General features: G+C 42.5%; 6 protein-coding genes across 12 annotated transcripts; 5 read left to right on the top strand and 1 right to left on the bottom strand.

Annotated features, from left to right (window-relative positions):
- Positions 1 to 49,395: 49,395 nt before the first annotated feature.
- On the top strand, positions 49,396 to 51,969 carry LOC311100381 (gamma-crystallin M2-like; the record flags this gene model as incomplete). The annotated part of the gene is made up of 3 exons (XM_084141275.1): positions 49,396 to 49,449; positions 51,020 to 51,262; positions 51,694 to 51,969. 3 exons carry the CDS (start codon positions 49,396 to 49,398, stop codon positions 51,967 to 51,969), a joined length of 573 nt encoding a protein of 190 aa, XP_083997401.1.
- A 4,982-nt stretch (positions 51,970 to 56,951) lies between these two features.
- On the top strand, positions 56,952 to 58,193 carry LOC311100527 (gamma-crystallin S-1-like; the record flags this gene model as incomplete). The annotated part of the gene is made up of 3 exons (XM_084141442.1): positions 56,952 to 57,047; positions 57,355 to 57,597; positions 57,918 to 58,193. The coding sequence occupies 3 exons, from the start codon at positions 56,952 to 56,954 to the stop codon at positions 58,191 to 58,193; spliced, it is 615 nt and encodes a 204-aa protein (XP_083997568.1).
- Positions 58,194 to 60,127: 1,934 nt separating this feature from the next.
- Positions 60,128 to 71,592, bottom strand: LOC311100431 (delta-1-pyrroline-5-carboxylate synthase-like). 2 transcript variants are annotated; one of them, XM_084141346.1, is made up of 18 exons: positions 71,456 to 71,592; positions 71,149 to 71,265; positions 70,092 to 70,243; positions 69,771 to 69,920; positions 69,364 to 69,468; positions 69,097 to 69,255; positions 68,399 to 68,489; positions 67,701 to 67,825; positions 67,304 to 67,448; positions 66,959 to 67,032; positions 66,770 to 66,869; positions 66,311 to 66,531; positions 66,016 to 66,153; positions 63,869 to 64,064; positions 63,439 to 63,560; positions 62,399 to 62,585; positions 61,716 to 61,811; positions 60,128 to 61,632 (listed from the first exon to the last, which is right to left on the bottom strand). In XM_084141346.1, the coding sequence occupies exons 2-18, from the start codon at positions 71,237 to 71,239 to the stop codon at positions 61,427 to 61,429; spliced, it is 2,358 nt and encodes a 785-aa protein (XP_083997472.1). In that variant the 5' UTR covers positions 71,240 to 71,265; positions 71,456 to 71,592; the 3' UTR covers positions 60,128 to 61,426. The 2 variants fall into 2 exon arrangements, with proteins under 2 accessions (XP_083997472.1, XP_083997473.1); XM_084141347.1 differs by having other exon boundaries at positions 60,133 to 61,632; positions 69,103 to 69,255; positions 71,456 to 71,552.
- Positions 71,593 to 73,250: 1,658 nt separating this feature from the next.
- On the top strand, positions 73,251 to 97,917 carry LOC311100962 (progranulin-like). 2 transcript variants are annotated; one of them, XM_084141954.1, is made up of 17 exons: positions 73,251 to 73,467; positions 73,642 to 73,743; positions 74,698 to 74,829; positions 75,122 to 75,259; positions 75,455 to 75,568; positions 78,197 to 78,332; positions 78,886 to 78,977; positions 79,226 to 79,355; positions 79,550 to 79,641; positions 79,756 to 79,903; positions 80,061 to 80,158; positions 80,422 to 80,673; positions 81,040 to 81,276; positions 82,261 to 82,530; positions 82,783 to 83,016; positions 93,822 to 94,079; positions 96,284 to 97,917. In XM_084141954.1, exons 2-17 carry the CDS (start codon positions 73,741 to 73,743, stop codon positions 96,431 to 96,433), a joined length of 2,484 nt encoding a protein of 827 aa, XP_083998080.1. In that variant the 5' UTR covers positions 73,251 to 73,467; positions 73,642 to 73,740; the 3' UTR covers positions 96,434 to 97,917. The 2 variants fall into 2 exon arrangements, with proteins under 2 accessions (XP_083998080.1, XP_083998081.1); XM_084141955.1 differs by lacking the exons at positions 73,251 to 73,467; positions 73,642 to 73,743; positions 74,698 to 74,829; positions 75,122 to 75,259; positions 75,455 to 75,568 and adding an exon at positions 77,710 to 77,792.
- A 15,034-nt stretch (positions 97,918 to 112,951) lies between these two features.
- Positions 112,952 to 120,219, top strand: LOC311101097 (ADP-ribosylation factor 1). The gene is made up of 5 exons (XM_084142155.1): positions 112,952 to 113,060; positions 117,576 to 117,728; positions 117,852 to 117,962; positions 118,096 to 118,220; positions 118,456 to 120,219. Exons 2-5 carry the CDS (start codon positions 117,581 to 117,583, stop codon positions 118,615 to 118,617), a joined length of 546 nt encoding a protein of 181 aa, XP_083998281.1. The 5' UTR covers positions 112,952 to 113,060; positions 117,576 to 117,580; the 3' UTR covers positions 118,618 to 120,219.
- A 2,901-nt stretch (positions 120,220 to 123,120) lies between these two features.
- Positions 123,121 to 141,116, top strand: grb7 (growth factor receptor bound protein 7). Of its 5 annotated transcripts, none has more exons than XM_084141841.1 (14): positions 123,121 to 123,199; positions 128,236 to 128,417; positions 128,677 to 128,797; positions 134,931 to 135,087; positions 135,396 to 135,517; positions 136,175 to 136,249; positions 136,592 to 136,729; positions 137,292 to 137,402; positions 137,494 to 137,592; positions 137,786 to 137,977; positions 138,368 to 138,425; positions 138,540 to 138,627; positions 138,744 to 138,837; positions 139,110 to 141,116. In XM_084141841.1, exons 2-14 carry the CDS (start codon positions 128,245 to 128,247, stop codon positions 139,254 to 139,256), a joined length of 1,575 nt encoding a protein of 524 aa, XP_083997967.1. In that variant the 5' UTR covers positions 123,121 to 123,199; positions 128,236 to 128,244; the 3' UTR covers positions 139,257 to 141,116. The 5 variants fall into 5 exon arrangements, with proteins under 5 accessions (XP_083997967.1, XP_083997969.1, XP_083997966.1 ...); XM_084141843.1 differs by having other exon boundaries at positions 123,180 to 123,199; positions 128,232 to 128,417; XM_084141840.1 differs by having other exon boundaries at positions 123,181 to 123,271.
- The last annotated feature ends 3,063 nt before the right edge of the window (positions 141,117 to 144,179 follow it).

Here is a 144,179-nt window from a genome sequence, read left to right as displayed (position 1 = left end):
CGTGAAAAAGACAAGGTCAATAAAAAAAATCAGGGACTACTCAAACATCCGGAAAAGTCATTTCCCGGAAATGAAAAATAAATTGCAAAAATTCCTTCAACCAAAAGACATATGGAAATGACAATTACAGAGAGAGAGAGGACAGAGGGATAACGTCATACATTTGACGGTTGTAAATTTCAAGCCTTATGCATTTTCCAAATTCTATCAAAAACCAAGAAGCAAAAAGTTATCCTTGAAAAGTAATACCGGATCAGCAGAACACTGTGAGACTCTTATGGTGCAAGCAAGCTACCCAAAGGCATAGACTGGATTGGGTGTGTTGATGCTTAAATTGAAAGACACATCTTGTCCTATAGACAAGGGTTCTTTGGTTGTCTCCATAGGAGAACCCATTTTGGTTCCAGGTAGAACCCTTTTGGTTCCAGGTAAAATCCTCTTGGGTTCCATGTGAAACCCTTTCCAAAGGGATTCTACCTGAAACCCAAAATAGTTATCCTATGGGGACAGCCGAAGAACCCTTTTGGAACACTTTTTTCTAAGAGTGTACCCTATTTTACATGCTGTAGGCTGAACAGCCTATTCTAATTTCAATATGCTTATGATTTTGATCTATGGTGCCTCCTCACTAAACAGCTACAGCCAAACCATATAGGCTACAGCCTGCTGGCTTCTACCTGCTCTATCAACATCTATTTACTATGTATATCCCCCTTAAATCAATACCTTCCACCTGCTAACACTCTTTAATCCGCATGATGCTCTTTGAAGACATCTAAAGCCAGACTTGGTCTACAGAACTATCACCTCTAGCCCCTCTCAAAACAAGTTCCGGTCTATGTGCTCTCCAAATCCTCTAAAAACCAGACCTGGTCTAGCCCCTCTCGTCCCATACCAGACTAGGTCGGCTGGCTCTGCCTCCCTCTCTATACATCTCCCCGGTAGAAAGTATCTGTGTTGCTGGTCTGATTAGTCGACTGGCTCAGCTCAGTGCAAAGAGATAGGATCTTTCTATTTGGCCAGCGGCAGGCCTGCTCTCTATCCCTGGTACCTCTGGAGGGGTTTTATCTGGCCTGCTGATAAGAATGTTTTCCCTGCCTGACTCCGTCAGTTATTATTAATAATGGGAGTCAAGGCTGCGTGCCTCTTCACCGGCAGTCTGGCGAGACCAACACTACTCTCATAAACAAGATTGGGTTGTTGGCTTTTACGTTTCCTCTGTGTGTGTATGTGTGTGTGAGCGTGCGTGTGTGTCTGTGACTTACACAGTACCTTCCATCTCCAATATCACAGACAAAAAAGCCAAATATTCTCAATCATCTACCTAAATTCCTTTTTGTGTAAACACACAAAAAAGTGCTTTATGATGTGTCTCCATAATTCCCCTTGGCCCTCAACAGAGTTTAGCAGCCACGTTGCCAGTGACTGACGTCCATCTAAGCCTGCAGGACGGTGGGTGCATTCCTAGCATTTTCCAATGCACACAAAGCTCAAGATGCCATTGTCACCTGCAATAGCATGATTCTGTTACAGGGCCATGTGGTGTAAGCTTTCTCCCCCTCTGTTGCATCGCTGCCAACACATCTGCTGTTGGACAGCTGCCAGCTAAACATTATACTTTAAAACTTTGTGCATAAAAATATGCAATAAGTCTATAGAAGCAGCACTAAATTGTGTATCTGACAGACAACACTCTGATGCTGATGCTGGGGGTAGTACAGAAAAGTGTATGCAGCTATAAGTCATAGATCACAGTCAGAATTTGGCCAGGGGAGAACTTTCTACATGCTTTTTCATTCATAGCGTAGTGGGAAAAGGCTCACACTCTCTGCATGGCTGAAACATCTGTAAGCTGTTGCAGAGAGGGGAGCCCAGAGGAAAACATTTACCTAACAGAATACTAATTCTTTCAGGCCCTCGTGTCAGCACTTCATAAATAAGCAGGCACATATGGTATTGTTTTCTCAAGGCAGGTCTGGGAGAGCCATTTTGCTTTGGCAATCTGCTGTATCGACACATGGTCTTTTTGAGTGACATTCGGACACTCTGTCTCCCTTTTTCTGCCTCCCTCTCTAACCTCGCCAACTCTTTCCTCCCACTCACTGGCCTTAATCACTTGCTCTCTCTCCCTCCAGTGTCCCATCTCCTCTTGTCTCCCCCATGTCTTTGTATCAACGCTTTTCAATTCCAGCCCTCTGCCCTCCTTCAAGCATCTGTTCCTGTGTCTGTCCCTCAGTATCGTACCCCTTTTCTCCACATTATTTTTCTTCACAGTGTTTTACCAGTGCTAAATGGCCACCCTTGCTACAAAACTGCTAGCATTATCGTGAAGACAAGCCTGATGTGATCATTTAAAACAATAATATGACCAGACTAGATGCTGGTACAGTTTGACATAGGGAAAAGTGGGGTAAGTTGAGCCATTTTTTACATTTAGCATCACTACGTCAAGGGAAATATAGTACTCTTTCTAACAAAGAAATCTACATATATTTCATGATGTTGCGTATCCCGTGGAATAATCAAAATTCATGTGAACATGACAGTTTCTGAAAACTTAGCTTGGCCAAAAAAAGTGGTCTCCCGGGTATGGGGTATGTTGACCATAAGGACAGGGTAAGTTGAGCCGCCTTGGGGTAAGTGGGCGATGGTGTCCTGTGACAGTGGATGATGGCGCTGGTAGGTCAAAGTTTAATTCATGGAATGGGGGTATGTTATATTGTATACAGTATCTTAAATGTATGCCTACATTCAGATATAGATCTCTCTGTTCAATATCACTTGCCTATAAAGTCAACAATATCCACCTGAGCTACACTTTACAAGCATTAAGGAGCACAAGAAGTCTTTAGTGGCTAAGAACCTCGGACCACTGATAGTGCAGCATCTCCATCTCCCTCTTTAACACACTAAAAAGGGCTTTTATGATGAGTATAGTGCACCCCTCTTTGGGATGGTTGTCCTAGATTTAAGAGCTTGTCAGACACCACTAGCCCTCTATTTCTCCAGAAACCCAGGCTTTTTATTTAACATCTTGCATTGGGGAATTATTCTCGCTGAAATGCTGAGGTGTATAATACAATAACGGTCCACAACTGGGAGTTGGTGCGGAATGTGCCTTCATCTCATCTTTGTTGAAGCATCTTTTATATTGTGATGCTTTTTTTGTGGTGGCTGATGGAGTCCAAAAGGCATTACAATAAACTGAAATTAACCAGAGGATTTCCCTCAAATCACAGGTGACTAGAGAAATTGTCTTAATTCATCCACATTTAATTCATGCCAAAAGAAAACTGACATACAGTAGACCGTGGTTGATATTCCTTAAAATAAAGTGATCATCCTGAAAATACACAGTGGCATCTACTGTGAGGCAAAAACGCAATACCCAAGCTGCCTACTTCTACTATTCCATGACAGGAGCCCAATGAGGTCATGTGTTTATTAAGAATGAAAATGGAGATATGCAGTGATATGTGGAAAATTGTGACTCTGACAGGCAGAGGATGCATAATTCAGTGGTTTTAACTGGACCAGTCTCGTGAACGGAGAAAGGCGTTGTGCCGTTTCTTTAGTAACTCTGTCTCTTCCTCACTTCTGGAGGCTGACATCTCTTTCACAGCAGTGTGATGGAGAGAAAGAGAAAGCAGTGCCGTGCATACAGGTGAACCCACCAAGAGGAAGGCAGCCCTCTCATGAATAAATGATTGTGACACACAGCAATCATTTGCATCTGTGTAAAAAGTGACGCATCAGCACTTTGTCTACCAAGATCTGGGGGTGTTTTTTTACATTGTTATTTAATTATTTAATTTAAAAATGGCTTTCATTAACAGTGGCACTCCAAAAGTTGTCGACTGCGATGCTCCGACTTGTCAAGCCAATCCTAGTCTGTTCTCTGCTCGTTTATTTATTGGGTCTATACAGCATGCATCATAACAAATGCTGAAACAGGTTTGTCCTTGCCTAATCTGGGCTACTAATTTTTGAGGTTATTATACAAATCAATACTGTTTACAAACATGAAAGCCGCCATGCCGTTTTTGATCAGCAGCAGAAATAGCATTGATTATCGATAGCTAAAGCCTGGCTCGGCAGGTGTCATGTCAATAACAACCCGATCGATATGCGCTAGTCTGAGGGGGATTGGAACAGCAGGACTTGTGTAGGCTTTTTTTGTATAAAGATTCTGAGCTGCCACGCATTCAAAGCCAAATCACATCATTAACTGGGCTTTGCAGATGGACTACGCCACTGAAATGTCACTCACATACCACCGGCTCAGCAAAGGCAATTTATTTTAGCTTTATATTGCTTCAAGATTATGTCATTATTTTCCGAGAAAAGTTCTAGCTAGGCCCTTTACCAAGAGTGATGAACAGAAACAGTCACAGAGAAGAAATTAAGCACAGGTTTTCTCTGTGCTTTCTCATCCTCAACTTAAAAACTGTGTGTTTCTCGTGCCTGGGGCATGTTACTATGAGAATCAAAGTATCTCAAATGTTCATGAAAACACCGGAAGAAGCATTTTACACATCATATTTAAATGTGTAATTTATTCCTTTTTCCTTTACTACAACGCAATCTCTGGTTTTCCCTGATGACTTCTGTTTAGCTGTTAATTTTCCTATTTATTTATTCATCCGTTTATTTGAAAATTATTTCTCCGGCTCTCTGGCACCTGACCCTTGCTCCATCAGCCTTCTCTCCTTACAGAAATAGAGCATGACCACTCCCTCAAGAGTAAAGGATTGTGGGTCAGAGACAGAGTTTGCAGAGGGCATCGTGGAAACGCTTGGGGGGTGACTTGAACAACGCAGAAGTGTTCACCAGGCAATCACACTGCGATAGCGCTTGTTTCTGGGATCATGCATGCTTATGAATGTTAAGGAGGGTTGTTACAAAGGGCTCCAAAATTACCCCTGAAATCAAACATTGACCTTGTTGTGGTACTGGATCGTATTGACGAGATTATCACTGTCTGCGTTGAGTGCTGCTTGACTTTTTTAACCAGTGTTCTACCAATGTTAACCAGTGTTAACCAGGGTTCTACCAATGTTAACCAGTGTTCTACCAATGTAGTTACTCTACATATTCACTTACTTTTGGTATAGAAAACTATATCACCATACAGACAGTGTACATGTACTCCTGCTAGGGCCGGCATGTACTTCCAAGAAAGGTCTAAATAAAAATGTACAAGCAACTGAAAAAATACCTATTTGGCCTATTCGGCACCTCCAATCACTCATGTCCCAAGGATCCCAGATAGCACTAACCTTACTGCCACACACAGGTGTCAACAACAGCTCAATACATTGGAGGTGCCGAAGAGGCATTTTTTTGGTTGCTTGTATATTTTTTAAAATGAAGATAGTTGCTCAGTGAAACCCCATATTTGGTGAGTAATTAACGTATTTTGACATTATAACGCTTGCAGAGTTGTCTGATGGGAGTTTGAATCAGAGCTTCCTGGGCGTTAGAGAGGAGACATGTCATACTCATCGTCAACATCTCTAAAGCACAGATACTGGGGCAGGTGCTGCTCATAATCAGAAAGTGAGTTAATGACATAGAACTGTAACAGAAGGTGAGTTTACACTGATCTATTCCACGTCTTGTCTACTCTAAGGCCAATGTGCTCAATATCTCTATATATTCCTTACCAAGTGGCTGAAGGGATCAAAACAAAGGAGTTGAGGGACAAAAACAAAGGAGTTGAGGGACAAAAACAAAGGAGTTGGCCCAGCTTTAAAATCTACTTGAGAAGGTCGGCTTCTTTTCCGACAATATCAACACCCCTTCAGCTACTGTTGTACTACTGAGGCTTGAAAGTTGAGAAAACACAAGAAGACTTTGGCAAAAAGACTACAACTTTTCTGTTAACTCAACCAAACAGATCCAAGTAGTTCAGCTCCTTATCAGAGTGTGGGATAATTGTTGAAACAGGTCTGTGTTCTGGTCCCTAAAATCAACCTCCGCCTCTGTCTCCTTCTCACAAGTCTTTCAGACAACCTTGGTGTGATTTTTTGACAAAGTACGCTGCCTCTCAAGGTGCACTCGTGTGCTCTACATATAAAAGGACAAAGACAGAGCCAGCGAAAAGATGGGAGAAGAAATAGATTTCTCCTCTAATTATGCGCTAAAAAGTGACTTTGTGGAAGATAAAGTTGGGTGACATAAGGGTAACATTGAGGGACACAGTCACTTTAGGAGGGTTTTCAAAGTGGGAAGCACAAATTGATGTTTGTGCAAAGTTATTGCCGCTAATTGGTACAAACTTAATGAATGCAGGGTGTTGTGTGGAGACAGATGCTTTGTGCAATGTGGCAGATTTCAGTGGCTGCGCGTCTCTCTCCTTCCTCGACACATCAAGAAGGCGAGAACATTTGGCAGGTCACAGAATTATGCGAGGAGAAGGGGAAGCCCTAGAAGAATAAAAAAAATGAAAAGTTATGTGTGTTTATTTGTGTGTTAATTTATGTGTGGATGAATGTGTTTATGCATATGGGTGTGTGTGTGTGTCTGTTAACTCTTGAGCGCTTGTCTGTTTGTTTGAGCCATCCTCTTTTGTTTGGGCTTTCTTGCCTTGCCCGCTCTGTGGCTCGCAATTAGTGTGCAGGCCTCAGGGACCTAATTAACCAGTTCAATTAATAAATAATTTTCATAAAAATCCCATACAAGTCACCCTGACATTTGTCAGCCAGTCATGAGGTGTGTGTGTATGTGTGTGTTTGCGTGGAGAGAAAGATGATTAGCTTGTTTGCTTATCCCCCAGGTGGCTGAGGCAGAGGCAGGGACTGGGGGGGACAATGGTGTGTGTGTGTGTGTGTGTGTGTGTGTGTGTGTGTGTGTGTGTGTGTGTGTGTGTGTGTGTGTGTGTGTGTGTGTGTGTGTGTGTGTGTGTGTGGAGGAGTGTATAGAGAGAGGGAGAGAGGGCTTACTCCCAGAGCTGGACCCCACAGCAGAGGAAGGCTCCCGTGACCTTTTTATCGAGCGGCAGATCGATAACGCGTGAGTGGCTATCCCTTTGAGTCGGAGCCTAGGCCTGGGCTTAGAAGGCCAGTGTCCAGCAGTAACAAGGGCTGGGGGGGCAAGGAGTCCTGGGGGGGGCAGGGAGGGGCATTTAACTGCCTCATGTCATTGACTCATAATGATGTCTTCCTTTGATTTATGAGGGGGAGGCTGTGGGGAAGCATTGGTGGCCCCCCACTGGCCACCACAAAACGAGACCCCTCTTTCCTTTGTCTGTCTGTGAAAGCATCGTCTTTAGTCTGTCATCACACTCGATGTTGAAGGAGCAAAACAGACTCTGACTGTTTTCACATTAGAATCCCATTTAGTTAGAACATACTAAATCTATCTGGTCCTATACTGGATGGAGATGTATTTTTTCACGGTCTGGCTGTAACATATATTCCCTTGTGGGCATGATAGGACAGAAGTGCTTGTTTAATTTGTAGCATAAGCTCTAAACGGTGACATTACAGCATCTCCTTGTCACTGCAAAGTGCCACACTGTTGGATCTGACTGTGTACCAGTGTTCATTAAACACACAACAAACAGCCTTCAAACCGACTCCATTAGAGGCTGTTCTCTGTTCCACAGTAGAGGACGCACACCATTTCTTACTATCAAATGCTTTTTATGCATATGTGTGGGGCTTGAAAAGTGTTTTCTTTCTGAAATGCCAGTTAGGAGTCAATCACTGGATATCAAAGCGCCCGGGTATTGTACAAGAAAACCCAACGATACAACATCATGGGCTGTGTATTCAGACTGCCATCGTGGACTGATTCTACACCAAGAGCAAACACTGTGTGTTAAGCGAGTTACCATCTGTCTGTACATATTACATTGAGAAATATGATAACAGTTGGGGTCAAATTAGGATGAAGTTGCTATCATAAATGTGTAGTTTCGAGAACCAGAGAACCAGAGCCAAGCAGCCCACAGTGCTGTATGTATGGCTCAGTCATACTTTACTGGACGTTAAGAAGTTATCTTTACACATTTCATTTCGCAACACTCTGATTTTCTTAGAAAACCCACGCAAGTTGATGCTTTCTCAAATGCAGCATAATACAGCATAATTCATGTTGACGGACCAAAGAAATGAATAGCCTAATATACATTTCAAGATTGTGTGGGTTAAAATATCTAATACTAGGTCTGATGCATTTCTCACTAGACTTGGTCCAAAGATACCACAGTGGATCGATAAGATGAAGTATGGGGAGTAAGTGAGAATGACTCAATGACTGATACAAAGACGGACGGACAGACGGATAGAGAAGGAGAGGAAGAAGAAGAAGAAGAAGAAGAAGAAGAAGGACCATGTTTGTAGTTCCCAGTCAGGTTTGACCGAGTCCTGGCCTTTTCTAGGGTGACTCTACACTACCAGCCTTACAAGCCCCTCTGAGAAAACTCAGCAAAACCCAACTGCCTCCGCTTTGAAGCAAAAAGGGGTTATTGTGTAAATATTTTGCGCAAGTGTTTGTGCGTCTTAATCTTCCGTTGGGTGATCTTTGGAGAGGAGGAAAGCCGGATGCCAATGTTCAGAAGAGCTCCCAGTTGGAGAAAGAGAGAGACAGAGAGAGAGAGAGAGAGAGAGAGAAAGAGAAAGAGGGAGAGAGAGAGGGTCTCTGTACTTGCGAGAGCGCTGGGAGCTAGAGTTCACTATGGGGGCGTAAGTGTGTCAAGAAGAACGCTTTTCCCCCCCATCCGCAAGCCCGGGGCCTTCTCCACAACATTAAAAAGCATAAACAGTCAATACTGGATGTAACTCGGAGTGAGAGTGAGAGTGAGAGAGAGTGAGAGAGAGAGAGAGAGAGAGAGAGAGAGAGAGAGAGAGAGAGAGAGAGAGAGAGAGAGAGAGAGAGAGAGAGAGAGAGAGAGAGAGAGAGAGAGAGAGAGAGAGAGAGAGAGAGAGAGAGAGAGAGAGAGAGAGAGAGAGAGAGAGAGAGAGAGAGAGAGAGAGAGAGAGAGAGAGAGAGAGAGAGAGAGAGAGAGAGAATGCAAAGGTTTTTCAAGTGTTACACAACACAATGAGATCAGAGAGGTAGAAGCTTGGCTGTAGTGTATGGTTGGTTGTGATGTGGGGGGAGTGGGGTCTTCCAAGTGAATCATTCATTGCGGGTGGTGGGGTGGGGATCAGGGGAGGTAAGAGAGGGATCAAGGAAATCTACACCTGGTGCAAGACGGGTCAGAGCAACCTCATACAAGGGAAAGAAAGAAAAGGAGAGGAAGTTATTCAGCATTCTTCCGTTTAGAAAGAGGCAATCTCTCAATTATCCAGTGCACTCAGCCAAACAAGAGCACATTAAGTATGTAAGCACATATGGTGGTAGGCTGTCTATAGTAGAGGAGCGCACTGAAAGCCGCCTTTCATGCCGATAAGAGCAAAAACACTGCCGAGGATAAAATATCAAATGTACAGTACACATTTGAGACTTCCCGTTTGAGACGGTTTGTTTATCTGTAGCGCAATGTTCTTACTCATAACCGTTCTATCTGGGAGGGACAAGCGTCTTTCACTCACTCAGTCGCCCTTTTCCACTCCCTTTCTCTCACAATAATTTCACATGATTTCTCACAAACACTTGACACCTGGCTGACTTCAGTCTGTGATAAGTGGAAGTTGGCATGTCTCTCTCTCTGTCTTTTTTAATCAAATCTTCAGACGAGCTCTCTCTATTGTCAGGGTAGATAGTGTGGAATTGTCAGTTTCTGTGTCCGTGTCTGTGTCTGTATCCGTGTCTGTGTCAGATCTGGGTTCAAATACATGAGTATTTGAGTATTCAAATACACAGCCCAAAACAAGTACTTTTATTTGAGTATTTGAATGGTTATTTGTAGAAACCAAAGAGTCGACCAAATTGTATTTGAAAGTATTTTCAAATACTTATTTTAAATACTATTTTTAAATACCTGTGTTAAATGCATGAGAGTGTATTTGAGTCAGTGTATTTGAGTATTTTCAAATACTTTCCAAGTGTATTTCCAAATACATTCCAATATTCAACTACTTGTTTTTTTAAATGAAGGTTATCTGAATACTTGTTTAGAAATGTATTGAAAAGTAATTTAAATACCTGAAATAGTATTTGAACCCAGGTCTGGTGTGTGTGCGTGTGTGCGTGTGTGTGTGTGTGTGTGTGTGTGTGTGTGTGTGTGTATAGAGTACAATTGTTTGCACAGGGTAACGTGGAGTAACAATGTCCAATTACTGATACAAAAAAAGCAAAGTTTGGTAAAATGTTGGTATGTGGATGATGGTCATGCTTAGGCGAACAAACTATGAAGGGAAATAAGTGGCACACTTTTTTAGGGGGGGCAGTTACCCCCAACACACTCACCTTAAATTTTACTGCTTTATTAAAAACTGATGAAATGTTGTATCTCTTAACAACTGGATTATGTATCTACAGTATGTATCTGTAGGCTCCCCTAATAGTTTATCTATAAAAAGTTAATAGATCTAATTTAATTAGATTATATACATAACGTTTTCAAAATGATGACATTTTAGATCAACTTACCTCAGAATTGTTTTGTTAGAGTGAATTAAACAATTTAGATGAGACAGATAAACTTTTTAGTTGAGCAACGGTAGTGTCAGCCAGGGAAAGTTTTGGAGAAACAAAATTGGTGACATACAATTGAAGTCGGAAGTTTACATACACTTAGGAGTCATTAAAACTTGTTTTTCAATCACTCCACAAATTTCTTGTTAACAAACTATAGTTTTGGCAAGTCAGTAAGGACATCTACTTTGTGCATGACACAAGTAATTTTTCAATTTTCCAACAATTGTTTACAGACAGATTATTTCACTGTATCACAATTCCAGTGGGTCAGAAGTTTACATACACTAAGTTGACTGTGCCTTTAAACAGCTTGGAAAATTCCAGAAAATGATGTCATGGCTCTAGAAGCTTCTGATAGGCTAAATGACATCATTTGAGTCAATTGGAGGGTGTACCTGTGGATGTATTTCAAGGCCTATCTTCAAACTCAGTGCCTCTTTGCTTGACATCATGGGAAAATCAAAAGAAATCAGCCAAGACCTCAAAAACAATTTGTAGACCTCCACAAGTCTGATTCATCCTTGGGAGCAATTTCCAAATGCCTGAAGGTACCACATTCAACTGTACAAACAATAGTACGCAAGTATAAACACCATGGGACCACGCAGTCGTCATACCGCTCAGGAAGGAGACGCATTCTGCCTCCTAGAGATGAACGTACTTTGGTGCGAAAAGTGCAAATCAATCCCAGAACAACAGCAAATGACCTTGTGAAGATGCTGGAGGAAACAGGTACAAAATTATCTATATCCACAGTAAAACAAGTCCTATATCGACATAACCTGAAAGGCCGCTCAGCAAGGAAGAAGCCACTGCTCCAAAACAGCCATAAAAAAGCCAGACTACGGTTTGCAACTGCACATGGGGACAAAGATCGTACTTTTTGGAGAAATGTCCTCTGGTCTGATGAAACAGTTTGGCCATACTGACCATCGTTATGTTTGGAGGAAAAAGGGGGTATCTTGCAAGCCGAAGAACACCATCCCAACCGTGAAGCACGGGGGTGGCAGCATCATGTTGTGGGGGTGCTTTGCTGCAGGAGGGACTAGTGCACTTCACAAAAAGATGGCATCATGAGCAAGGACAATTATGTGGATATATTGAAGCAACATCTCAAGACATCAGTCAGGAAGTTAAAGCTTGGTTGCAAATGGGTCTTCCAAATGAACAATGACCCCAAGCATACTTCCAAAGTTGTGGCAAAACGGCTTAAGGACAACAAAGTCAAGGTATTGGAGTGGCCATCACAAAGCCCTGACCTCAATCCTATAGAAAATATGTGGGCAGAACTGAAAAAGCGTGTGCGAGCAAGGAGGCCTACAAACCTGACTCAGTTACACCAGCTCTGTCAGGAGGAATGGGCCAAAATTCTTATTGTGGGAAGCTTGTGGAAGGCTATCCGAAAAGTTTGACCCAAGTTAAACAGTTTAAAGCCAATGCTACCAAATACTAATTGAGTGTATGTAAACTTCTGACCAACTGCGAATGTGATGAAAGAAATAAAAGCTGAAATAAATCATTCTCTACTATTATTATTCTGACGTTTCACATTCTTAAAATAAAGTGGTGATCCTAACTGACCTAAGACAGGGAATTTTTACTAGGATTAAATGTCAGGAATTGTGAAAAACTGAGTTTAAATGTATTTGGTTAAGGTGTATGTAAACTTCCGACTTAAACTGTAAAGTGGTTTCTGTGAGAATTTACCCTGCCAATAAACATTTGATTCAGTTCACTTCAATTAGGTTGGATACAAATGTGGCTTAAAAAAAAAACAGTCAGTGTATATTACTACCACCCAATATTGCTCATATTGAGGTTGCACCTGAGTGTATCAGATCAACTTTTCTCAAATATTTGCGCTGGTTGTTCACAATGCTAGGCAACAACATATAAACAAGTACATCCTGCTACCTCCAGAGTCAAGGTTCCCAATCCTTTATCAAGTTTTATAAGCAATCATAAACTCATGTTTTCTTCAACAAACAATGCTTTGACTACATGGAACTCTATTCCACATAAAGTAACTAATGCAAGCAGTAAAATTAGATTTAAAAAACAGATACAAATACACTTTATGGAACTGTGGGGACTGTGAAGCAACACATACACAGGCACAGACACATGCATACACACACACGATAACATACGCACTATACACACACGTATACATGGATTTTCTATTGTAGATATGTGGTAGTGGTGGAGTGGGGGGCTGAGGGCGCACAGTGTGTTGTGAAATCTGTGAATGTTTTGTCATTTATTTTAAATTGTATAACTGCCTTTATTTTGCTGGACCCCAGGAAGAGCAGCTGCTGCAACTAATGGGGATCCATAATAAATACAAATACAAATGCTTTCTAAGACCAAGGACGCACTGACTGCATACTGTTTGCCTTGAGAGAATATCTTCCTGTCTTTCTGGGCAAACAAAAGTTGCTCCCATACAATGAATGTCAGCCATTTTGCTGCCAGTACAGGCTCAGACTCATTTGGAGGAGGCAACAATATCAGTGAAAGTGTGAATTTGATTTCCACTCCCCGGAATAGGCCGTTTCCTTTTGTTGTCAAACAGAATGACTAAACATGCTCATTCACATGCTCCCATGGTAGAACGTTATTAATTTATTACTTTGGAGTTATCTGTGCTTTCACACACACGCCTGCCTAGATGAATGACAATGTTACATTTTGTTTGAATATGGCTGATATGAATTATGTAACCATAGAGACTGACAGCTTTGTTGCGTCCCCGTAGCCCTCGCTCTCCTACGAGATAATAGGCTATACAGTAAATAATGCACAGTAGGTCTTATTGTATGACTATATAGAAAAGACATGGGGAAAATCATCCTCTGAGAATAAAAGCAGTAAGCTCCAATATGGAATAGTTTAGTTGAATCGTGAGGCCTCTGGTGAAAACTACGTCACTGTAACATTCTGGCAACACTGGGAGAAGGTTAGGGCGGTGAGAGTCATCTGCCACCATTTGACACTGGAAAGTGGGGCACTTCATTCCGTCAGGGTTCAGCTCTGATGTTAGTGAGGAGGCCTCAGAAGACTGGGTTAAGAGAAAAAATGAAATAAATAAAAATAAAAGAAGTCCAAAAACAGTGATGGCGGTGGTGGTATCAGATGTTGATCGTCGTGGCGAAGGGCTGCCTTTGATAGGCTTGAGAAAAGTGACAGGACAGTTTTTCCAAAGTGCTACTCCTCGAGACGGGTAGCATAAAAAAAAAAACTGTCAGCGCTGACTGATTGGTCTGAAAAGACTGTCAAATGTCAAGGAGTTATCAAATGGCAGACGTGTTCTTTAAGAAAGATGCCTGGAGAAGGAAAAGCGTAACCTTTCAGTGAGGGAGTGGAAGTCACTCATCCTCCATCATGTGCAGTCCTCTAGAATAGATGGGGAAAAAACCTTCCTTTTTAACAGGCTTACACTTTCACCTCTAAATGAAATCTAAGGCTGTTGACGTAAGCTGTTGAGATGATTCAGTTGAGATGATTATATCCATGTGTACATAAATCCACACCATGGAATGCTTCCAAATTATAAAGACTCTTAACTGGTTGGATACACTGCCTGGCAAAAGAATTGCCAAGTAAGAGTAAGTTCTTACGGAGTACGTTCTCAGGAAGTTCTCAGACTATTCTTAATATAACAACAACAGTCTATGTGTATGTAAATATATATATATATATATATATATATATATATATATATATATATATATATATATATATATATATATGAATAATGTACAGTACCAATCAAAAGTTTGGACACACCTACTCATTCAAGGGTTTTTCTTTACTTTTACTATTTTATACATTGTAGAATATTAGTGAAGACATCAAAACTATGAAATAATACATATGGAATTATGTAGTGACCAAAAAAGTGTTAAACAAATGAAAATATACTTTATGTTTGAGATTCTTCAAAGTAGCCACCCTTTGCCTTGATGACAGCTTTGCACACTCTTGGCATTCTCTCAACCAGCTTCACCTGGAATGCTTTTCCAATAGTCTTGAAGGAGTTCCCACATATGCTAAGCAGTTGTTGACTGCTTTTCCTTCACTCTGCGGTCCAACTCATCCCAAACCATCTCAATTGGGTTGAGGTCGGGTGATTGTGGAAGCCAGGTCATCTGATGCAGCACTCCATCACTCTCCTTCTTGGTCAAATAGCCCTTACACAGCCTGGAGGTGTGTTTTGGGTCATTGTCCTGTTGAAAAACAAATGATAGTCCCACTAAGCGCAAACCAGATGGGATGGGGTATCGCTGCAGAATGCTGTGGTAGCCATGCTTGTTAAGTGTGCCTTGAATTCTAAATATATCACAGACAGTGTCACCAGCAAAGCACCCCCACACCATCACACCTCCTCCTCCATGCTTCACGGTGGGAACCACACATGCGGAGATCATCCGTTCACCTGCTCTGCGTCTCACAAAGACATGGCGGTTGGAACCAAAAATCTCAAATTTGGACTCATCAGACCAAAGGACAGATTTCCACCGGTCTAATGTCCAATGCTCGTGTTTCTTGGCCCAAGCAAGTCTCTTCTTCTTATTGGTGTCCTTTAGTAGTGGTTTCTTTGCAGCAATTCGACCATGAAGGCCTGATTCAAGTCTCCTCTGAACAGTTGATGTTGAGATGTGTCTGTTACTTGAACTCTGTGAAGCATTTATTTGGGCTGCAATTTCTGAGGCTGATAACTCTAATGAACTTGTCCTCTGCAGCAGAGGTAACTCTGGGTCTTCCTTTCCTGTGGCGGTCCTCATGAGAGCCAGTTTCATCATAGCGCTTGATTGTTTTTGCGACTGCAAAAAATAAATAAACTTTAAAAGTTCTTGAAATGTTCCGTATTGACTGACCTTCATGTCTTAAAGTAATGATGGACTGTCGTTTCTTAACATAATATGGAGTTGGTCTTTTACCAAATAGGGCTATCTTCTGTATAGTCCTGTGTAGCTCAGTTTGTAGAGCATGGCGTTTGCAACGCCAGGGTTGTGGGTTCGTTTCCCACGGGGGACCAGTATGAAAAAAAAAAAAATGTATGCACTCACTAACTGTAAGTTGCTCTGGATAAGAGTGTCTGCTAAATGACTTAAAATGTAAATGTAATACCAACCCTACCTTGTCACAACTAATTGGCTCAAACGCATTAAGAAGGAAAGAAATTCCACAAATTAACTTTTAACAAGGCACACCTGTTAATTGAAATGCATTCCAGGTGACCACCTCATGAAGCTGGTTGAGAGAATGCCAAGAGTGTGCAAAGCTGTCATCAAGGCAAAGGGTGGCTTCTTTGAAGAATCTCAAATATAAAAATATATTTTGATTTGTTTAACACTTTTTTGGTTACTACATGATTCAATATGTGTTATTTCATATTTTTGATGTCTTCACTGTTATTCTACAATGTAGAAAATAGTAAGAAAAAAAAAAAAAAAAAACTTGAATGAGTAGGTTTGTCCAAACTTTTGACTGGTACTGAATATGTAATAGAATACCTGTCAAAACTGAAACAGCAGTCTAAATTCTGTACATTGTACCATTGGCAATGAGGGGTCCTAGTTATGCCGTCCCTGCCCCACCTCCTCTCCTCTCGTCACAGGGTTCTCCTCAGCACTGATGGGGCTCAAGGCCCACATTATGCTTACATGTACATCACCCCATCTGCCTGGAGTGGCTGACAGGAACAACTTGTTCACCACTAAATCCCCAGAAAACGCCTGGTCTAATTCTCAGGGCTGATGTTGCTTGGACTCCCCTCACACAGAACACTTGTAAAGCGTGGAGAGATGGGACGATGTGGCTCAGCTTGAGAAGATCAGCAGCACTGACAAGACTTGAAACAGCAGCAATCATGACACAGTCCTTAGCTACCATGGGGTGATTCCATACCAGTGTGGGCCGAAAAGGTCTTTGCTATCTCAGATTGTTCAGTCAATTCTCACATAGAAACTTAATTGGGAGCAAGTATGTTTGAAATGCTTTTAACATTTGTATGACCTTTTTTTTTAATGATGAAAGTGGCCATTTCAGGTCCTTTTTAGACCAATACATGCCTCCTATATGACCCTATTATCCGTGAACAGTACATAATTCAGACAACATCTTGGTGTCATTATACTTCTTCTACAGTAGTGTCCTCTAAAATATGGAGTATGTCTAAATGAATTTTTCATATGAATTTATACAAGATAAAAAAAAATATTAGTATTCATATCTCAAAAGTACCCTTTTTGATTTTGTTCAATTGAAGACATTGTTTTACACAATATACTATACAAGTGCATCACATTTCCAGAGTGGGCTCTCTGCTACTTTTGAAGTTATGATACATTTTATGTGCACCACCAACAGTGAATAGAGGGCTTGCAGCTGACGTGCGATGCCTCCATGTTGGAAGACCACTACATTAATTATTCTGACAACAACAGCCAAGTGGCTACCCCAAACTGCATGATAACAGTGTCTAAAACTAGTTGATTCATCACCATGGTCATTTTCTGTAGAGCATTTGGCTGCTCTTACAAGGCAGGAAATACAACGGGAAAAAAAGATGTTTACAGATTCTCCGCAATCATGAAACACCATTGGTGACACCAAGATAAGATGCAAGAACTGTCAGAAAAGCAAATAAACATTTTTGCCCGTCAAGACCTGAACACAGACAGCTGTCAGTAACGGGTCTGCTACGATCACTTCATCACTGGTAAGTCAATTCTGATCGATTTCAAGTTTAGTTTAGCTGTTATGCTAACCAGGTGTTAACAACAACACTAAGTTAGCCAAAATTAGCTAGCTAGATAGCTTGTAGTCTAGCAACTAGCATGTGTCGTGTGAGTTTAAAGTTTTGGGGAAGCTATTTTTCACCATAAAAATTCACAAAGGATTGCGTGCCTCTATCATCGCATTTGCAGGCAAATTAAAGCCTACTATTCCTAATGTTATGAGTAGATTGAATAGTGATAATTTAGGCTATTAATAAACAAATATTTTAAAGGGAACTCCCACTGCTGGTGAAATGCTGAATATGACATCCTAAAGAAGGGCTATGATTGGTTAATGATCTATAATTTCCATTTATATGTATAAAATGGGTCATACCTTCAAATGTACCAGAGAGCCCACTCTAGAAATGTGATGTGTTTGAAGAGTATATTGTTACAAACGATATATCATAAAAATAAGCTAAATCAAAAAGGGTACTTTTGAGATATTCATATTATTATGATGAATGTTTAATAAATTAATTAGACAATTTTTATTTCAGAATCTAGACATACTCCATATTTGAGAGCACACTATAAGGAGTATAATGACACCAATATGTTTTTTGTATCATATACAGTTCACGGATCATACAATACATGACGAAAGGTATATGGACACCTGCTCTTCGAACATCTCATTCCAAAATCATGGGCATGAATATGGAGTTGGTCCCCCCTTTGCTGCTATAACAGCCTCCACTCTTCTGGGAAAGCTTTCCACTACATGTTGGAACATTGCTGCGGGGACTTGAGTCCATTCAGCCACAAGAGCATTAGTGAGGTCGGGCACTGATGTTGGGCGATAAGGCCTGGCTCGCAGTTGGCGTTCCAGTTCATCCCAAAGGTGTTCAATGGGTGCAGGTCAGTCAGGTTCTTCCACACCGATCTCGACAAACCGTTTCTGTATGGACCTCGCTTTGTGCACGGGGGCATTGTCATGCTGAAACAGGAAAGGGCCTTCCCCAAACTGTTGCCACAAAGTTGGAAGTACAGAGTCATCTAGAATGTCATTGTATGCTGTAACGTTAAGATTTCCCTTCACTGGAACTAAGGGGCCTAGCCCGAACCATGAAAAACAGCCCCAGACCATTATTCCTCCTCCACCAAACTTTACAGTTTGCACTATGCATTGGGGCAGGTAGCATTCTGCTGGTATACGCCAAACCCAGATTCATCTGTCGGACTGCCAGATGGTGAAGCGTGATTCATCACTCCAGAGAACGCGTTTTCACTGCGCCAGAGTTCAATGGCGGCGAGCTTTACACCACTCCTGCCGAAGCTTGGCATTGCGCATGGCGATCTTAGCCTTGTGTGCGGTTGCTCGGCCATGGAATCCCATTTGAAAGGTGGCATCCTATGATGGTGCCACGTTGAAAGTCACTGAGCTCTTCATTTAAGGCCATTCTACTGCCAATGTTTGTCTATGGAGATTGTGTGGCTGTGTGCTCGATTTTATACACCTGTCAGCAACGGGTGTGGCTGAAATAGCCGAATCCACTAATTTGAAGGGGTGTCCACATACTTGTGTATTTATAGTGTAGGGTCTTACAGGAGGCAAGTAGGCCTTTACGACTAAAAAGCACCTAAAAGTGCCACTTTCGTCATGATAAAAAAATTAAATAGGCCTACAAATGTAAAAAGTAAGTAAAACACCTTTATTTTCAGATCACACTGCTGTGGAATCACTCCATTATTCATTCCATACAACCTCCCCACTCCACTATTCAATTCAACCAACGATATCCCCAACCAATACACATTTTTTTGATGAAGTGTAGGCTATTTATGCCCACTGGTCACGAACGTGCACACTATCTAATCTGCCACAATAGCCCATTCTATTAAGCATTTAGCCATTTATGTATATTCTTTAGCTCCTTTGTTAGCAGTAAGATATAGTTGATAGTTAATGCCCAATCCGCAATGAAATGTTTGTTTGGAAAGGTATTTGAAAGTGTACATGGATGTGATCACGTCTGGTTTAGATGGAATATTATGTAATGCGCTGATTATGAGAATGCCAGGTACATTTGTATAATTTGCCAGTTTTGGTGTTACATGTTGCAATGTCTATTGGTATCTTCCAGGGAGTGTCCTTGGGTATGAGCCTGTTTTAGGTGACAATTCAGTTCTGGTTTAGAATTCAAGTGGGGATCGAGCCAGGTACACACCCAACCTGTAATACCTATGGAACTTACAGGGTACGCCTGCTTGAGGCTCAGTTAGTTTTGTTGTTTTGTATTGAAGGCAAGTAAGTATTTTGTCTGTGTATTCCGTCTTTATCACCTGCTGTACTTCAGCATTTTAAATAAATATGGACACTTATGCACCTGAACCTTCTACCTCCTGCTGAATCTCTGCCCTTGCAACATTACAATGCATGGCTGGCTGTCTTTGGATGACTTTCTCTATCTTATTGTATATAGGCTATTGAGCAATCATGTTACGCTTGCTGTTGTGGCCCTCAATTCAATAAACTCTTTGACCGTTGATTATTTCTTAGTAGGCCGATGGGTAAAGTGTGTGTCATCATGTTCCTAGGACCTAGTCTTATATTTCTGTTTCCTGGTAACAGCTTTACATCCACAGCCCTTGTCAAAGTATTAAGCAGTCTTTCATTCAGAACAAGGCCCTTCTGAGGCTTTAGCTCATATCTACAAAACGAGGTGAGTGTAGGCTGAACTGAAATCATTCAAGTAAATCAACATAGCACATTCCTTATGACGAACAAAGTAAATATCTACCTTTCCTTTAAGCAACTCTTTCTGAGCTCCGTTTTTGTCCTGGTGAGAGAGCTTCTGAACAGTAGGCCTACCATCAAAACAATACTAGAGGAACAAAGGGGGGAAAATATCAAGTCTATTCCTCAGCCTGCCTGACGACTGCCTGCCTTAAATTTAATCTAATTTGGTCTTTATTGAGAAATGAGTAAGAGCTTTTATTCAGGCCTATGTGTGTTTTTTCCTCCTATGCTCCTTCCTTTGTTGCTTTTCCTCAGCTGCCTCTGACAAAAGACAGCCAGCCTGCCAAGCCCGGTGCTGCTCTGGGACGAACCTGTCAATCACTCCTGACGGCACCCTGACAACATGTACGTTAAAAATTCAAACGCGACTCAAAGCCAGTGCGTGACAGCCGAGCCTTTGAAAGTGGCTGCAGCGCTCTGCGACTGCCAGAGGAATACGAGTGGAAAACAAACTAAGAAAACAACACTGCGGAGGGAAAAAGAGAGCGAGAGAGAATGAGAGAGAGAGAGAGAGAGAGAGAGAGAGAGAGAGAGAGAGAGAGAGAGAGAGAGAGAGAGAGAGAGAGAGAGAGAGAGAGAGAGCGAGAGAGAGAAAAAAAAAAGTTAAAAGCACAAGAAGAGGAATGTGGGTCTTGATGGTGGGAATAGGCATTGGATTCTCCCTCGTCGTCCCAATGCTTTTTTAATTTGTTTGAAAGTCCCTAGTGAGTGACTGGAGTAGTGGGTCTTCCAGGGATTGTGTTGAGGATCTCTATCTGCTGTAGTCCAGGGATGGGGAGTGCTACTCTTAACTCATCTGAGACCTCTCTCTCGCATATAGTCAGGCATCCTACGCATCTCACTACATATCCACAGACACAAAGCAACTGCACACACTAATGTTAATGACAACTGCTTTATTCCATCCAACCATCTTAAGGCACTAGCCTACAATTTATTCCCACCGGCAAACACATGCAACCACCAATTTAATGTGCCTTTTTGTTACAGAAAATAATATACAAGAGAGTATGTGAGTTTTCAATAAATCAAATCAATCAAATCAAATCTTTATTTGTCACATGCTTCGTAGACAACAGGTGTAGACAGTCAAATGCTTACTTACGGGTCCTTTTCCAACAATGCAGGGAACATCATGAGGGAACATGGATGACTTAATTCAGATTCATCATGCGGTCCTCAATGAAGTACGGCAAGAGTATTCTTGCTAGCCAGCTATTCCATATCCAGAATTTTGACTGAACGCATATGGCACAGAGTACATATGGCATGCTATGAGCACAGATAAACTGGCTTGTGGACATACTTTTGAATGATGAATTGGCCACAATGGTGCTTTTGCACATGTGAGAAAACAAAGCTAAATGAATGGAGTGAACGGTCAACCGCACAAAAGTCCTGGATAGAGCCCCTCTCCATGGGAGAACTGCCATCTCTGCAGTCCTGCAGGTTTTCCACAGATCTCTCAATCAGCTTCCACATCCACAGATCAAAAACACACTGAGCTGCATACTGGTACAAAGCCAACTGCCCATTGTTGTAGGGGTGTGTGTGTGTGTGTGTGTGTGTGTGTGTGTGTGTGTGTGTTTGTGTGTGTGTGTGTGTGTGTGTGTGTGTGTGTGTGTGTGTGTGTGTGTGTGTGTGTGTGTGTGTGTGTGTGTGTGTGTGTGTGTGTGTGTGTGTGTGTGTGTGTGTGTGCGTGTGTGTGCGCAAGTGTATGTCACCTCCAAAATTACTGGCACCCTTAATAAAGATGAGAAACAAAATACTGTAAAAAATAAATGACAGAAATACTGAGCTACAGTGAGCTCCAAAAGTATTGGGACAGTGACAAATGTTTTGTTGTTTTGGCTCTCTACTCCATCACTTTGGATTTTAGCTTTAGTTTGAGGGTATTTTTCATCCATATTGGGTGAACTGTTTAGAACACTTTTTGTACATAGTCCCCTCATTTTAGGGGACCAAAAGTATTGGGGCAAATTCACTTATATGTGTATTAAAGTAGTCAAAAGTTTAGTATTTGGTCCCATATTCCTAGCACACAATGAATACATCAAGCATGTGACTCTACAAACTTGTTGGATGCATTTGCTATTTGTTTTGGTTGTGTTGCAGATTATTTTGTGCCTAATAGAAATGAATGGTAAATAATGTATTGTAATGGTGAGAGGTTAGCATGTCTTGGGGGTATGATATTTGTGTGTCTGTAACTTTCTCACTCATCATTATTCACGATTCATTCAGCACTATCCGTGATCAAGGTAGCATCCACATTAATGTAGAAGTGTTTAGTAAGTCTTATTTATAATAAAAGTGACTCCAAAATGACACAATACATTATTTACCATTTATTTCTCTATGGGGCACAGAATAATCTGAAACACAACCAAAAACAAACCACAAATGCATCCAACAAGTTTATAGAGTCACAAGCTTGATGTAATCATTGCGTGCTAGGAATATGGGACCAAATACTAAACTTTTGACTACTTTAATACACATATAAGTGAATTTGTCTCAATACTTTTTGCCCCCTAAAATGGGGGGACTATGTACAAAATATGGGTGAAAATATCCTCAAATTAAAGCTGACAGTCTGCACTGTAACCTCAGTCAATGTATCATTTCAAATCCAAAGTGCTGTAGTACAGAGCCAAAACTAACAAAACAAAAATTGGAGCTCATTGTATATTGTATGCTTAATAACATTGGGAAATTATATTATTTTATACTAATACAATTGCTCAGAGAAAAATATTTTGTTTATCAAGAAATATATATTTTTTCTCAAAAAGATACGTGTCAAAATTATTGGCACCCCTGTTTTCAATACCTTGTGCACCCTCCTCTTGAGAGGGCAACAGCGCTGAGCCCTTTTCTATATTGTTTTATGAGATTGGAGAACACATTGAGAGGGATCTTAGACCATTCCTCCATACAGAATCTTTCCAGATCCTTGATATCATTCAGTATGCGCTTATAGACTGCCCTCTTTAATTCAAACCGCATGTTTTAAATGGGGTTCAAGTCTGGAGACTGAGATGGTCATTGCAAAATTTGTGGTCAGATAACAATTTCTTTGTGGATTTTGATGTGTCTTGGGGTAATTGTAAAATATCCACTTGCAGCTAAGTTTCAGCCTGCTGGCAGAGGCAACTAGATTTTTGGCTAAAATGTCCTGGCACATGGTAGAGTTCATGATGCTGTTGACCAGTGCAGTCAAAAACGTGTTCTTCCTGTGTTTTATGTATATTTCCATACATTAAGGTTGGAATAATACTGTGAAATTGTGAAAATTATGATAATGCCCTTTTAGTGTAAGAGCTGTTTGAAAAGGCAGCCAGAAATTTCAGCCTGTTTTAGTGGGATGACATCACCAGGCGTTAAATGAGTTAATAGACCGATGCCAATAACAGCTAGTTTTCAGTTTTCCCCTCCCCTCTCAGACCACTCCCAGACAGCCCTAGCAAAATTCTTGCTTGAGAAATTGCTCTTTGCCAAGAAGCTATTTTGTACTTTAAAAAATAACATCTCAGTATGGTACTTAATGTTTACTAAGATATTGAGATAAAAACTACTGCATTGGACCTTTAACAAGCAAAACAGCCCCATAACATTAAAGATCCACCACCGTATTGTACACTGCCGGTCAAAAGTTTTAGAACACCTACTCATTCAAGGGTTTTTCTTTATTTTTACTATTTTCTACATTGTAGAATAATAGTGAAGACATCAAAACTATGAAATAACACATATGGAATCATGTAGTAACCAAAAAAGTGTTAAACTAATCAAAATATATTTTATATTTGAGCTTCTTCAAATAGCCACCCTTTGCACACTCTTGAGCCAGACCATGACAGCTTTGCACACTCTTGGCATTCTCTCAACTAGCTTCATGAGGTAGTCACCTGGAATGCATTTCAATTAACAGGTGTGCCTTGTTAAAAGTTAATTTGTGTTTGAGCCAATCAGCTGTGTTGTGACAAGGTAGGGGGGTATACAGAAGATAGCCCTATTTGGTAAAAGGCAAAGTCCATATTATGGCAAGAACAGCTCAAATAAGCAAAGAGAAATGACAGTCCATATTTACTTTAAGACATGAAGGTCAGTCAATACGGAACATTTCAAGAACTTTGAAAGTTTCTTCAAGTGCAGTCGCAAAAAACCATCAAGCACTATGATGAAACTGGCTCTCATGAGGACCGCCACTGGAATGGAAGACCCAGAGTTACCTCTGCTGCAGAGGATAAGTTCATTTTACCAAGGAGAGTGATGGAGTGCTGCATCAGATGACCTGGCCTCCACAATCCCCCGACCTCAACCAAATTGAGATGGTTTGGGAAGAGTTGGACCGCAGAGTGAAGGAAAAGCAGCCAACAAGTGCTCAGCATATGTGGGAACTCCTTCAAGACTGTTGGAAAAGCATTCCAGGTGAAGCTGGTTGATAGAATGCCAAGGGAATGCAAAGCTGTCATCAAGGCAAAGGGTGGCTATTTGAAGAATCTCAAATATAAAATATATTTTGATTTGTTTAACACTTTTTGGGTTACTATATGATTCCATATGTGTTATTTCATAGTTTTGATGTCTTCACTATTATTCTACAATGTAAAAAATAAAGAAAAACCCTTGAATGAGTAGGTGTTCTAAAACTTTTGACCGGTAGTGTACAGTAGGTATGGTATTCTTTTCTGCATATGCATCCTTTCAACTCCAAACCCACCACTAGTTTGCGTGGCCAAAGACCTCTATTTTGGTCTCATCTGACCATAGAGCCCGGGTTCAATCAAAGTGCCAATGCAGTTTAGCAAACTCCAGATGTTTACATTTGTTGGTTTCTCTCACTAAAGGCTTCATAAGAGCCTATTGACATGGAGTTGGTGTCTAATTGTAGATTTAGAGACTTGTTGACCCCAAGATTTGTAATTCTTCAACTGTGGCCCCTGGATTTTTCTTTGCCTCCAGAATGATCTTCCTCATTGTGCGTGGGGACAAGATACACTTGCTTCCTCTAACAGGCAAGTTTACCACAGTGGTTTTAAACTTCGTAATTATTGCCCTAATAGTGGTAAGTGGTATATTTATTTTTTAGGCTATAGCTATTTTTTGTACCCATTGCCTGATTTATGAAGGTCAACCGCCATTTGTCTCTTTTCGTTTGTGAGTTCTTTGCCTTTCCCCATGTTGATGGATGACAAATTATTTTACAAGTGTTACCTAATTTTTATACCCCAGTGAAACAGGAAGCAATGGAAGGCCCCAATACAGTTCCTTAAACTGAGATAAACTTAACAAAGTAGAATTTTAACTTAAGGCAGATTACATTTTGTTTGATTCTATTGATAAGACTCTATCTTTATTATTTATTTTATTTTGTATTAATTCGTAAAGAAAATCTCTTTATATGTGCATTTTAATGAGTATAAAATAACAACATTTTCCAACATTTTTGAGCATACAATATAGCTCAGTATTTGTAATATTTATTTTATACAGTATTTTTTGCTAATCTTTATCAAGGGTGCCAAGGATTTAGTGTAAAGAGAAGGACTACAGAGCAAGTAAACACAGATCTGTGCTGTGTGTCCCTACATCTCCCCCGGAGAACACACATCTATGTACTCCATGTCTACCTCAGCAAATACACATCTGTGACTGAGAGCCGAAAGTCTCACACTCTCTCCATAAACTGCCTCAGAGACTGGGCTGCTCAGGTATAAAGGCAGGAGACAGATTATCTGAGAAAGGCCTATGTTTTGGGTTCTAGTGCCCTCTAATGGTAAATAATGCTCTTCTAACAAGTTGGAACCATACATTTACAACACAGCATTGGAGTCTTGATGACACATTGATCCCAAATGGATTATGTAATTGAATTCTACAATGAGCAATAAAAAGTTGACCAATGTACTTTTTTTTGTTCAATACAGATGCAGTTGGGAGTGTTTTACAGAGTGCTGAGTACTGAGTGAAACACATGGTCTGGCTCATCTGTCATGTTCACAAAAAAGATAAACCCCTAAAAACAATATTATTACATTATTCACCCCTCCACATAAAGTGTTTTTGCTCGACAAATGAGAGGACAAACAACACAATGAGAGGAAAGTGATGCCACATCACATAGACTTTGAATTAATTAATTGGAGACTATTCACTCTCTTAAACAAAGAGATTGAATAGCTCACAGTAATGGGAGGTCAGCAGCAAGGTACGATAACCATGATTATGAAATTCACCTCTATTTAAAATAGATTGATTGTAGCCTAGCCTACATATTCCATCTTCCTCTTAATATAAGACAAAAAACATTCTATACTTTTATGGTGCTTTAAGAAGAAAGGCATTGATCCAAATATACCTTTTTAGTATCAAAACATGTGCCATAACCCGTGCAATCAGTCAATATTAGGCTACATTACTGAATCATAAATCTCCTATTTTGACATGGCCTATGAAACATATTTCCCAATAAATTATAGTAAATTAGCCTATTTGCATAAAATAATAAATAGTTAATTAAAAACAAACTGATTTTTAATCATGCAAGCAAAAAGGAAGACCATTTACAATGTTGTTAAGTTTGTACCTCTTATCAAAGCATGACACCTAGTAAGCCTATAATTTTGACTACTATGGCTTAGACAGGCAGCCCAATTCTGATTTTTTTTCTCACTAATTCGTCTTTTGACCAATCAGATCAGCTCTGAAAAATATATGTTGTGAAAAAATCTGATGTGATTGGTCAAAATACCGATTAGTGAAAAAAAGATCAGAATTGAGCTTCTGATCTTTTTTTTACTAATCGGTATTTTGACCAATCACATCAGATCTTTTCACAACAGATATTTTAGGCTTATAATGTAGGCAGACTACATTTACAATACTAATATTACATATAATACAATACAACAAAATTATATACAATAGTGTATCCATGCTACCTGCACTCAAAGCAGTGCTTGCAAGAAAGTTAAAACATTTGTCTCTCTTGGGTTCTGATTATTAAAAACGGTTCTGAAATAATGGCCTAACTGTAATTTGGAAATTGAGAGATAAAAGATTCGTCATGTGGTATTTCATCCTTTTGTTTTTGACGGGTTCCTATGGGGAAGAGATCTGAGACCCCTATCGTTTTCAGCACATGCTCGTAAGCACCGGAGTGCGTCCGGATGCAGAATATGCGCACCGTTAATATGCTATCTGTCGTGTATTATTAATGCGGTACACAGGACAAGTTTTCAAACACACTTTCTAAAATAACGTATCAAGCTGCCATGCATATGTAGCCTACTACAAAGAAAACACTATGCTCCCTCGAAAATGGAACTTGTTTTCCACTCAAATGTGTTTACCCCCATTAAATTATGTAACCTATTCCAATAATTCAGTTGTGAATAACTTTGCTTCAATAGAAAGCATTTTCCTTTCATTTCTAATATCCAATAATCTTTTTTCTTGTGACATTGAAGATTTTTTTCCCTCTTTTCTTAACTGCAGGTTATGAAATTCAACTGCTTTGTAACGGACAGACTATAATTTATCAGGCCAGGTGTACTGTATTCAAAGTAAACAGTGAGACACCTTAAAGACTTGGTTCAGTATTGTTACCTGCTGGGACAGTGGCACAGGCTCTCTAAATAAATTGCAAGTAGCCTTGGGTAATAAGAAGGGCCCTTCTTTGTTCTGCAGCCCTTGTGAATTAGGAAAATGTGCAGGCAGTCAATCAAACTCATAAGCCTTCACACAACAATGGGGCTGACCTTTGTCTATATTTTTTTAGTTTTTATTAATGTATTTCATTATCTCAAGAAGTCTGCTGGCTGGTCGCCCCTCATCAGCCAGCAGACTTCTTGAGATAATTAAATACTATAATAATTGATAGCAAGTGTAACCGCTGATTTCCCGCCTCTCCGTTGGCGCGCTTTTTAACCGACTGTTGTCAGAACACATTTGCTTTGATGACAAGTTTGAGGAAGAAAGAAATGTCATCACATGTGATAATACGTTTAATGATTGGTGAAAGGTAGGGAGGTGAGGTGTATTATAAGAGGAGAGATAAAGAGAATTTGAACTTTTTGGTCATGTGTCAGACAGTAGGCTAGGCCTAAAAAACGTGAATTGTTTGAATGGTGCATGGATCACAGGGTGAAAAGTTGTTCTTTATAGGCTACTGAAGGCTTTGGGGCATGGGAGACATGTCACATCAAAACTATAGAGTTTAGAGATGGGGAAACACTTTCAGAGACCAAGATCCATTTAGGATCTACTCTTACTGGTCATCCCCAAAGCCAACACCTCCTTTGGCTGCCATTCCTTCCAGTTCTCTGCTGCTAATGACTGGAACGAACTGCAAAAATCTCTGAAGCTGGAGACTCTTACCTCCCTCACTAACTTTAAGCATCAGTTGTCAGAGCAGCTTACCGATCACTGCAGCTGTACACAGCCCATCTGTAATTAGACCACCCAAGTATCTCTTTTTGCACATCATCTTCTACACATCTATCACTCCAGTGTTGATACTAAATTGTCATTATTTTGCACTGTGGCCTATTTATTGCCTTACCTCCATAACTTACTACATTTGCACACAGTGTATATAGATTTTCAATTGTGTTATTGACTGTACGTTTTGTTTATCCCATGTGTAACTCTGTGTTGTTGTTGTTTTTATCCCATTGCTTTGCTTTATCTTGGCCAGGTCACAGTTGTAAATGAGAACTTGTTCTCAACCTGCCTACCTGGTTAAATAAAGGTTAAATAAAAAATAAATAAAAATATTTGATATGAATGTTTGGATAGGAAGTAGTTTGTTTACTATTCAGTTAGCCTAGTTTATGGTGCAAGGTTCAGGCTATGTGTTTGGATTGTAGACTAGGCCTTTCCAAGTAGGCGAATTCCATGGTTATTTCATAAAAATGGCATTGTAGGCCTATAATAAAGCTTAGGCCTAAGCTTATCTTCCCCCAAAAAAACACATTGACTAAAATGTCCACATATGTGTTGTTTTGGACAAAATCCTCAGGTGAGAAAAGTTTTAAGCAAAGTCACAATGAGGGAAAACAACAACATGTGAACTACTTCAAATAAATGACAGCTGCATACATTTGCTCAGCCCCCTCTCCATCTCCTCCTCTGTTCTGTTCTTCCAGTACCATTTCCTCTTTTAATTATCCCCAAGCAAAAAGATGGAGCACATCAGACGCATCGGTAAATCCCGGCTCTGGCACGAGCTCATAGCAGTTCCTGCGTCTGCGTCTGGCAATTCCGATAGAGAGCGCGCGCTGGCAGTGACAGAGAGAGAGGCCGCCTGGAGATTTTTAAACGGAAGAATGGGGAGGATGATCTCTCAGCAAAACAGGTCTTCGCTCTCTTTCCGACGTGGGAGGCTTTGGCTAACACTGTCTGATCACGCTGCGTTTTCAACACCAGATTAGCGAATTCTGAAGAGAAGCCTCCATCGAATTCATACAGACCCCTTGTTTACACCTCAGCAGAATCAGCACGGTAGTGGTTTTGAAATTACTGCTTAGAAAGGGCCACATTGGAGGCCTACTTAAGTGGTCCTATCTCTGCCTACAATATTTTGTGGATAGGCTATTGTGATGATTTCTGACAGGGAGTTAAAGACATCATGGTTTGTAATTTGAAGCCAAGTTCAGTTTTAGTGCAATTCAATGTCTCTTTGTTTTTACTCATCTGTTTTGCAGGATGTTATATGTTAGGTATCAACTATGTGGTATGGCTCTTTCTTTCCCAAGCCTGTAAGATTTTTTAAAATTAAGAGTTAACCAGCATTAGGCTGATGTCTGTCAACATTTTGATTTCTCAGAATCCATATCCAAGCCCCCTTTCTGACTGTCATTCAATGGGCTAATAGTGTTGTCATCTCCTATGTGATTATACATATTGCACTATATGTGATCCTTGGATAAGATAGAGATGCAGATCAACCTTTCCCCCCCTTTCCTCAATGGATAGCTTTCAAATGTTATATTATTGGCTATGTACAGTGTTGTAACAATGTGCAAATAGTTGAACAACAAAAGGGAAAATAAATAAACAGATAAAGATAGGTTGTATATACAATGGTGTTTGTGCTTTACTGGTTGCCCTTTTCTTGTGGCAACAGGTAACACATGTTGCTGCTGTGATGGCACACTGGTATTTAACCTAATAGATATGGGAGTTTATCAAAATTGGATTTGTTTTTGAATTCTTTGTGGAACTGTGTAATTGGAGGGAAATATGTGTCTTTAATATGGTCAAATATTTGGCAGGAGGTTAGGAAGTGCAGCTCAGTTTCCTCCTCATTTTGCAGGCATTGGGCACATAGTCTGTCTTCTCTCGAGAGCCAAGTCTGCCTGTGGCTGCCTATGGTGGCCTCTCCCAATAGCAAGGCTATGCTCACTGAGTCTGTACATAGTCAAAGCTTTCTTTAATTTTGGGTCAGTCACAGTGGTCAGGTATTCTGCCACTGTGTCTCTCTGTTTAGGGCCAAAATAGCATTCCAGTTTGCTCAGTTTTTTGTGTGAAGTAATTCTCTTTTAGTTTTCTCATGATTTGGGTCTAATTGTGTTGCTGTCCTGGGCACGGTGGGGTCTGTTTGTGAACATAGCCCCAGAACCAGCTTGCTGAGGGGACTCTTTGTCACGATCGTCGAGTAGCGAAGTAGACCAAGGCGCAGCGTGTGAAATAAACATGACTTTATTTAATAAAGTATCTACCAAACAAACGAAACACGACTCGTGAAGTCCAAACGGTTACACTGACCGTAAAGGAACAAAAACCCACAACACCCACAGGAAAACATACAGATTAAATATGGCTCCCAATCAGAGATAACGAGCCGACAGCTGACACTCGTTACCTCCGATTGGGAGTCATTGACCAAACATAGAAATACACCCAACAGAAATACAAACATAGAAATAAACACATAGAATGAACACACCCTGGCTCAACATAATGAGTCCCAGAGCCAGGGTGTGACAGTACCCCCCCCTAAAGGCGCGGACTGCGACCGCGCCTCAACTAAACAAAACAGGGGAGGGCTGGGCGGGCATACCTCCTCGGCGGCGGTTCTGGCTCCGGCCTTGACCACCACCCTCCGATACACCCCCCAAAGTACCCCTGGTCCTGTCTAGCCCCGCTGGCCGGAGCCGGACTGACGACACGCGCCCCTGGCTTGGTGCGTGGAACAGGAATGGACCGGAATGGGCTGGCGACGCGCACCACAGACCTGGTGCGGAGAGCAGGAACGAGCCGGACAGGGCTGACGACGCACCCCGTAGGCCTGGTGCGTGGAGGAGGAACGGGCCTTACCAGGCTGACGACTCGCACCCCTGGCTTTGTGCGTGGAGGAGGAACGGGCCTTACCAGGCTGACGACTCGCACCCCTGGCTTTGTGCGTGGAGGAGGAACGGGCCTTACCAGGCTGACTTCTCGCACCCCTGGCTTAGTGCGAGTGGCAGGAACAGGCCGGACCGGGCTGGCGACGCGCACCGTAGGTTTGGTGCGAGTGGCAGGAACAGGCCGGGTCGGGCTGGCGACGCGCACCGTAGACTTGGTGCGGGTGGCAGGAACAGGCCGGACCGGGCTGGCGACGCGCACCGTAGACTTGGTGCGGGTGGCAGGAACAGGCCGGGTCGGGCTGGCGACGCGCACCGTAGACTTGGTGCGGGTGGCAGGAACAGGCCGGACCGGGCTGGCGACGCGCACCGTAGACTTGGTGCGGGTGGCAGGAACAGGCCGGGTCGGGCTGGCGACGCGCACCGTAGACTTGGTGCGGGTGGCAGGAACAGGCCGGACCGGGCTGGCGACGCGCACCGTAGACTTGGTGCGGGTGGCAGGAACAGGCCGGGTCGGGCTGGCGACGCGCACCGTAGACTTGGTGCGGGTGGCAGGAACAGGCCGGACCGGGCTGGCGACGCGCACCGTAGACTTGGTGCGGGTGGCAGGAACAGGCCGGACCGGGCTGTGGAGACGGATAGGAGGCCTGGAGTGAACAGCGGCCACCACCCGTCCTGGCTGAATGCCTACCCTCACACACTCTGTGTGAGGCATCCGCACAGGACGTACAGGGCGGTGTACCCCTGGCCTGGTGGCCTCCTGGATTCGCCCCATCTTTGCCTCCGTCGTCCATGCCGTGTGCCCCCCCCTAAAAATTTCTTGGGGTTGCCTCTCGTCCTTCCGACGATGGCCCTGCTGCCGCCGTTGCTCCTCTCTCGCCAGGGCCTTGATCCTCCCCCAAGGTCCCTTGCCCCCGAGCATGTCCTCCCAGGACCACGATTTGCCCACCTGGGCCATCGCCAGCCTCTCGATCTCCTTACCCGGCGCTTCCTCCCATGTCCAATCTCCTTGCTCCTGGACACGCTGCTTGGTCCTTTTGTGGTGGGTTTTTCTGTCACGATCGTCGAGTAGCGAAGTAGACCAAGGCGCAGCGTGTGAAATAAACATGACTTTATTTAATAAAGTATCTACCAAACAAACGAAACACGACTCGTGAAGTCCAAACGGTTACACTGACCGTAAAGGAACAAAAACCCACAACACCCACAGGAAAACATACAGATTAAATATGGCTCCCAATCAGAGATAACGAGCCGACAGCTGACACTCGTTACCTCCGATTGGGAGTCATTGACCAAACATAGAAATACACCCAACAGAAATACAAACATAGAAATAAACACATAGAATGAACACACCCTGGCTCAACATAATGAGTCCAGAGCCAGGGTGTGACACTCTTCTCTAGGTTCATCTCTCTATAGGTGATGGCTTTGTTATGGAAGGTTTGGGAATCGCTTCCTTTTAGGTGGTTGTAGAATTTAACGGCTCTTTTCTGGATTTTGATAATTAGCAGGTATCTTCCCAATTCTGCTCTTTGTGCATTATTTGGATGTTTTACGTTGTACACGGAGGATGTTTTTGCAGAATTCTGCATGTAGTCTCAATTTGGTGTTTGTCCCATTTTGTGAATTCTTGGTTGCTGAGCGGACCCCAGACCTCACAACCATAGAGGGCAATGGATTCTATAATTGATTCAAGTCTTTTTTTCCAGATCCCAATTTTATGTTCCTATTGATGGCGTAGAAGGCCCTTCTTGTCTTGTCTTTCAAGCATTCACAGCTTTGTGGAAGTTAGCTGTGGTGCTGATGTTTAGGCCGAGGTAGGTATCGTTTTTTTGTGTGCTCTAGGGCAATGGTGTCTAGAAGGAATTTGTATTTGTGGTCCTGGCAAATGGACCTGTTTTTGGAACACCATTATTTTTGTCTTACTGAGATTCACTGTCAGGGGCTAGGTCTGACAGAATCTGTGCAGACGATCTAAGTGCTGCTGTTGGCCCTCCTTGAATGGGGACAGAAGCACCAGATCTTCAGCAAACAGTAGTAATTTTACTTCAGATTCTAGTAGGGTGAGGCTGGGTGCTGCAGACGATTCTAGTGCCCTCGCCAATTCGTTGATATATATCTTGAAGAGGGTCTGGCTCAAGCTACATCCCTGTCTCACCCCATGGCCCCGAGGAAAGAAATCTGTGTTTTTTGCAGGTTTTGACCGTACATGGATTTAATGTCGTATTCCCCCGTACCCCCTGTCCCCCCCCTCCCCAACATCTCTTTCCATCAATTTATTTAGCAGACCCTCATGCCAATTTGAGTCAAAAGCTTTTTTGAAATCAACAAAGCATGAGAAGACTTTGCTTTTGTTTTGTTTGTTTGTCAGTTAGGGTGTGCAGGGTGAATAAGTGGTCTGTCATATGGTAATTTGGTAAAAAGCCAATTTGACTTTTGCTCAGAATATTGTTTTCACTGAGGAAATGAAGGAGCTTGCTGTAAATGATAAGGCAGAGGATTTCCCTGAGGTTGCTGTTGACGCATATTCCACAGTAGTTATTGGGGTCGAATTTTTCTTCACTTTCTGGATTAGGGTGATCAGTCCTTGGTTCCAAATATTGGGGAAGATGCAAGAGCTGAGGATGATGTTAAAGAGTTTAACTATAGCCAATTTGTGGTCTGTAAATTGTATCATTTCATTTAGGATCCCATCAACACCACAAGCCTTTTTGGGTTGGAGGGTTTGTATTTTGTCCTGTAGTTCATTCAGTGTAATTGAATAATCCAGTGGGTTCTGGTAGTCTTTAATAGATGATTCTAAGATTTGTAATTCATAATTTATATGTTTTGCTGTTTATTCTTTGTTAGAGGGCCAACAAGGTTGGAGAAGTGGTTTATCCATACATCTCTATTTTGGATAGATAGCTCTTTGTCACGCCCTGACTCTGGGGACTCTTATTTGTTGAGTCAGGGTGTGTATTTTCTATGTGGTCTAGATCTATGTTTACATTTACATTTACATTTTAGTCATTTAGCAGACGCTCTTATCCAGAGCGACTTACAGTTAGTGAATACATATATATATATATATATATATATATTATTATTTTTTTTATACTGGCCCCCCGTGGGAATCGAACCCACAACCCTGGCGTTGCAAACGCCATGCTCTATCAACTGAGCTACATCCCTGCCGGCCATTCCCTCCCCTACCCTGGACAACGCTGGGCCAATTGTGCGCCGCCCATGAGTCTCCCGGTCGCGGCCGGCTGCGACAGAGCCTGGATATGTTGGCCGGTGTGGTTCCCAATCAGAGGCAGCTGTCGCTCGTTGTCTCTGATTGGGGACCATACTTAAGCAGCCTTTTGGCACTAGTGGGTTGTGGGATCTTGTTCCGTGTGAGGTTTGTTGTGTGTACCTTAGGACGTCACGTATCGTTGGTTTATTGTTTTGTCGTTGTGTTTATTCGTTAAATAAACATGTTTGCATATCACGCTGCGCCTTGGTCCGTCCCGTTTATGAACGATCGTGACACTCTTTGTGTTGTTGTTTATGTAATGTGTTCCAATTTTCCCAGAAGTGATTAGATTCTATCGATTCTTCAAGTAAATTGAGCTGGTTTCTGATGTGCTGTTGCTTCTTTTTTCTTAGTGTATTTCTGTACTGTCTTAATGTTTCACCATAGTGAAGGCCCAGGTTTTCTGGGTCTCTGTGTTTTTGGTTGGATAAATTTCCCAATTTATTTATTAGGTTTTTCATTCTTCATCAAACCACTTGTCATTGTTGTAGATGTTCTTAGGTTGTCTGCTTGACTTTATTTTTTGATAGGGAAGCTGAAAGGTCAAATATACTGTTTAGGCTTTCTACTGCCAAGATTACACCTTCACTATTGCAGTGAAACGTTTTGTTCAGGAAGTTGTCTAAAAGGGATTGAATTTGTTGTTTCCCAATTGTTTTTTGGTAGGTTTCTTCAATACTTTCCTTCCATCTATAGCATTTCTTAATAGTATGCGGTTTGTTCTGCTTTGATGTCTCATGATTGAGTATTGCTCTGTTCAAGTAGACTGTGATTTTGCTGTGATCTGACAGGGGTGTCAGTGGGCTGACTGTGACTCTGAGAGATCTACAGTACTAATGCCAAGGGATGAGTTGTAGGTGTACTGACCGTAGGAGTTTATGTACAGACCCAGCTTACGACAAAGCTGCTGGAGTTGTGACCAATTTTTGTTGGTTGTTTTGTTGTAGTTGTGTCTAGGGGGGAATATTGGGGAGGGAATGCTGTCACCTCCAGGTAGGTGTTTGTCCCCCTGTGTGTTGAGAGTGTCAGGTTCTTGTCCAAGTCTGGCATTTCAAATCAAATAAAATTTTATTGGTCGTGTACACAGTTTAGTAGGTGTTATGGTGGGTGCAGCTAAATGCTTATGTTCCTAGTTCCTATCAATCAATGCACTAAATGTCAACAAGCACACAATAACAATTATCCTAAATGTTCTACAGAAGTAGATATATAAATAGTATGTAAACATTATTAAAGTGACCAGTGCACCTGTACTGTCTCTGCCTTCGCAACTGGTTTTGCCTCGGGTCCCAAATTGAACCAGGTTGTCTCAGTCGTGACCCAATATTTGTGTTGCAAAAAAGAATCGCCAAAATACAATCTGGAAAACAATTTTTAATGCTATATTGATAGTAAATGTAGCAATTATATGACAAGGGCACAACTTTCCCACCTCTTTCATTGTCAATAATACCATTTTGCCCATATTCTTGATGAAGAATGTTAATAAACTCACTGGTTTGAGACCAAAAAATCTACCAAAATAGCGGTGCTAATAGCTCTATATTGAAAGTAGTGTAATTGAAGAAAAACATTTCAGAGATTAAATTATAATAAAATGTAAGTTCATTATCATTATCACACTTTCTACCTGGTTTAAGTTTAAGTTCAGACTGGAGTATTTTTTCATTACTCAGACACCCACCAGTTGAGAATCGCTGTTCTAGATGGTAGTGGGGTGAACAGGCCGTGGCTCGGGTGGCTGAGGTCCTTAATGATCTTGTTGGCCTTCCTGTGACACCGGGTGCTGTAGATGTCCTGGAGGGCAGGCAGTGTGCTGACCGCACCACCCTCTGGAGAGCCCTGTGGTTGCGGACGGTGCAATTGACGTACCAGGCGATGATACAGCCTGACAGGGTGCTCTCAATGGTGCATCTGTAGAAGTTTGTGAGGGACTTAGGAGCCAAGTAAAATTTGTTCAGCCTCCTGAGGTTGAAGAGGCGCTGTTATGTTAAGGGACCATTTCAGGTCCTCAGTGATGTGCACAAGTTTTTGACCCTCTCCACTGCGGCCCCATCGATCAGCTCCTTCGTTTTGTTTGACGTTGAGGGAGAGGTTATTTTCCTAGCACCACTCTGACAAGGCACTCACCTCCTACCTGTAGGCTGTCTCATTGTTGGTAATCAGCCCTAACACTGTTGTGTCGTCAGCAAACTGATGATTTAGTTGGAGAAATGCGTGGCCACACAGTCATGGGTGAACAGGGAGTACAAGAGGGGGCTGAGCACACACCCCTGTGGGGCCCCCGTGTTGAGGATCAGCATGGCAGAGGTGTTGTTGCCTACCTTCACCACCTGGAGTCGGCCCTTCAGGAAGTCCAGGATCCAGTTGCACAGGGAGGGGTTCAGACCCAGGGCCCAGAGCTTAATGATTAGCTTGGAGGGCACTATGGTGTTGAAGGCTGAGCTGTAGTCGATGAACAGCATTTTTACATAGGTATTCCTCTTGTCCAGATAGGATAGGGCACTGTGCAGTGCAATGGCGATTGCGTCGTCCGTGGATCTTTTGGTGCGATGTGCAAATTTTAGTGGGTCTAGGTTGTCAGGTTAATGGAGGTGATATGGTCCTTAACTAGCCTCTCAAAGAACTTCATGATTACAGAAGTGAGTGCTACGGGGCAATAGTAATTTAGTTCAGTTACCTTCTCTTTCTTGGGTACTGGAACGATGGGTATAGGAACGATGGTGGATTTAGGTTGCCACAGACAAGTACATGTCCCTGATCCTGGAAGTGGTTGATCTCTCCCTCTACGATGGAGAAGCTGTCATCGTTCAAATATGGGGATTCTATTGGGGGGATACAGTTAGCACACATGAGGAAACGTTTCTCTGTTGAGATAATTTCCTTATTTATTTATATATATTTTTTCAATATCAGGTTTTATGAAGTTTTCTTGTTTTAGTGTCATCAAACAAAACACAATCCACATTCACAGATGTGGCAGACATAAATAATATAATTAAAATAATTGCATCAGCCCTCTCAGTTAGATATTTCCAGCTTTAGCTGAGACAATGAGCACATAATTAGTTTTACAGCACCTTACACATCATGTACAGTGCATTTGGAAAGTATTCAGACCCATTCACTTTTTCCACATTTTGTTACGTTACAGCCTTATTCTATAATGGATGAAATATTTTTTTCCCCTCATCAATCTACACACAATACCCCATAATGACAAAGCGAAAACTGTTTTTTAGAAATTGTAGCAAATTTATAAAAAAATAAAAACAGAAATACCTACGTATTCAGACCCTTTGCTACGAGACTCGAAATTGAGCTCAGGTGCATCCTGTTTCCATTGATCATCCTTGAGATGTTTCTACAACTTCATTGGAGTCCACCTGTTGTAAATTCCTTTTGATGGGACATGATTGTGACTAGTTTCAGGAAACTAGGCGTATGTCGTGGGTCACTACTTCACAGGAGAGCCATTTGAACGTAAACATATTTTTTTATATCAAAATGCGTTTTTGGGCAGAAAGCCTTCTGGAACATGTGAACTTTCATGTGCCTTCATAACAAACTTGTATGCCATCTGTAAATATGAATACAATTGTTAAATGACGAGCCTAGTTGGTTAAGCCACAGAAAAAGACAGCAACCTTCCCACTAGCCATTATTGGCTGAAATAATGAGTGGGCTGGACATGCCGAGAGAGGAGTTCGGATTGGTCTGCCATATAGCATGCTTCTGTCTATTTGAGCTGGTCAGTATGTGTAGGTAATCCTGTCTAACGCGTAAAAAAAAAATGTATTGTGTAGTGGAGCTGCTTAAGTGTTGCTCTCCACTTTCTGGAGGATCGAGTTTTGAAATCAGTGGAATTAGAGTATGATAGCTAAAGAGATGGAGAAAACACCTGTCTCCGGATTACATCTTCAAACTAAGGGCAACCATGGCATCTGTGAGAGGGAGACGTGTCCATCATGCATGATGATGTATACGGGTAAGATAGTTACATTTTCAGATATGACACATTTCCTATTTTGACAGAAAGTGGTTTCATTTCAAGTTAAAGTGTACTGTTAGCTAGCTAACGTTACATGTATGATCTTATTATTCGTATCTCAGAGCCATTTGCTTGCTAACATTGAACCTGGTTGGTTAGCTACCTGCAGATTCATGCAGGGTAGTAAAGTCATAAATTGGGATTATGGTTCATTGTTTAGCTAGCTAGCTAATGTTAGCTGGCTGGCTCGCTAGCTAACATTACGTGTATGATCTTATTATTCATATCTTAGAGCCATTTGCTTGGCTAGTTAAAGTCTAATGTTATCTAGCTAACATTGAACCTGGTTGGTTAGCTACCTGCAGATTCATGCAGGGTACTAACGTCATGAGTTGGGATTATGGTTCATTGTTTAGCTAGCTAGCTACATGTCTTAACAAAAGACTCCACTATGCAAGTAACCATTTCGGGTGCGTTCGTAAATTCAGTCTGAGTATGCCAGAGCGCAGAATAACTGATGAATTTGCAAACGCACAACACCCTTTGAATGTGGCCGGTGTCAGTAAATGTAGGCAAAAAGGCGTAATTAAATTGTTGCCAGCAGCACAGTTACAGTCACCAACGCTCTGGATAACATGAAAACAGCCTGTTTTCATGTTATCCAGCGGTAAACAATTAACCATAATCCCAGTTTTGTGTCTGGAAGTAGCTAGCAAGCTAGCCAATATTAGCCAGTTTGGGAAATTGACTGCCGTTGTGAGGTCAGAACACTCGGATCAACCCTACTCATTGGCCAGAGCATCAAGTGTGAGCTCTGAACGCTCCGAGAGCGAAATGAGATGGGTGGGGCTAAAGTTTAAGAGTGTGTGAACGATGCTGAAAGGGTGTAGACAAAAAAGAGCTCTTCAGTAGGTACCAAAACATTGAAAGGCCATTTTCTCAAAAGTGAGCTTACAAGTTTATCAACTTTCAAAGCAGAATTACTTTGCCATTGTTCCCTTAAATGCAGTGTATGATATACCATTTTGTAGCTCTGTGTCTCTGCTTTTATCCAATGTAAAAAACACAATTTCACATTTTGCTACATAAGACCGAATCAAGGCGGTCGGTCACATTTGGAAAGGCACACACCTGTCTATATAAAGTCCCACAGTTGACAGTGCACGCCAGAGCAAAAACCAAGCCATGAGGTCGAAGGAATCGTCCATAGAGCTCCAAGACAGGATTGTGTCGAGGCACAGATCTGGGGAAGGGTACCAAAACATTTCTGCAGCATTGAAGGTCCCCAAGAACACAGTGGCCTCCATCATCTTAAATGGAAGATGTTTGGAACCACCAAGACTCTTCCTAGAGCTGGCCACCCGGCCAAACTGAGCAATCGGGGGAGAAGGGCCTTGGTCAGGGAGGTGACCAAGAACCCGATGGTCACTCTGACAGAGCTCCAGAGTTCCTCTACGGAGATGGGTGAACCTTCCAGAAGGACAACCATCTCTGCAGCACTCCACCAATCAGGCCTTTATGGTAGAGTGGCCAGAAGAAAGCCACTCCTCAGTAAAAGGCACATGACAACTCACTTGGAGTTTGCCAAAAGGCACCTAAAGGACTCTCAGACCATGAGAAACAAGATTCTCTGGTCTGATGAAACCAAGATTGAACTCTTTGGCCTGAATGCCAAGCGTCATGTCTGGAGGAATCCTGGCACCATCTCTACGGTGAAGCATGGTCATGTCAGCATTATGCTGTGTGGATGTTTTTCAGTGGCAGGGAAATGAGAGACTAGTCAGGATCGAGGGAAAGATGAAGGGAGCAAAGTACAGAGAGATCCTTGATGAAAACATGCTCCAGAGCGCTCAGGACCTCAGACTGGGGCGAAGGTTCACCTTCCAACAGGACAACGACCCTAAGCACACAGCCAAGACAATGCAGGAGTGGCTTCGGGACAAGTCTCTGAATGTCCTTGAGTGGCCCAGCCAGAGCCCGAACTTGAACCTGATCTAACATCTCTGGAGAGACCTGAAAGTAGCTGTGCAGCGACGCTCCCAATCCAACCTGACAGAGCTTGAGAGGATCTGCAGAGAAGAATGGGAGAAACTCCCCAAATACAGGTGTGTCAAGCTTGCAGCATCATACCCAAGAAAACCCGAGGCTGTAATCGTTGCCAAAGGTGCTTCAAGAAAGTAAAGAGTCTGAATACTTATGTAAATGTAATATTTCATTTTTATTTATTTTTTATACATTTGCAAAAATTTTGTGTAGATTGATGAGGGGAAAAAACAATTTTATCAATTTTAGAATAAGGTTGTAACATAACAATATGTGGAAAAAGTGAAGGGGTCTGAATACACATTTCCTTAATCACCCAATTCACTATGTCCAGTTTGAAACATAGTTGAGTAGTGGAGACCAGAGCCTATCGAACCTGGGCATTCCAGGTGAAGCTGGTTGAGAGAATGCCAAGAGTATGCAAAGCTGTCATCAAGGCAAAGGGTGGCTATTTGAAGAATCTCAAATATAAAATATATTTTGATTTTTTTAACACTTTTTTGGTTACTGCATGATTCCATATGTGTTATTTTATAGTTTTGATGTCTTCACTATTATTCTACAATGTAGAAAATAGTAAAAATAAAGAAAAACCCTTGAATGAGTAGGTGTGTCCAAACTTTTGACTGGTACTGTATATACACTACCGTTCAAAAGTTTGGGGTCACTTTGAAATGTCCTTGTTTTCGAAAGAAAAGCAATTTTTTTGTCCATTAAAATAACATACAGTTGATCAGAAATACAGTGTAGACATTGGTAATGTTGTAAATGGCTATTGTAGCTGGAAATGGCTGTTTGAGAAACAGGCGCCTCACAGGTCTCAAAACACCAGTCTCAACGTCAACAGTGAAGAGGCGACTCCGGGATGATGAGCTTCTAGGCAGAGTTGCAAAGAAAAAGCCATATTTTATTTTTATTTTTTAATTTCACCTTTATTTAACCAGGTAAACCAGTTGAGAACAAGTTCTCATTTACAACTGCGACCTGGCCAAGATAAAGCATAGCAGTGCGATAAAAACAAACACAGAGTTACATATGGGGTAAAACAAAACAAAGTCAAAAATACAACAGAAATACATATAATATACAGTGTGCAAATTTAGCAAGTTATGGAGGTAAGGCAATAAAATAGGTTATAGTGCAAAATAATTACAATTAGTATTAACACTGGAATGATAGATGTGCAAGAGATTATGTGCAAATAGAGATACTGGGGTACAAATGAGCAAAATAAATAACAATATAGGGATGAGGTAGTTGGGCGGGCCAATTTCAGATGGGCTGTGTACAGGTGCAGTGATCGGTAAGGTGCTCTGACAACTGATGCTTAAAGTTAGTGAGGGAGATAAGTGTCTCCAGCTTCAGAGATTTTTGCAATTTGTTCCAGTCATTGGCAGCAGAGAACTGGAAGGAACTGCGGCCAAAGGAGGTGTTGGCTTTGGGGATGACCAGTGAGATATACCCGCTGGAGCGCAGACTACGGGTGGGTGTTGCTATGGTGACCAATGAGCTAAGATAAGGCGGGGATTTGCCTAGCAGTGATTTATAGATGGCCTGGAGCCAGTGGGTTTGGCGACGAATATGTAGTGAGGACCAGCCAACAAGAGCGTACAGGTCACAGTGGTGGGTATTATATGGGGCTTTGGAGACAAAACGGATGGCACTGTGATAGACTACATCCAATTTGCTGAGTAGAGTGTTGGAGGCTATTTTGTAAATGACATCGCCGAAGTCAAGGATCGGTAGGATAGTCAGTTTTACGAGGGCATGTTTGGCAGCATGAGTGAAGGAGGCTTTGTTGCGAAATAGGAAACCGATTCTAGATTTAACTTTGGATTGGAGATTCTTAATGTGAGTCTGGAAGGAGAGTTTACAGTCTAACCAGACACCTAGATATTTGTAGTTGTCCACATACTCTAGGTCAGACCCGTCGAGAGTAGTGATTCTAGTCGGGTGGGCGGGTGCAAGTAGCATTCGGTTGAAGAGCATGCATTTAGTTTTACTAGTGTTTAAGAGCAGTTGGAGGCTACTGAAGGAGTGTTGTATGGAATTGAAGCTCGTTTGGAGGTTTGTTAACACAGTGTCCAATGAAGGGCCAGATGTATACAAAATGGTGTCGTCTGCGTAGAGGTGGATCTGAGAGTCACCAGCAGCAAGAGCGACGTCATTGATATACACAGAGAAAAGAGTCGGCCCAAGAATTGAACCCTGTGGCACCCCCATAGAGACTGCCATAGGTCCAGACAACAGGCCCTCCGATTTGACACATTGAACTCTATCTGAGAAGTAGTTGGTGAACCAGGCGAGGCAGTCATTTGAGAAACCAATGCTATTTAGTCTGCCAATAAGAATGCGGTGGTTGACAGAGTCGAAAGCCTTGGCCAGGTCAATGAAGACGGCTGCACAGTACTGTCTATTATCGATCGCGGTTATAATATCGTTTAGGACCTTGAGCGTGGCTGAAGTGCACCCATGACCAGCTCGGAAACCGGATTGCATAGCGGAGAAGGTACGGTGGGATTCGAAATGGTCGGTGATCTGTTTGTTGACTTGGCTTTCAAAAACTTTTGAAAGGCAGGGCAGGATGGATATGGGTCTGTAACAGTTTGGATCTAGAGTGTCACCCCCTTTGAAGAGGGGGATGACCGCGGCAGCTTTCCAATCTCTGGGGATCTCAGACGTTACGAAAGAGAGGTTGAACAGGCTAGTAATAGGGGTTGCGACAATTTCGGCGGCTAGTTTTAGAAAGAAAGGGTCCAGATTGTCTAGCCCAGATGATTTGTAGGGGTCCAGATTTTGCAGCTCTTTTAGAACATCAGCTGTCTGGATTTGTGTGAAGGAGAAGCGGGGGGGGCATGGGCAAGTTGCAGCGGAGGGTGCAGAGCTGGTGGCCGGGGTAGTGGTAGCCAGGTGGAAAGCATGGCCAGCCGTAGCAAAATGCTTGTTGAAATTCTCGATTATTGTAGATTTATCGGTGGTGATAGTGTTCCTAGCCTCAGTGCAGTGGGCAGCTGGGAGGAAGTGCTCTTATTTTCCATGGACTTTACAGTGTCCCAAAACTTTTTGGAGTTAGTGCTACAGGATGCAAATTTCTGTTTGAAAAAGTTAGCCTTTGCTTTCCTAACTGCTTGTGTATATTGGTTCCTAACTTCCCTGAAAAGTTGCATATCGCGGGGGCTATTTGATGCTAATGCAGTACGCCACAGGATGTTTTTGTGCTGGTCAAGGGAAGTCAAGTCTGAGGAGAACCAGGGGCTATATCTGTTCTTAGTTCTGTATTTTTTGAATGGGGCATGTTTATTTAAGATTGAGAGGAAATTACTTTTAAAGAACAACCAGGCATCCTCTACTGACGGAATGAGATCTATATCCATCCAGGATACCTGGGCCAGGTCAATTAGGAAGGCCTGCTCGCTGAAGTGTTTTTGGGAGCGTTTGACAGTGATGAGGGGTGGTCGTTTGACCGCGGACCCGTTACGGACGCAGGCAATAAGGCAGTGATCGCTGAGATCCTGGTTGAAGACAGCGGAGGTGTATTTAGAGGGTAAGTTAGTCAGGATGATATCTATGAGGGTACCCATGTTTACGGATTTAGGGTTGTACCTGGTAGGTTCGTTGATAATTTGAGTGAGATTGAGGGCATCTAGTTTAGATTGTAGGATGGCCGGGGTGTTAAGCATATCCCAATTTAGGTCACCAAGCAGTACGAACTCTGAGGATAGATGGGGGGCAATCAATTCACATATGGTGTCCAGGGCACAGCTTGGGGCTGAGGGGGGTCTGTAGCAAGCGGCAACAGTGAGAGATTTATTTCTGGAAAGGTGGATTTTTAGAAGTAGAAGCTCAAACTGTTTAGGCACAGACCTGGATAGTATGATGGAGCTCTGCAGGCTATCTCTACAGTAGATTGCAACTCCACCCCCTTTGGCAGTTCTATCTAGACGGAAAATGTTATAGTTGGGGATGGAAATTTCAGAATTTTTGGTGGCCTTCCTAAGCCAGGATTCAGACACTGCTAGAACATCAGGGTTGGCGGAGTGTGCTAACGCAGTGAATAACTCAAACTTAGGAAGGAGGCTTCTGATATTTATGTGCAGAAAACCAAGACATATCTCAGACTGGCCAATAAAAATAAAAGATTAAGATGGGCTGTCTGAGATATGGCTTTTTCTTTGCAACTTTGCCTAGAAGGTCAGCATCCCGGAGTCGCCTCTTCACTGTTGACGTTGAGACTGGTGTTTTGTGGGTACTATTTAATGAAGCTGCCAGTTGAGGACCTGTGAGGCGCCTGTTTCTCAAACTAGACACTCTAATGTATTTGTCCTCTTGCTCAGTTGTGCACCGGGGCCTCCCACTCCTCTTTCTATTCTGGTTAGAGACAGTTTGCGCTGTTCAGTGAATGGAGTAGTACACAGCGTTGTATGAGATCTTCAGTTTCTTGGCAATTTCTCGCATGGAATAGCCTTCATTTCTCAGAACAAGAATAGAATAGAAGAAAGTTTTTTGTTTCTGGCCATTTTGAGCCTGTAATCGAACCCACAATTGCTGATGCTCCAGATACTCAACTAGTCCCAAGATGGCCAGTTTTATTGCTTCTTTAATCAGCACAACAGTTTTCAGCTGTGCTAACTAATTGCAAAAGGGTTTTCTAATGATCAATTAGCCTTTTAAAATGATAAACTTGGATTAGTAAACACAACGTGCCATTGGAACACAGGACTGGTGGTTGCTGATAATGGACCTCTGTACGCCTATGTAGATATTTCATTAAAAATCAGCCGTTTCCAGCTACAATAGCCATTTACAACATTAATAATGTCTACACTGTATTTCTGATCAATTTGATGTTATTTTAATGGACAAAAAAAGTACTTTTCTTTTGAAAACAAGGACATTTCTAAGTGACCCCAAACTTTTGAACGGTAGTGTATATATTTTTTTACTCCATATACAAACTTATACATCTGCCCAGACCCGCATGCTCACACCCCCATCCCTAGTGCCTGCATTATTATTTGCCACTTGGCCTTAAATTTTATCAATTTGTTTTCTCGGTCGCCTATGCTATTTCAATATTTCAATAATAAATCATTAAAGTTTTCCATTGTGAAAATGATGGCGGATTGATTGATTTCCACGTTTTTAGTATACGTTTTTTCAAGATGAGCGATGAGAAGAGAATCTTCCAGCCCATTGGGTATCTCACTACACCCCCATATGCCATGTCTTGAATGCAGACAGATGGATTAAAAGTAAGTTTACATTGTAATACTTCTGACAGCCAACTTTCTAGCTCCGTCCACAACTTTCTGACTTCATAGCGTTCCCAGAAAGCATGGAATATTGAGTCATTCTTAGTGAGTTTTCCATGGATAGGATTCCCCACTCTGCTTCATCCAGGCGCCCCGCGTTGAGGGCTATCTTGTTGTTGATGGCAGACAGACAGGGTGTTTTCCAGGGTTGTCACTTTGCCCCCTATCTCACTGAGCTGAGAGTTAATGCCATCTAGTTTGTTGTGGAGTTCTGTATGGTGGGATCTCAGCTCGGAAATAATTTATTTGACAGAGGACGTGGTTGGCAGTTGTTGGGCCTCGGGAGGTGGCGGGTCCTCCTGCTCCTGGCTAAAGGCGCTAGCATTTTCTGCTGCTATTGCTCGAGTCCTGGTAAAAATGTCACATTTAATGTCGCCTTTTGTAGCTGCCATGGCCTTTTTGACCAAAGATAGTGGGTTTTAACTTGAAAGTGGAGAATAGATTAATATTTGAAAATAACTTGTGTGGAGCTCTCAGTTTATGCAGCTCGTTCAAGGGTCATGCGATTCCCCCCTTATTTCTAACCAGATGTAAAATGTTCCTGTTTTGATTAATTTAATAGAGTAAGTTAGGTCTGCTCTATAGCAAATTAACATACCCCTGAGTCTCTTCCTTGTTTCACACCTGGTAGTTTGGTGGATGGGACTAACAGCTCTCTGTAACCTAGAGGGCAACCAGTGGGTCCGTCTCCTCTATAGCATGTTTCTTGTAGGATGACAATGTCTGTATTTCCGATTTCTTTGGTGAAGTCTGGGTTCCTGCTCTTTAGGCCAAAGGCCTTGTATTATCCAGCATGAGATAGTAAAAGCTTTGCGTTCCATAGTGTCCAGTGTTGCTATTTCTGTGGTTTAGGTTCGGACGATTAGGTGCGAGCAGAACATGCTGAGCATCTGATACATGCCTCTTAAATCAAATCACATTTTATTGGTCACATGCACGAGCCCATTCCCAACAGTGGTGTCTGCTGGGTCCTGTGTTGTCTGTCCCACTCTGGTGTTGAGGCTGTGGTCCGGGTCTGAGGTGGGCTGTTCTACAGGCTTCTTTGGGGGAGTGGCCTGCTCTCTGTCACACCTCAGATTTCTCACCTCTCCCTCACTCTCTCACTCTCTCTTTCTCTCTCTCTCTCTCTCTCGCTCAATTCAATTCAATTCAATTTAAGGGCTTTATTGGCATGGGACACATATGTTAACATTGCCAAAGCAAGTGAAGTAGATAATAAACAAAAGTGAAATAAACAATAAAAATGAACAGTAAACATTACACTAACAAAAGTTCCAAAAGAATAAAGACATTTCAAATGTCATATTATGTGCAAATAGTTAAGGTACAAAAGGGAAGATAAATAAATGGATAAATAAATTGTATTTACAATGGTGTTTGTTCTTCACTGGTTGCCCTTTTCTTGTGGCTACAGATCACAAATCTTGCTGCTGTGATTGCACACTTTGGTATTTCACCCAATAGGGAGTTTATCAAAATTGGGTTTGTTTTCAAATTCTTTGTAGGTATGTGTAATCTGAGGGAAATAATTCTCTCTCCTTTCTCCTCCTGGAGTACCAGAGATAGCAGGCAGCAGCGTATGATGTTGCTTTCCCTTCAGCTTGGGGAGGAGAAGTCTTGTAGCTCTGCTAAAGACGATCATTTGAGAACCTCTGAAACAAGGTTCCCCTTTGCAAAACACAGGGGCACACAGATGCTGCAATCAGAAATAATGAGTGGAAATGTTGGAAACCGTCCCTGATGGTGAAAATGTTGACAACAACAACAAAGATGGTGGTGGTTGACTTGCTGTGATGGTGGGTATGATAATAAAGATTCCGACCTATTAGGTTTTAGGAAAGAACCGGATGATGATAGTGGTGGTAACGACAATGATGAAGATGAAGTCCAAAAGCTTTAGCAAAAAACCTAAGGTGATTGTAACGAGAATGATGAAGAGTCTGACGAAGAGGCTGTTTAAGACAGTCCTATTATACACCCAATACCTCAATTTGGTCACATTTTCTACTCTATGTTGCCCAAAAAAATACAAAAAACATAAAGAAGCCAACCCATCTGATAAATCAGATACAATTACACTGCACAACGTGATAAAAGGATATCAATGATCTATTTATGTCGTAGAAAAAGAGAGCTGCTTGAAACATGAAACCTATTGAAGCCTATGGGAATTTCAAGGCAATGATTGATCAAAAAATGAAAGCTTATCAACACAGTTCCTTAACTCTGAAAACGAGTCACATCTGGTTAGAGAAACTGCCAGAGTAGCAGGTTTTTGCCCAGGAACAGAATGGCTATTGTGTTTCAGAAACCATTGTCTTTCTACAGAGTTGAAGCAGAAAAAAGCATACACAGTAGAGGACATGGGCTCTTTATCCTCATGAAAGGCTAAAGGATGAGACTGACCTTTCTAGCATCAGCTGGGCTTTGGGAACAGAACACACAAGGGCAACTCTTTCTGGCTTTTCCCCTTCCGCTCTGGGGTATGTTTTACAAGCCAAAGACAGAAGTCCAAAGCACTATTACTTTTCACATAGACTCAGACACACAACTATTCCCTCCTTTTTATACACACACACACACACACACACACACACACACACACACACACACACACACACACACACACACACACACCACATAACACTGTTATCTGTACATGGCATCAGAGTAGGTCTGCAGGCTATGGAAGCAAAAAGAGAACATATCACTCTAGATTACATCAACACAAGGGCTTGATTCAATCAATACCATCAGAATCACTTACACACACACAGGTCTATGAACAGTACACAACCAAGACTCCGTGACCTGCGATCAGGGAGAGGGAAAACATGAACCTACACTGAAATAAACGATGATAATCCATTTACATTTTCATAACATTCTATTATCAACGTTCAATAATTTTTTTCATATCAACTCCAAATATTTTTTGAATATATGGCTTTGTTTTGTTTACTAGAGAGTGCATGAACCGTCTCACCTCCTGTAAACGTTAAAATCTCTGTTGTTCACACTACATACCTAAAGGCCTTTTGTGTGATGTTTCAATGGGTGCATCACTAGGTCATGGCTGAACAAGGGTCTGTGTACAGAAAACATAGAATGGGGCAGGCATATGGGGTGGAGGTTTCATATTTGTATAGGTAAACTAGCACTTGCGGGAAAAAGACTAGCCTATGGTTTGAGAGACAATGGGAATGGTCAGTGACGTTTAAAAACGTAACATCTAGTCACTTCGACACATCAGAGCACTCTTGTCAGTAGAAGAGTATAAAAGGCCCTATGACTCTGTTGAAGGCTACGGTGCCGACATCAAGCCCTCCAACCATGGGAAAGGTATGAGCTAACACACGTTTAGGTTACTTGTTTGATGACTGCTGATATAATTAGGGAGAGCACCAAATGCTGTTAGGCGTATAGTGAAGCTATTTTGCATGTAAGCTACGCATACAGTTTATGAAGCTATGTCAAATATTTCAGTTGTGAAACTAATACTAGTACATAAAAGGACTTGATACGAGGGACTTTTTTCCACTTGTTTTCCAAAAATTGTATTACTTGGATTATATAAAAAATCCCATCTATACTGGATAGGATAAACCAGGAACCCAAAGAAAAGGTCAATTAAAGATGCACTCTGGGAGCACAACAAATGTGCAACATATTGTACAAATTGGATTTGTAACATATCACAGGAATTGCAAAATGATATCATACAAAGCAATTTGTAACATATTACAACTGTAAGTGCTGTTATTGTGAAGTGGAAACGTCTAGGGCCAACAACGGCTCAGCCGTGAAGTGGTAGGCCACACAAGCTCACAGAACGGGACCGCGAGTGCTGAAGTGTCCTCAGTTGCAACACTCACTACCGAGTTCCAAACTGCCTCTGGAAGCAACGTCAGAAGAACTGTTCGTCCACAAACAAGCCTAAGATCACCATGCCCAATGCCAAGCGTCGGCTGGAGTGGTATAAAGCTCACCGCCATTAGACTCTGGAGCAGTGGAAACGCATTCTCCGGAGTGATGAATCACGCTTCACCATCTGGCAGTCCAACGGACAAATCTGGGTTTGGCGGATGCCAGGAGAACGCTACCTGCCCGAATACATAGTGCCAATTGTAAAGTTTGGTGGAGGAGGAATAATAGTCTGGGGCTGTTTTTCATGGTTCGGGCTAGGCCCCTTAGGTCCAGTGAAGGGAAATATTAACGCTACAGCTTACAACAGTTTCAGCATGACAATGACCCCGTGCATAAAGTGAGGTCCATAAAAAAATGGTTTTTCGAGATCGGTGTGGAAGAACTTGACTGACCTGCACAGAGCCCTGACCTCAACCCCATCAAACACCATTGGGATGAATTGGAAAGCCGACTGCGAGCCAGGCCGAATCGCCCAGCATCAGTGCTCGACCTCACTAATGCTCTTGTGGCTGAATGGAAGCAAGTCCCCGCAGCAATGTTCCAACATCTAGTGGAAAGCCTTCCCAGAACAGTGGAGGCTGTTATAGCAGCAAAGGGAGGACCAACTCCATATTAATGCCCATGATTTCGGAATGAGATGTTCTACGAGCAGGTGTCCACATACTTTTGGTCTTGTAGTGTATCTCAATATAGTGAGAGATATCTATGGTGTGCAGCAACCCTTTACATACCAGATAAACATACATAGCATAGGCACAATGCTTCTTAAGCTTGTCACATTTTCAAATACAACTATATTCGTCACGTACGTAGTTTACAGCATGTATAAAAGGTGCAGTGAAATGTGTCCGCTATTGGCCAATCAACACCACATCCATGAGTACTTCTTTCAGTCAAAAATCATTCGCCTTTTACTATCATCATTCTTGACTCAGTCTAAATAACACTATATATAAACTATTTTATACATTTCTGTTCTTCGTAGATTATCTTTTACGAAGGCCACAACTTCCAGGGCCGTCACTATGAGTGCAACAGCGACTGTGCCGACACCTTCGGGCACTTCAACTACTGTAACTCTATTAGGGTGACCGGCGGTCACTGGGTGGCCTACGAGAAGCCCAACTTCAACGGCTACCAGTACATCCTGAACCAGGGCGAATACCCAGACTACCACCGCTGGATGGGCTTTAACAACTGCATCCGTTCCTGCCAGATGTTCCCCCCCGTAAGTCAATCAAATTGATAGGGTTAACCCTGCCACACATCAAACTGTGCTTTAGAAATCAGCATCAATCACCAGCCTTTTGATGTCATTTATAGATAAGGAGAGGAGTCAAAGCATGAAATCTCTGTGGCAAGGTCCACAAGGAGATCCAGTCATGTTATAAAGGAATAGGCTGCACACCCCCAAAGACTTCTTCATTTTCATTCTATTCATCATCGCTCAGTGTTTTTGGCAGTTAAGAAAAAATATATTATGCTTTGAACAGTTGCTCCTCATTTGACTGAACATCTCTTTCTAAAGGAAGCAAGTCTCTGGTATTATTCGATGTGTAGAAATGTATGTTTACCTCTACTGTGAACCTCTGTGATCATTTGACCCCTAATCACTTCATGTCCTCCCTATCCTCTCCTTTCTGTCTCTTCCGCCAACAGTACAGAGGATCCTACAGGATGAGGATCTACAACAGGCCCGAGATGTCTGGTCACATGATGGAGTTCATGGATGACTGCCCCAACGTGTACGAGCGTTTCCGCCACCATGACATCTTCTCCTCCAATGTCATGGAAGGCTACTGGGTGTTCTATGAGCACCCCAACTACAGGGGTCGTCAGTACTTCCTCCGCCCCGGCGAGTACAGGGCCTGCAGCGACTGGGGCTGCCACAACCCCATGGTGGGCTCCTTCAGGAGAATGAGGAGTGGCCTGTAAGCTTCTCACCTCTGGACTGTAACAAAGTGATTAAACGTGCTGGTTTTTAAACATGGCTTCCCTGTGTGATTTTCTTTCCATCTCAAATCATTGGCAAACCAATAGCAAAGTTAGCTTGTGTGTAAATAATTAAGTTTCAGCAATTGGTAAGTGTTGGATAAAGTGTATGGCTATTAGACTGGGAAATTAGATGCCCTACAAGTTGACTGCACCCTCATTAAAGGTTTATTTGCACAAATCAGTTGTGAACAAGCATGTCAAAAGTATATACCGTTAAGTATATTATTGATTAACTAACTGATTGACTGAACTAACTGCAAATCAGAAACTCATTGCAACCAGTTAAATCTATTCAAAGATGTTTAGGAGGCCCTAGTCATTCTCTCCCTTCGGCTGTCTATACATTGCTGGCCTCCATGCCAATAAAGGCAGATGTTGCAACTCTTATTGTGGGACTTCGGAAAGTGCAGTTACAGTATTTTCCATAGAGAGAGAGAGTGCTTTTGACAGAGACAAAGAGCTACTGCTGTGGGCCAGTCCTATAGTTTTCTGTAGTCTATGGAGCACATTGTGCTGACGCGACAAAGCTTTGTGTCACATTTACAAAACCCTGATCCCTGCAGGGTCTATAAAAAGGTCCAGTAACGCTCACTACCCGGTCCGGTCTGAACTAAACACAGTCACAATGGGAAAGGTAAGCATGATCACACTATGCGTTTCACAGGGAAATACAGGAATGAGGCTCATTTAACTATTTTCTATGATAAACATGTCAACAGAATACGTTTCATATTTGGATTTGCTGGATAGTATTATAAATAACAAATTAGCTTGCAATTCATGCAGACATTAATGGCCATTAATGATAATGGATGGGGACTTTAGGAGATATTGAATAGAATGTGTCAAAGGCTCAAAGATCATGTGCAAGTATGAGTAGACTGGACAAAGGAGGGCTGCACAAATGCCTCAAAGGCAGCAGATGTCAAATGGCACCCTATCCCCCACATAATAAATGTTTAGCCAGGACAAAAGACATAAGAATATCATTATCAATCATTATTATTATTAATATTATTATTATTAATAGCCAACTATATGGGCAAAAGAGTGTTTGTCTGCTGCTGTAGGTTACTTAGTTGAATCATAACGTTACTGCTGTGAGAGTTGGCACACCTGATTTCTGCTAATTGCGCACTGCGGCCTAGCTCTCAAAAAACCCTTCTTCTCCGTCTGTAGGGTTTTCAGCAGTTACATTCGCCCACTGTTGGCTCCATGTGAATTACAATTCCGACGCTGTGTTTTAACATTTAGAAACTTCAATAATCATCGCTTTCAAACCTCTTTTCGAAACATATGCTGCTATGCCCCTTATCTTTCATATCAGCGAGAAAGAATCTTTCAAATAAAAAAAGATACACTTACTGTAGCAGTTTTGCACAGATCCACAAGCTGTGTGTGCCTCCAGTTGACAAACTAACCTCCTCCAAAGTTACACTTATGGGAAACACTATTTTTTCGATGCCAAAGTTACTTTTTTGTAACAGGTTAGGAGAACTTACGCAGCAGTTTAGGAGTATTAACGTAGCAGGTTAGGAGACTGAGGTTAAGGTTAGGAAAATGACTTTGTATTGAAGTGGCGTGAGAAGAATGTGTCCCTTATGCTTACACACGTGTCTGGAGCACGCTAGATAGCTAATTAGCACAGACTGCTGCCTATGTCTTCCGTCTGTCTTCCGTAAACAAGCGTGATAAGATGGAGATATGGCTGTGTGGGAACACTAACCCTAACCCTTTAAAGGTGTGTAGTAATTTAACCTTTTTTTTTCATTATTTCTCTCAGATATGAAAGATACATTCCTAGTGTTTCCAAAACCGTACCGCAAATGATGCGTTTTAACATTCAGAATGAGGGTTGGGGATCTTAACAAAACTCCCCCGACCAGAAGATACTATCGTCAATAGGCCCTAAAGTAAAAGTGTCTATAAATGGTTAACTGCAGCCAGACAATAAATTGATATTTTGCAACACATTATGTAGATTATTCTTGTATTTAAAAACGAACACTTTTGGTATGATACAATTTTGTAAATTAACAGATTAATTTAATTCACATGTAGGACTATATGGACTTCAATAAATGCTAGGTGCCTACTTGTGTAGGTAGGTAGGGTATCTTTTTGAATTTTACAAAAGTTTTTCACTTGTTCTGTCTTGCAGTTCAACTTAAAAGAAAACTCCACCCAAATACGATCTTTTGGTATTTGTTTCATTAGTCCATTGTTGACATACAGTTGAAGTCGGAAGTTTACATGCACCTTAGCCAAACACATTTAAACTCTGTTTTTCACAATTCCTGACATTTAATCCTCGCAAAAATTCCCTGTTTTAGGTCAGTTAGTATCACCACTTTATTTTAAGAATGTGCAATGTCAGAATAATAGTAGAGAGAATGATTTATTTCAGCTTCTATTTCTTTCATCACATTCCCAGTGGGTCAGAAGTTTACATACACTCAATTAGTATTTGGTAGCATTGCCTTTAAATTATTTAACCTGGGTAAAACTTTTCGGGTAGCCTTCCACAATAAGTTGGGTGAATTTTGGCCCATTCCTCCTGACAGAGCTGGTGTAACTTATTCAGGTTTGTAGGCCTCCTTACTCGCACACGCTTTTTCAGTTCTGCCCACACATTTTCTATAGGATTGAGGTCAGGGCTTTGTGATGGCCACTCCAATACCTTGACTTTGTTGTCCTTTAGCCATTTTGCCACAACTTTGGAAGTATAATTGGGGTCATTGTCCATTTGGAAGACCCATTTGCGACCATGCTTTAACTTCCTGACTGATGTCTTGAGATGTTGCTTCAATATATCCACATAATTTTCCTTCCTCATGATGCCATCTATTTTGTGAAGTGCACCAATCCCTCCTGCTGCCACCCCCGTGCTTCACGGTTGGGATGGTGTTCTTCGGCTTGCAAGATACCCCCTTTTTCCTCCAAACATAACGATGGTCATTATGGGCAAACAGTTCTATTTTTGTTTCATCAGACCAGAGGAAATTTCTCCAGAAAGTACGATCTTTGTCCCCATGTGCAGTTGCAAACCGTAGTCTGGCTTTTGTATGGCGGTTTTGGAGCAGTGGCTTCTTCCTTGCTGAGCGGCCTTTCAGGTTATGTCGATATAGGACTAGTTTTACTGTGGATATAGATACTTTTGTACCTGTTTCCTCCAGCATCTTCACAAGGTCCTTTGCTGTTGTTCTGGGATTGATTTGCACTTTTCGCACCAAAGTACGTTATTCTCTAGGAGACCTGAGCGGTATGATGGCTGCGTGGTCCCATGGTGTTTATACTTGCGTACTATTGTTTGTACAGATGGATGTGGTACCTTCAGGCGTTTGGAAATTGCTCCCAAGGATGAACCAGACTTGTAGAGGAGGTCTTGGCTGATTTCTTTTGATTTTCCCATGACATCAAGCAAAGAGGCACTGAGTTTGAAGGTAGGCCTTGAAATACATCCACAGGTACACCTCCAATTGACTCAAATGATGTCAATAAGCCTATCAGAAGCTTCTAAAGCCATGACATCATTTCCTGGAATTTTCCAAGCTGTTTAAAGGCACACTCAACTTAGTGTATGTAAACTTCTGACTTCAGCTTTTTTCAGGTCTCTCCAGAGATGTTCAATTGGGTTCGTCCGGGCTCTGGCTGGGCCACTCAAGGACATTCAGAGACTTGTCCCGAAGCCACTCCTGCATTGTCTTGGCTGTGCTTAGGGTCGTTGTCCTGTTGGAAGGTGAACCTTTACCCCAGTCTGAGGTCCTGAGCGCTCTGGAGCAGGTTTTCATCAAAGATCACTCTGTACTTTGCTCTGTTCATCTTTCCTTCGATCCTGACTATTCTCCCAGTCCCTGTCGCTGAAAAACATCCCCACAGCATGATGCTGCCACCACCATGCTTCACCGTAGGAATGGTGCCAGGTTTCCTCCAGACGTGACACTTGGCATTCAGGCCAAAGAGTTCAATCTTGTTACTCATGGTCTGCGAGTCCTTTAGGTGCCTTTTGGCAAACTCCAAGCGGGCTGTCATGTGCCTTTTACTGAAGAGTGGCTTCCGTCTGGCCACTTTACCATAAAGGCCTGATTGGTGGAGTGCTGTAGAGATGGTTGTCCTTCTGAAAGGTTCTCCCATCTCCACAGTGGAACTCTAGAGCTCTGTCAGAGTGACCATCGGGTTCTTGTTCACCTCCCTGACCAAGGCCCTTCTCCCCCGATTACTCAGTTTGGCCGGGCGGCCAGCTCTAGGTAGAGTCTTGGTGGTTCCAAACTTCTTCCGTTTAAGAATGATGGAGGCCACTGTGTCCTTGAGGACCTTCAATGCTGCAGACATTTTTTGGTACCCTTCCCCAGATCTGTGCCTCGACACAATCCTGTCTCGGAGCTCTACGGACAGTTCCTTCGACCTCATGGCTTGGTTTTTGCTCTGACATGCACTGTCAACTGTGGGACCTTATATAGACAGGTGTGTGCCTTTCCAAATCATGTCCAGTCAATTAAATTTACCACAGGTGGACTCCAATCAAGTAGTAGAAACATCTCAAGGATGATCAATGGAAACAGGATGCACCTGAGCTCAATTTCGAGTCTCATAGCAAAGGGCCTGAATACTTATGTAAATAAAGCATTTCTGTTTTTAATGTTTAATACATTTGCAAAAATTTGTTTTCGCTTTTTATTGTGTCTAGATTTATCAGATGTTTTTTTTTTTTTCATCCATTTTAGAATAAGGCTGTATGTGGAATGTGGAAAAAGTCAAGGGGTCTGAATACTTTCCTAATGCACTGTATATAATGAAACCAGAAGATGGAAGTCATTTGCTCCTCCTGTCAACGTTGTTTTGCTTGCTTTCTTTTGACATTTAACAATTATTTTACTAAATTGCTGGCATTCTTTCTAGCCTTTCAAAACATTGAACATCAAATGGGTCACGTGGTGATGAGCAGCATCACCTGTGACAAGGGAAGTGCGTGCAACAATGAAGTATCACCTGTGGGCAGGGCTTGGGGCCTCAAGGATGTGTGGTTTTTGGGATGTGAAAAAGAGAAGTGGATCATTTATTATTGGTCCAATAACACGATTTTCTTAGTCACATGTACTAAAAATATATATTATGATGATAGGCTTGATCTATTTCAATAACACATCATAAATGGTGCATATTGGATTGCAGTTAATGATAAAAATCATTTATATGAAAATGTAATTGTTTTTATTCTGTGCTATGTTATAAGAAACAAAATTAGAAGAGCCAAAACATTTCCTCAATATGTGTGTTATCATGTGTGTATAATTTTGATTTGAAGTTTCCATGTCTCTTTTGTAGATAATCTTCTACGAGGACAGGAATTTCCAGGGCCGCCACTATGAGTGCAGCAGCGACTGTGCTGAGATGCACAACCACTTCAGCCGCTGTAACTCCATAAAGGTGGAAAGTGGTTGTTGGGTGGCCTACGAGAAGCCCAACTACGCTGGCTACCAGTACATGCTGAACAAGGGCGAGTACCCCGACTACCAGCGCTGGGCTGGCTTCAATGACTGCATCCGCTCCTGCCGTATGGTGCCCCCTGTGAGTGTACCACATCGGGTGTCCTCAGTTCCACATAGTTTTCAGTCCCTTGAGTTGAGGGCCGCACTGTCTACTGTTTTTTTTCTACCTTAGCATTTATTGTCATTGCTTGGCTAGAGATGCTATGACAAATAGATTCACAAATTCCACCCTATTTTGAACACCTTTTTTTAACACGGTCAATTTCTTCTTCACAAACTTCATGGTTGAAGATATGTTTTATTCTCATTTTGGAACATTACCATCAATATATTGTTTTTCAAGTCAACAGTATAATTTACTATACCATTCTCCCTTTCGGCTGTCTTCTTCTTTCCCAGTATCGTGGAAACTACAGGATGAAGATCTACGAGCGCTCTGACTTCAAGGGTCAGAACATGGAGGTGATGGAGGACTGCCCCGACCTTCATGAGCGCTTCCACAGCCGTGACATCTCCTCCGCCAACGTCATGGAGGGTTACTGGATCCTCCACGAGCACCCCCAGTACAGGGGTCGTCAGTACTTCCTTCGCCCTGGCGAGTACAGGAGGCACAGTGAGTGGGGAAGCTCCAGCCCCACCATCGGCTCTCTGAGACGGGTCACCGAGACCCCCTGAAGGTCAACTGAGACCCCCTCTTCCTCCCCTAATGCAACCCTATTATAAATCCTGTACTGTACCCCTACCCTTTTATTGCTAGCACTGTTTGAGTGTTGTGTATCTACTGTGGTCTTCTGACCCTGAAATCACATTCATGTGATTGGGGGTTTTGGTCCAGTTGGTGTTGGGTCTTTGCTGCTCAGCTTAGACTGGGAAAGTAGACCTTGGGGCTCAGGCGATGCTCGTATGGTAACAGTGATGGTCTCTCTAGCTTGTTGTTACAGAGCAGAATGATGTGCTTTGCCAGTCCTCAACCTCCTGTCCTATTAGAACCAAAATAAATGAAAACTTGATGAAAGTCAACCAAAGGGCCTTTTGTTTTTATTAACTACTGTCATTATCAAAAGAGGTTACAGGAACACACTTTATTGCATACTTTTATTAATGGTGATTCTTTGGAGTTTCAAACAATAGTCATGGAGTTGGATAGCAACAGAGGGAAAGACACCAAGGTCCAACTCCACCAGTTTCTGCAGACTGATATGAGATCATCATTCCCCCCTCCCCCCACCCCTACACAAAGCAAAATTATCATGGAAACAGATATTATTATTTGAAGCCGGTTATTAAAGAACAAAAAAAGGCTATATGAGGATAGGCTTGTAGGAGACTTTATGAGATCACATGGTGCCGAGCAGGCGCTTTGGGTCCATGAAAGAAGCCCGTATTAGACCCACATCACAGGGCTAGCGCCAACTCAAAGAGGAAGAGTCAAAGTGTCCTGGTACTAGCCCCGAGCATCAAGCCCTCTCAGAACAAAAAAACTAAACCAAGTTTGCATCCCTGCTCATGCATTTTTCATCAGCCAGAGATACGAAACCCTTTCAGAAATAAATATCAATTATTGAAATTGTTAATTAGACGTCCATAATTGGCAAAGATACACATGAATAAATAACTTTGACCATTAATTATTGATTTTTAAAAAATTAAAGCTCAGCAGGGAACACTTTTGAGAGTCTCTAAAGATCAAGCAAAATAAGAAATATGAGTTTTGGCCTTGAGTAATGTTCAATTAAAGGACTGTCAACTTTGCTGTAAAAGTCCAGTGATTTGCCCTGCGTCCTCTGATATGTGTGGATTCCAATCCCCACGGTCGTCAGTATGTCAAGAGGGTGCAACATGGGATCTGGCTCTGCCTAAACGGGGAAACGTCAGATAAAAGATGACAGGAGATTCACAGGGAGGTTGACGTCTGTCGTAAATGGAAGTTAATGCAGGAGGTCATGAAGATGCAGTGATCTCAATCTAGTATCAGCTATGTACATTATGTACTGTATGTGTTCCAGTATGTTTACCTCTTTATGGTAATGCCGTAAACACGTATAGGCCCTACTAGGCCAAAAGCTGCATGATCCCTCATCAATAGGCCATTCTAGACCAGCAAAATATTCCTTAACATCCACGTATCCGACTCTCTACCTCCGCAAGTCATTCTTTGCGTTACAAATATCAAGCTCCTTCCAAAGAGAAACTACAAAAACAGTGAGATCTCAGTAGACCCCGTCTATTCTTCATCAATGAACCCTTTGTATTTGTGATGGGAGGCTGATTGAAGGGTAAGTAGTGCATTTTGGAAGATGAATTCTTTAGCTGTGAGTAGAAACCCACAGAACATACTCTGTGATTCCATTATTAGTCTCAGTTCTCTCCCCCTTCCTTTCATTTCTGATAGCTGGATAATTAAACCTCTATAGTATTGTCTTCCATCTCCCATGCCCCACTTACAGCAAAGTCTCATTCCCAGATGATAACCATTAAAAAGTCCCTTTTTAGACATTTGTTTTCAGATCATTATGACTTCTTTGGTGCTAATTTGTTATTTGTGGAAGTAGAAAGAGTGGTGGTAGGACAGAGACGGATATACATGTAAAAGCCCATACAAAAGAAATCCAATTAATATTCAACAAAAACTTTTATTTTCCAATACGGTCTATAAATTACTAAACACTTGAACTGATCTGTAGTGTGCGTTACTTGACATCAGATATAAAGCTCATAAGCTGGAATGTTACAGCAGCACTGTATCTTAAGGCAGTAGTCCCTCGGATGAGATGGGAAGCAGCTTGTCAATTACTGATCTTGTTTCTGACAGAGGCTCTGGGCAATGTAAATTCCACATAAATAGACATCATGAAAAAAGCAAAAGCAGGAGAATAAATCATTTGTATTCAAAAGAAGAACATAAAGTCTTATATATAAAATCTAACTGGAATGCTTATGAATCAGATCAGATCAATTTCTTTCTTATTCATTCATCTCATATTTTTATGATAAGACATTTAAGACTATTAAATATTGTTTATCCAGTGGTTAATCACTAGTCATTTAACTGCATATAAATAAGGATTGCAGTAATAATGTTAATAGCAATTCATACAATTTGTGACCATGAAGACCTATACTTCAAGCACTATATAAATGACACATCAGTACCTTTCCCAAATTAGGTTTAGCCTTAAACCAAGCATAAACACTGTTTGGTTGTGCAATTGTATCACTTCTAATTGAAGGACCACAATGGAAATAAGCTTTTAAACTTTATTGTGTTATCCTTGATGATTTTCTTCAATTGTATGTGGAGGCGTCACTGGCTGGAGTGCCCTTATGTCTAATAAATTCAATCAATCAATCAATTAAACTAAATGTAAATGTTAGTCTCTTGTGTGAGACCAAATCAATACTTTGAGGGTAAGGGTCTCACCTGATTGAGCAGCCATTCATAAGTGTATAGCACAACAGACCAATCAACAGGAACTAAAACCAAGGGGGAAACCTCTTGATAGTGATAATAACTCTGATGTAAACTAGCTTAAGCGAAAATTCCCATTAAGTGTGGGTCCTGGAGAGCATACGTACCAAACTCATCACTATTGCGCATAAGATCTTCTACACCAATTAAGGTCTGAACCAAGGATGTGAGACCTTCTACAGTCCAACAGGGTCAATGTTACCAATAATGAGTTGATTCACTGCTTGGTCACAGGCAGGGCCCATGAACAAGCAGCGACTGGAATACCGAGTGAGGTAAACACCGCAATTAAACTTTTGAGAGCCGAGGTAGAATTAAAATTGATGTAAACTCTGATCCAGACTGAATGAATAAGACAACGGGAGTGTTTTTTTGGTAGCAGGGGATAGCTTCTCTCTCTGGGAAGTGGTTGAGTGTGTCTCTATGTGGACCTCCCCTGTCAGTCCTCACTCTGGGCAGCCATCTGTCTGGGCTGTGGCTGTGTGACTGGCAGGTTCTCGTGGAGGTACTTCATGGTGCCGTGTTCAGAAAAGTCTGCTGCGGTGTGACCGTCTCCTCTCAGGACCCACTTGGTGGTGAGGAGACCGTCCAGGCCCACGGGACCCCGGGCATGGATACGAGCTGTACTGATGCCCACCTCAGCACCTAGAGGGAGGGAGGGAGACATGGAGTGAGTGAGTGGAGTAGTTGAACAGGAAGTCAGGTAATACAAATAAAACGATGCATACCCAGTCCGAAGCGGTATCCATCTGCGAATCGTGAACTGGCGTTCCAGAACACACAAGCACTGTCCAGCTGCTGCAGGAACTGCTCCGCTGTGTCCTCTGTAAGAATCATCATCACAACTACCATCATTGTCACAGTCATCATCTCTCTTCAGCTATATTTCCTCTATTACACACAATGGATCATTCAATTTAGTTCTACATATTATATAATCTGTGGCCACTAGATGGTAGAACTAAGACAGAAAATGCTCTGTCCTCTGCAGGGAACCAACTAAAAACCCATCTATAATTCAACCCATCTTGGATATTGTCAGTAAAGTACTCAATCAAAATGAATTATAAAACTTGAGGGGACAATAACTTTTAAGAAGAATATCAATCATATAACTAAATATAAATTAATAACACTGATCCCTAAGCAAAACCTGTTCTACATTCAAATCAGTTCTGTCCTCTTCAAAGTAGTCTCGTGGGGAGGTTTTACACGAAGCCAAAAAGTGCTGTCATTACTTATTAGAGAAAGAGAGGAAGAGAGAAGGGGGGAAAGATAGACAGACAGGTCTCTCTTGAAAGAGAGATTTGGTCTCTTTCACCCAGACTAACCTGGGTGAATCAAGGTGAGAAAAAAAAAGACAAAAGAGAAAGAAACTTCTCACAACTAACTATTACATAGTCATACCTACCGTTTTCGGTAACAATGACGTCGGTGTGGGAGCTGCCATATCTGTGGATATGATCTATAGCCTCCTGCATGCTGTCCACCACCTCGATGCAGCACTCCAGATCCCCGTACTCTGTCCTCAGAGACTTGACCTCCGATGGGCTAAAGGTCAGGTAGGAGGCGAACCTGGGGCCAGCGTGGATCTTCACCTAAAGGGGTCACACAGGGAAGGGGGTCATCATTACATACGGCGATCGGTCAATTAATCATCAATCGGGGAGTTAAGATTGTCTGACTCAGCCAGTTTAGCAATCATGTTTAATATGAGGGTTTCAGCATGGAATATCCTTTATATTTTTACATGCTTTTATTTATTTTATTATGTCAATATGTCTTTGTTTTAAATGTCTTGACGCCAAACCGTTGGCAGTTGTGAAAAGTCAGTAGTTGGAAGAGTTGCAGAAATAATAGCAAATTATGTTATTGTTGATTTGATAATTTTTTCATTAATCAGGCTATTTTCTCTTGAACCATATGGTCTATCTACTAGAGACTCATGGGCAATACAGACAGTTATACAGATCAAGAAAAAATGAATATTTTATATGAATACATTTTTTAAAAAAAGTTATTAAGAGTATAAATTACCAAAGACTTCCATAGATAGATCTGTCATTGCGAATCACAACCTAAGTTTTAGTGATACTTGGAAGTCTTTTTGTTATGATTATCATCAACTGGATTGTAAATTGTTAAGTGTTCATTTTTGTGAATTGGGGTTTTAGAAGCATAAACCATCAACAATGAGACATGAAAAATGCAGTTAATTAACATGTGTAAACCCATCCACCTCAACCCAACCTCATGGAAATAATAAATATTTGATTTGAAGTTGTAGTCAAATGTAACCAACCATTCCACCAAACAACCAGCCAGTCGGCCATTACTGTGATTTGAACCTGTATTTAAGAGGAGATGAAGAGGAGGATAATATCACTTGTGGTACACTTGTTTATGTCAGTGTGTCTGTACCAGTGTATTTGAGTGTGTGTGTGGTCTTACCCGTTCGGTGCGGAGCATGTCTATGATCTGGTCAAACAGAGTGGTCCTGAGGATGTCCCTGTGCACCAACAGCGTTTCCATAGCATTGCAGGCCGCAGGGTAGTCACATTTAGAGTCTCTGACTGGAGAGAGAAAATGTCAATCAACCACTCCTTGTACTTCATTGGTAGTAAATTCAAACGTGTGTGTGTGTGTGTCGCTGGAAAGGTCGCCGGTTTGAATACCCGAGCCGACAAGGTGACAAATCTGTCGATGTGCCCTTGAGCAAGGCACTTAACTCTAATTTGCTCCAGAGGCGCCGTACTACTATGGCTGACCCTGTAAAACCACACATTTCAAAGCACCTATCGGTGTGTGACATTAAAACATCTTTTTTTAAATCTTTTTTTTATTCAGTGACAGGTGTGTCTGTGTGTATTGTCCCACTGACCGATCTTGATGACCTTGTCGATGGTGGCCTCTGAGTCGATGTAGACGTGGCAGATGCCCTCACTGTGGCCCAGCACTGGGATGCTCTTGGCTGCTCTCTGGATGTTCCTGACCAGCTGGGACGAGCCTCGCGGGATGATCAGGTCTATCATCTTATCTAGTCTACACAGGTCCTCCACCTCCTCACGGGTACTCACCTGGAACACGCATAGAATATATACAGTACCAGTCAAAAGTTTGGACACACCTACTCATTCAAGGGTTTCTTTACTTATTTTCTACATGGTAAAATAATAGTGAAGACATCAAAACTATGAAATAACACATATGGAATCATGTAGTAAGCAAAAAAAGTGTTAAAGAAATCAAAATATATTTTATATTCTTCAAAGTAGCCACCATTTGCCTTGATGACAGCATTGCACACTCTTGGCATTCTCTCAACCAGCTTCACCTGGAATGCTTTTCCAACAGCCTTGAAGGAGTTCCCACATATGCTGAGCATTTGTTGGCTGCTTTTCCTTCACTCTGCGGTCCAACTCATCCCAAACCATCTCAATTGGGTTGAGGTCAGGTGATTGTGGAGGCCAGGTCATCTGATGCAGCACTCCATCACTCTCCTTCTTGGTCAAATAGCTCTTACACAGCCTGGAGGTGTGTTGGGTCATTGTCCTGTTGAAAAACAAATGATAGTCCCACTAAGCGCAAACCAGAATGCTGTGGTAGCCATGCTGGATAAGTGTGCCTTGAATTCTAAATAAATCACCGACAGTGTCAACAGCAATGCAACCCCACACCATAACACCTCCTCCTCCATGCTTCATGGTGGGAACCACACATGCGGAGATTATCCGTTCACCTACTCTGCGTCTCACAAAGACACGGCGGTTGGAACCAAAAATCTCCAATTTGGACTCATCAGACCAAAGGACAGATTTCCACCGGTCTAATGTCCAATGCTCGTGTTTCTTGGCCCAAGCAAGTCTCTTCTTCTTATTGGTGTCCTTTAGTAGTGGTTTCTTTGCAGCAATTCAACCATGAAGGCCTGATTCACGGAATCTTCTCTGAACAGTTGATGTTGAGATGTGTCTGTTACTTGAACTCTGTGAAGCATTTATTTGGGCTGCAATATCTGAGGCTGGTAACTCTAATGAACGTATCCTCTGCAGCAGAGGTAACTCTGGGTCTTCCTTTCCTGTGACGGTCCTCATGAGAGCAAGTTTCATCATAGCGCTTGATGGTTTTTGCGACTGCACTTGAAGAAACATTTCAAAGTTTAAATTTTCCGGATTGACTGACCTTCATGTCTTAAAGTAATGATAAACTGTCGTTTCTCTTTGCTTATTTGATCTGTTCTTGCCATAATATGGATTTGGTCTTTTACCAAATAAGGCTATCTTCTGTATACCACCCCTATCTTGTCATAACACAACTGATTGGCTCAAACGCCTTAAAAAAGGAAAGAAATTCCAGAAATTAACTTTTAACAAGGCACACATGTTAATTGAAATCCATTCCAGGTGACTACCTCATGAAGCTGGTTCAGAGAATGCCAAGAGTGTGCAAAGCTGTCATCAAGGCAAAGGGTGGCTACTTTGAAGAATCTAAAATGTAAAATATATTTTGATCTGTTTAAACTGTTTTGGTTACTACATGATTCCATATGTGTTATTTCATAGTTTTGATGTTTTCACTATTATTTTACAATGTAGAAAATAGTAAAAATAAAGAAAAAACCTTGAATGAGTAGGTGTGTCCAAACTTTTGACTGGTACTGTATACACACAGTTACACACACAAAATGTGTATGCATTCCTATTACTATCAAGAGATTGTCATATCAGGACTCAAAATAAACTCTACGGCATTCTAGGATTAATTTTTCTATAGGGGGAATACACTGTGCTACATTGTATTCATTTCTCCGTTGAGTATGTACAGGACAGCACTCTACTTAGGAAAGGAGGAATGAAAGGATGCGTTTGCATGGTGTCTGACTATATTTACTACTGGACGAGTAACACAGAATTCGCCCATGCCTAGTGTTCTATGATTTAGAATACTATGATTTCAGTATAATGTATGGTATTTAAATATTTTCCATGACGTTTTTTCTTAAATGGGATGTTTTTTTCCAGCTAAGATTACCAGCTGTACAGCCTCTTTGACCCCGTGGATGTCCAGTGCTTCCTGGGTCAGCTCATGTAAGACGCGGTTGGTGTTGGCTGCTTCCTTACCCCCCTTCGCCAGCAGAGCATTACCGCTGGCTATGGCTAGAGCTGATACCTACACACAAATGAGAGCAATAGCCTTTTACCCACAGAACTGCATAACCACCAGCACGAACACCACCCCATCTTACCAAAAGATGATCCGCAATGCACACACACATCCCCAAACTCTCACACACACAGACAAGTCCAAACACACACACCAACATTACCTGTGGCAGGCAGTCGGGGCGGGCCTCGAAGATGACCAGCAGTACTCCTATGGGCACAGTGATCTGCTCCAGCTCTAAGTTGTGGGCTACTCTGGTCCTACGCAGCACTCTGCCCACACTGTCCTGAGAGGCCACAGCTATCTGTCTCAGACCTATAGCCAGGCTGTTTAGCTTGGCCGGGGACAGGCTCAGACGATTGAGCAGGGCTGACGACAACTGGCCTGATAGGGGATGGAGAACACAAATAAATAAATATAGTAGAAAACCCCTGATATCACTTCAATTACTCAGTGCTGCTCTTATATACGTTCAAATGCAACAGCACCCTCAAATTATCAACATCCTATCATAGTCCCACAATGGGATGTTGATAAGTAAATGTCCCTACAAGTAGGACCTGTTTTGACAAATACCATAGATTCATTCAGAGAGATAGACAGACATGACAGCAATAGTTACCTGCATTGACTGCTAGATCCATGTCCACCTTGTTAGCAGCAAGGATCTCCTCTTTCTTCTCAACCAGCAGGTCCGCCAGGTAACAGATGATCTCACGTCTCTGGGGCGGAAACAATGAATTAAGATTCAAACAGTAAGAAGTGCTACTGACACACCTGGGATCACGTATACTGTATAACTGGGTCTGACCTGGTCTGGGTGCAGGGCTGCCAGGGTTCTGCCTGAGTTCCGGGCCAGCTCAGTCTGCTGCTCCACGGTGGGGCCTGGAGATAGACACATTACCGTGATGAGCACAGACAACAGATACAAACAGCAAAAGGGACCATTGGACATCAGCGTGCATCATCGTGATCATTATCCTAATCTTATTCATTAAAATAACTACAATAATCATCATCATCATTATTATCACCATCATGATCCTCACCATAATTATCACCGTTATCATTATGCTCATTGTGACCATCATCATCATCATTCTAATAACCTTCATCATCAGTGTCAGTCACACAGAGATGACCCAGTAGAACTCACCGGCAGGTTTGACCTCGGAGAAGAAGGTGCCCACTTTCTTGCCCTCCACGATGTCAGTGATCACGTGGCCCGTCACCTTAGGGTGGGTACCGTTGGCGATGACTACTGATGTGCCCCCCTGTAAGGCCCACAGGGCAGCCTTTACCTGGGGGGTAGAGGGGGGATACACTTAGCTCATTTGAATGTCCCACTTGTTTCTCGAGTAAGGATTTCACCCCCAATGTAAAGACTTGCCTTGGGGGTTTATGCCAAATCTCACTCTGACACACAGAGTTCCAAAGTCTGTAACTAATTCCAAAGACTTTCTTAAAATCTGATTACAGACATGTAGTCCTCCACGCTTACATGTATTGAACGACACAGTTTTCTATTCTAATCTACGCGTCTTTGTAATTACCTTTGCCTCCATGCCTCCTATCCCCACCCTGGATTTTGTCCCATAGGTGATCGACTGCTGGTCACCAGGGTAGAAGATGTCAATGAGTTTGGCGTCATCCGTTCCAGGAGGGCTGTCGTACAGTCCTAGAAGAGATAGGAGGTAACTATGGTTACATGATTGTTTACTTTAGTGCTAGCCTAACATGGGCAAAGACTACCTTCCTGTCCAATCCATCAGTGATTTCCAAATACAACCAGGGTCGTGTTTATTAGGGTACGCAACGGAAAACATTTTTAAAGGTTTTCTGATAGAAAACGAAAATGTTTCCTATTGTACAGGTTGTCACGGCCTGTTTCAGTCTGTTTTCTTCCATTCAGTGCATAATAAACACAACCCAGAAGACCTGAAGGGTATACTACGAAGCAGGTTAAACAACCAGAAATAACTACTGATTTCTGGTTCATTAAGAAAGCTAAACTTCAATGTGTTTTTGGTTGTTGAGTCAATTAGACCAAAATTACAAATTATTTCATAATATGTAGGCACTTTAGCTGGCTATCTCCTTGATCCTACTTTGTAGTATACTAGTATACCCCTCTGTAGTTCCCCCTCTTTCAGTAACGCTCCTAAATGACGGTGCATTGTTTTGAGCCAGAGTGCAGGCAGATGGCGCGTTCCCTAATGGGTGTTAATATGTTGCTGTGTTAGCAGCGTACCTTCTACGTCAGAGAGAGCGATGAGCAGGTCTGCCTTCATCTCCACAGCCAGGCGTGCAGCCAGACTGTCATTGTCCTTTATACTGATGACCTAACGTGGAGGAAAACACACCGAGTTAGTCTCACAGAAAGACATTGAAATTGATGGGGTAATTTAATAGACTGTTTGCTGACATTTGTCATCAGTCGAAATGGAGGTCAGTGTATAAGAAAAATGTGTCATTAAAATCCAAGCTTTTTATTATAAAGTGAAGCACCACTATGTAGATTGGCTATAGTTGATATTGGCTTTAGTACTGTGTGGGTTAGCAAAGCTACTGACACTACTACTAGTACTAAACAACTAAAGATTGTAGTGTGTTTTCTACACCGGAAGAACTTGTTCGTTCCGCCTAAGCTTGCGGAAGGAAAAAATAAGTGCGCTTCTACCTCCAGGAGTGAGCCCAGACAGCCACACTTTTAGGCCCAGTCGGCTACCATATAGAAGAAACTACAGCGATGCATGTACCTCTCCCAACTCCTCAACTCTCCCTGCATGCACATCCTTTGGGGGGAAAGGAGGGGTAGCGGGCGGGTAGAGCGAGGCGGTGAAGAGAACCAGCTGTATGGTAGTATGCTTGCTGCTAACACTACACCGCTATACACACCCCTCGCCCCTGTCCTGCCCGCTCCGGACCCCCCCTGTGCTCTGTACCCACGTTTACCCCCTGGAGGTCGCTGTTGGGCTCGGGTGGGGGCACCACGGCGTCGTTGGTGTTGATGATGGGCACAATGTTCATGCGGAGCAGCTCCTGCAGTGTGCTGTTTAGGTTCCGCCGCTTCTGGTCGTCGTGGAAGTCCAAGTTGGTGACTAGGACCTGGGATTAAATCAGAGCAAATCCTCTTTCAATTCAATACAACTTCATTGAGAGGTAATTGTGCTGGGTAACAGTGTGAATTCAAATACATAGAGAAAGTGTGCATACCTGTGCAGTGCATGTGCTATACTGCGTGAACATGGCCTCATACAGGGCCATCAGGCCACTCTGTCCAGCTGCCGCACAGGCCCGCGCCTCCAGAACTGGTACTGACTGAAACCGACAGAGAGAAAGATTGAGAGAGGGAGGAATATTTTGAGTAGATTTTTTATAAGTTGATTTCACCATATTTTGGAGCAGTTTGTATAAGACTTGGGCCCGTATCCACAAAGAGTCCCAGAAAGGAGTCCTAATCTTTCCATATAAGCTTATTCATTATGATCTAAAGGGAAAAACTAATCCTAGATCAGCACTCCTACGCTGAGAGGCTTTGTGGATATGGGCCCTGGACTCATCATGTCTTTGAGCTGGTAAGGTTCTATAAGAACTGGACTCTGCATAACAAGTAGTCTCACCATGTCTTTGAGCTGATTGTGTCCAGAGTGCAGGGCCTGTCTGACACTCTGGGAGAGCAGGATCTCGTGCCTCAGTCTCTGCTTGCCGAAGGCCACCGCACCGCTGGTGACGATCATCATCTCTCTCCCCTGGTTCTGTAGCATGGCCACCTGCAACACAAACAAACTATCTCAGTGACCCACATTTAAAGCCTTCCAAGTAGCCTTGCAACAATTAATAAACTACAATAAGCAGACAGTTGTTAAAATACATGCTTTAAGCCATGTCTTGTGTGAAAGTCTTGTTCTCCTGTCAGCCTTTTTACCTTTGACCTTCCTCACCTGCTCCACGACGGAGGCCAGCCTGCCCAGCGCCAGGCCGCACTCGTCACCCCGGGTTACCACGGCGCTCCCCAGTTTGACCACAATCCTCTTGGCCTGGCGGAGCTCCCCACGATGAGCAAAGGAGTTACTGTTGGCACGCGCCAGGGACACTGTGAAAGAACAGTGAAACGTTACTACCCTGCCTTATGGTGGTGCCAATCTGAAGCACTGGTCAAATGCTTTAGAAATGTATCCTTATTGCCTCCCTTACTTGGTTAGCTTGAGGCAATGTTCATAAACACTGTGCCTAACCAGCATGAGCACACACATCAGTACATCTCCTACCAGTAAGATTGTGTGGTAAGTGTGTGTTCAGGGTTCTGTTTTGTTCCATCATTGATGATTTAAAAGTGTTAGGCAAACAGAGCAGCCAGGACCCCCTCACCCCCCTCCTAAATTCCCTGGTATCCATGGAGTTGGAAAATGCAGGGTGCAAACTGCCACATCAGCACGGCAACTGGCAAAGCCATCGCTGACTGCACACATCTCTCCACTAAAGAGCTCTCCACTAAAGCGCAGTCAACCGCATGAGAGAGAGGGAGATAGAAACAGAGAGGGGAAGAGAAAAAGACTGGGGTGGGGGGTAATAACAGAAACAAAGAGATAGATAAGGATGGACAGAAAGGGATAGGCCTCCATTATCTTGATGCAATCAATTCCAACTCATGTTAAGAGTGCCCCAGGAGGATAAACAAGTACGCACAGGTATGCAAGATGATGGCATTAAAACGATTAGGACTTCATCAATTTAGGGAACTAGGCTATCCTTCTTGCTTGAGGGAAGAAAACAAACAAATACATCACTGGCTTGTCGTCCCATATTAAGGCTTACATATGTTATGCAGTTATCATGCCATTACTAAAATCTCAAGCTACAGAAATAATTGAAATTGAAATCACTGGAATAACAGCCTAATATATAACAGCCTAATACCATGGAGTTACAAGCGCCATACTCTACCAATTGAGCTACAGAGGACCAATGAATGTATGCATGTTTGCCAGTCCCACTTGCCTTGTGTCAGTGCTTTAGCTAGAAGAGGGCAGATGATGGTGCGTTGAGTCCTGGGGAGCCCAGCACACAGAGACAGCCTCTGTAGCAGCATGGTCAACTGACCCGCACTTCCAACAGCTAGAGAGGAGAGAGAAACATTTCATCACTATCAAATCTTCAATATTCCAAGTTCTCTCTTTTCATTTCTTTGACTTGACGAATTCACATCACAGCTCAACATTTAAAAGTCACAAAAGTAAGGATTACGTTTTATTGAATGGCATTTGGTCATTCTTTTTGCATTTGGATAAAGGACAGAAAAACTCACACTAATACTTGCTTATCCTCCAAGTCCTGTTTATGTCTGTTATGCAGCCACGTCTATCAAGCCCATCTCGTTTAAAAAAGGACTACTCTCCAACCTCTTTGTTCCACATTCCAGACAGTATAAACAAGGCCTGCCCTAAACCAATAGGAGAGCTGAAGCCGGTCTAAATCAGAAACTCCTCCCTCTCATGTGCTTTTAAGTAGCTGATGAAACTATCCCTGCCCCTTGCAGGATCACTTATTATGTGCCCCTTATTGATTTTTAAAAAAGGCAGAGCAACTCATGTCGGTCTCTTCTCAAGAATGACAGTTCAAACAGAACATATCACCCACACAAAGCTTTCATTGTCAACAACTTGTCACAGAGCAGCCCGAGATAGAATGATTTGTATCATGCTCGGACAGCAAAGGCTCTAGCTCCACATGGCTGTTCCAGAATGAGCAGTTAGCTACCTGGTTAGCTAACTAGCTACTTACTATACAGGTCAGGTGGCTATGTGTGCGTTCACTCACTCACCACCTGAATTCGTTGCAAATTCTTGCAAAACTTCGCCCGCCACAACACACTCACACGTTACAGTACACGCTCAGTGATTTATTTCATTTAAATTATAGGGCTTCACTTCTCTTTCGGGATGGTGAGGGGAAAGTCATTTGGGAAAGGATGGCTGCGCGTAAACGGAAGTTACGGAACCATAAACCTAGCCCAGTGATTGGAAAGAAATCAGACGTAGGCAAAGACTGGGCGCGTTCCAGGTTACCCTATCACAACACAGCTGATTCAAATAACCAACTCATCATCCAAATCAAATCAAATTGTATTTGTCACATGCATCGAATACAACAGGTGTAGACCTTACAGTGAAATTCTTACTTACAAGCCCTCAACCAAAATGCAGTTTTAAGAAAAATAAGTGTTAAGTGAAAAATAGATAAGTAAAAATAAAAAAAGAAGAAAAATAACAAATAATTAAAGAGCAGCAGTAAAATAACAGTAGTGAGGCTATATACAGGAGGTACCGGTACAGAGTCAATGTGCGGGGGCACAGGTTAGTCAAGGTTATTGAGGTAATATGTACATATGTGGGTAGAGGTAAAATGGCTATGCATAGATAATAAACAGCTTTGATTATTTGAATCAGCTGTGCATTGCAAGTGTAACCGGTGTGAAATGGCTAGCTAGTTAGCGGTGCGCGCTAGTAGCATTTCAATCGGTGACGTCACTCGCTCTGAGACCTTGAAGTAGTTGTTTCCCTTGCTCTGCAAGGGCCGCGGCTTTTGTGGAGCGACGGGTAACGGTGCTTTGAGGGTGACTGTTGTCGATGTGTGCAGAGGGTCCCTGGTTCAAGGCCAGGAAGGGGAGAGGAGAGGGACGGAAGCAACACTGTTACCCGTTGCAGAGCAAGGGAAACAACTACTTCAAGGTCTCAGAGTGAGTGACGTCACCGATTGAAATGCTACTAGCGCGCACCGCTAACTAGCTAGCCTTTTCACACCGGTTACACAAGGGCAAAAACCAAAACGCGCACACAGGGAGGGGCCCTGAACCGAGTTTGGGAAACCTTGAGCTACACTATTGACAAAGACAGAGATATTTAACAATCATTTATTATATTGATGTTCCTGAGAAGTCAGTTGTCTTTTTTTTTTTTTTTTTTGCCACTGGGCTGGCAGGTAAGATTTAGTTTGTCCCTGTCTCTGGCCCACACTCCAGTACAGTAGGTGGCGGTAATGCACCATAACGTTGGATAGCAACCACCGATAAGCCCCACTGAAGAAGAAGAAGTCAGTTCTCCAGAGTTGAGTGATCTGATCATTATGTGCAGCGCGACTGATGTAAAGACGACTTGGAACAGGCCCTTGGTCATAAAGTGCGAGTGTCATGTGATAACCATTGTTGGAAAAAAAAAGTTGTTTAATCATAAATCACCCCATATTGCAAAATACTCCAGCGTCGATTCGATTGAAAGATAATTTAACTGGTTTGAGCTTTTACATCGAAAACAGACGAAGGTAAATAGCACATTTTATTTATTTTGTCTGGCGTTACGCCTAACCAATTGATTTTATGCTTAACTTGCTCTGCTAGCCAGCTAGCTAAGTTTGCTAGCAACAACTGTCAGCTCTGCCATTCATTGTTTTGATCAGCTAATAATGATGGACTTGTTTTCTTGCAACTATCTTTAGGCTATATGAAGAGTATGCATTGCAGTTCCCTGCTTGAATAACACATCTGACGATATTCCCTCATCTGCCGTCTTGCTCTTCTCAGATTCTCTCAACACAATGGTACGAGATTCTTTGGACCAAAATATTTTTCAATTTGGTTGAGACCAAATTAAAATGATTGTAACTATCTTGCTTGTTTACTAATTAACTAAGTTAGCTACATTACTTTGAAATGAGTTGAACGTGCTGAAAATCCACTGATAACATTTGAGCTATATCATTTTTTCTGGTATGGGCTAATAGATGAGTTATAATAGGTCCCCACACCCCTTCAATGGTCACGTTGCTCTCCATATGGTCATATGGTACTTTCTAGAGATTGGAGATTACATTTTCAGTGTGATGCAGTATGTATAAATATTTGCCTAGAAAGTACATGTGTATGGAGTTATGAACAGATTTCTGCATTCTTAGACTGGGCAAACCCGTCCACAGTATCTACACCTACAGCTGAACAGGTCAGGGTTCCATAGCCGCAGGCAGAAGAGTTGAAACTGGAGCGGCAGCAAGACCAGGTGGACTGGGGACAGCAATGAGTCATCAGGGCAGGTAGTCCTGAGGCATGGTCCTAGGGCTCAGGTCCTCCGGGAGGGGAGGGAGATAGGGAGCATACTTAAATTCAGAGAGGACACCGGATAAGACAGGAGAATAACACCAGATATAACAGACTGACCCTAGCCCCCCGGCACATAGACTATTGAAGCATAGATACTGGAGGCTGAGACATACATTTCCCATTGTGTTTATTTGTTAAAGGGCCAGCAATAATAGAGAGCATTCGTTTGCTACATTTTATGCTCTTAACTTTTTGAACTTATCCTTGTTTTATCCTTTTAGATCATAGCCTGATTTTTAAGCCGTCGTTGTATTTTTCTATTTATTCAAATAAATTCAACATTTTGGAGTTAAACTGTACCCGGCTTCAAGAAACCTTTCTATGTGCACAAGGTAATGGCCAACTTCGTCATAACACGAGTCTTAGGTTTTCTTAATCCCTCTTCTCAAACTGTGCAGATAGGGGTGGTGTGTCTGGCCCTCCTAGGCCTGACCTCAGCCCTGATTTGTCCCGATGGTGGGATGTGTGAAGATGGGAACACCTGCTGCAAGACCCCCAGCGGTGGATATGGCTGCTGTCCATTACCAAATGTAAGTGATTAGTCTCTGGTCGTCTAAAGTTTGTATGTGAGTGATTGCTTGATTAAATGAGGTAACTGCAGGACAGATTGTCGGTCCAGCTGACCCTGCTTTGAACTGGTAGTGTGAAAATGCTTACTCAGCACCATAGTGTGAAAGAACAAAGCTAAGAACATAGCTAATATTATGGCCATAGCTCAGCAACACCATCATCAGTGATGGGTTCTATTCATTCAAATGTTGTAACATAGCTATAAAATCATGACTTTTTCAAAGTACACACTGTCTTAAAACCCTTCTCCAGGCTGAGTGCTGTTCCGACCACCTGCATTGCTGCTATGAGGGGACAGTGTGTGACTTAGTCCACTCCGAGTGCCACAATAAAACCGTCTCTCTGCCGTGGGTCAGAAGAGTCCCTGCACAACACCTAATCAGCCCTCTGGTAAAGGGAATGCAACGTTATTCTCCATATCTCTGTGTATTATAATCTATAGTGTCTGTTTTGTTTAATATAGATTAGATTTTAATAATGATTCTTTTAAGCCTTTTCGACAATGTTATTTAACTCTAGTTGCATGAATGGGATGCATTTGTCAACCCCCCCCTCATTGGTATGCATTGGCTGTCACTCCATTAGATGCTGGAGGGCGTGAGGGCAGTCATTTGTCCCGACGGCGAGTCGGAGTGTCCGGACGACACCACCTGCTGTCAACTCCCAGGAGGCTCCTGGGGCTGCTGTCCGCTGGCCAAGGTACGTTACACACTTGTCCCATATTCTGTATCTGGAAGTCCTCTTTGAGTGCAATTTTGACAGTGTTAAATTGCCGAGATGTATGTAGGTGATGTGAATAATAAAGTAGGGGTTTGCATATTTTAGCGCTGTCAAAATGAGGCTCTTTATGTTGAACTGTTGCCTCAGGACCATTGTCTCTTCCTATGGTTGTACAATGTTCACCCGGAACCACCACTGTAATGTGTTGCAAAGATGTATCAGTTGATTCTGCAACTGTCAACAATGCCCACTAAAATACCCTAGTGACCCTTTTGAGATAATTGATTCATCCGCACATTGTAAGTCCCTCTGGTCTTCTTGAGTGTCATAAATAACATGTTAAGTGTCAATACCCCTTATGCTTGGCTTCAGCTATTAACAGAGTATACATTTGGGTATAAAGTGACCTGACCTGACCTGACTCCTAGGCAGCAGATTAGTCATAGTTAATGAAGTGAGTCACAGTGACTGCTGGAGGGGGTTTTCACTAAGCGGAATCAAGGGGTTAATGAGAAACTTTTTTTCTACAGTACTTGCAAAAGCGGGCTCACTTTGTGAAATACTCTCTTTGTCTCAGAATTGTTATTGTAAATATTTGATTGTAATGGTTAACACTTCAGGGGGCAAAATGCTACTTACTGTATTATTACGGTATTAATAATTTGAAACAGCTTACCCTGTCCCAGGTGGCAAATGTAGTTGATTTGGGTATGGATATACACAGTGTTGTGGCAAATATCCGGAATAACTGTTAATGTACTTCTTTATTACGAGTTGCAGCAAGGGAGACTCACTCCAGACACAGCTAGAGTAGGACTGAATAAACCTTTGTTCATACACTATAGTTATAGGGACTGTCTATCTCTTGCAGAAACTGTTTGTGTTCGCACAGCACCTGCTCTCAGTCAAACACACAATATTCTGGGCGTTCTGCCAATTACCCTCCTTACATCATGTTATCGCATGGTTCCTCTCATAGTTCTGCAAAGCTGGTTACCCTCAAGTTACCAAACATAGGCATTTTACTATTCAGCAACAGTTCCTTTATTGTACACGTAAAGAATTAACATAAGCATGAATATATGATTTGACATAAGCATATAGTAAATATTCCTCAACAACAGAGTAGGCCTATTTCTGTTACATGTATTTCAATAACTTTTTGAGTATTTTTTTAAAGTTTGTATTTGAAAGCGTTGGAATAAATCACCATGTAATTTGTAACCAGATACTTCAGAGAATGGTACTTTGTATTTTCAGTTTTATAGCAATTCACAATTTTGTGGCCCCATATCACCCCAAATGTACTGCATTGGTATCATAAAGAGGGGTGAAAGTAAGCCGGTACTGTCCGTTACGTAATAGTGGGGGTACGCCATACCGGTTGAACATGAGCCTATGACAATAATTAAACAAAGATGCCAAAGAAACTGTAATCTACAGTGCCTTCGGAAAGTATTCAGACCCCTTTACTTTTTCCACATTTTGTTACGTTACAGCCTTATTCTAAAATGTCCATCATCAATCTACACACAATACCCCATAATGACAAAGCAAAAACAGGTTTTTAGAAATGTTTGCTAATTTAAAAACCGGAAATATTACATTTACATATTTATTCAGACCCTTTACTCAGTATTTTGTTGAAGCACCTTTGGCAGTGGTTACAGCCTTGATTATTCTTGGGTATGACGCTACAAGCTTGGCACACCTGTATTTGGGGAGTTTCTCCCATTCTTCTATGCAGATCCTCTCAAGCTCTGTCAGGTTGGATGGGGATCGTCGCCGCACAGCTATTTTTAGGTCTCTCCAGAGATGTTAGATGGGCTCTGGCTGGGCCACTCAAGGACATTCAGAGACTTGTCCCGAAGCCACATCTGCGTTATCTTGGCTGTGTGCTTAGGGTCGGTGTCCTGTTGGAAGGTGAACCTTTACTATTAGGCCCACAGAGATCCTATTAAATTAATAGAGATTCTATATGTAATTCTGTGTTTATAATTGCACACACAGGGATGTACCGTACTGGGAATAAATTAAGTCTACTTTCACCCCTGATCAGAAGTCTTATGGCACTATTGTGTGAAGCCATGAGAGGTGTTGGATGTGTGGAGGACCTTGAAAGAAAGTTGAAGCACAAGGATGCGCGTCCAGAGCGAGGATAATTCAGTGAATTTGGTCGAAAAGGGGGAAGTGAACTCGGGAAGTGAGTCCTGTGCCTCAACCTTCGCACCTGGTGGTAATGCACACAGGATCTCATTTCTAACACCAATTCTGCAATTTTTTAGTAATCGGTAGCCACAAAGCTCTGAAGAACTGTGCCAATTGTCTGGGCTATTGGTACTGTTCATAGCATGTTAACCAACGGTCACAGGATGTTTTGTAACACATTTAAGGAGGCTTCTTGCAAATGTATTTTCTGTATTGTAATAATTTTTTAAAAAGTTTTTGATACATTTGGTCTTTACGGTATTTTGTAACGAGATACATTAAAATGTATCTTTGCCAATCTCTGCATATACACACATTAAGTAATGGCAGAGTTGGATTTGCTATTTAATAACCCTATTCTGAAGCATTCTAAACCTTGTTTTTCTATTCTCTCTCAAGGCGGTGTGCTGTGAGGACAAGATGCACTGCTGTCCAGAGGGCACCAGGTGTGACCTAGCCCACTCCAAGTGTGTGTCGCCCACCCTGGATTCCTTCCCCATGAGGGGAAAGGGGCCTGCAAGGAGGAGGCAGACGGGTACTGAAGGGACAGACAGAAATAAACAACAAGATCATCATGAAGTTGTTGAATTATGTTCTAGGGTTGTGTCCATTAGAGCATACAACAGAAAACATCAGTCTCTTTTCTTCGGTTTAGAGCCTAATAATAAAAAATAAAAAACATTTTTTTAAACTAGGCAAGTCAGTTAAGAACAAATTCTTATTTACAATGACGGCCTATCAAAAGTTAAAAGGCCTACTACGGGGGCTGGGATTAAATAAATTAATATATATAAATATAGGACCAAACACACATCACAACAAGAGAGACAACACAACACTACATAAAGAGAGACCTAAGACAACAATATAGCATGGCAGGCAGCAACACACGACAACACAGCAAGGTAGCAACCCAACATGACAACAACATGGCAGCAGCACAACATGGTAGCAGCACAAGACATGGTACAAACATTATTGGGCACAGACAACAGCACAAAGGGCCAGAAGGTAGAGACAACAATACATCACGCGAATCCTATTTATTTTCCCATTTGTCTGTCTGTTCCTGGTGATTGGACACACAGTGACATGCCCAGGTGGTACGAGCAGATGCCCAGACGGAACCACCTGTTGCCTGCTGACCAGTGGAGACTATGGCTGCTGCCCCTACCCGGAGGTGAGTGGAGCTGGGGCAGTACAGACGACCATGGGGTCACATAATCTCAAGCTATTTTATTCAGCTGTGTGTTGCACAATATGTGTTGTACACAGTCTGATGTGTAAAATACATGTGACGGACAGTTATTAGTCTAAGAAAGTGTTTCAAAATGAGGAAAGTGTAGCTAAAGGCACAGGGGGAAATGCAGAGGTTGAACATTTGAAAACGGATAAACTACGTGTTTAATCAATGTGTGTTCTGTACAGGCTAGGTGCTGTACCGACAAACTCCACTGTTGCCCCAGCAATACAACCTGTGACCTGGAGCATGAGATGTGCACTTCCCCCGACACACAGACCCCAATGGCCAAGAAGATCCCTGCCATCCCCAACAATGGTGAGGCACAAACCCCTTCTCCCCCTAATCCCTGGCTACTGAATGTTACTAATTTATTTTGTAGTGTAAACCTGTAATTTTCCAGTGGAATCAATGGTTATGCAGTCATGTAGTCCTCTGTAAGAAAATAAAAATATATATTTTTTTGTTTCTGTTGGTATATTACATTTTTTTAATGTGCATCTCTCTTTCAGTGGATTGTGCAGACAAGGTGTCATCGTGTCCTGACGAGACCACTTGCTGCCTGCTGGGAAATGGGAGTTATGGCTGCTGCCCTATGCCAAATGTGAGTCCTCTGCTCTCAGCCCAATAACTCACCACACATCCATAATCAGCTGCCAGGAAATATCAGCTCCTGTAGGATTCAGCTGTATCAAGACCCCTCTGTTGCTCTCCTCAGGCTGTGTGTTGTCCGGACCACCTCCACTGCTGTCCTGAGGGAACCACCTGTGACATGGAACAGAGCACCTGTGTGTCTAAACACGGCCAAACTTCCATGGCTGTCAAATTCCTCGCCACATTGACCATGACATCCCTACAGAGCGCAGGTCAGAGACAAAGTTCTACATCAAACATTGGCGCATGATGTTAACATTGATTTGCAACAGACTATCCAAGTCGGAATATTCAAGATGAAAAGCTACATAGCGACAGAAGTGTAATGTCCATACATTAACATGAATGTGTGTGCTCTGTGCCCTTCAGTCAATGCTGTGCCCTGCAACGACTCTGTGGCCTGCGCTGACGGGACCACGTGCTGTAAATTACTAAATGGAGAATGGGCCTGCTGCCCCCTGCCCAAGGTACTGTAAACTACTTTTGTATGTGTGTCAGCCATAATTCCTGTCACACTTGACAGTAGAGCTCAGCCCTTGAGACCCTGACCTGATGTATTATTCTTGAGTAATTCCATGTATTAATGTTGAAAGTGAGTGCCGCTCTTTTACGATCAGTGGTGTTACATTTGTCTTGTAGCATTACAGATATGAGAACAGAAACACTATATACACTGTAGACTCCTCCTGAGCCAATGAGCCCCGCACTAATTCCTTTGACTTCCCCGTAGGCTGTGTGTTGTGATGACCACCTCCACTGCTGCCCCCACGGGACCATCTGTAACTTGGTAGAGAGTACGTGTGATGACCCTTCTTCGGGCTCTGCCCTGGTACCCATGCTGGACAAGGTGCCGGCCTTTAGCTATGCGTCGAAGGATGAGCCGCTGCCCAATAGCAAATGTGACAAATCCACGTCGTGCCCGGGCAAATCCACGTGCTGCAAGACCACCACAGGAAACTGGGCATGCTGCCCCCTGCCCAATGTATGGACATTTCCACATACACCCCCACTGACTTATTTGCCATGTCCTTGTTAAGGGTCTTACCTTTTAGCTCTCTTTGTTCACTTTAGGTAACCTCAGGTTGAATTTGATTGAATGATGTCCATGTTAAATTATATTCCTAAAGTAACTGGACTTGAATTAACTCTAATTGGAAAACACTACTGTCCCTGTACAGTCATTCCGAGTGGTGCTAATTTGATACTCTTATGAATAGTCCTTTTTTCCAATCATCTCAGTGAGTCATTTAATTAAATCCGAGGCAAATAAGCATCACGTTTCTAGCCTAAAGGTAGCCTAACTGTTATGTCAGTACTAACAAGCCCATGCGTTCTCTGTGCCCCTCAGGCGGTGTGTTGCAACGACCACCTCCACTGCTGCCCCCACGGCACTGTGTGTAACCTGGAGGCCAGTACCTGTGATGACCCCTCAGGCTTCAACATGCCGTGGGTCACCAAGGTGCCAGCACTCATCACCCAGGCACCACTGGCCACTGAGATGTGTGACGAACAGACCATGTGCCCCGGGGGCACCACCTGCTACAGACAGAACTCAGGACAGTGGGCATGCTGTCCTCTACCTGATGTGAGTTAACTTTTTCCCCCATCTGATGGTTTCAGTAGCTAAATTTCCATTCAATTGGCGACAGATTTTCATGCGAATATTCAAAACAAATATATATAATATGCGCATTTTCCCACTAGAGATGTTTCCATCAAATTGACTTGTTGCAGATAAAAGACTGTGCGTGATGACGTAGTACACATAAAAATACCTTTTGTGGTTAAATTCCCATTTACCAAATAAACATTTTTAAAAAGTTTAATGGGTTTCCATTGCATTTTCAACTATTTTGGTTTTCTCACAAAATAAATGGTGTTTTATATAGCGATTGTGCCCACTCTGGTATTGGTACGTCTGCTCCAGTCAACAGCGTGCAGATACACGTATAGCCCACCATTTTTATTTGTCAAACGGCAGCCAAGCATCAATGATCATGTAACCAGAATAAGACCCTCGAGATTTATTGGGAAGGAGCATCAAGCTCATCACCTTGCACTTTCACCACCCGGTGAAGTTCCTAACTTATTTAATCTGTAGCCTAATAAACCACATGTCATCGCGTGACTCCCAAGTTTACTTCGATATGATGGTTATTATATCAATATTTGCGCATAAGCGTTTCCACCAATATTTCTCGCATAATTCATTTTACAGACACAAAAGATCCCACCTTGTCTAGTGTATTTTTGTTTTGTCGACATTTGGAAAGTTTACCGAAAAATTCAGTTTCCAACAGGCCTGTCATGACATTTATGTGCTTTATTCGCATAAAAAGTTGGATGGAAACCTGGTTAATGACTCTCTTCATAGACGAATGAAGATTCATTAAGATGAATTGAAGAGTTTTGTAAAATTCTGAAGGAACATTGATTTAAGACTTGACACAAACCTCCTGTGGTCTCAGCATGCCTCTTTATGAATACCAGCCTCGATATTTGGTGATTGCAAAACAAGGGCTCTTAACTGTAAGTTAAGATTTGAAATAATGTTATTGTTGCCCCTTAGGCGGTGTGCTGCGACAACAATGAGCACTTCTGCCCTAAAGGCTACACGTGTAACGTGGCCGAGCAGACCTGTGACAAAGCCGGGACCCTCAGCTTGCCCTGGGTCCCCAAGGTGCTAGCCCTGCTCGTGCACAGAGTGCTTCCCCAGGCCAGTGCCCCCTCCGTCCCCCCAGCCAAGAACATGTGTGACCCCCACACCAGCTGCCCCAAATATACCACCTGCTGCTTCATGAACAAGGCTGGCAAGTGGGGATGCTGCCCCCTGCCAAAGGTAAGGAGGCTACTCTGAGGCCTTTGGCTGTGGCAACTTTTCAAGATATTATTATTTATGATGAACAAAGCAATGGCAACACTATTTTAAAGTAACAGAAAATTGACAGTTGAAATTATAAAAATTGTTAATTGTTACTTACTCCTCTTTGCTCCTTGTGGAGCATAAGGCCGCCTGGAATTACATGGTGAAATAGTGAATATACACTATTAATCTCTGTATGACCTCTGTAAATGGTCTGCTCCTCCCCAGGCGGTGTGCTGTGCCGACGGAGACCACTGCTGCCCCAGCGGCTACAGCTGTGATGACCACAAGACCTCCTGCACTAAGGGCCACCTGACCATCCCCTGGTACCGCAAAGAGAAGGCCCTGACTGAGGGAGCCATGTTGAAAGACGTAAAGTGTGACGACAAGAGCAGCTGTGCCTCGGGGGCCACCTGCTGCAAGCTGCCCACAGGCGAATGGGGCTGCTGTCCCCTGGTCAAGGTGCGTCTCCATTGACTTTCTGTGATAATGGATTGGATTTATATACAGTGCATTTGAAATTATTCAGACCCCTTCACTTTTTTTGTGTTTTACTATGTTACAGCCTTGTTCTAAAATTGATTAAATTGTGTTTTTTTTGCCCTCAATCTACACACAATACCCTGTAATGATAAAGCAAAAACACGTTTCTTTTTTTTTGTGCAAATTTATAAATCTAAAAAAACTGAGGGGGCTCCCGAGTGGCGCAGTAGTCTAAGGCACTGCATCGCAGTGCTAGAGGCGTCACTACAGACCCTGGTTCGTTCCCGGGCTGTATCACAACTGGCCGTGATCGGGAGTCCCATAGGGCGGCTCACAATTGGCCCAGTGTCGTCCGGGTTATGGGATGGTTTGGCCGGGGGGGCTTTACTTGGCTCATCGCATTCTAGCGACTCCTTGTGGCGGCCGGGTGCCTGCAGGCTGACCTCGGTCGTCAGGTGAACAGTGTTTCCTCTGACACATTGGTACGGCTGGCTTCCGGGTTAAGCAGGCGGGTGTTAAGAAGCGCGGTTTGGCGGGTCATGTTTCGGAGGAAGCATGACTCGACCTTCGCCTCTCCAGAGCCCGTTGGGGAGTTGCAGCGATGAGACAAGATTGAAATTGGGGAGAAAAGGGGGGTGAATATATATATATATATATATATATATATATATATATACACACACACTACCAGTCAAAAGTTTGGACACACCTACTCAAGATCTCGCGATATATGGCCCCATCCATCCTCCCCTCAATACGGTGCAGTCGTCCTGTCCCCTTTGCAGAAAAGCATCCCCAAAGAATGATGTTTCCACCTCCAAGCTTCACGGTTGGGATTGTGTTCTTGGGGTTGTACTCATCCTTCTTCTTCCTCCAAACACGGCGAGTGGAGTTTAGACCAAAAAGCTATATTTTTGTCTCATCAGACCTACTCCCATTCCTCCTCTGGATCATTCAGATGGTCATTGGCAAACTTCAGACGGGCCTGGACATGCGCTGGCTTGAGCAGGGGGACCTTGTGTGCGCTGCAGGATTTTAATCCATGATGGCGTAGTGTGTTACTAATGGTTTTCTTTGAGACTGTGGTCCCAGCTCTCTACAGGTCATTGACCAGGTCCTGCCGTGTAGTTCTGGGCTGATCCCTCGCCTTCCTCATGATCATTGATGCCCCACGAGGTGAGATCTTGCATGGAGCCCCAGACCGAGGGTGATTGACGGTCATCTTGAACTTCTTCCATTTTCTAATAATTGCCTTCTCACCAAGCTGCTTGCCTATTGTCCTGTAGCCCATCCCAGCCTTGTGCAGGTCTACAATTTTATGCCTGATGTCCTTACACAGCTCTCTGGTCTTGGCCATTGTGGAGAGGTTGGAGTCTGTTTGATTGAGTGTGTGGACAGGTGTCTTTTATACAGGTAACGAGTTCAAACAGGTGCAGTTAATACAGGTAATGAGTGGAGAACAGGAGGGCTTCTTAAGGAAAAACTAACAGGTCTGTGAGAGCCGGAATTCTTACTGGTTGGTAGGTGATCAAATACTTATGTCATGCAATAAAAAGCAAATTAATTACTTAAAAATCATACAATGTGATTTTCTGGATTTTTGTTTTAGATTCCGTCTCTCACAGTTGAAGTGTACCTATGATAAAAATTACAGACCACTACATGCTTTGTAAGTAGGAAAACCTGCAAAATCGGCAGTGTATCAAATACTTGTTCTCCCCACTGTATATACCTTAGCCAAATACATTTAAACTGAGTTTTTCACAATTACTGACATTTAATCCTAGTAAAGATTCCCTGTCTTGGGTCAGTTAGGATCACCACTTTATTTTAAGATTGTGAAATGTCAGAATAATAGTAGAGTGATTAATTTTCTGCTTTTATTTCTTTCATCACATTCCCAGTGGGTCAGAAGTTTACATACACTCAATTAGTATTTGGTAGCATTGCCTTGAAATTGTTTAACTTGGGTCAAATGTTTCGGGTAGCCTTCCACAAACTTCCCACAATAAGTTGGGTGAATTTTGGCCCATTCCTCCTGACAGAGCTGGTGTAACTGAGTCAGGTTTGTAGGCCTCCTTGCTCGCACACACGCTTTTTCAGTTCTGCCCACACATTCTTTTATAGGATTGAGGTCAGGGCTTTGTGATGGCCACTCCAATACCTTGACTTTGTTGTCCTTAAGCCATTTTGACACAACTTTGGAAGTATGCTTGGGGTCATTGTCCATTTGGAAGACCCACTTGCGACCAAGCTTTAACTTCCTGACTGATGTCTTGAGATGTTGCTTCAATATATCCACATAATTTTCCTTCCTCATGATGCCATCTATGTTGTGAAGTGCACCAGTCCCTCCTGCAGCAAAGCACCCCCACAGCATGATGCTGCCACCCCCGTGCTTCACGGTTGGGATGGTGTTCTTCGGCTTGCAAGGCACTCCCTTTTTCCTCCAAACATAACGATGGTCATTATGGCCAAAAAGTTATATTTTTGTTTCATCAGACCAGAGGACATTTCTCCAAAAAGTATGATATTTGTCCCCATGTGCAGTTGCAAACCATAGTCTGGCTTTTTTATGGCGGTTTTGGAGAAGTGGCTTCATCCTTGCTGAGCGGCCTTTCAGGTTATGTCGATATAGGACTCGTTTTACTGTGGATATAGATACTTTTGTACCTGTTTCCTCCAGCATCTTCACAAGGTCCTTTGCTGTTGTTCTGGGATTGATTTGCACTTTTCGCACCAAAGTACGTTCATCTCTAGGAGACAGAACGCTTCTCCTTCCTGAGCGGTATGACGGCTGCGTGGTCCCATGGTGTTTATACTTGCGTACTATTGTTTGTACAAATGAACATGGTACCTTCAGGCGTTTGGAAATTGCTCCCAAGGATGAACCAGACTTGTGGAGGTCTACAATTTTTATTCTGAGGTCTTGGCTGATTTCTGTTGATTTTCCCATGATGTCAAGCAGAGGCACTGAGTTTGAAGGTAGGCCTTGAAATACATACACAGGTACACCTCCAATTGACTCAAATTATGTCAATTAGCCTACCAGAAGCTTCTAAAGCCATGACATCATTTTCTGGAATTTTCCAAGCTGTTTAAAGGCACAGTCAACTTAGTGTATGTAAACTTCTGACCCACTGGAATTGTGATACAGTGAATTATTAATTAAATAATCTGTCTGGAAACAATTGTTGGAAAAATTACTTGTCATGCACAAAGTAGATGTCCTAACCGACTTGCCAAAACTATAGTTTGTTAACAAGAAATTTGTGGAGTGGTTGAAAAACAAGTTTTAATGACTCCAACCTAAGTGTATGTAAACTTCTGACTTCAACTGTATACAGTGGGGAGAACAAGTATTTGATACACTGCCGATTTTGCAGGTTTTCCTACTTACAAAGCATGTAGAGGTCTGTAATTTTTATCATAGGTACACTTCAACTGTGAGAGACGGAATCTAAAACAAAAATTCAGAAAATCACATTGTATGATTTTTAAGTAATTCATTTGCATTTTATTGCATGACATAAGTATTTGATACATCAGAAAAGCAGAACTTAATATTTGGTACAGAAACCTTTGTTTGCAATTATAGAGATCATACGTTTCCTGTAGGTCTTGACCAGGTTTGCACACACTGCAGCAGGGATTTTGGCCCACTTCTCCATACAGACCTTCTCCAGATCCTTCAGGTTTCGGGGCTGTTGCTGGGCAATACGGACTTTCAGCTCCCTCCAAAGATTTTCTATTGGGTTCAGGTCTAGAGACTGGCTAGGCCACTCCAGGACCTTGAGATGCTTCTTACGGAGCCACTCCTTAGTTGCCCTGGCTGTGTGTTTCGGATCATTGTCATGCTGGAAGACCCAGCCACGACCCATCTTCAATGCTCTTACTGAGGGAAGGAGGTTGTTGGCCAAGATCTCGCGATACATGGCCCCATCCATCCTCCCCTCAATACGGTGCAGTCGTCCTGTCCCCTTTGCAGAAAAGCATCCCCAAAGAATGATGTTTCCACCTCCATGCTTCACGGTTGGGATGGTGTTCTTGGGGTTGTACTCATCCTTCTTCTTCCTCCAAACACGGCGAGTGGAGTTTAGACCAAAAAGCTCAATTTTTGTCTCATCAGACCACATGACCTTCTCCCATTCCTCCTCTGGATCATCCAGATGGTCATTGGCAAACTTCAGACGGGCCTGGACATGCGCTGGCTTGAGCAGGGGGACCTTGCGTGCGCTGCAGGATTTTAATCCATGACGGCGTAGTGTGTTACTAATGGTTTTCTTTGAGACTGTGGTCCCAGCTCTCTTCAGGTCATTGACCAGTTCCTGCCGTGTAGTTCTGGGCTGATCCCTCACCTTCCTCATGATCATTGATGCCCCACGAGGTGAGATCTTGCATGGAGCCCCAGACCGAGGGTGATTGACCGTCATCTTGAACTTCTTCCATTTTCTAATAATTGCGCCAACAGTTGTTGCCTTCTCACCAAGCTGCTTGCCTATTGTCCTGTAGCCCATCCCAGCCTTGTGCAGGTCTACAATTTTATCCTTGATGTCCTTACACAGCTCTCTGGTCTTGGCCATTGTGGAGAGGTTGGAGTCTGTTTGATTGAGTGTGTGGACAGGTGTCTTTTATACAGGTAACGAGTTCAAACAGGTGCAGTTAATACAGGTAATGAGTGGAGAACAGGAGGGCTTCATAAAGAAAAACTAACAGGTCTGTGAAAGCCGGAATTCTTACTGGTTGGTAGGTGATCAAATACTTATGTCATGCAATAAAAAGCAAATTAATTACTTAAAAATCATACAATGTGATTTTCTGGATTTTTGTTTTAGATTCCGCCTCTCACAGTTGAAGTGTACCTATGATAAAACTTACAGACCTTTACATGCTTTGTAAGTAGGAAAACCTGCAAAATCGTCAGTGTATCAAATACTAGTTCTCCCCACTGTATATACACACACATACACACTACCGTTCAAAAGTTTGGGGTCATTTTGAAAATCCTTGTTTTGTAAAGATGGAAAAGGGTTTTCTAATGATCAATTAGCCTTTTTAAAATGATAAACTTGGATTAGCAAACACAACGTGCCATTGGAACACAGGACTGATGGTTGCTGATAATGGGCCTCTTTACGCCTATGTAGATATTCCATTAAAAATCAACAGTTTCCAGCTACAATAGCCATTTACAACATTAACAATGTCTACACTGTATTTCTGATCAATTTGATGTGATATTAATGGACAAAAAAATTGCTTTTCTGTCGAAAACAAGAACATTTCTAAGTGACCACAAACTTTTGAACGGTAGTGTATATACAGTTGAAGTCGGAAGTTTACATACACTTAGGTTGGAGTCATTAAAACTAGTTTTTCAACCACCAGACTACGGTTTGCAACTGCACAAATTATGTGGATATATTGAAGCAACCTCTCAAGACATCAGTCAGGAAGTTAAAGCTTGGTCGCAAATGGGTCTTCCAAATGGACAATGACCCCAAGCATACTTCCAAAGTTGTGGCAAAATGGCTTAAGGACAACAAAGTCAAGGTATTGGAGTGGCCATAACAAAGCCCTGACCTCAATCTTATAGAACATTTGTGGGCAGAACTGAAAAAGCGTGTGCGAGCAAGGAGGCCTACAAACCTGACTCAGTTACACCAGCTCTGTCAGGAGGAATGGGCCAAAATCAACCCAATTTATTGTGGGAAGCTAGTTGAAGGCTACCCGAAACGTTTGACCCAAGTTAAACAATTTAAAGGCAATGCTACCAAATACTAGTTGAGTGTATGTAAACGTCTGACCCACTGGGAATGTGATGAAAGAAATAAAAGCTGAAATAAATCATTCTCTCTACTATTATTCTTACATTTCACATTCTTAAAATAAAGTGGTGATCCTAACTGACCTATAACAGGGAATTTTTACTAGGATTAAATGTCAGGAATTGTGAAAAACTGAGTTTAAATGTATTTGGCTAAGGTGTATGTAAACTTCAGACATATATATATATATATATATATATATATATATATATATATATATATATATATATATATAATTATTCAGATCCTTTACTCAGTACTTTGTTGAAGCACCTTTGGCAGCGATTACAGCCTCGAGTCTTCTTTGGTATGATGCTACAAGCTTGGCACGCCTGTATTTGGGGAGTTTCTCCCATTCTTCTCTGCAGATCCTCTCAAGCTCTGTCAGGTTGGATTGGGAGCGTCGCTGCACAGCTATTTTCAGGTCTCTCCAGAGATGTTCGATCGGGTTCAAGTCTGGGCTCTGGCTTGGCCACTCAACGACATTCAGAGACTTGACCCGAAGCCCCTCCTGCGTTGTCTTGGCTGCGTTGTCTTGTCTTGGCTGTCGTTGTCCTGTTGGAAGGTGAACCTTTGCCCCAGTCTGAGGTCCTGAGCGCTCTGGAGCAGGTTTTCATCAAGGATCTCTCTCTTTGTTCCGTTCATCTTTCGCTTGATCCTGACTAATCTCCCAATCCCTGCCTCTGAAAAACAAATCAAATCAAATTTTATTGGCCACATGCGCCGAATACAACAGGTGCAGACATTACAGTGAAATGCTTACTTACAGCCCTTAACCAACAGTGCATTTATTTTTAACAAAAAAGTAAAAATAAAACAACAACAAAAAAAGTGTTGAGAAAAAAGAGCAGAAGTAAAATAAAATAACAGTAGGGAGGCTATATATACAGGGGGGTACCGGTGCAGAGTCAATGTGCGGGGGCACCGGCTAATTGAAGTAATATGTACATGTGGGTAGAAAGTGGGTTAAAGTGACAATGCATAAATAATTAACAGAGTAGCAGCAGCGTAAAAGGATGGGGTGGGGGGGGGCAGTGCAAATAGTCCGGGTAGCCATGATTAGCTGTTCAGGAGTCTTATGGCTTGGGGGTAGAAACTGTTGAGAAGTCTTTTGGACCTAGACTTGGCACTCCGGTACCGCTTGCCGTGCGGTAGCAGAGAGAACAGTCTATGACTAGGGTGGCTGGAGTCTTTGACAATTTTGAGGGCCTTCCTCTGACACCGCCTGGTATAGAAGTCCTGGATGGCAGGAAGCTTGGCCCCAGTGATGTACTGGGCCGTACGCACTACCCTCTGTAATGCCTTGCGGTCGGAGGCCAAGCAGTTGCCATACCAGGCGGTGATGCAACCAGTCAGGATGCTCTCGATGGTGCAGCTGTAGAATTTGTTGAGGATCTGAGGACCCATGCCAAATCTTTTCAGTCTCCTGAGGGGGAATAGGCTTTGTCGTGCCCTCTTCACAACTGTCTTGGTGTGTTTGGACCATGATAGTTTGTTGGTGATGTGGACACCAAGGAACTTGAAGCTCTCAACCTGTTCCGCTACAGCCCCGTCGATGAGAATGGGGGCGTGCTCAGTCCTCTTTTTTTTCCTGTAGTTCACAATCATCTCCTTTGTCTTGGTCACGTTGAGGGAGAGGTTGTTATCCTTGCACCACACGGCCAGGTCTCTGACCTCCTCCCAATAGGCTGTCTCATCGTTGTCGGTGATCAGGCCTACCACTGTTGTGTCGTCGGCATACTTAATGATGGTGTTGGAGTCGTGCCTGGCCATGCAGTCATGGGTGAACAGGGAGTACAGGAGGGGACTGAGCACGCACCCCTGAGGGGCCCCCGTGTTGAGGATCAGTGTGGCAGATGTGTTGTTACTTACCCTTACCACCTGGGGGCGGCCCGTCAGGAAGTCCAGGATCCAGTTGCAGAGGGAGGTGTTTAGTCCCAGGATCCTTAGCTTAGTGATGAGCTTTGAGGGCACTATGGTGTTGAATGCTGAGCTGTAGTCAATGAATAGCATTCTCACGTAGGTGTTCCTCTTGTCCAGGTGGGAAAGGGCAGTGTGGAGTGCAATAGAGATTGCATCATCTGTGGATCTGTTGGGGCGGTATGCAAATTGGAGTGGGTCTAGGGTTTCTGGGATAATGCTGTTGATGTGAGCCATGACCAGCCTTTCAAAGCACTTCATGGATACAGACGTCAGTGCTACGGGTCGGTAGTCATTTAGGCAGGTTATCTTAGAGTCCTTGGGCACGGGGACTATGGTGGTCTGCTTGAAACATGTTGGTATTACAGACTCAGTCAGGGACATGTTGAAAATGTCAGTGAAGACACTTGCCAGTTGGTCAGCACATGCTCGGAGTAAACGTCCTGGTAATCCGTCTGGCCCTGCGGCCTTGTGAATGTTGACCTGCTTAAAAGTCTTACTCACATCGGCTACGGAGAGCGTGATCACATAGTCATCCGGAACAGCTGGTGCTCTCATGCATGCTTCAGTGTTGCTTGCCTCGAAGCGAGTGGTTTAGCTCGTCTGGAAGTCTTGTGTCACTGGGCAGCTCGCGGCTGTGCTTCCCTTTGTAGTCTGTAATAGTTTTCAAGCCCTGCCACATCCGACGAGCGTCAGAGCCAGTGTAGTATGATTCAATCTTAGTCCTGTATTGACTCTTTGCCTGTTTGGTGGTTCGTCAGAGAGCATAGCGGGATTTCTTATAAGCGTCCGGGTTAGAGTCACGCTCCTTGAAAGCGGCAGCTCTACCCTTTAGCTCAGTGCGGATGTTTCCTGTAATCCATTGCTTCTGGTTGGGGTATGTACGTACGGTCACTGTGGGGACGACATCATCGATGCACTTATTGATGAAGCCAGTGACTGATGTGGTGTACTCCTCAATGCTATCTGAAGAATCCCGGAACATGTTCCAGTCTGTGCTAGCAAAACAGTCCTGTAGCTTAGCATCTGCGTCATCTGACCACTTTTTTATTAACCGAGTCACTGGTGCTTCCTGCTTTAGTTTTTGCTTATAAGCAGGAATCAGGAGGATAGAGTTATGGTCAGATTTGCCAAATGGAGGGCGAGGGAGAGCTTTGTATGCGTCTCTGTGTGGAGTAAAGGTGGTCTAGAGTTTTTTTTCCTCTGGTTGCACATTTAACATGGTGGTAGAAATGAGGTAGAACGGATTTAAGTTTCCCTGCATTAAAGTCCCCGGCCACTAGGAGCGCTGCATCTGGATGAGCGTTTTCCTGTTGATTTATGGCCTTATACAGCTCATTCAGTGCAATCTTAATGCCAGCATTGGTTTGTGGTGGTAAATAGACAGCTATGAAAAATATAGATGAAAACTCTCTTAGTAAGTAGTGTGGTCTACAGCTTATCATAAGATACTCTACCTCAGGCGAGCAAAACCTCGAGACTTCCTTAGTATTTGATTTTGTGCACCAGCTGTTGTTTACAAATATACACAGACCGCCACCCCTTGTCTTACCGGAGTCAGCCGTTCTATCCTGCCGATGTAGCGTATAGCCCGCTAGCTGTATGTTATCCATGTCGTCGTTCAGCCACGACTCGGTGAAACATAAGATATTACAGTTTTTAATGTCCCGTTGGTAGGATAACCGTAATTTTAGGTCATCCAATTTGTTCTCCAATGATTGAAGATTGGCTAATAGGATTGATGGGAGCGGCAGTTTACTCGCTCGCCGTCAGATCTTTACAAGGCACCCCGACCTACGTCCACAATATCTCCGTCTCTTCCTCATGCCAATGACGGGGATTTGGGCCTTGTCGGGTGTCTGTAGGATATCCTTTGCGGCCGCCTCGTTGAAGAAAAATTATTCGTCCAATACGAGGTGAGTAATCGCTGTCCTGATATCCAGAAGCTCTTTTTGGTTATAAGAGACGATGGCAGAAACATTATGTACAAAATAAATTACAAATAACGCGGAAAAACACACATAATAGTACAATTGGTTAGAGGGCTGTAAAAAACATCCCCACAGCATGATGCTGCCACCACCATGCTTCAACGTAGGGATGGTGCCAGGTTTCCTCCAGATGTGACGCTTGGCATTCAGGCCAAAGAGTTCAATCTTGGTTTCATCAGACTGAAGAATCTTGTTTCTCATGGTTAGAGTCCTTTAGGTGCCTTTTGGCAAACTCCAAGCGGGCTGTCATGTGCATTTTACTGAGAAGTGGCTTCCGTCTGGCCACTCTACCATAAAGGCCTGATTGGTGGAGTGCTGCAGAGATGCTTGTCCTTCTGAAAGTTTCTCCCATCTCCACAGAGGAACTCTGGAGCTCTGTCAGTGACCTCCCTCACCAAGGCCCTTCTCCCCCGATTGCTCAGTTTGGCCGGGCGGCCAGCTCTTGGAAGAGTCTTGGTGGTTCCAAACTTCTTCCATTTAAGAATGATGGAGGCCACTGTGTTCTTGTGGACCTTCAATGCTGCATTCATGTTTTGGTACTCTTCCCCAGATCTGTGCCTCGACACAATCCTGTCTCGGAGCTCTACGGACAATTCCTTCAACCTCATGGCTTGGTTTTTGCTCTGACATGCTCTGTCAACTGTGGGACCTTATATAGACAGGTGTGTGCCTTTCCAAATCATGTTCAATCAATTTAATTTACCACAGGTGGACTTCCATCCTTAAGATGTTTCTACAACTTGATCAGTGGAAACAGGAAGCACTTGAGCTCGATTTAGAGTCTCATAGCAAAGGGTCTGAATACTTATGTAAATAAAGTATTTCTGTTTTTAATTTTTTATATATTTGCAAAAGAATCTACACCTGTTTTTGCTTTGTCATTATTGGGTATTGTGTGTAGATTGAGATTTTTTTAAAATTTAATCCATTTTGGAATAAGGCTGTAATGTAACAAAAAGGGGAAAGGGGTCTGAATACTTTCCGAATGCACTGTACACCACACACACATCTCGTTGACTCTCTCCTTCTCTCCCCTCATCCGCAGGCTGTTTGCTGTACAGACCACGAGCACTGCTGCCCCCAGGGCTACAGCTGCAACATGCAGACTGGGACCTGTGATAAACCTGTAGAGGGTGTTCTCCTACATACGGTACCCCTGACAGAGGTGGCAGAGTCCCAGCAGAGGGCAGCAGAGATGGGTATGGATGTGAAGTGTGACAGCACCGGAGAGTACAGCTGTCCCAAACTGGAGACCTGCTGCAAGACCTCACCCACAGAATGGTCCTGCTGCCCTGCACCAAAGGTAGCGAAACGGCTACTTGGAATGAAAATCCTATGAATCCCAACTTGAAATTTTACTTTTGATGTAGAAGGGAAATTTGTGTGTAAATTTGACAAGTTGAGATGTTTTCTTAAATCACCTGAAATCAACTCCATATTTGGTTTGATGTTACATAAAGGATATTTGGCCTTTTTATTATTTATTTTTTTGGGCTGAGGCTGCACGACCAGATCGAACTTCCCCGCCCCCCAGGACACCTCTTTCCCATATATAAACAACCTTAAAACATTCTGTACATTTGATACTTTACGCAACAACAACAAATATTGTAGCAGCTGCGCACCCTCCCCCTCCCTTCAGGATGTATAAGTACTATTTCGTGAGTGAATTTTAGAGCAGATGGTGTGAATAAGCTAGCCTACCTGTATTTTGTTTCAATCAAAACACATAGTGGTGTGCACTGTTGAGTTTGGGCTGCATGAGAGAGAAATTCAGCACATGAGAACACTCATCCTAAAATCTCATAAGAAATTGCCTGGTGTCTTTAGTCTAACATAAGCATTATACAATGCTGTTATGTTGCTATTTTATATTCATTAGTCATTAAGTGATCTTGTGAGACATTGATTCAACTTTGATCCAACTTATTTAAACGAGCAACATTCGGAGAAGTGGCAGGGCGTCGCTCCGGTGTGTGTGCTCTGGCTGCACTACACTCCTGCCTATATGACAACATACGTAGCCTATATGTAACATTTATCCCACCCTGTCTACACATTGCATTGGGGCAAAGCGATCTGCATTTTAACCATAAATAACATAACTGTTATTACTCTTCTCAATGATCATGCAACACTGCACGATTTGATGGTCAGCACATCATTTGAAATTTGCCAGAGTAGCCTCTGGGCACCTTTGGGCAAACCTTCTGCACAAATAGGCAGAGTTTGACAACATGCCCGTCGATTTAAGTGATAAGTCTGCCGCACATAGGGTACAATGTGTGTGGGCAGTAAATTCAATTTGTGTGGTTATAGTTACAACAGACAAAGAAGTTTGTACAACGTGTCTTACACCCGGGGGAGAATGACTGCCCCCTCTCATTGAAACCACAGAAGTACAAGGTCAACTGCGGTACTGCAGGCACCAGATGCATGAACTGATTATTTTAAAATCGCACACAGAAGTTATACCAGTGGTATTCAAACCTTTTCAGCGGGACACTTATTTTCCCCGGCAGAATTTCTTGGGACCCAGTTTTTTTCCGGGACCCCACACCAAATATGACAACCTTAAAATCGGTACATTTCTATTGTTACATCAACAAATACTTCAATTCATTACTTTTCCATCTCTTATCAAAATGAAAAGAAACCAATAAATACATTTACTCTAACATTAGTGCAACGCCAGGGTTGTGGGTTCGATTCCCACGGGGGGCCAGTATGAAAATGTATGCACTCACTTACTGTAAGTCGCTCTGGATAAGAGCGTCTGCTAAATGACTAAAATGTAATTGTCTTTTTCAATAATTTGTACTCTACATTTTTATACAAAAAAAATGATATCTATATATATATATATATATATTGTAATTTTTGGGTGACCCCACTGTAGTTCCCCCGGCCTTCAACTTGAGTTACTCAATGAGAGGGGGCAGCACTGAGCTAGCCTGCAACGTCTCATCTTGGAGTAGCTCAAACTGCGCATGTTAGGTTTCCATGAGACATCATCTTAACCAAATTAATTTGGCTTCAATGCGCAATTGAGTCTTCACATAGGAATGACTGGTGTCACGTGATCGATGGCTTTGTCCATTCATGTATACAGTCAATTGCTTATACTAGACAAAGACGTCCGATCATCGCGGCTGGGTTGAGGGAGAACAGGAAGGGAGGGGGAAGCGGCAGCAGAGGGAGTAGCAGTTATGTAAAACAATTGTGCGTAAAGTAGCACATGCGCGTAAGGTTGTTTAGCCATCAGGAAGAGGCTTCTGAGAGTCTGGTCACGCAGTGATGCTGTAAAAAATGCTCAAATGCCCCCATCATTTCCATTGATTGTTTGCTTGTGGGGCTAAAGTTAGTTCAAGCTTGTGGTGGCTGTTTAAAGAACCTAACCATGGATTATTTTCTCCTGACCCATAGACTACTTTCAGGGTGAGTAACCATCTAATATCAAGTTGTAAAATCCTGAACTACTCCTTTAAACTCGCTTTCTCTTCACAGGCCATATGCTGCGCAGACACCAAGCACTGCTGTCCCATGGGATACACATGTGACCTGGAGCGGGGAGGCTGCTCCCAGCAGGCTGAGTTGAGCTGGGACATTTTCTACACCCACAACAAAAAGAGAGACTTTGTTCCTTTTGGACTCTGAGCTAATCGGGATGCACTGATCTGGACTCTGAGCCAATCAGGATGCAGCACTGATCTGATGTTCCTCACTCCAGCACACAACCTAACCTGCAGAACATGCCATAAGAGGAACAAACAACCTTATGGACACTGGACAAGGGAAAGGAGATGTATTTTGTATGTTTTTTTTGTTGGGGGTAGAACCAGGAAATAGAAATGGTTAGAAGTAGAGAATTCATCATCTCCACCCAAAGCCCATCCAAAATAGTTTTTTTTTTTTTTTTAAAGCAGCTAGCTTGTAGGTTTGTCTCAATGTCTTCACGTTTAGTTACTACTGCCCCAAATGCCATTTTCTCTATGCAAATGAGAAACATTAATGTATTATAGTCTCTTGGAACAAGAACTATCACTCTCCAGAATAAGCCTGCTTTAAGATGTATCAAAAATGTATTATATTCCAAACTCTTTCAAGAACACAGCTACATAGTAAAAGAAAGCTGATTTTCATGTTTCGTTGATGCAGGTAATATAATAATAATATGCCATTTAGCAGACGCTTTTATCCAAAGCGACTTACAGTCATGCGTGCATACATTTTTGTGTATGGGTGGTCCCGGGGATCGAACCCACTACCTTGGCGTTACAAGCGCCGTGCTCTACCAGCTGAGCTACAGAGGACCACCTAGCATTAGTAAGTGACCGGTAGTGTATCATTCTTTCTGGAAGCACTACAGAGCCATTGATCAGCCGACTGAGTGTTACTTTGATTGAACTTTTTGCTTGATTTTATGTCGTTTTGCCCACTGGCCTGGGTTCTTCACTTTCTGTGAAGATCAAAAAGGTCCAGTCTTTGACAGTTTTCTGTCATTAAAATGAAAATGCTGTCACTCAAACTCCTTAATTCATAGCCATTTTATTTTCTTGATATCATAATACCCATTGTTGATCAAAACTAAAATGGACTTGTGATCTATACAAATGATCATAAATAACTTGGTTTTAAATAAAGGGTTGTGCCATTTTGATTTTCAGTATAGGAATTACTGGTAAACCCCAGGTAAATGGTTACTACATGCAATTTGTGCATTTGTAGTGCTTGAACAAAAGTGATAGGGAAGTTAATCCAGTTCATAGGAATGATATATGATTGGTTAGTACAATGTTAGTTGATATCGAAATTGACACTAAGCACTCTGTGTTCTACCAGCCGTAGTAATGCTAACCAGTAATAATAATTTGAAAGTCAATGCAAACAATACTAGTTAGCACATCATAACTCTCATCCCATTCCCGACTAACGTCCCAAATCTGTATCTGTACTCTCTAGCTTTTTGTTTTGGATTTGTTTTTGTTTTTTTGTTTTTTACGTGAATGTCATGTTAAATGAAGTACTCGTTTCTCATTTAATTATAGTTTCCTTATAAAATATTTTATCTCATTGAAGAGGATGTTGAATTTGTGTCACTGAGTGTATGCCACTGAGGTGAAATAAAATTGTTTCAAATATTCGGTAGTGAAACAACCATTTTGGGTTGAGCTGTACTGTAGTACAGTAATAAGCAATGGATGAGTCATGTTTTTGTCTGAACCTGGGAGGGTATGGTTTCTGGATACAGTGAGGGGAAAAAAGTATTTGATCCCCTGCTGATTTTGAACGTTTGCCCACTGACAAAGAAATGATCAGTCTATAATTTTAATGGTAGGTTTATTTTAACAGTGAGAGACAGAATAACAACAAAAAAAATCCAGAAAAACGCATGTCAAAAATGTTATAAATTGATTTGTATTTTAATGAGGGAAATAAGTATTTGACCCCCTCTCAATCAGAAAGATTTCTGGCTTCCAGGTGTCTTTTATACAGGTAATGAGCTGAGATTAGGAGCACACTTTTAAATGGAGTGCTCCTAATCTCAGTTTTTTACCTGTATAAAAGACACCTGTCCACAGAAGCAGATTCTAAACTCTCCTCCATGGCCAAGACCAAAGAGCTCTCCAAGGATGTCAGGGACAAGATTGTAGACCTACACAAGGCTGGAATGGACTACAAGACCATCGCCAAGCAGCTTGGTGAGAAGGTGACAACAGTTGGTGCGATTATTCGCAAATGGAAGAAACACAAAAGACCTGTCAAACTCCCATGGCCTGGGGCTCCATGCAAGATCTCACCTCGTGGAGTTGCAATGATCATGAGTATGGTGAGGAATCAGCCCAGAACTACACAGGAGGATCTTGTTAATGATCTCAAGGCAGCTGGAACCATAGTCACCAAGAAAACAATTGGTAACACACTACGCCGTGAAAGACTGAAATCCTGCAACGCCCGCAAGGTCCCCCTGCTCAAGAAAGCACATATACAGGGCCGTCTGAAGTTTGCCAATGAACATCTTAATGATTCAGAGGAGAACTGGGTGAAAGTGTTGTGGTCAGATGAGACCAAAATCGAGTTCTTTGGCATCAACCCAACTTGCCGTGTTTGGAGGAGGAGGAATGCTGCCTATGACCCCAAGAACACCATCCCCACCGTCAAACATGTAGGTGGAAACATTATGCTTTGGGGGTGTTTTTCTGCTAAGGGGACAGGACAACTTCACCGCATCAAAGGGACGATGGACCGTCAAATCTTGGGTGAGAACCTCCTTCCCTCAGCCAGGGCATTGAAAATGGGTTGTGGATGGGTATTCCAGCATGACAATGACCCAAAACACATGGCCAAGACAACAAAGGAGTGGCTCAAGAAGAAGCACATTAAGGTCCTGGAGTGGCCTAGCCAGTCTCCAGACCTTAATCCCATAGAAAATATGTGGAAGGAGCTGAAGGTTCGAGTTGCCAAACGTCAGCCTCGAAACCTTAATGACTTGGAGAAGATCTGCAAAGAGGAGTGGAACAAAATCCCTCCTGAGATGTGTGCAAACTTGTCCGTGAGAGTCTCACCTTATCATAGAGGGGTCATATTAGTGTATAGCCCAAATATTTTCGGACTCTACAGGCACAAGTTGGCAGATCGGCGATACCGACTTCAGACGAGTCCCGTGGGGGTCGTCGAGCAAAACCGATTTTTGGGATGTCTCATGGTCTGACAAACGCCACTGTAGCTCTGCCATCCTTCACCTCAGATGAGGAAGGCCGACATCGGCGGATGCGGTGGATTGAGATGCAGCCCATGCATATCTAGCTTAAAGAGCCACTGAACAGTTGTTGCTTTTTAAAGGCAGTCGCTCTTTTTGTATTATACTAATTATTACTGCGTGGACATCGACTCTAGGTGGTTTAACTCCAATGAGGCACGTTAGCACTGTAATGCTCTGGCCCATGGGCCCTTTGGCTTTTACAGCCCTCTATTCTATTCTGTCACATTGACACGATTGTAAAGAGACACATTCTGTAAGGTTTCCAGTCATTTCAATTCATGATCCGTGATTTGTGGTCCTCTGTAGCTCAGCTGGTAGAGCACGGCGCTTGTAACGCCAAGGTAGTGGGTTCGATCCCCGGAACCACCCATACACCCAAAAAAAATTATGCACGCATGACTGTAAGTCGCTTTGGATAAAAGCGTCTGCTAAATGGCATATTATTATTATTATTATTATTATGATTTTTAAAGTGAATAATATTATTTATACATTTTGTACCTTAGTGTGCCAACTACACAATTTGTATGAAAGGTTTAACTTCTCTACCATAACTTTTACCAGCTTCACTTACTCTGATTAAATCTTTTAGTGGACTAAATTGCACTTTTTTGTCAATCAGTTTCAATACTGCTATTCTACCTTAATTGAGTTACACTCCATTGTGATTCTTACTTTTATTTGGTTTATTTATTGATGTTATATCCATGTTTTACCTATGTATTTCATGCCATGGGTATCAATACAACATATCTTTGAAGGTGATTGTACAACAGAATGAAATTAGGACAGAGGCCAGTTAGATGAAGGGAGGTGTATGTATTTGTTTGTTTGTTTAACTCCAAATTAACAATGACTACCTGCTTAGTCAAAAGACACATTGAAAAAAATTATATTCTAATAGTAAAACTGCTAGAGAGACTCAAGACAGTACCGAGCCTAGAGGAGTACAGTAGTGTGTTTCTGGGGCCGGGGGGCTGGGGGTGGAAGTTCTCATAACTCTCACATATGGTCTGTCAGCAGAAAGCTGGTGGGTTACACTTGGAGACAGCACACACAGACATACACAGACACCCACACACAGAACAGACACAAGTAGCTGAACTACTGGCCGATGTACTCCCTCTGTCTCTACTACTACTACTACTACAAAGAGAACCTCTCACAGAATTTTACAAAAAAATATATGGGGAATTGGAAATGATGCAGACAACTACGTTGATGGAAGCTACAATCTATCTGCAATTTTAAAGCTGATCTAAAAAAAATATATATATATAACTTCTCACAGAATAGGAGCAGCTGTTTTGCCTTTTGGGTAGGTTGGATTACTGCCTATTTGTTTTCTTGTCATTAAAACCAATGTATTTTATTGGCGTTAGAGGTAGGGCTGTTACGGTGACCGTATTACTACATCAACGGCGGTCACGAGTCATGATGGCAGTCAAATTCAATGTGACCGTTTAGTCATGGTAATTAGGCTTCTCCAAGCTCTAATACTGCTGATGGTTATTAGCAGGGGCGCAACTTTCACTGGGGACGAGGGGGGACATGTCCCCCACACATAATGAAATTGCATTTTTGTCCCCCCAAATTTTATCATTGGAATGTGATACTACATTGGCAACGGTGTGCTTTAGGACCATGCGTACGCCTCCGAGCGGTCGGGTAGGCTGTTTGGAGTGTTTATCTGACTGGGTAAATATATATATATATATATATATATATATATATATATATATATATATATATACAGTGGGGAAGAAAAGTATTTAGTCAGCCAACAATTGTGCAAGTTCTCCCACTTAAAAAGATGAGAGAGGCCTGTAATTTTCATCATAGGTACACGTCAACTATGACAGACAAATTGAGAAAAGAAAATCCAGAAAATCACATTGTAGGATTTTTAATGAATTTATTTGCAAATTATGGTGGAAAATAAGTATTTGGTCACCTACAAACAAGCAAGATTTCTGGCTCTCACAGACCTGTAACTTCTTCTTTAAGAGGCTCCTCTGTCCTCCACTCGTTACCTGTATTAATGGCACCTGTTTGAACTTGTTATCAGTATAAAAGACACCTGACCACAACCTCAAACAGTCATACTCCAAACTCCACTATGGCCAAGACCAAAGAGCTGTCAAAGGACACCAGAAACAAAATTGTAGACCTGCACCAGGCTGGGAAGACTGAATCTGCAATAGCAGCTTGGTTTGAAGAAATCAACTGTGGGAGCAATTATTAGGAAATGGAAGACATACAAGACCACTGATAATCTCCCTCGATCTGGGGCTCCACGCAAGATCTCACCCCGTGGGGTCAAAATGATCACAAGAACGGTGAGCAAAAATCCCAGAACCACACGGGGGGACCTAGTGAATGACCTGCAGAGAGCTGGGACCAAAGTAACAAAGCCTACCATCAGTAACACACTACGCCGCCAGGGACTCAAATCCTACAGTGCCAGACGTGTCCCCCTGCTTAAGCCAGTACATGTCCAGGCCCGTCTGAAGTTTGCTAGAGTGCATTTGGATGATCCAGAAGAGGATTGGGAGAATGTCATATGGTCAGATGAAACCAAAATATAACTTTTTGGTAAAAACTCAACTCGTCATGTTTGGAGGACAAAGAATGCTGAGTTGCATCCAAAGAACACCATACCTACTGTGAAGCATGGGGATGGAAACATCATGCTTTGGGGCTGTTTTTCTGCAAAGGGACCAGGACGACTGATCCGTGTAAAGGAAAGAATGAATGGGGCCATATATCGTGAGATTTTGAGTGAAAACCTCCTTCCATCAGCAAGGGCATTGAAGATGAAACGTGGCTGGGTCTTTCAGCATGACAATGATCCCAAACACACTGCCCGGGCAACGAAGGAGTGGCTTCGTAAGAAGCATTTCAAGGTCCTGGAGTGGCCTAGCCAGTCTCCAGATCTCAACCCCATAGAAAATCTTTGTAGGGAGTTGAAAGTCCGTGTTGCCCAGCGACAATCCCCAAAACATCACTGCTCTAGAGGAGATCTGCATGGAGGAATGGGCCAAAATACCAGCAACAGTGTGTGAAAACCTTGTGAAGACTTACAGAAAACGTTTGACCTGTGTCATTGCCAACAAAGGGTATATAACAAAGTATTGAGAAACTTTTGTTATTGATCAAATACTTATTTTCCACCATAATTTGCAAATAAATTCATTAAAAATCCTACAATGTGATTTTCTGGAGAAAAAAAATCTCATTTTGTCTGTCATAGTTGATGTGTACCTATGATGAAAATTACAGGCCTCTCTCATCTTTTTAAGTGGGAGAACTTGCACAATTGGTGGCTGACTAAATACTTTTTTCCCCCACTGTATGTCCCCCATAGTACAAAAGTTGATAGGCTAGTGCTTTTGCTGTTCATTAGGCCTACTCATCTTGTTGGCTGACGAAAAGTAAATGTGGACATTTCCTCTAATATCTTCAACATGCGCCTCAGAAATGGATAAGGACGCGCACAGTTGCGTCCCCGATGTGTCAGTCTTCACTTGTAGCCTGTTAGAAAGACCCGATCATGTGAATAAGAATTGAGCTATCTGACAGAGCCATGTGAGTGAGCGGTGCTTCGGAGCACGCAACCGGGAGAAGGGATTTATAATTCTTATATTCAGCCCAAGGGCACAATGGCCATTGGCCGCAAAAGGCATGGGTTTTTTAGGGGGCATTACGGCCACACAAAGAGGATGCCGCAGGGAAATTCGAGGCATTATCAAGCGCTTGTCAAATTGTGAATGAGAGACTGATGAAATGTATGCAGCCTGCGCAAATAACAAAGCAAAGCTCATGCCTTTCATGGGACTTTTTTCAAATCATCATTTCTTTTGGAGAAAACATCCTTTCTATTTTATTCAGCTATCTTCAATTGTATTCTTCATACCATAAAATAATGCCACGGAATTCTAAGCAAATCTTGTTTGCTAAATGAACTAGTGTAGCCCACAGCTATTGTCACACCCTTATCTGTTTCACCTGTCTTTGTGATTGTCTCCACCCCCCTCCAGGTGTCGCCCATCTTCCCCATTATCCCCAGTGTATTTATACCTGTGTTTTCTATTTGTCTGTTGCCAGTTCATGGTTTTCCCCTTGCTCCTGTCTTTCTCAAGTTCCTGTTTTCTAGTTTTCCTGGTTTTGACCATTCTGCCTGCCCTGACACTGAGCCTGCCTGCCGTTCTGTACCTTGTCACACCACCCTGGGTTATTGACCTCTGCCTGCCCCGACCCTGAGACTGCCTGCCGTTATGTACCTTTTGGACTCTGATCTGGTTACTGACCTCTGCTTGACCTGTCGTTTGCCTGACCCCTGTTTTTGTACTAAACTTTTGTTACTTCGACACTGTCTGCATCTGGGTCTTCTCCTAAAACGTGATAGCCATATGGCATAGCCATATCAGTGCCTAACATAAAGGACAAGGAGTATGCTATTTTGTTCTCTGAAAAAGACGACATTTTCATCATATCATGTTTCTTTTCACCTGTCTAAAATACATAATGGTTTATTGTGATGGTGTAGGCTATGGATTTATTAGACTTTTTAAAATGTACAGTAAATAATAATAAGCCATTTAGCAGATGCTTTTATCCAAAGCGACTTACAGTCATGTGTGCATAAATTTTTACGTATGGGTGGTCCCGGGGATCGAACCCACTACCCTGGCGTTACAAGCGTCATGCTCTACCAATTGAGCTACAGAGGACCACACCAGTCAAAAGGTTGGACACACCTACTCATTCCAGGGGTTTTCTTTATTTTTACCATTTTCTACATTGTAGAATAATAGTGAAGGCATCAAAACTATGAAATAACACATGGAAGCATGTAGTAACCAAAAAAGTGTTAAACAAATCAAAATATATTTTATCTTTGAGATTCTTCAAAGTAGCCACCATTTGCCTTGATGTCAGCTTTGCACACTCTTGGCATTCTCTATTAGGGCTAGGAAGGGGGTGTTGGTGTTGGCCGACAATGAAGATAACAGGAAGTATACGTTGTAGATGTGTCATTATTTTACCTTAGGTGTACAGAGGCCTTAGATGTCAAGGTTCTCACACAGTAAGATTCTAGATTTGGTTGAGGGTGTTAGCTGAATGCCTAACTTTACACAGAATGGGAACTTTACAGTTGTGCATGTACACGAATCAGGATTACTTTCTGAAATTCCTACAACTTTGCAGTGGAACCACACATAATAGTGAACAAATATGAAATGGAGAACTTTACAAGTTATACTTTGGGATAAGATTGATTGTTTTCCAAAACTTACGAAATAAGACACATAGGAAACCCTTAAACCTATGAGACAGATAGTTTAGATACTGTACCTGTGGTTAAGTTAGTCCAAGTGGTACATGCAGTTATGAGAGTACAGGGACACAGATAACCTGTGAAGCGTTGTCTGTGTGTGTGTGAGTTGACTTTGAGCTGGGGAAGGATTGTTTAGATCCCCGGCCTTCCCTTTCATTACAGGGTTGGGTAGGTTACTTTCTAAATGTAATCCATAACCGTTACTAGTTACCTGTCCAACATTTTTATCAGTAATGTAATTTTTGGATTACCGAAACTAAGTAACATAATCTGATTACTTTTATTTACTTTTGGATTACTTTCCCCTTAAGAGGCATTAGAAGAAGACAAAAACGATCCACCAAACGCATTTGGTGTGTCATCAAAAGTGATCTCTAACTTGTGGTCAGACTCACTCAGGTGGAACTCAAAGGACGCCCCACAGAGGAAGTGGCCGGAAATATTTCAATGTAATTTCCTGTCTTAAAGAGGAAATGCATGTTTAAGTTCCACCTCCGAAGAATGACAAAGGTTGCTTATACAGTGAGGGAAAAAAGTATTTGATCCCCTGCTGATTTTGTACGTTTGCCCACTGACAAAGAAATGATCAGTCTATAATTTTAATGGTAGGTTTATTTGAACAGAATAACAACAAAACAATCCAGAAAAAGGCATGTAAAAAATGTTATAAATTGATTTGCATTTTAATGAGGGAAATAATTATTTGACCCCCTCTCAATCAGAAAGATTTCTGGCTCCCAGGTGTCTTTTATACAGGTAACGAGGTGAGATTAGGAGCACACTCTTAAAGGGAGTGCTCTTAATCTCAGTTTGTTTCCTGTATAAAAGATACCTGTCCACAGAAGCAATCAATCAATTAGATTCCAAACTCTCCACCATGGCCAAGACCAAAGAGCTCTCCAAGGATGTCAGGGACAAGATTGTAGACCTACACAAGGCTGGAATGGGCTACAAGACCATTGCCAAGCAGCTTGGTGAGAAGGTGACAACAGTTGGTGCGATCATTCGCAAATGGAAGAAACACAAAAGAACTGTCAATCTCCCTCGGCCTGGGGCTCCATGCAAGATCTCACCTCGTGGAGTTGCAATGATCAAGAGAACGGTGAGGAATCAGCCCAGAACTACACGGGAGGATCTTGTCAATGATCTCAAGGCAGCTGGGACCATAGTCACCAAGAAAACAATTGGTAACACACTACGCCGTGAAGGACTGAAATCCTGCAGCGCCCGCAAGGTCCCCCTGCTCAAGAAAGCACATATACAGGCCCGTCTGAAGTTTGCCAATGAACATCTGAATGATTCAGAGGAGAACTGGGTGAAAGTGTTGTGGTCAGATGAGACCAAAATAGAGCTCTTTGGCATCAACTCAACTCGCCATGTTTGGAGGAGGAGGAATGCTGCCTATGACCCCAAGAACACCATCCCCACCATCAAATATGGAGGTGGAAACATTATGCTTTGGGGGTGTTTTTCTGCTAAGGGGACAGGACAACTTCACCGCATCAAAGGGACGATGGACAGGGCCATGTACCGTCAAATCTTGGGTGAGAACCTCCTTCCCTCAGCCAGGGCATTGAAAATGGGTCGTGGATGGGTATTCCAGCATGACAATGACCCAAAACACACGGCCAAGGCAACAAAGGAGTGGCTCAAGAAGAAGCACATTAAGGTCCTGGAGTGGCCTAGCCAGTCTCCAGACCTTAATCCCATAGAAAATCTGTGGAGGGAGGTGAAGGTTTGAGTTGCCAAACATCAGCCTCAAAACCTTAATGACTTGGAGAAGATCTGCAAAGAGGAGCGGGACAAAATCCCTCCTGAGATGTGTGCAAACCTGGTGGCCAACTACAAGAAACGTCTGACCTCTGTGATTGCCAACAAGGGTTTTGCCACCAAGTACTAAGTCATGTTTTGCAGAGGGGTCAAATACTTATTTCCCTCATTAAAATGCATATCAATTCATAACATTTTTGATATGCATTTTTCTGGATTTATTTGTTGTTATTTTGTCTCTCACTGTTCAAATATACCTACCATTAAAATTATAGACTGATCATTTCTTTGTCAGTGGGCAAACGTACAAAATCAGCAGGGGATCAAATACTTTTTTCCCTCACTGTACATGTTCACAAATTGGGTGTGGGAATTGCCATGTGGAGTTGATAAACATCAACAAATAGGACACTGACAGCTGTCAATGTAGCTAGCTAGCATGCTAACCTTATGTGTTTGCACCTCTACTTTTATTTTACCAAAAAATTATCATAATCCATTGGATAATTTGTATATTTTCACATTTGTTTTAGCTAGTCTGTACAAAAAAAAAAAAAAAACATATATATATATATATATATATATAGTACCAGTCAAAAGTTTGGACACACCTACTCATTCCAGGGTTTTTCTTTATTTGTACTATTTTCTACATTGTAGAATAATAGTGAAGACATCAAAACTATGAAATAACACATGTGGAATCATATAGTAACCAAAAAAGTGTTAGAAAATTCAAAAATATTTTAGATTTGAGATTCTTCAAAGTAGCCACCTTTTGCCTTGATGACAGCTTTGCACACTCTTAGCATTCTCTCAACCAGCTTCATGAGGTAGTCACCTGGAATGCATTTCAATTAACAGGTGTGCCTTGTTAAAAGTTAATTTGTGGAATTTATTTCCTTAATGCGTTTGAGCCATTCAGTTTTGTTGTGACAAGGTAGGGCTTGTATACAGAAGATAGCCCCATTTGTTAAAAGATCAACTCCATATTATGGCAAGAACAGCTCAAATAAGCAAAGAGAAATGACATTACATCATTACTTTAAGACATGAAGGTCAGTCAATCCGGAATATTTCAAGAACTTTTAAAGTTTCTTCAAGTGCAGTCGCAAGAACAATCAAGCGCTATGATGAAACTGGCTCTCATGAGTACCGCCACAGGAAATGAACACCCAGAGTTACCTCTGCTGCAGAGGACAAGTTCATTAGAGTTACCAGCCTCAGAAATTGCAGCCCAAATAAATGCTTCACAGAATTCAAGTAACAGACACATCTCAACATCAACTGTTCAGAGGAGACTGCTTGAATCAGGCCTTCATGGTCGAATTGCTGCAAAGAAACCACTACTAAAGGACATCAATAAGAAGAAGAGACTTGCTTGGGCGAAGAAACATGAGCAATGGACATTACACCGGTGGAAATCTGTCCTTTGGTCTGATGTCCAAATTTGAGTTTATTGGTTCCAACCGCCATGTCTTTGTGAGACGCAGAGTAGGTGAATGGATGATCTCCGCATGTGTGGTTCCCACCGTAAAGCATGGAGGAGGAGGTGTGATGGTGTGGGGGTGCTTTGCTGGTGACACTGTCTGTGATTTATTTAGAATTCAAGGCACACTTAACCAGCATGGCTACCACAGCACTCTGCAGTGATACGCCATCCCATCTGGTTTGCGCTTAGTGGGACTATAATTTGTTTTTCAACAGGACAATGACCCAAAACACACCTCCAGGCTGTGTAAGGGCTATTTGACCAAGAAGGAGAGTGATGGAGTGCTGCATCAGATGACCAGGCCTCCACAGTCACCCAACCTCAACCCAATTGAGATGGTTTGGGATGAGTTGGGCCTCAGAGTGAAGGAAAGCAGCCAACAAGTGAAAAGCATTCCTCATGAAGCTGGTTGAGAGAATGCCAAGAGTGTGCAAAGCTGTCATCAAGGCAAAGGGTGGCTACTTTGAAGAATCTAATATATAAAATATATTTTTGATTTGTTTAACACTTTTTTGGTTACTACATGTTTCCATATGTGTTATTTCATAGTTTTGATGTCTTCCCTATTATTCTACAATGTAGAAAATAGTAAAATATAAAGAAAAACCCTTGAATGAGTTGGTGTGTCCAAACTTTTGACTGGTACTGTATATTTAAAAGTGTCATTTTATAAATGGTATAATTGTGTGGTATGATAGCATTTTTCAAACCCCAGTCGCCCCAAGATGACTGGTTTTGACCACTAAAGTTTTGCTTCACTACACGCTCTACTGTTTTGATTGGTCTAACGTTAGCTAGAAACCACAAGTGTCGATCCAGATAATGAAAAGGGACCCGTGAAAGAAAATTCAGTAACACTTTACTTGACACCCAGCACACGGTCATAACATGTCATAACAGCTGACATAACGTGTCATATCCTTTTATAATATGGTCATAACACTGTCATGACACATATTTAGACCTGTTGTGTCATATATTGCATTATTTTATGGCTGGTTATGACACCTACATAAGAGTGTAAAAACCCACAAAACCTGCCACACAAGGCAAAACATTCCATTACACCATAGCCTACATGTCAACAGTATGTTTCTGCTATATATATATATTTTTTTTATTGACCATATTAAGTTAGCATTGTAATTGGTGTCAGACAACACTCTGTTGCTGATGACTGGGATGAATGCAGAAGATTTCAGGAGCATGACAAGACACCCTATTTTTGACTAACATAAGTGATGGTCATAATGACAGTCATAAAGTTTATTTTCTTAGTCCAAGTAAAGTGACACATGATGGTCATAATGCTTCATGACAGTGTCATAAGGTGTATTTTCTACAAGTTATTTAAAATATGAAAAAAAACATGACTGTAAAGATTTCATAACAAAAGAAAGGAAACCTCTTAGCAGGGAAAAAAACTATTTCAATAAATGTGGGTTTTGACACTCTTATGTAGGTGTCATAATCAGCCATAAAATAACGCAATATGTGTCACAACAGGTGTAAATATGTGTGTTAACAGTGTTATATCAGCTGTTATGACATATTATGACGTTTTTATGACCGTGTTATGACACTGGGTGTCAAGTGTTACCGAAAATTCAAGGAACTTATGATCATGATTAAAGTCATTGTAGCCTTTCATTTCACTTCCCCTGTGAGAATCATGAGCACGGGCTGACTTGGCTTTGCTGTATCGCAGCATAAGCCTGCCAGCAGATGACCTACCAAAGGCCCATTACAATGTAGAAAACGCATATCAGCTATCTTCAAATCAAATCAAGATGTATTTATACAGCCCATTTCAGATTTAAAAATAAATTATAATCAGCTGAAAAATGTACTACACAACAAACATAAGATTTGAAAAACAAAAGAATGACACAAACTGAACAACTAAAAAGCACCCTAAGGAAAAGCAAAGCTAAAAAGATGAGTTTTAAGATCTATTTTAAATATATGTCCACAGTTTCGGCCCCCCTCAGGTTCTCTGGCAGGCTATTCCAGAGTCTGGGGGCATAGTAGCTAAAGGTTGCCTCTCCATGCCTATTGGTCCTTTGGGATAGTTAAAAAGGCCAGTGCCAAAGGACATGAGGGACCTGCTGGGTACATAACTTAAAAGCATGTCTGACATGTATTGGGGTGCACAATCGTGGATTGATTTAAAAACCAATAGAAGAATCTTAAAATGTATTCTAAAACTCACAGGTTGCCAGTGCAGAGACCTTAAAACCGGTGTAATGTCTGCTCTCCGTCTGGCCTTGGTCAGTACCAGTGCTGCAGCATTCTGTATGTTTCACATGATTCGAAATTTAGTTCAGAATCTAAAATAACACCTAGGTTTTTTACCTGGTATTTTATATTTTACATTTTAGTCATTTAGCAGATGCTCTTATCCAGAGCGACTTACAGTTAGTGAGTGCATACATTTTTCATACTTTCCACCCAAGCCATAGATTGTTGTCTCTGCTTCCGCATGGCAAGCAGTACCGGTGCATCAAGTCTGACACCAACAGGCTCCTGAACAGCTTCTATCCCCATGCCATAAGACTGCTAAATAGCGAACTACACAGCTAACAAAATGGCTACACGGGCTATCTGAGTTTACCCTTGTTTTTTATTTAAATTTTTGCACTGTCTCGATGCACACTCACAGGGCCCTACACACTTACAGACACTCCAACACACATAAAAACACTCACTCCATCATTTGCTCACACACACATACATTTATACTGACTCTACACACACGCACACCCACTCACATACAATCATCATATACGCTGCTACTACTCTGTTTATAATATCCTGATGCCTAGTCACCTTACCCCTATACATATCTACCTCTATCGATCCAGTATCCCTGCACATTGTAAATATGATACTGGAACTGACCCAGTATATAATATGCTCACTTTATCGTGTTCTTCTTATTTTTATATCTTGTGTGTTTTTGTTCTACCTTGTTATTTTTAGTATTACATTGTTATTGATTACTGCATTGTTGGGGTAAGAGCTTGCAAGAAAGGCATTTCACTGTACTTGTGCATGTGACATTAAAACTTTGAAACTCTCTTTTAAACTCTGTTGTCCTGCACATCTGGTGTGCTTCCTTGTGTCTATAGTCAGAATGAACAACAATCAACTGGAATCGCTGGCTGGACAGTCCTTTCTTTAAAAACACAATGCAAGAGAGTTACGAAGTAAGATCACATCTGTTACAGATCCATGGATTTTTTTCTCAGACTAATGTTTTGCCTATAATAATAGGTCTATAGCTACTCATAACAATAGATGGTCTATGTCCCTCAACAATTCTGCCTTTTATCTGTGTGATGTAGGCGTGATGCATACCATTCATGTTTTGAAGACAATCCATCATGTTGAGAATAATTCATCATAACATCTGTTTTCTTGGGTTGGAATACTTCTGAAAAGTTTGTGTTTAAAACAAGCTCTGTGGATTTGGGAAAGAAGACACCCTGATATATCACCTAACTGGAGAGTCAGTGCACATTGAGTTGAATGACAGAAGATTCTACTACTACTGCATTGATCCGAATCTATTATCTGCCACTGCACATCTTGCATTGATAATGAGAATCAAAAGTAGTTGGCTAAAATGTGTAGCTAGGTTCACTTCCTTGTTGTCTACAAATCCTTTCGGCCCCGTGATTGGATGACATGGTATAACAGGAGGGGTCTTTAAATGCAATGGGTGATATGATTGGATAAGATTAATAGTGGGAATTGCCCATCTTGTTTAGATTTTTGGTGCTTCTGTGGATCAGAAGAAACATGTGTTGCGTCTCACCCGATTTGATAAGTTTGAAGTGTCGTGTGTCTCTCTTAGGAACAGGGCACCTCTCAAGGGGGTTATATCTGGCGTCTCGTGGGAAGCCGATGTTGAAGAGATGAAAGATATTCCTGGAGTGATTGATGCACGTCGGATAAATCGTGTGGTGAATAAAGAAAAAGTGAAGAGTCAGTTTTTTTGTTTTTTGATATGGAGTCTCTCCCTACTCAAGTGCAGTTAGGGTATATTAACTACAGATTCAGAGCATTTATCCTAAGACCAATGTGATCATTGTAAAGCTTTTGGTCATGTTTCAAGTGTTTGCAGAAGCTGAGACGTCCAAGTTGTGGAAAAGATCATATAATGTGTTATAAAAGTGATGAAAATGTGACATGTTGCAATTGTGGTGGGAACCATGAAGCCACGTCTTTCGAATGCCCCACAAAGGTGAAATAGAATGAGGTGGCCAAAGTCAGGGCTGTCCAGAGCATTTCATATGTAGCAGCTGTTAAAAGGGTTTGAATGGTGCACCTGAGGAGTCCATAGTGGTGGATAGGCCTTCACTGCAGGCTGCAGGGGTTGCCTTTCACCAGCAGGATCCTGACATTTTAAAGGTTAAGAAGGTGGACTTTGTGGCCTTTATAGCTATGGTGATTAATGGCACTGCCAAGGTGGAGAGAAGGTCCAGGAAGATAGAAATCATTGTGGATGTGGCGTAGCGGTTCCTGGGGCTGAAAGATTTCTCTGCGAAGGAGTTACATGGAATATTGTCAAAAACAGTTCCACCCTCTCAGGCTGTAGAGCCTGAGAAGGGAGTTATGGAGATTTGAAAAAAGGAAGAAGTGGGAGTTTTTCTGTTTTGTTTTGTCAATGTACTATTTTTATTTGGGTGGATTAAGTTAGTTTCCCTATTATGTATGGATTTTCTTTTGACCTTGTTTTGTTTTCAACCCGTTCAGTTGGTGGCGGCAATACACCTTTTTGGGTTGTAGTCCGCCATAAAACCCACAGAAGAAGAAGAAGGGAATTGACCACACACCGGTGTCTCATGAGTTGCGCAAAACGCCATTTTGGAGTGACTGAAAGAGACGAAAGATCGAGAAGCCGTGTTCTAAGGTGAATATATCATACTTACATGACGTTATGTTAACATACAATAATTTACATGTTCGAGTGAACTAAAATCGGACAAAAACATCCCGTTTCCGCTTGCTCAAATGACGTCACCATTGCCTCTACATCTGACGCGGCATTAGCTAGCTACAGTTGCTATTGCTAAGTTAACTAACATTGCCTCGTCCTTCAGGCTATTGCTGACTATAGTTTTGGCATACGACTGATACCAAATGTGTGTAAAACGACACGTTCGGTAAACGTATGAAATACCTGAGATTCTACGTTTGTGTTATGGTTGTCTGTTAACTAGCATCCGCCCATGTTGGCTAACTAGCTAAGCTTCTTCGTTTAGCTTTAGCTAGCTAGTTGGAAATATAATATTGTCGGCCGTCCAGTTCACTATCTATCGGCTACGGCTGTTGCCAAGTAAATACTGATATTTTAATCACAATTCTATGTTGCTTTCTAGATCTGATGGGAATCATTCAGGCTTAGCTAGGCGGCAGGCCTTCCCCGGCCAGTGCTAATCCTGCTCTGTTTGTTTGCATAGCAAGGCTAACGTAGACTAATTCATAATTGTATAGAGTATTGAAGCTAGGACTGAGGAACAAGGACAAACTTGGCATTATGGTGATGATTATTGTCCTAGAACTCCAGCTATCGAGCTCATACCCCTGACACGCTTGCAGTGGCGAGTCAGCTGACATCAGGTACTGCAAGTTGTATGCAGCGTTGACGGGAACTCGGACATTTCTGACTTGGAAATTCGTTGTAGACAGATGAGGTCCGAGTTTCCCACTTGGAAAGTATCAGAATCAACCAATAGGAAGCTCTACGCAAAAAACGTACGCAAATTTTAACTCATAGGTTCCGAATTGTCTTAAACAAGGCAGTAGTTTTATGGCAGTCCCCTGTAGCTCAGTTGGTAGAGCATCGCGCTTGCAACACCAGGGTTGTGGGTTCGTTTCCCACGGGGGGCCAGTATGAAAATGTATGCACTAACTGTAAGTCGCTCTGGATAAGAGTGTCTGCTAAATGACTAAAATGTAAAAAATGTTAACACGGGTGGGTGGGCAATAATTTTGGGGACCACATTGGGATTTAAAAATTCAGCAGAGCCACACAGATTTTTTTATGGACCAATTTGTTAGTCAAAAGCAATTTGCGGGGCAGAAAAAGTGCAGTTATTTGAAAATGTATAGGTCCATTATAATTTCTACAAATCAAATTGTATTTGTCGCATGCACAGAATACAACAGGTGTAGACCTTAAAGTAAAATGCTTACTTACAAGCCCTTAACCAACAATACAGTTTTAAGATAGAATACCAAAAAGAATCACACCAAAAAATACAATATAAAATAATACAAAATAAAAGTAACAAATAATTAAAAAGCAGCAGTAAAAATAACTAGTGAGGCTATATACATACTTTCTGTCTAGTTTTAGACGTTCAGGAGTGGCCTGGAGTGTTAAAAAAAATAAAAAAGTGTGTATATACATAAAAGTACAATACCAGTTAAAAGTTTGGACACACCTACTCATTCCAGGGTTTTTCGTTATTTGTACTATTTTCTACATTGTAGAATAATAGTGAAGACATCAAAGCTATGCAATAACACATGGAATCATGTTGTAAGCAAAAAAGTGTTCAACAAATCAAAATATATTTGAGATTCTTCAAAGTAGCCACCCTTTACCTTGATGATGGCTTTGCACACGCTTGGCATTCTCTCAACCAGCATCATGAGGTAGTCACCTGGAATGCATTTCAATTAACAGGTGTGCCTTGTTAATTTGTGGAATTTCTTTCCTAAATGTATTTGAGCCAATCAGTGTTGTGACAAGGTAGGGTTGGTATACAGAAGATGGCCCTATTTGGTATAAGACGAAGTCCATATTATGGCAAGAACAGCTCAAATAAGCAAAGAGAAATGACAGTCCATCATTACTTTATTTTTTTTATTTTTTTTTATTTTTTTTCACCTTTATTTAACCAGGTAAGCCAGTTGAACAGGTTCTCATTTACAACTGCGACCTGGCCAAGATAAAGCAAAGTAGTGCAATAAAAAACAACAGAGTTACATATGGGGTAAAAAAACATAAAGTCAGAAATACAACAGAAAATATATATACAGTGTGTGCAAATGTAGCAAGTTATGGAGGTAAGGCAATAAATAGGCTATAGTGCAGAATAATTACAATAGTATTAACACTGGAATGCTAGATGTGCAAGAGATTATGTGCAAATAGAGATACTGGGGTGCAAAAGAGCAAAATAAATAACAATATAGGGATGAGGTAGTTGGGTGGGCTAATTTCAGATGGGCTGTGTACAGGTGCAGTGATCGGTAAGGTGCTCTGACAACTGATGCTTAAAGTTATTGAGGGAGATAAGTGTCTCCAGCTTCAGAGATTTTTGCAATTCGTTCCAGTCATTGGCAGCAGAGAACTGGAAGGAATGGCGGCCAAAGGAGGTGTTGGCTTTGGGAATGACCAGTGAGATATACCTGCTGGAGCGCAGACTACGGGTGGGTGCTGCTATGGTGACCAATGAGCTAAGATAAGGCGGGGATTTGCCTAGCAAAGATTTATAGATGGCCTGGAGCCAGTGGGTTTGACGACGAACATGTAGTGAGGACCAGCCAACAAGAGCGTACAGGTCACAGTGGTGGGTAGTGTATGGGGCTTTGGAGACAAAACGGATGGCACTGTGATAGACTACATCCAATTTGCTGAGTAGAGTGTTGTAGGCTATTTTGTAAAGGACATCGCCGAAGTCAAGGATCGGTAGGATAGTCAGTTTTACGAGGGCATGTTTTGCAGCATGAGTGAAGGAGGCTTTGTTGCGAAATAGGACATTAATAGGACTTTAAGACATGAAGGTCAGTCAATCTGGAACAGTTCAAGAACTTTGAAAGTTTCTTCAAGTGCAGTTGCAAAAACCATCAAACGCTATGATGAAACTGGCTCTCATGAGGACCGTCACAGGAAAGGAACACCCAGAGTTACCTTTGCTGCAGAGGATAAGTTCATTAGAGTTAACTGCACCTCAGATTGCAGCCCAAATAAATGCTTCACAGAGTTCAAGTAACAGACACATCTCAAAATCAACTTTTCAGAGGAGACCGTGTGAATCAGGCCTTCATGGTCGAATTGCTGCAAAGAAATCACTACTAAAGGACACCAATAAGAAGAGACTTGCTTGGGCCAAGAAACACGAGCAATGGACATTAGACTGGTGGAAATCTCTCCTTTTGTCTGATGAGTGCAAATTTGAGATTCTTGGTTCCAACCGCCGTGTCTTTGTGAGACGCAGAGTAGGTGAACGGATGATCTCTGGATGTGTGGTTCCCACCGTGAAGCATGGAGGAGGAGGTGTGGTGGTGCTTTGCTGGTGACACTGTCAGTGATTTATTTAGAATTCAAGGCACACTTAACCAGCATAGCCTCCATAATCACCTGACCTCAACCCAATTGAGATGGTTTGGGATGAGTTGGACCGCAGAGTGAAGGAAAAGCAGCCAACAAGTGCTCAGCATATGTGGGAACTCCTTCAAGACTGTTGGAAAAACATTCCTCATGAAGCTGGATGAGAGAATGCCAAGGGTGTTTAAAGCTGTCATCAAGGCAAAGGGTGGCTACTTTGAAGAATCTAAAATATATTTTGATTTGTTTAACACTTTTGGTAACTACATGATTCCATATGTGTTATCTCATAGTTTTAATGTCTTCACTATTATTCTACAATGTAGAAAATAGTAAAAATTAAAGAAAAACCCTTGAATGAGTAGGTGTCCAAACTTGACTGGTACTGTATGTGGACACCCCTTAAAATGAATGGATTCTGCTATTTCAGCCACACCCGTTGCTGACAGGTGTATAAAATCGAGCACACAGCCATGCAATCTCCATAGACAAACATTGGCAGTAGAATGGCCTTACTGAAGAGCTCAGTGACTTTCAACGTGGCACCGTCATAGGATGCCACCTTTCCAACAAGTCAGTTTGTCAAATTTCTGCCCTGCTAGAGCTGCCCCGGTCAACTGTAAGTGCTGTTATTGTGAAGTGGAAACCTCTAGAAGCAACAACGGCTCAGCTGCAGGCCACATAAGCTCACAGAATGGGACCGCTGAGTGCTCTGAACCTTATTTGCGTAGAGCTTCCTATTGGTTGATTCTGGTACTTCCAAATGGGAAACTCCATCTTTCTACAACTAGTTTCCAAGTCGGAAATGTCTACGTTTCCTATTTCCGACTAGCCTGTGAACGCGGCATTAGCTCTGACGTGCTAAATGAACTGAATGCATGCACAGTCATACAGCTAACTAAAGCTGTTGGCTACATAACGTAGGCTGTTGGGTTTGGGGAATAAGTTGGTGGTTGGGAGTTAATTTCTGCAGACTTATCTGCCCCCTTGAATTTCCATAGCTAATGCCATTCTGTTAGAAATGTAAACGTGTACCATTACTGATTACCTCACTTCACCTTGCATTCCTCTTTCTCCTCACATAAGTTACCATGGGGAATATTTTTGGAAGCCTGTTCAAGGGCCTATTTGGCAAGAAGGAGATGAGGATTCTCATGGTTGGACTTGATGCTGCCGGAAAAACAACCATCCTGTACAAACTCAAACTAGGAGAGATTGTTACCACCATTCCTACAATTGGTAAGGACAATTTTCCTTGAATGCATTAGCCTCACCAAAAGGAATTCCACTGCCAGATTAGACTATGTATGGAATATGTGCCTCACAAGTGCCTCTATATAACATTCTGTGTTCTTTGTCCAGGTTTTAATGTTGAAACGGTAGAATACAAGAACATCAGCTTCACAGTGTGGGACGTCGGTGGTCAAGACAAAATCAGGCCGCTGTGGCGCCACTACTTCCAGAACACTCAAGGTAAGATCCAATGGCGCTTTGAGGAGCGTTGGCAATGGTGGTCTATAGATTGCCCCATCATTACAAGAACAAGGGTTGCTAGTCGGAGAACCAGTGTCATATTCTCATCATCTAACTGTGTACCTCTTTGCAGGGCTTATCTTTGTGGTGGACAGCAACGACAGGGAGCGAGTGAACGAGGCGAGGGAGGAGTTGCAGAGAATGCTCGCAGAGGACGAGCTGAGAGATGCCGTGCTGCTCGTTTTTGCAAACAAACAGGTGAGCTTGGTTACTTTGTTCAAAGGAGAGTGTTCATATCTGAATTCTGACTGCCTTACCTCCTTGTAGTGCTCTTTGCTCCTGCTAAACATTATATGAGTGGACCATACTCATTGACCATGCACACACAATCATTATTTGCATTGCCAACCCCTTGCACTATGACTGGGCTTGAGTAAGATATTATTAATTGCACAGTGTGTTACATATATATAATTTGAACCCCGTTTCTCAGGACCTTCCCAATGCAATGAATGCTGCAGAGATCACAGACAAGCTGGGGCTCCACGCTCTCCGCCAGCGCAGCTGGTACATCCAGGCCACCTGCGCTACCAGCGGGGACGGCCTCTACGAGGGCCTCGACTGGCTCTCCAACCAGCTCAAGAACCAGAAATGATCCATTCCACTTTTTTTTTTCTTTCTGTCTGACAAGATGGCAGCACCGGTTCCAAGCCCCTGACCCCCTCGGAACTCCCCTCCCTCCACAGTATTTCTCCAAAAACCTCATCCTCCATCTCTCTTTTTCTGTATCAATCCTTACTCCAGGGGCTCTAGCCTGTGCTGCGTGTGTGTGTGTGTGTGTGTGTGTACTGTGTATTTGCAGTCGGGTGTGTTTAGTGTGTGGGTGTGAAGGCGTGTCTGTTAGCTGGGATTTGGAGTAACCCTGGTGTGCCTTTAACACACCTCCTGTGGAAATGGTGGTCTGGCTCCTCAAGCGCCACCCCACCACATCCCACCCAGGCCCACTCTGTCTTGCACGATCTCCTCTCCCCTCCTCCCCATGCCAAGCATGGTTTTTACAAGTCAAAGAAAGAGCAAGGGTGCAAACGGTCCTCCTCTCTCTCCTTGGTAGATATTTCACTTTATTTGTCCCACCAATGTTGAGACTGAATAATAGGACTTGCATTTTAACGTGTTTGTTTTGATACCTTACCTAGCCCCACCTGTGATAAAACCACATCGTGACCTGTATCAGGTTGAAACAAATCAAAAAGATCCCCTTCCACTCTTGGTCGTTCTTTGCATCATTTGAAATCCATGCTTTTCTTTTTTTATTATTATATTATCAACATCTCTTAGCAATGGTTCTCCAGCGAACACTACCTTTTCCCCTGCAAGAGGGAGAGACCATGAAGCACAAACCAACAACCATATGGAAATATTATCCTTCTAATGTTAAAATTAGCTTTGAATTTAAAAACGGTAAATGTTACATGACTTTCTCTTGGTCATATCTGAATTGTGAAAACTTGACATTTTGACTATATTTATTGACTGAATTTAAAGCAAAAGTTGTCCTAATGGTAAAATATGCTCCTCTTGAGCATTTCAATACATGGTTATTTTGACAGGCTGCATTGGGCTGGTCGACTGTTGACATTTAGAAGCTTCTAACTTTATTCCTTGAAATGTTTCATGTCTGTCTCTAGTTCTAGCATTTCTGTTTGTACAACTGCTGAACCAAATGCAATTGAGCAGTATGACATCTTGTATATTAAACATAGTGTACCCTCTAGGGCGTAAATGCTCTACATTTTGTGTTATACCTGGAAATATTCATGAGATTATTATTCTTGTCTCAAAGGTTGGCTGTACCTCAGCAAGCTGTACCCAGCAGCTTGCTAAGTTTGTGGCTGTGATGAAGGAAAAGCACCAAATATGAATGCTCTTAACTGTAATGCGCTAGGCTAATGAAGAAAATAAGCCTAGCTCAAGGGTCTGAGCGCTAACATTGGCTACATTTAGCAACTTTGTGCTTCATACTTGAGTTACTAAGACCAACAGGTATTGGTACCAGTACCTCCATTCCAAGAGCTGTAAGAAGGACTACAGAGGGCATGGGCCGGGGGGGGATAACTGGTCACGAGCTAAGCGCCGTCTTAAATTGTGTGACTGGAGGTTATGCTGGCACTTCTGTTAAGAATGATTGTACGTTTTCCCCTGCAACTGTTTCTGTGGGGTTTTCCTGAACACATTAAATGATATGATTTGATCCTAACATCTGGTGTTGACAATGAGATGATTTGTGTGACAGTGGGAACGAGGGTAGAATTTAGCTTTGAAGAAAAATTTATGGATTCCACAAAGCATTTACCGACTGCTACGTGTCTTTTTTTGGTGCAGTCCGGATCGGCCTTGATTTCAACGTCCGAGGACGTTGATTTTTGGTCCGGACCAAATCCAAACCAATCATAGATGTCTATGTTTGGACCGGCCTTGATTTCAACATCCACAGACCTATTTAGCCCAAACATAGATGTCTGTAATTGGTTCAGATTTGGTAGACATCTATGTTTCACATGTTTGGACAGTAGAGTACAGTAAAGGAAATTATAAACTGGTTGGTTCGAGCCCTGAATGCTGATTGGCTGACAGCCGTGGTATATCAGACCGTATACCACTGGTTTGACAAAACATGTATTTTTACTGAACTAAACTGTGCCATAATGTGATGTTTAAACTTGTGAAAAGCCTAGACGTCTATGATTCGTTCAGATTTGGATCTGATCCCACCAACCAAATTTGTACTTGTTCAGGGGCAGAGCTCAAGTGTTTATTTTTACATTTACATGTTGGTCACTCAGCAGTTTTAACGCTTTTGAAAAAAACGAACATAAGTGCATGTGACAGATGGGACCAATAATAAATACAGTGCTATGAAAAAGTATTTGCCCCCTTTCTAATTTTCTCTACTTTTGCATATTTGTGATACTGAATGTTATCAGATCTTCAACCAAAAGCTAATATTAGATAAAGGGAACATAAGTGAACAAATAACACAACAATGACATATTTCATTTATTTCATAAACAAAGTTATGCAACACCCAATTCCCCTGTGTGAAAAAGTAATTGCCCCCTTACACTCAATAACTGGTTGTGCCACCTTTAGCTGCAATGACTCCAACCAAATGCTTCCTGTAGTTGTTGATCAGTCTCTCAGGTCGCTGTGGAGGAATTTTGGTCCACTCTTCCATGCAGAACTGCTTTAACTCAGTGACGTGTGGGTTTTCAAGCATGAACTGCTCGTTTCAATTCCTGCCACAACATCTCAATTGGGATTAGGTCTGGACTTTGACTAGGCCATTCCAAAACTTCCAATTTGTTGCTTTTTAGCTATTTTCATGTAGACTTGATTGTGTGTTTTGGATCATTGTCTTGCTGCATGACCCAGCTGCGCTTCAGCTTCAGCTCACAGACGGATGGTCTGACATTCTGTAGAATTCTCTGATACAGAGCAGAATTCATGGTTCCTTCTATTAAGGGAAGTCGTCCAGGTCCTGAGGCAGCAAAGCATCCCCAAACCATCACACCACCACCACCATGCTTGACCTTTGGTATGATCTTACTGTGGAATGCAGTGTTTGGTTTTCGCCAGGCATAATGGGACCCATCTCGTCCAAAAAGTTGACTCAAGTTTGCCAAAAAGCACCAGGATGATCATCAAGACTCTTGGAAGAACGTTCTATGGACAGATGATTCAAAAGTATAACTTTTTGGACGACATGGTTCCAGTAATGCCTGGCTAAAACCAAACACTGCATTCCACAGTAAGAACATCATACCAAAGGTCAAGCATGGTGGTGGTGGTGTGATGGATTGGGGATGCTTTGCTGCCTCAGGACCTGGACGACTTGCCTTAATAGAAGGAACCATGAATTCTGCTCTGTATCAGAGAATTCTACAGGAGAATGTCAGACCATCCGTCTGTGAGCTGAAGCTGAAGCGCGGCTGGGTCATGCAGCAAGACAATGATCCAAAACACACAATCAAGTCTGCATGAAAATTGCTAAAAAGCAACAAATTGGAAGTTTTGGAATGGCCTAGTCAAAGTCCAGACCTAATCCCAATTGAGATGTTGTGGCAGGACTTTAAACGAGCAGTTCATGCTTGAAAACCCACACGTCACTGAGTAAAAGCAGTTCTGCCTGGAAGAATGGGCCAAAATTCCTCCACAGTGATGTGAGAGACTGATCAACAACTACAGGAATCATTTGGTTGGAGTCATTGCAGCTAAAGGTGGCACAACCAGTTATTGAGTGTAAGGGGGCAATTACTTTTTCACACAGGGGAATTGGGTGTTGCATAACTTTGTTTATGAAATAAATGAAATACGTAATTGTTGTGTTATTTGTTCACTTATGTTCCCTTTATCTAATATTAGGTTTTGGTTGAAGATCTGATAACATTCAGTATTACAAATATACAAAAGTAGAGAAAATTAGAAAGGGGGCAAATACTTTTTCATAGCACTGTAGTCTGTTGCGATCTTCACTTGGCTCCTCTTTCCTATATTAAGGGGCTTGAAAATACATATTTTCGACTTCTGGAAAATGTATTTTCACCTTTCTTTCAGCACCTAAAATGCACCTGATGTCAATGTCTGGAAAAGACGTCTAAAATACTAAAGTACTAAATGCAGGGAAAGAAACATCCCAAAGCATACGAATTGCCCTGGGGCCACGTTGGAGTATCATCTGTCTTTGACGTCTTGTTTTCAGGGGGAGGAAGGATGTGCTAAATGTCAAAATAACACTTTAATTTGCCTACATAATATGGTCATAATCATAATAAAATATGTGATTGACTTGATTGAGATTGGAAATTGACATAAGATATTGACATGACGCATTTCACAGCTTTACAAGTTGGCTGCTACTGGACCTTATGCAATGAAATAATTGTGAAGGGTTACACACAAGGTTACATTACACACCTTGATAAAACATATTAAATATTACATGTGTTCAAATACTATCTGTGAATCTGTCATTATTTGAACAATATGACCTACTTTCTGGAACTGTTCCCAATAGGTGAGGTGAGGAAAGACATGTAGCCTACTTTACTTTAGAAGAAAGGGGTGTGTGTAGCTCACCTACCACCATGCAAGGCACGCTCCTCCCGAGGGTGTGTGATAAAGGCAGAAGTGAAGTTACGGTTGAGGGGAAGCTGAAAACACTACGTCGGAAGGAAGAGGTAGGTGAAATTCGCTGGTGGTAGTTGTTCAATATGCCCGGCAGCTGACATCTCGCCGTACCCAATTATAAGGTAAATTTATTGGATTGAAATGGCGCAGTGACTGGACCAGATATAGCGAGGAAGCGCTTCATATAAGAATAGAACAGAATCTGCGAGCGACGTGTGATCTACAGGTGCACTGGTAACACTATCCCTGTTGTTGACGGCTGAGGTGCAAATTATATATAGTTTAACAGAAGTGTTCTCAAAATGAAACGACAACTACCAGTTTTTCCCCACCGATTTTCACCGTACAATGAAATGCCTAGTAGGATAGGAAAATGTATCCCAATACAGTTTAATTGAGGTTGCGCATAAGCTAGTCTACATATCATTTTAAATGTTGATATTTGGTTGGGTTGTTAACCAAACACATTAATTTTGTAATGCAGTAAATAGCCTAAAGTTAAGGCTATCTTACAAACTAATGTAACGGTATTTATTCAACCTTTAAAATGAGTAACATCCGTGTCTACATTTTGAGGTTAGCCCAATATAACTATTAATGTCTTCTTATGTAATCATAGAAAGCGTGTATGTTCAAGATAACATGCAAAAGTCGCAGGTCTTCACAATTGCTATAAAAATCTTCGCAGAATCTCGAACAGCATTGATCACTTGCACTATGTACTTTAAAAGTGAACTCAACGGCAATCCAGGACATTTGGTTGTGCTGTTAGATGAAGCACAGTGATAACACATGAAGTTGTTGTATAAGTACAAAATATCTAACATTGTATTCCCATTGGACCTTTTTTCTCCTTTTAAATGATTGAACACGCAGTGATAACACATTTAGATGACAACTAAACCAAAAATCAGACATTGTTTTTCCATTGGAATTTGGTTGTGCTTTTATACTGAACAAAAATATAAACGCAACAATTTCAAAGATTTTACTGAGTTACAGTTCATATAAGGAAATCAGTCAATTTAAATGAATTAATTAGGCCCTAATCTATGGATTTCACGTGACTGGGCAGGGGTGCAGCCATGGGTGGGCCTGGGCGGGCATAGGCCGACCCACTGGGCAGCTAGGTCCACCCACTGGGGAGACAGGCCCAAACAATCAGAATACGTTTTTCCCCACAAAAGGGCTGTATTATAGACAGAAATACTCCTCAGCACCCCCCACCCCACCGCAGACTGCGTCTGCGTTTGTGAGGCCGGTTGGACGTACTGCCAAATTCTCTAAAACGACTTTGGAGGCAGCTTATGGTAGAGAAATTAACATTAAATTCTGTGGCAACAGCTCTGTTGGACATTCTTGGAGTCAGCATGCCAATTGTACGCTCCCTCAAAACTTGAGACATCTGTGGCATTGTGTTGTGACAAAACTGCACATTTTAGTGGCCTTTTATTGTCACCAGCACAAGGTGCACCTGTGTAATGATCATGCTGTTTAATCAGGTTCTTGATATGCCACACCTGTCAGCTAGATGGATTATCTTGGCAAAGGAGAAATGCTCACTAACAGGGATGTAAACAAATTTGTGCACAACATTTTAGAGATACGCTTTTTGTGTATGGAATATTTCAGGGATTTTTAATTTCAGCTCATGACACATGGGACCAACTTTACATGTTGCGTTTATATTTTTGTTCAGTGTAGATAGTTGTAAGCATAGTGATATCACATTGGGAATTCTACAAACTTTTGGCAATTTTTGAGTGGGTGAATAAAGGTTGAAATCTCATTGATCAACGTCAACCAAATATTACCCACATTTCCATGTTGAAGTGACGTGGTGTTCCCAGGGGGATATTAAATGAATTTGGCCAAGGGGTATGTCAAACAAATTTAGAGGGTACAATAAAATACAATGTAATAGTATTCATCAACAATAGGCTACCCTTAGATGCACAACAGGGCCTGGGAGGCTCACAGTACTCCATCAATTATCCAGTTTTCAACTCAATACTTGTATTCGCTAAAAAATGTTATTTAAGATTTAAAACTGCAAAATGTTCTCTTTGTCCCATGGCAAAATGTGTAGAATTTCCCGAGACGTGGTTAGGCCAGCCATGCGCTGCAGCAGTCATAGTAAAACAACTTGTATGCTATTTTTATCGCATTCTAAAGTCAGAGTTGTGTTCTGATTTTGACGCTGTCCCTGATTAATTGAAATCTCAAAAGGGGTCCCTGAACCCCTGGGCTAGCCTACCTGCCTACCAATATTACATTTAAAAATTGAGTCTCTTTTTCTTTTTTCTTTCTTTTCTTTCTTTTCTTTCTTTTCTTTCTTTCTTTCTTTCTTTCTTTCTTTCTTTCTTTCTTTCTTTCTTTCTTTCTTTCTTTCTTTCTTTCTTTCTTTCTTTCTTTCTTTCTTTCTTTCTTTCTTTCTTTCTTTCTTTCTTTCTTTCTTTCTTTCTTTCTTTCTTTCTTTCTTTCTTTCTTTCTTTCTTTCTTTCTTTCTTTCTTTCTTTCTTTCTTTCTTTCTTTCTTTCTTTCTTTCTTTCTTTCTTTCTTTCTTTCTTTCTTTCTTTCTTTCTTTCTTTCTTTCTTTCTTTCTTTCTTTCTTTCTTTCTTTCTTTCTTTCTTTCTTACTCTAGACAGGATGAGGACAGGTGTCTGAGTATCAGTATGAGTTGTTGGCACAGAGTCAAGACATGCCAGTGCCACAGACAATTGTCTGGAGTTTCTGTCTGTCCGGACTCTATGTCCTGAACCTTTCCGGCAGGGTACACAGCTCGCTCTATTGCTCTCTCGCATGTGTGACCTCATCACTGCTTATCTATTTGTTGATTGATGGCCAACTAATCCGTTTCCAAATGTTTGTCCATCCTCGAGTTAGTATCAGGAGTAATAGTATGTTTTTTGAAGGATTATTTTTATTATGTCTTTTGTGGCCTAGTTATACCTAGTTATGTAATACTATTTGCTGATGTATTTAAGAACATACACACACACAAACACACACACACACATAAACAAACACTAATTGGTGCTCAAATAAGGAGCAGCAGCAAGCTTTACGTGATACACATTGAAAATCTTGTACATACAATGGCCCTTTGTGTCCACTCAGTGGGAGCCCCATAACGCTGCCACCCACTGTTGTTTGCTCTGTAGAAACAATTACTGCACCTCACCCAGTCTAGTCTGCCTGCCTGATCCAGGCAATTTGTTCCTTTCGAAATTGTAGTCTGCCAGCATTCTTCTGATCATTATAAGCACTATATCCTGCATAGCAACACAAAACAAAGGATATAAACTCACTGTCAACTGCGTTTATTTTCAGCAAACTTAACATGTGTAAATATTGTATGAACATAACAAGATTCAGCAACTGAGACATAAACTGAACAAGTTCCACAGACATGTGACTAACAGAAATTGAATTATGTGTCCCTGAACAAAGGGGGGGTCAAAATCAAAAGTAACAGTCAGTATCTGGTGTGGCCACAAGCTGCATTAAGTACTTCGGTGCATCAGATTTGCCAGTTCTTGCTGAGAGATGTTACCCCACTCTTCAAACCAAGGCACCTGCAAGTTCCCGGACATTTCTGGGGGGAATGGCCCTAGCCCTCACCCTCCGATCCAACAGGTCCCAAACGTGCTCAATGGGATTGAGATCTGGGCTCTTTGCTGGCCAATGCAGAACACTGATATTCCTGTCTTGCAGAAAATCATGCAGAGAACGAGCACTATTGCTGGTGGCATTGTCATGCTGGAGGGTCATGTCAAGATGAGCCTGCAGGAAGGGTACCACATGAAGGAGGAGGATGTCTTCCCTGTAACGCACAGCGTTGAGATTGCCTGCAATGACAACAAGCTCAGTCCGATGATGCTGTGACACACCTCCCCAGACCATTACAGATCCTCCACCTCCAAATCGATCCCGCTCCAGAGTACAGGCCTCTGTGTAATGCTCATTCCTTCGACGATAAACGCAAATCCGACCATCACCCCTGGTGAGACACAACCTTGACTCGTCAGTGAAGAGCACTTTTTGCCAGTCCTGTCTGGTCCAGCGATGGTGGGTTTGTGCCCATAGGCGACGTTGTTGCCGGTGATATCTGGTGAGGACCTGCCTTGCAATAGGCCTACAAGCCCTCAGTCCAGCCTCTCTCAGCCTATTGTGGACAGTCTGAGCACTGATGGAGGGATAATTGGCAGTTGTTGTTGCCATCCTGTACCTGTCCCGCAGGTGTGATGTTCGGATGTACCGATCCTGTGCAGGTGTTGTTACATGTGGTCTGCCACTGCGAGGACGATCAGCTGTCCGCCCTGTCTCCCTGTAGCGCTGTCTTAGGCGTCTCACAGTACGGACATTGCAATTTATTGCCCTGGCCACATCTGCAGTCCTCATGCCTCCTTGCAGCATGCCTAAGGCACGTTCACGCAGATGAGCAGGGACCCTGGGCATCTTTTTTTTGTGTTTTTCAGAGTCACTAGAAAGGCCTCTTTAGTGTCCTAAGTTTTCATAACTGTGACCTTAATTGCCTACGGTCTGTAAGCTGTTAGTGTCTTAACGACCGTTCCACAGGTGCATGTTCATTAATTGTTTATGGTTCATTGAACAAGCATGGAAAACAGTGTTTAAACCCTTTACAATGAAGATCAGTGAAGTTATTTGGATTTTTACGAATTATCTTTGAAAGACAGGGTCCTGAGAAAGGGATGTTTCGTTTTTTTTGCTGAGTTTAGCTTGTCAATTTGAAAGAGAGAGAGAGAGCTTTGATGCTTGTTGTGCCAGCATAGTGGTTGAGTATGCAATGGAGTTGGCAGCAGGTGTGATGTTTTCATTCTCAACTGTTGCTTCTGTGACTAATACCGTGTCATAACACTGAAACCGAGCAAGGTGTTAGGACATGAATACATGTTGTGACATTTTTCACGCACTATGGAAATACTGGTTTCCTTGTTTTTTTTAGGCACATTGGCCATTGGCTGTAAATTATATTGTCACAAAACTCTGGCTGAACTCTTGAAACTACTGCATGTGATTACTAAGATACTTTCACTCTCTCTCACTCACTCACTGAGCCAGGTCATTTTAATGGAGGTCCAAGGTCAATGGCCGGAGGTCTTCGAGGGCTCTGACAGACAAGAGGACTCTGGTTGGGAGGATGAACTGCTGGGTAGCTCCACAATCACCTTGGCTCCTCTGGTGGCCAACCCTCCTCCCCCTCCCGTTCGCCGATCCCAGCCCCTCGTCATCCGCAGAAGCAGGTAGGCCTACCTGACTTGACTTACACAATGGCCATGACTCTTTGGTTGGCAGTGAATGAGACATGTTCGAATATTGGGTCATATGTCACATCATGTTTTTGTAACCTTCATAAACAGACTATCCTGAAAATAGAGACACTTTTAATATAAATGGATTGTGTAATCGATTGGTTATATTGTGTGAAAAATGTTATTTTCCTTTTTATACATTGTTGTATTATTGTATTTGCGACTCACTTGTTTTTATACATTTTTCCAGAATGAAAAGCGTGGAACTGTCCTCTGTTCCCTCTATACCCAATCCCTTTCCAGAGCTGTGCAGCCCCTCTCAATCCCCAGTCCTGATTGGCTCTCTCTCACCGCCGAGAAGTGACACACATGTAAGTTCAAGGGCTGAATTCAGCCAAGCCTACATTTATAATATTATTATTATTATAATGTGATTGGCTATGCAATCTTCAGGGATATTTTGCTGCATTCATTTGATTGGCCATGGGTAGGTAGAACTGTCATATTGATAACATTGCCTCTTTGGAATACAGTATAAGTTAATTTGACTGGGTCTGGCAGAGAGGCCTCCAGAGGGGGTATCATGGATTAATGTTATTGACTGTGTGGTTCGCAGGGGTTAATTTGATTTGCAGAGGCCCCTGGGTATGCTTGTGTGTATTTAACGCCAGGCGACAGACTGACACAATGCCATAGATGCTCCTGGGCATGACAACACTCACTCACCACATACAAGCGTGCCACACGCACATTCTAATACACACACATAAAGACAAACAAAAACACACAATTTTCCTCCAATTACTTCCACTATACTTGTGGTATAGTTGCACAAACAAATTCCATAACGTTGTGACACCATCCATCACTGTCCGGATTAACATAGGTTTGAAGGTTAGTTTTTAAGGTCAGTAGAGCTATGTTAGTAACTTTACGTTCATGCAATCTTCTCTTTGCCTCAGGCTAAAGCCTTAAAGTAGTTGCATATTTTTGAAAACAGCTCAGAACTGACCTTCGATCTCCATACAAATAAATGTCAGTTTACATTCAATGTAAGGCGATTGTAAAATGGCAAATTATGCCATGTCAAGGACATTTTGTTTAAAATGCCCTACTTATGTGTTTAATGTACTGTATGTACCTAGCTACTAGGTACAGATTGGTTTTGTTTTGCCCCATGGCTACTGCAAACATCAGAGCAAAAATGTTCAACATTTCACTAAGCTATTTTGCTGACGGGTTGAATTCAGCGGATATTGATATCTTGCTCGGAAAGAATGTGCAAACATCCCCTATGAGCAGCGTTGGAGATTTGTTATTTTTTTTAAATAACTTGTTACAGTGTTACTTACTATGAAAAGTAACTTGTTACATTACTTTTGCGTTACCAAACACCTCTGAAGATGCCTTGTGCGTGTTAGTCATTAATTCCTATGCCCAGTAAAAGGCGCACACTACCTTTTGAATGGCTTGCATAGCCTAAACAAGGGGTGCAACTTTCACTGGGGACAGGGGGGACACCCCCACATTCTGAAATTGCATGTATGCCCCCCCCCCCCCCCCCAGTTTTATCATTGGAATGTGATACAAACGAGGCAACGGTGTGCTTTAGGACCATGCGTACGCCTCCGAGCGGTCGGGTAGGCTGTTTGGAGTGTTTATCTGACTGAAAAAATATGTAGTAATTATGTCCCCCTCCCACTTCTAAAACCAAAGTTGCGCCCCTGGCCTAAACTATCTGCAGTCTATAACTCTGGGCTATACCAACTCTACTAATAATGACAGACGCAATATCTCCTTTACAATACTTAAAACAAATTATTTGCCTTTGTTGAATTATTTACACAGTGCCTTCGGAAAGTATTCAGACCCCTTGACTTTTTCCACGTTTTGTTACGTTACAGCCTTATTCTAAAATGGATTAAAAAAAAAAATAATCCTCATCAATCTACACACAATACCCCATAATGACGAAAAGCGAAAACAGGATTTTTAGACATTTATGAAATGTATTACAAAATAAAAACAGATACCTAATTTACATAAGTATTCAGACCCTTTGCTATGAGACTCGAAATTGAGCTCAGGTGCATCCTGTTTCCATTGAGCATCCTTGATGTTTCTACAACTTGATTGGAGTCCACCTGTGGTAAATTCAATTGATTGGACATGATTTGGAAAGGCACACACCCTTCTATATAAAGTCCCACAGTTGACAGTGCATGTCAGAGCAAAAACCAAGCAATGAGGTCGAAGGAATTGTCCGTAGAGCTCCGAGACAGGATTGTGTCGAGGCACAGATCTGGGGAAGGGTACAACATTTTTTTTGCAGCATTGAAGGTCCCCAAGAACACAGTGGCCTCCATCATTCTTAAATGGAAGTAGTTTGGAACCACCAAGACTCTTCCTAGATCTGGCCGCCCAGCCAAACTGAGCAATCTGGGGAGAAAGGCCTTGGTCAGGGAGGTGACCAAGAACCCGATGGTCACTCTAACAGAGCTCTAGAGTTCCTCTGTGGAAATGGGAGAACCATCCAGAAGGACAACCATCTCTGCAGCACTCCACTCATTTTATTTATTTTACCTTTATTTAACTAGGCAAGTCAGTTAAGAACAAATTCTTATTTACAATGACCGACTACACCGGCCAAACCCGGATGACGCTGGGCCAATTGTGCTACAGCCTGGAATCAAACCAGGGGGTCTGTAGTGACGCCTCAAGCACTGGGATGCAGTGCCTTAGACCGCTGCGCCACTCAGGAGCCCATCAGGCCTTTATGGTAGTGGCCAGACGGAAGCTATAACAGCCTGCTTGGAGTTTGCCAAAAGGCACCTAAAGACTCTCAGACCATGAGAAACAAGATTCTCTGGTCTGATGAAACCAAGATTGAACTCTTTGGCCGGAATGCCAACCGTCACATCTGGAGGAAACCTGGCACCATCCCTACGGTGAAGCATGGTGGTGGCAGCATCATGCTGTGGGGATGTTTTTCAGCGGCAGGGACGTGGAGACTAGTCAGGAAAGATGAACGGAGAAAAGTACTGAGATATCCTTGATGAAAACCTGCTCCAGAGTGCTCAGAACCTCAGACTGGGGCGAAGGTTCACCTTCCAACAGGAGAACGATCCTAAGCACACAGCCAAGACAATGCAGGAGTGGCTTCGGGACCTCTCTGAATGTCCTTGAGTAGCCCAGCCAGAGCCCGGACTTGAACCCAATCGAACATCTCTGGAGAGAACTGAAAATAGCTGTGTAGAGCTTGAGAGGATCTGCAGAGAGAAATGGGAGAAACTCCCCGAATACAGATGTGCCAAGCTTGTAGCGTCATACCCAAGAAGACTCGAGGCAGTAATCGCTGCCAAAGGTACTTCAACAAAGTACTGAGTAAAGGGTCTGAATACTTACACTACCGGTCACTTACACACCTACTCATTGAAAGGTTTATCTTTATTTTTACTATTTTCTACATTGTAGAATAATGAAATAACACATATGGAATCATGTAGTAACCAAAAAAGTGTTAAACAAATCTAAATATTTGGTATATTTGATATTCTTCAAATAGCTACCCTTTGCCTTGATGACAGCTTTGCACACTCTTGGTATTCTCTCAACCAGCTTCACCTGGAATGCTTTTCCAACAGTCTTGAAGGAGTTCCCACATATTCTGAGCACTTGTTGGCTGCTTTTCCTTCACTTTGCAGTCCGCCTCATCCCAAACCATCTCAATTTGGTTGAGGTTGGGGGATTGTGGAGGCCAGGTCATCTGATGCAGCACTCCATCACTCTCCTTCTTGGTAAAATAGCCCTTACACCGCCTGGAGGTGTGTTGGGTTATTGTCCTGTTGAAAAACAAATGATAGTCCTGCTAAGCACAAAGCAGATGGGCTGGCGTATCGCTGCAGAATGCTGTGGTAGCAGTGCTGGTTAAGTGTGCCTTGAATTCTCAATAAATCTCAGACCGTGTCACCAGCAAAGCACCCCCACACCATAACACCACCACCTCCATGCTTTACGGTGGGAAATACACGTGCAGAGATCATCCGTTCACCCACACCGCATCTCACAAAGACACGGCGGTTGGAACCAAAAATCTCCAATTTGGACTCCTGACTAAAGGACACTTTTCCACCGGTCTAATGTCCATTGCTCTTGTTTCTTGGCCCAAGCAAGTCTCTTCTTCATATTAGTGTCCTTTAGTAGTGGTTTCTTTGCAGCAATTTGACCATGAAGGCCTGATTCACACAGTCTACTCTGAAAAGTTGATGTTGAGATGTGTCTGTTACTTGAACTCTGTGAAGCATTTATTTGGGCTACAATTTCTGAGGCTGGTAACTCTAATGAACGTATCCTCTGCAGCAGAGGTAACTCTGGGTCTTCCATTCCTGTGGCTGTCCTCATGAGAGCCAGTTTAATCATAGTGCTTGATGGTTTTTGCGACTGTACTTGAAGAAACTTTCAAAGTTCTTGAAATGTTCCGTATTGACTGACCTTCATGTCTTAAAGTAACGATGGACTGTCATTTCTCTTTGCTTATTTGAGCTGATCTTGCCATAATATGGAATTGGACTTTTACCAAATAGGGCTATCTTCTGTATACCCCCCCTACCTTGCCACAACACAACTGATTGGCTCAAACGCAGTAAGAAGGAAAGAAATTCCCCAAATTAACTTTTTAAGAAGGCACACTTGTTATTTGAAATGCATTCCAGGTGACTACCTCATGACGCTGGTTGAGAGAATACCAAGAGTGTGCAAAGCTGTGATGAAGGCAAAGGGTGGCTTTTTGAAGAATCACACTTTTTTGGTTACTACATGATTCCATATGTGTTATTTCATAGTTTTGATGTCTTCACTATTATTCTACAATGTAGGAAATAGTCAAAATAAAGAAGAAACCTTGAATGAGTAGGTTTTCTAAGACTTTTGACCGGTAGTGTATTTACATTTTAGTCATTTAGCAGATGTGATATGTCCGTTTCTTTTCTTCAAATTTTTATAAATTTCCAAATTTTCTAAAAACCTGCTTTTGCTTCGTCATTATGGGGTATTGTGTGTAGATTGATGTGGGGGGGGGAAATGATTTAAGCAATTTTAGAATAAGGCTGTAACGTAACAAAATGTGGAAAAGGTCAAGGGGTCTGAATACTTTGCGAATGCACTGTATCAAACCAACTGGGCAAAGTGAAATGAGAGTTGAAATATCAGAACAACTGGCTACCAATCTGTTTTACCCACTGATATGAACTGGGCAGAGAGATAACTATACAATCACATTGTGTTGTGACCTTTCCATTATGTTTAATTTTATATTCTTATCAACTGAGCCTAACTCTTATCTAGCTACATTGTTTGCTTTATTACCAGACAATAAATGGGGCACTCGCCTGAACCCAATGATCCTGTGTTTGTGTGTGAATCCTGCAAGTAGCATCAGTCAAGATTCAATGGGTCACATCTTGCCTTTTCTTCTACCAATTCAAAGTAATGCGAATACTGCCACGATAAAAGCTATTGTCTCTCATCTCGCTAGATATCTAACTGCCGGCTACCATGCCAGCTACCCACCTCAACGTTCGTGCAGGAACAGGAAGAGCGTGACGAACGTTGCCTAGGTGGAGAGATTACTTTTTTTTTTTTTTGCGCCAAGAAAGAAAAAGGGAAATAATATTGTAGAAGTAACTGATTACTTTAAAAAAAACAACGAACGCTTTAGTTTACTCGTTACCACCAAAAAGTAATCGGAGATTACTCTAACGCATTACTTAACACTGCCCACGAGACTCCAAGCATTTGTCCATTATCTGGCCTGTCGTCATCTCTTGCGGAACGAGTCTGCGTTCGCTAAATAACAGGTGAAGTTTAAATCCGGTTGTACTGGTTTTGGAGTTGGCTGAGGAGATCGCTAGAGGCTGCATCGGGAGTGTCACAAGTCCTCAATGTAACCTGTACCTGGCTCTCCTCTCAGGCCTTGGGGGCCCGGGCTAGGCCTTGTGCCAGTCCCAGCAGACCGGTTCTGGAACAAGGTAGGAGGAGGGACAGAGGAGGTGAAAGATCTTGTAAATAAGAGGGGGAGAGAGAGAGAGCGGTAGAGAGATTGAACAAGACAAGTTCAAGGGGAGGGTGAAGTGTCAAGGGAGATAAAGGATTATTTTGAGCTGTCACTATAAAAGCTGTTGACTGATTCTTGCCATCAGAAACCCAGTCTCTCACCCTGGTTAAGCTTTGATGTGACAGTTCCTATTGCTATTAATTCATATTGTTCATTTATGATGTTCATTTATGATGTGCACTTTGCCCGTTGACACTAGCGTGCCAGCAGTAACATCATCTCTTTTTAATCCTTTAATTTATTTTCATTGTTGTTTTTTTTTGTTGCCTTGATGTTGGATTTGGTTTTGTTTGTGTTTGTCTTGGTATGCATGTGTATGTACGTTGAATATTGCACAATGTACTCCGTTTTCTCAATGTAGTATCTCTTTCTCTGTCTGGTTCTCTGTCTAGCTGATCAAGGTGTTTGGTGAGGACAGTCACAGTCGGTCCCTGTGGGTGATACCCAGGGCCACAGCCAGGGATGTGTGCCATTTGTTGGTGCAGACAGCCCACTGCAGCGACCAGGAGAACTGGGCTCTGATAGAGCTGCATCCAGCCCTGGGCCTGGGTAAGACTGGACTGCACACTGTCCAAACATTGCCCAGCAAAATGCCATTATTGGCATTCCAATTATTTGCAATTGTTTTTGGAATGTTCGTGGGTTTTCTAAAGGCGAGTTTACATCAAAAAGATTAGACGAGATGAGACAACTGGAGTACGGTGTCCATATTAGGACAGCGTCAGACTCATAAGGAGTTGGTTTCAGACTCACTCTGACTTGAAAAAGCCTGCATACCCAGTAGCACTCCAGGAGGTGGGTTGGCCTCCCCTGTCCTACACTGTGTAAAGTATTTCTCCCTGGGTTTTCCCCCCCAGAGCGAGTTCTGGAGGACCACGAGGTGGTGGTGGAGGTGCAGACTGCCTGGCCCCCAGAGAGCGACACCAAGCTTCTGTTCCGCAAGAACTACGCCAAATATGAGTTCTTCAGGAAACCTGTGGTAGGCCTGCTGAGCTCTTCTGCATCCTCTATCATTTGTCTAGGAAGAGAAGCTATTTCAAAGCCAAATGCCAAAGGCCCTGCTCAATACATAGTCACTCAGAGATCAGCTTAGATGGATGGAAGGAAATTGTGATGAACAGTATAACATACAAGGTGCTCTAACATTATGCATTATATAAAAGGATTCTGATCGGATCTTATGTTATGCCAGATTGTTGGCTGTACTGCTTTTAGTCAGATGTATGAGTAACTGTTTGTTAATAATCACTGTCATCTAGACGTCCTGGTAGAATCAGTGTTAACATTGTGTTCTTATCACATTCACGTTTCTCTTCCTGTTCATTTAACACGGCTGACTTCATACACGCACGCATACACATACTCACATGGTATTTAAAAAAATATATATTTCTTAACTTATTAGCATGGTAGGCAAGTTGATTCGCACAGGTGTGCGTGTCTTTGCATGTACAGACAGTAGGCAAAATAAACCTTTGTCAGGTTTTAAACATTTGCTTTGATTTGCATGACATATTGCCTCAACCCCTTGAAACACTGCTATCAAGACTTGCTCATAACCCTCCATAAAGGCTCTAGAGAGACCTTATGTTATCTAAATAGCCCTTTGGTTTACAACTGTAGCTTCCTGTTACAGCTGTTCTTCCCCGAGCACATGATCTCAGACAGTGCTGATGTCACCAAGGGCATGACCTCAGCAGAACTCATCCAGGTAAGCAGCCTACTGTAGGGAAATAGAACAAGGCCTACTGCCCTGGTATAGCTTCTCCTTTGTTCTGTATGTTAGGTTTCACTCTAGCTGTGGATAAACTAGATGTGAATCCCTATATCAGGTTGTCAGGAAAGTATATCAGGAAACAAATTTAATTGGCAGATATTGAGAATGACATTTCAATCATGTCAGAGGATGTACAGAAACAGTCTTTTGGAATGGTTTTTAGTTCAGTAGTTCAAGTGATTCAATTTTGAACCTTGTTGATTTCAATGCTTTTCTTTGGTTTATCCACTGTATCTTTGTCTTTGACCCAGATGTTGTTTCCTTGCCTCTCTCCAGAATCTGCTGCAGTTGGGGACATGTCCTGAGATCCAGGGCTTCCTCCACGTCAGAGAGCCCAGCCGCAAAGCCTGGAAGAAAGTCTACTTCTTCCTCCGACGTTCAGGCCTCTACTGCTCCACCAAAGGCTCATCAAAGGTTAGCCATGGAGCACAACATTTTGATAGAAATAGAACATCCAGAACAGCTAGCCCCACTGAAAGTAATTTACAAGAAATGGCAAAGGTACATAAAGATGGTGGATTTCAGAAATTACGTTATTGTTTTAGCACTATGCACAGAGTTTCTAAACTACGGTGTGCGACATGGTTTAATAAACCAATAAATCAGCACAATCTACTTTTTTGTTTTTTCAAATTGGTGACGTCTTGGAGCTAAAATTGGGATCATGTATACTGTGCTAATGACGACACAAAAAAAGGGTAACAGAGAGTAATGTACAAGTGGCCAAACTTAGCACACAATGTGTTTGTGGTAAGTGCATGGAGGACACCATTTTCATACATATCCACTATTTAATGCACATTCATTTAGTTTTAGGCTTTCCATTTCAAATCAATGGTTGAATAACTTGGGGCCGCATAGTTACTGTACATGTATGTAGATATTTGTAGTATATTGTTTCGATATGCCCCATCGACAGATAGCATGGACTGTCTGACGGTCTGATTGTCTGTCTCTGATGGTCTGTGTGTCCTAGGAGCCCCGTCACCTCCAGTACGTGGCTGACCTGGAAGACCTGAACGTCTACAGTATCACCAACAGCCGCAAGCTCTATGGTGCCCCTGTGGACTTCACCTTCTGCGTCAAGGTAACCATTACAACCATCCAGGGCTCCGTTCAAGAGAACAATGTTTAGAAATGTTCTGAAATAGGATGCTTAGATGTTTCTTTGTGTGTAGCCCAGCAAAGACCGTATTCGTGCGCAGGACTTGAAGCTGCTGTGTGCGGAGAACGAACAAACACGCACCTGCTGGACCTCTGCATTTAGACTATTCAAGGTGAGGAGAAACCAGTACTCGAATATCATTACATCATGACCTGAACTTTATTATGGAAGCAGATTCATGCCAAAACAAACACAAATAAAAGCATACAAAATGTGGCATACTGGGTAAGATGGTGGATAAATAAAAAAACTTGGTAGATACATGTGCTTACCTTTTTACTTTCCTCCTGTGTCTGCCGGAGCAGTATGGGAGGCAGCTGCATTGTAACTACCAGCTGTCCCAGTCAGCACCTTGCCTTCTGGAGGCTGTGTCTCAGCGGTGTGAGTCGGAGGCCAGCCTGGTCGCCATGGACTTTTCAGGGAAGGCGGGGGGCCGGGTCATCCAGAATGCCTGGGAGGCCCAGAGTGCAGAGAGGGAGGAGGGACAGGCATGGAGGGTAAGGATAACTGGGTAGGATGGTGGGGTGGAGAATGAAACTGGACAGAGATAAAGATCGTTGAGGTGTATTTATTTTTTATCCTTTATTTAACCAGCTAAGTCACATTAAGAATTACATCTATTTTTCAAGTAAGCCCAGCATACATATAGTTCCACATGAGACAACACCACATAAAACACAACAATGAATGGAAGTTAAAACAGTGCAAAGTGTTCCAAGATAATACTAAAATAGAGAGGTCAGGTGACAAAGAGCAGGAACATGGGGATTGGGGTAAGAGGGTCACGGGAGGAATAACAAGCCAACAGACCAAGTTGTTGTTGGAGGTGGGTTAGCATTGTGTGCAGTCTGGAGTTACTAGTGAGTATGACCTCTCTTGTCTCTCAGAGGAGAGAAGCCTTGAGGTGCAGCCTACCCAACCTTACCCCAGGATCTCGGCCCTCTTGTGAGTCCAGTCAAACAAATTGTTTCACATTCACAGTGATTCCCAAACAGAATCTATTTGTTCAGGACATTGATCTAAATGGTAAATGAGTGTGTGTTTGTGTTTATTACACAGCCATCCACAGGACCCAGCCCTGGTTCCATGGTGGTGTGTCGCGAAAGCAGGCCCAGAGGCTGATCGAGGAGCAGGGATTGGTGGACGGGTGTGTGTGCTTGTTGTGGGCACAGCTTTGCATGTAGCTCCTTTGCATGTAGCTTAGTTTGTAAACAACATGCTCACCTTGGGGTGACATCTACCACATTGTGTGTGTGTGTTTAGGATGTTCCTGATTCGCGAGAGCCAGCAGCATGCCCAGTGTTTTGTCCTCTCGCTGTGTTACAAGCTGAAGACCAAACACTACCTCGTCATCCCTGTGAGTGGACTTTCCTCTGCCCCGTCATGTCAGCCTTGCATTGTCCTTATAGCCTTGCTATCTCATAGTATCATACTAGATATATATGATACTGATAGAGTAACAGTGTTTTTCATCATAATTTGGCACAAACAGGTATGCAGATTACAGCTAGTTATCTAACTCCGGTATCATATATATGTTTTTGCGCTAATTGTGTGATCCTGACAGATGAGCATATAAATGATTATTTTATTGTGAAACCCTTTCCTTAAACTCTTTTCTCTGTGCAGTGTGAGGAGGGCGGTAGGAAGTACTACACCATGGACGATGGCCTCACCCTCTTCATTGACCTACTGCAGCTGGTGGAGTTTCACCAGATCAACAAAGGCATCCTCCCTGTCTGCCTCAAACACCCCTGTGTCTGTGTCGCCCTCTGACCACTGTGCTAGGGACACCCCATATGACTCCAGGGACACCCCATATGACTCCAGGGACACCCCATATGACTCCAGGGACACCCCATATGACTCCAGGGACACCCCATATGACCCCAGGGGCACCCTATATGACCACTGGACAAGCGAAACCCAATATGACAACTGGCCTAGGTATATCTGCAAAGTAGTTAAAACGCTGTCAGTTCCACGGTAGCTAGCTAGCTGTACACCGGTAGACTGTGTCCTTCGCCCCTGTGTTTCAGGCACTGTTTTACCGATGGCGAGGGCAGGCGGGAGGTAGGCGGGAGGCGGATGCGACACCTTGTGCTAGCTAACTAGCACACTGTGTCGCTAACTATCAAGCTAGCTAGTACACAGTATCACCGTAGCCCACCGTCTGCTGTGCTAGCAGGAGGCGGGGACGACCGGTAGACAGTGTCCTTCAACCCCGCCTGTCGGGCATTCATGCAGGAACCAACGGGATGCTCGGGGGGGCGTTACGTTACTGCAGATGTGGGAACGCCCCAAATTGTGAGCTGCAGTTGCACACTATTGAAAAAGTAACATATTGCAGCTTTAAGTCCATGCTATAGGTAGTGTGGAAGGGTCTAGACATGGGAGGTCACAGCTATACACCCCTAGCAGTAGCTTTTAAATTATGTATTTTTAATTGAACTTAACTTATTGTAGTTTCAGACATCACCCCCCCCCCCCTCCCCCACCTATTTTAAAAAAAATAATTCATTACTTGCAATCCCTTTTGAGGGTAAGTTTAATTACGCATTTTGCACTGACTTTAGCAGGCACAGCTTTAGGATCTTAGAAAGAGCGCCAGCATTCATGGTAGGATTTTGTGCTATAACCTAAAGAATTTGACTTGCTAAAGGGCTTGTTCACTCCCTTGTGAAGCAGTACCTCTATGGATAGTTGGCTGGATTGCTACAACTGATATCACTGAGTAGATTCTTCAATTTAGAAAGTAACATTGTTGACGCACATCCTTAGGGGCTAGGTGATTTGCAGGTGGAATTGTTGCACATAGAGCCCCTTTCAATGTGTGGGAAACAGTGTGCACGTTCTTCAGTGTACCACTAGAGAGCACTCTTCATACACGGGTAGCAGAGCCAAAGATGTGAGAGTTGATTTGTCATTGAGGAATTGATCAGGGGCTTACCCAGAAAGGTGCAATGTTTTAGAATCAGTTAGAAATAAACTCTATAGAGCTATTATAAATCCATATTCTTCATTTCAGGAATTATCAAGCCTTTTCTGCACAATAAATTTCCATCCGAATGTTCTGTAATATTGCACCATCTTGAATAAGCCCCAGGTTTGGTGAAATACTGTAGCTACTCTGAATGCCTTCTGAATGTTTTTCAATGATGTGTATATGTATGTTTAATTATTGTTTTATGGTTCACTGTGTATGGTTTTCATAATAGGACACAATACTGTGCCTTGTATATTCATATAACGCTTAGAACTCTTAAATGCATATTTCTGCACAATGTTGGTTGAGGGAGAACTATTTTTATATTTAGCTTTTTGTAGTTAGCTGAAAAAGAGATGTGGGCTGTTCATTCCTACTCTGCATGTTCATAGTGTAAACTTACATGTATGGGATTTCTATCAATTACATCAGACTTATTTGAAATCTTGCACTTGCTCATATCTTTTATATGAATAAGTGGTGTTAGATGTGCAACATATACATCTCAAGTTATTCAATGCACAAGGCCAGTTTACATTTGTGCCACATTTTATTTTTTTAAAAATTGAATTAAATTGTATTGTGTGATATGCAACATGGCAAATATCTATATCTCTTTCATAACTGTTTAATAAATAAGTGATTTCTTATGATTTCTTAAATTGCATCTAATTTTCATTTTTGCACTGTAATCATGGCCAGGACCAGATGGAGTTGTCTTATCACTATGGCTACAGTATCTGCATTTACTGTAAATATCTACCAATGAGAGCGCTTTAAATAAATAAATAATAATATGCCATTTAGCAGACGCTTTTATCCAAAGCGACTTACAGTCATGCGTGCATACATTTTTGTGTATGGGTGGTCCCGGGGATCGAACCCACTACCTTGGCGTTACAAGCGCCGTGCTCTACCAGCTGAGCTACAGAGGACCACACTTTACAACATAAACATAACAAGAATGGACCTCAATATTACTGATGAATTTACAGCCTACCGACATGTACAGTGCCTTCAGAAAGTATTACATTTACGTAATTTAGCAGACGCTCTTATCCAGAGCGACTTACAAATTGGTGCATTCACCTTATAGCCAGTGGGATAACCACTTTACAGTATGTTTTTTTTTTTTTCTTTCTTTGGGGTGGGGTAAGGGCGGTAGAAGGATTACTTTATCCTATCCCAGGTTTTCCTTAAAGAGGTGGGGTTTCAAGTGTCTCCGGAAGGTGGTGAGTGACTCCGCTGTCCTGGCATCGTGAGGGAGCTTGTTCCACCATTGGGGTGCCAGAGCAGCGAACAGTTTTGACTGGGCTGAGCGGGAACTGTGCTTCCGCAGAGGTAGGGGGGCCAGCAGGCCAGAGGTGGATGAACGCAATGCCCTCGTTTGGGTGTAGGGACTGATCAGAGCCTGAAGGTACGGAGGTGCCGTTCCCCTCACAGCTCCGTAGGCAAGCACCATGGTCTTGTAGCAGATGCAAGCTTCAACTGGAAGCCAGTGGATTGTGCGGAGCAGCGGGGTGACGTGAGAGAACTTGGGAAGGTTGAACACCAGACGGGCTGCGGCATTCTGGATGAGTTGTAGGGGTTTAATGGCACAGGCAGAGAGCCCAGCCAACAGCGAGTTGCAGTAATCCAGACGGGAGATGACAAGTGCCTGGATTAGGACCTGTGCCGCTTCCTGTGTAAGGCAGGGTCGTACTCTCCGAATGTTGTAGAGCATGAACCTACAGGATCGGGTCACCGCCTTGATGTTAGCGGAAAACGACAGGGTGTTGTCCAGGGTCACGCCAAGGCTCTTCGCACTCTGGGAGGAGGACACAATGGAGTTGTCAACCGTGATGGCGAGATCATGGAACTGGCAGTCCTTCCCCCGGAGGAAGAGCAGCTCTGTCTTGCCGAGGTTCAGCTTGAGGTGGTGATCCGTCATCCACTCTGATATGTCTGCCAGACATGCAGAGATGCGATTCGCCACCTGGTTATCAGAAGGGGGAAAGGAGAAGATTAGTTGTGTGTCGTCTGCATAGCAATGATAGGAGAGGCCATGTGAGGATATGACAGAGCCAAGTGACTTGGTGTATAGCGAGAATAGGAGAGGGCCTAGAACTGAGCCCTGGGGGACACCAGTGGTGAGAGCACGTGGTGCAGAGACAGATTCTCGCCACGCCACTTGGTAGGACCGACCGGTCAGGTAGGACGCAATCCAAGAGTGAGCTGCGCCGGAGATGCCCAACTCGGAGAGGGTGGAGAGGAGGATCTGATGGTTCACAGTATCAAAGGCAGCAGACAGGTCTAGAAGGACAAGTGCAGAGGAGAGAGAGTTAGCTTTAGCAGTGCGGAGAGCCTCCGTGACACAGAGAAGAGCAGTCTCAGTTGAATGACCAGTCTTGAAACCTGACTGGTTTGGATCAAGAAGGTCATTCTGAGAGAGATAGCAAGAGAGTTGGCTAAAGACGGCACGCTCAAGAGTTTTGGAGAGAAAAGAAAGAAGGGATACTGGTCTGTAGTTGTTGACATCGGAGGGATCGAGTGTAGGTTTTTTGAGAAGGGGTGCAACTCTCGCTCTCTTGAAGACGGAAGGGACATAGCCAGCGGTCAAGGATGAGTTGATGAGCGAGGTGAGGTAAGGCAGAAGGTCACCGGAGATGGTCTGGAGAAGAGAGGAGGGGATAGGGTCAAGCGGGCAGGTTGTTGGGTGGCCGGCCGTCACAAGTCGCAAGATTTCATCTGGAAAGAGAAGGGAGAAAGAAGTCAAAGCATAGGGTAGGGCAGTGTGAGCAGGACCAGCAGTGTCATTTGACTTAACAAACAAGGATCGGATGTCGTCAACCTACTTTTCAAAATGGTTGACGAAGTCATCCACAGAGAGGGAGGAGGGGGGGAGGGGGAGGAGGATTCAGCAGGGAGGAGAAGGTGGCAAAGAGCTTCCTAGGGTTAGAGAAATTAGTCAAAGGTAGACGTAGGGAGGTTAAAGTCACCCAGAACTGTAAGGGGTGAGCTATCCTCAGGAAAGGAACTTGTCAAGCTCATTGATGAACTCTCCAAGGGAACCTGGAGGGCGATAAATGACAAGGATGTTAAGCTTGAATGGGCTAGTGACTGTGACAGCATGGAATTCAAATTAGGAGATAGACAGATGGGTCAGGGGAAAAAGAGAGAATGTCCACTTGGGAGAGATGAGGATTCCTGTGCCACCACCCTGCTGACCAGATGCTCTCGGGGTATGCGAGAACACATGGTCAGACGAGGAGAGAGCAGTAGGAGTAGCAGTGTTTTCAGTGGTAATCCATGTTTCCGTCAGCGCCAAGAACTCCTTGACTTTTTTCACATTTTGTTGTTACAAAGTGTTATTTGAAATGGATTGAATTGTCATTGAATTGTCATCTACACAAAATACTCTAAAGTCAAAGTGGAATAATTGTTTTATTTATTAATGGAAAATAAAATACTATCTTGATTAGATAAGTATTCAACCCCCTGAGTCAATACATGTTAGAATCACCTTTGGCATTGATTACAACTGTGATCTATTTCTGGGTAAGTCTCTAAGAGCTTTGCACACCTGGATTGTACAATATTTGGCAATTATTCTTTAAATAATGATTCAAGCTCTGTCAAGTTGGTTGTTGATCATTGCTAAACAGCCATTTTCAAGTTTTGCCATTGATTTTCATTCCGATTTAAGTCAAAACTGTAACTAGGTCACTCAGGAA

Source organism: Coregonus lavaretus (genome assembly GCF_964263955.1).
Source record: "Coregonus lavaretus genome assembly, chromosome: 25".
Lineage (NCBI taxonomy): Eukaryota > Metazoa > Chordata > Actinopteri > Salmoniformes > Salmonidae > Coregonus > Coregonus lavaretus.
This window is presented reverse-complemented; position numbering and strand designations above follow the sequence as displayed.

Bases quoted from the DNA above. Each gene is read 5' to 3' on its own strand.
- LOC311100431 (XM_084141346.1), bottom strand. From the start codon at position 71,239: ATGCTGCTACAGAGGCTGTCTCTGTGTGCTGGGCTCCCCAGGACTCAA. The intron at 69,921-70,091 runs GTGAGGAAGGTC...TTTGTGTTGCAG, and splicing joins TGGCCTCCGTCGTGGAGCAG to GTGGCCATGCTACAGAACCA. The intron at 69,469-69,770 runs GTGAGACTACTT...TGTCGGTTTCAG, and splicing joins ACAATCAGCTCAAAGACATG to TCAGTACCAGTTCTGGAGGC.
- LOC311100962 (XM_084141954.1), top strand. The intron at 79,356-79,549 runs GTGAGGCACAAA...TCTCTCTTTCAG, and splicing joins CCCTGCCATCCCCAACAATG to TGGATTGTGCAGACAAGGTG. The intron at 81,277-82,260 runs GTGAGTTAACTT...GTTGCCCCTTAG, and splicing joins CATGCTGTCCTCTACCTGAT to GCGGTGTGCTGCGACAACAA.
- LOC311101097 (XM_084142155.1), top strand. From the start codon at position 117,581: ATGGGGAATATTTTTGGAAGCCTGTTCAAGGGCCTATTTGGCAAGAAG. The intron at 117,729-117,851 runs GTAAGGACAATT...TTCTTTGTCCAG, and splicing joins TACCACCATTCCTACAATTG to GTTTTAATGTTGAAACGGTA. The intron at 117,963-118,095 runs GTAAGATCCAAT...ACCTCTTTGCAG, and splicing joins CTACTTCCAGAACACTCAAG to GGCTTATCTTTGTGGTGGAC.
- grb7 (XM_084141841.1), top strand. From the start codon at position 128,245: ATGGAGGTCCAAGGTCAATGGCCGGAGGTCTTCGAGGGCTCTGACAGA. The intron at 137,403-137,493 runs GTAACCATTACA...CTTTGTGTGTAG, and splicing joins ACTTCACCTTCTGCGTCAAG to CCCAGCAAAGACCGTATTCG. The intron at 138,628-138,743 runs GTGTGTGTGCTT...GTGTGTGTTTAG, and splicing joins GAGCAGGGATTGGTGGACGG to GATGTTCCTGATTCGCGAGA.